Consider the following 121,896-nt stretch of genomic DNA (forward strand, 5'->3'; position numbering starts at 1 on the left):
TTACCCTTCAAAAAATCCTGAAACTGCCACTGGTTAGCAGACGAACAAAATGATGAGCGAATGACCATCTAAGAGCGTGCAATGTTTTTAACACGCGTAAGGTGGCAATATGTACAGCTGGCTGACTTTGAAAGGGTCATTTAAGGGTCATCATTGGGTTGTCATTAAATGGATAGTCGAAATGGCAAATCGCTGTTCTGTGGGACATGATGCCCAACTGACTGAACGCTATTGGCAACAGTGGCTACAGGAAGGTACATCTGATGACACTAAAGCTCTTTCTTAACAACGAATCACGTTTCTGTTTGAGATACAGTGACGGCCGTATACTGATCGACTGAAGACACACTAGGATAGAAGTAATCGAGCCTGTATCTGGAAGCAGCATTCATGATACATGAGTACATGATACATAAGTCAATATGGAAAATTATTATTTTTAATAATAAAACGTCTATACGATACTACTGATGAGTATGATGAAATGGAATTTCGATCCACGCGGAAATAGTGAAGAAAAGTGGGAGTTCAAAGTAGTTAAAAAAAAAAAAAAAAAAAGAAGAAAGCAAGCCACGGAGAAAAAGGTCTGCTAGAAACAGGAAAGAGTGGGGAAGGGAACTGGCCCAAGGGGGGGAAGTCATGGAGATAGATGCTCCCATGGGAGTGCCGTATGAAGCCCACATGGCAAGTATCAATCCTAATCCCAGAAGGGGTTAGCATGGCATCATAAAAATCCCATGACGGATAGCTCATCGTCAGCAGATCCTAGTCGGGAGAGATGGCCTGAGTTTGCATTTTGTCAAGGTTTGCACTTAAATCTCACCTGGATGAGAAGGAAGTATACAGGTCAGCAAGTAGAAGAGAATGTGGTATCGCAATCGACGACCGGTTCCTGTTTTTCCCCTGTCGGCAAAAGACAAGGAAGTGCAGTTACAATGGCTAAGGAATGCCACCGCTGAACAGCGGAGGATCGGAGGAATTCCTGGCCTGACGAATCCAGGTTCCTCCTGTTTCACGCTAATGAGAGGACCACACTATGGCGAAAAGCATGAGCCCACAGATCCATTCTGAGGTCTGGTGGTTGCAGTGTAATGATGTGGGGAGTGCTTTCGAGATGCACGCTGGGCCTCTTGAATCAAGAGGCCCGGCTAAAGCTCCTTCAGCAGCCCAAACAAAGTTCAAGTGAGTATGGGCTTGGCACACCCAGGGTCGTGAGCTGGATATCATCATTCTTCTCTTTCTTGGTGATTCCCTTCTACTTTTGACTCTCTCTCTCTCTCTCTCTCTCTCTCTCTCTCTTAGGGTTACTCGGGAACTTTTTTTTTTTCTGGTGCAGCATAAGCCTCATAAGCCTCAGGCTTCCTTGCATCACATGGATATTAATAATAATAATAATAATAATAATAATAATAAGAAGAAGAAGAAGAAGAAGAAGAAAAGATGGATTCTGAGGGCTATGAGGGACGCTGTTTGAATGCAACGTAAGCAGAGATATTAGTGTGCCCAATAGTTAGCATAACTGCGGCAGTTATTTCTTGTTTGAACATTATTTTTCATTGTCCGGAAAATTCCGAACAGTAATCAAAATCCCTCCTGGACGTCCTTAAAAAGAGGATATGTCGAAAAACCGGACGTCTGGTAACTCTACTCTTGATACCAATGGAGCAACACTGGATGCCACAGGTTTTCAGGAAATTTCTTCTGACCTGGCACATCCCTTCATGGCTACAGTGTATCCATCTACGAATATGTTCTTCGAAGATAATGCGCTATACCACACGACCATAACTACAGAACTGGTTCGAAAAACACGAAAGTGAATTCAGCCTATGTGGTGGCCTTCTCAGTCACTAAATCTCAATCAAACTGAGCACCTGTGAGATGAGGTTGAACGACCTCTTCAAAGTAGGGAACCGCAACCACTCAATTTGCAATTGTTGGGAGCAATTCAATCAATATGCGTGAGGTTGCTGGAACAAATTTACAATATGCGTTGATTGCTGGAACAAACTTCCATCTGTCGTTGTAGAAGTTGATAGCTTAAATAAATTCAAGGCAAAACTAGACAAATATTTGGATCGAGTGGATGAGTGAAATTAGATTTTTTTTTGGCTGATGCTATATAAGCTTGCTTTCTTGCATCATGTGCCTTTACCAATGCTAATGCTAATATGACCCAGCATCACCATGGAACGCTTTCGACACCTCGTTGAATCCTTGCCATGCCGAATCCAGGGCCCGACCAGGACTAAAAGAATTTATTAGTTATTAGGTAGGTGCACTAAATAAAGTGGCCACTCAGTGTACATATGAACTGTGGCAACACAGAAAGAAAGTTGGAAAGTCAAAAGGCAATAACTGGAATCAGTTTACTTACAGTTCTGAGTGCAGAAAACCACAAAAATCAAGATGCGATTGCCACTGATGTGGAACTCGCTTGGGCAGTTATGGAAGTAATTATTTCATTTGAAGGCTCCCTCAATGATCGATGAGACACAGTAGTCACCCTAGGCAACGCTTGGCTTCCCATACCGACGTACGCTTTTTAACCATTTCCCACAATAATCGCGCAGTCAGGCAGGTCTAATTAATCGCGTAGGCCTACCCCGACCCTCCCTCCACTTTCCCTCCTGTCTCATCACACATCACGAAGGTGAGAATCGTATAACTAGGGAATCCGAAGCATTTTCTCTACCACACTGCGTTACTTTAGCTACCTAACGACCTTTCCTTGAGCTTCTAATGACATCCTTACTGTCAGCTTTTAAGACATTTTGTGGCGTTGCTAAGGTAACTCGCCCTTTCACCCGAGAGCAGTTTTCGTCTCGGTGATCGTAGAGCTGTGGCACGCCTTTGATGAACGACGCAAGTTGCCAGGTAGAGAAGACGATGGAATGCAGGGGGTGGTTGCTGTCACGGGAGAATGAAAGGGGTGGGGGAAGGAGCTCTAAGATGCAGAGAGAGTGAACACGAAGGGAGAAAAAAATGTTGAACTTCATTAACAAAAAGATTCAGTAGGCAAAATTACTGACTTCATACAGGATGAAGATAAAAAACGTATATTAAGAAAAGCAAAATGAATAAGTCTCGTTTTTGTTCAGGAATGTAAGCAAATCACATGACCAACATTCCCGAAGCTTTTACTGTCACCAAAGGAATATGAAACATTCATGTTCTTGTTATTTGGAATCGACTACTCAGGCCATAAAGCATCACGTCTTATGCTATTGAGGTCTTTTAGAATTTTTCCAGTCGGAGATTCGAGTAATTTTTAAAGGCTCTTTATCCAAACCTTTCCAAACGAGCGACAATTGATGAAAAACCACTATAAGTTGATTTGAATTTATTCCAGTGTAATTAAGAATACGAACAGCCAGTATATAGTATGTAAATCGCTTACATCGTGTTGTTGGATTGATTGTTGTAATGGATGAAAAGCGCCCTTGTTTTCCAGGTGTGAAGAACCATGCAGCTCTATATAGAGACTGGCGTTCCCTTTAAAGTTCCCCTCGTTGAAATGGGAGTCAAAGCCAAACCTTTTGAATTTTCAAAATATTCTTCTAAATTCTACTTACAGTAGACCTGTTGCGTAAATATTTTGAAACTTCGTTTGGAAATTACACTGCCATACTGTTAATATCTGAACATCTGCATATCTACAAATAACCTTCATTTAAAGGAATACTAATAACTTTTGCTTGCTGAAACTTTTAACCTTTATGGCAGCCTCTATTCTTAGTGGAACACTTTCCACCAGTTTTTGTAGATGGCCTCCGATACTTTTTGATATTCGGTCTTCAATGCGGTGACCAGTTCAGCTCTGTTTTTTTGGACAATTTCTCTCACACGCACCCGAAGTTCCAATTCTATCCACAGGTTCTCTATAGCTTTGAGGTCAGCACTGGGTTAGCAACTTAAAACTTTTCGATGGTCATGTCCTGAAACCAGTTCTTCACAACGCGAGCAGTATGACATGGAGGGTTGTCCTGCTGATATAGGTATGTGCCTTCCCCGACGTGCTGCCACAACGTAGGTAAAGCATTATTGTTCAGGACGTATAAAGAGACACCAAAATTCACGGTTTGGTCCAAAACAACTAATGGTCTCAGGCCCAACCATGAAAAACAGCCCAAAACCATCATGCTGCCTCTGCCAAACTGCACTGTGGCGATGATACAATCCCGGCAGGGAGCTTTCTTTGCACATCTGGCACACCCAGGTACGATCGTCAGATTGGTAGACCGTAGACCATGACTCATCGCTGTAATGAACAGTTTTCAATTGATCTACAGTTCAAACACGGCGGCCTTGCACCAAGCTAGACGGCGTCTGTCATTTGTTCGGGGTGATTAGTGGCTTGTGGACGGCTGCATGAGAGCGGTAACCCATATCATGCGACGTCCTGCGCACTGTACTGGTGCTGACGTGTGCCCCAATTGTCTCATTGAGGGGTTTGTGATACTGCAACAACTTCGACCTGAGTTTCGAGTGGACGATTCTTTGCGGAGCTTTCCTGCCACGCCCTCTCAACTTTGGAGTTTTTCCGGATCTTTTCGTGACGGTTTCCCGCCAAGGTCAAACCTACTACACGGTTTGCCTTCTGTCTTCCCCTCGGTTTGTGGTCAGCCCTGAAGCAAAAGGTTAAATTTAGATTGTGCTCACGGGGGTTGGAAAAATAATACACTGTTTATTGCTATACAGCTTAGATTATCAGAACAGTTTTCTTCAGTTACAAACACACTTGTGATTAAATTCTCATTTTCGTAAAAAACTGACTGCTTCTCCCCAAAATTATCTGGGTAACTATCGAAATCAATATGAGTGAGAAAGAAGTTCAAAATCTTGAAAATGAACGCGTAAGCTACTCTACACGATCCAGGAGCGAAGCTCCCTCTGCTGCGGAAGAGATAAACAAGCCCTCCAAGGATAATTTCAAGAAAAAGGAGAGAAGTAGAATGATATCGGCTACAGATTCTCTAACACCTAAAGACACAACTGTAGAGGGCGGAAATGAGTCCTGCAGCGATTCAGAATGCGAAGAACCTAAAAGTCAAGTGCCTAAGCGTCAAGATCCCCCACTAACGGGTTCGCCGATTGATCAGATCAGGACAATCAGAGTGTCCTTAGAGAAATATAGGGCAAAGCAATCGAGCAGGATCACTGCTGCCATCAGGTCTGATTTAATTGGTATCTTCAGCAAAATGGAGACAGTGGTTTTAAACCTCCATGTAGAACATGAAAGATTAGAAGCCAAAATTGACGTCCTTACACAGGAGCGAGGAAATCAAATGCAACAACGCCCCCGCTCCTTCTCAGAAGCGTTGAGGAATGGTGCAACACAACCAACCACCAGTTTACCTGAAAAATTACAAGATAAAAGGATAACCAAGAAGCCTGAGTCGCATGTAATCATAATTAAACCAGCTGAAGATGCACAACTGGAAACTAGCGATGCAGTTAAAGACGCCTTAACAAAAAATATGAAGAACCAGATGAAAACCATCAGAATTAAGAGCATCAGGAAAACCAGACACCCCGGTGTCATAATTGAAACTGGTACCAGGGAGGAGGCATTAACCATCTTAAATAACACAGAAATGACCAACTATGGATTAAGAGCTGAAACCCCCCAAAAAAATGGGCCGTCGATTATACTTTTCGATATAGACCAGAATTTGACCCCAGAGGAACTCAAAGAAGAGATCTACCATAAAAACTTGAGTATGTATCTACTGGACGAGACTGCGGCAGAAGACATCAAACCAAAATACAGAGCTAAAACGAAATCACCGACAAGGGTTAATTGGATAATTGAACTATCCCCAAGAGTGTGGCAGCTTGTTGAAACCCAAAATAGAATTTATATTGGCTGGGGCAGCCATAGGTTTAAAGAGCACATATCGGTTCCTAAGTGCTATAGGTGTCTCCGCTTTGGACATACGTCCCATACCTGCAACCAGCGTGAGACCACCTGCGGCCACTGTGCTCAAAAGGGCCATGATTTTAAGAACTGCCCCAACAAAGAACAGTCTCCAACCTGCGCAAACTGTAAGGCAGCTAGGGCACCACACGATAATTCGATTCGTGACACAAACTGCCCAGTATACAAAAAAGTGAAGAGCCTTTACCAAATGAGAGTAAATTATGGATAGATGCCCCACAAGAAACAGACGACAAGAGATCAAGTTACTGCAACTAAATGCGCAGAGAGCGAGAGTAGTCGCAGACCAGCTAAAGATCAAAGCTGAGGAAAATCAAATTGACGCCATGATGTTGCAGGAACCCTACGTTCACTCTGGGAATGTCGTGGGATATCCCACTTCATATAAAATCATTCACTGCACGGAAGACCATCCATGGGTTGCTGTTGTTGTGAGGAGTCCAGAAATAACAGTGACTAAAATCGCGCCATTATGCACCTCCATCAGCGCCTGTGCGCAGATCATGACATCTCTCGGGTCCCTATATCTTCTCTCACTATATTCTCACCCTGGTGAGGATATTACTACTGCAATCGCCATCATTCAGGAAGCACTCCATCTCCTCCCAGGTGGGCGGCTGCTGATAGGCATGGATGCTAACTGTCGCTCAGCACTCTGGCACAGCCCAACTCCAGACAGAACACCAACCAGAAATGGTACAAAACTTGAAGATTACATAATTTCGTCTGGTCTGCGGATCCTGAATCGTCCAGGTCACCTCTCTACCTTCAGCAGTTCCCTCTGGGAGAGCACAATTGATGTCACTATAGCAACACCTGACATTCAAAGTAAACTGATCAACTGGGCTGTTCAAGAGTCATGGACAACGTCAGATCACAGAGCAATCACCTTCTCTCTCGTTCGTTCTGTGGAACGTGCACCACCAATTCCTAGAGACATAGTGAGATACAACACCAAAAAAGCAGATTGGGGCCGATTCCAAGAGGAATTGGTCAAGTTTCTTCCAGAAGACGTTCCACTACCTACTACACTCACACCAGAAGAAAGCGTTACCAAGGTAACAGCTGCCATCAGGAGTGCCTGTGATGCTTCCATCCCACGTAGAAGACAATACAGGTACGCAGTTCCCTGGTGGAATACAAATTTGCGAGATCTGAGAATAAGAGTCCACCTAGCCAAGAAGACATTTCAACGAGCCCGTGTACACCTCCCCCCGAGAGAAGTAGCTGCAGCACGGGATTCTTACCGTGTGATAAGAAATGCATATTCCAAAGAAATACGCAGATGTAAGAAGGAGTCATGGCAAACTCTAGTTTCCACAGTGGGAAATGGCGATCAATGGGGCATTGTGTTTAGGATCATTACAAACAGGCTACCTAGAGGTGAAGTTTTGGAAACCACACTCAGGCCGGATGGAACCTCGACATACTCTTGGTCTGATTCTCTCAACAACATACTGGACAACATCTACCCAACTGATGACTTGGCACCGACACTGGAGCAACAAGAAATCATTGACAGGAACAGGGCATACATATCAAATACTAGTGAACCCGTCTTCACATCCCTGGAAATAAATTTGGCCCTGGCCAAAACGAAGGAGGGTAAAACCCCAGGTTTGGATTTGCTGGAAGTTGATGTAGTAAAAAAGTTCGCAGAACACTATCCTATAACTATCTTAAGTTTATTTAATAGATGCCTAGCTGAAGGAACATTTCCTGACTTCTGGAAAATTTCAACACTCAAGTTAATCCTAAAACACCCGAAAAAATCACCTCAAGTACCGACTTCTTACAGACCAATAGCCCTGCTTCCTGTTTTGGCCAAACTCCAAGAACGCCTTTTGCTCTCCCGTCTCACCGACTACTAGAAAAAGCAACAATTACCATCTCCGCATCAATTTGGTTTTAAAACAGGTTGCAGTACAGAAGATGCTATCCACAGATTAATCTCTCTAGCTACCCAGACAGAATCTAAATACTCTCTAGCCATAATGGTGGACTTTGCGGGGGCCTTTGATCGACTATGGTGGCCCAGCATACTTTAAAGACTTCGGCAGGCCAAGGTGTCCAGCAGTCTATATAATAGTATAAAGTCCTACCTCAGCAATAGAACAGTGCAGGTAACCAACAAATACCAAACAGTCACCAGGAATATACTGCGAGGCTGTCCTCAGGGCTCTGTTCTTGGGCCATTTCTTTGGTCCATTGTCTTGGACGAGTTCCTGGGGATGGACCTCAGCGAGGTCAAGCCCCTGGCCTTTGCTGATGACCTCGTACTGGTTGTTCATTCTGATACAAGAGCCACATTGGAAGTACAAGCCAACTTTGCACTGGGAAAACTTCAAGACTGGGCTGCCATGCACAAATTAACAATCTCCAGTGAAAAAACAAAATCAATCCTTTTAAAAGGAAAGCTCCAAATCCGACGGCCACCAGTGATGAAAGTTAACAACACCCCAATCCGTCTCTACACAGAAATCAAGTATCTGGGCCTGTATCTAGACGCCAACTTATCCTTCCATCCCCACTTAAAATACCTGTCAGCTAAAATCCGAAAATACACTGCAATGATAAGGAGGATTAGTAGAGCGGATTGGGGCCTAAAGAATAAAGCTCTATCATTAATATATAAGGCAGTATATGTCCCGATTGTGTGCTATGGAGCCTCCATCTGGTGTGAAAAGGCAATCCTGGAAAGGAACAAGCGCAAGCTTGATTCCATTCAAAGATTTATGTTATTATCAGTCACCAGAGCGTGCTGTACTGTCAGCACCCCTGCATTACAAGTCATTGCAGGATATTTACCTCTCTATCTGGAAGTTGTCAAGAGGGGTCTCTTCCAGCGCCTGAAGAAGGGAATCCCTACACAATTCTTAAACCTGCAATTGAACCATGCAAATGACCCTAAGAAGGAAAGAAGAAAAATTGCAGACCACCTACAAAACCTCTGGCAAGAAACATGGGACACAACGCCGAAAGGAGCAATCACGAAAAGGTTTATTCCCTCAATAAGTAGGACTTCCCCAAAGCCTCCTCCCTGGTACTCGCCTGGATTGCAAGTAACCTTCCTGCTTACAGGCCATGGACCGTTCCAGCAAAAATTAACAGCCATGGGTATAGAAAACAACCCATATTGTCACTGTGGTGAAGAGGAGTCCTGGGAACACGTTATGTACGAGTGTCTCACTTACGACAACGCCAGACTTCAATTCCTCACAGAGATTCAAGGAAACCCCCGCAATCAGGAGTCAACTTTACTTCAAGAAGAGGCCACTTACCTAGCCTTAACACGCTACGCCCAGGCTGTTTTCAATTGTAGAAGAGCAAGACTTGCAGAACTCAGGGCAGAACAGAATAACGTGCCACCCCCGCGATCCCCTACTGGGATAGGATAATGAAATTCACCCTGTTAGCAGGATACACACAGGAGCACCTGCTCCTGTAATTTTCAACTCCCTTCTCCATCCTCTTCCTTAGAGTGGACTGCCTTCCCTCTTTGGTCTACTCCAACTTCTGTTCACCACATTTTGACCTCTTCTTCTTCTCTTACCCCCCCATCCCATATGCTCTCTTATCTTTTTATTTTATTTTATTTTATTTATTTTATTATTATTATTTTTTTTTTACAGCCTCAACTTTTTTTTTTCCCCTCACTCTTCATTTTTTTTTTTACTCTTCATTTTTATTTTATTTTATTTATTTTTACTTTTATTTTATTACATTTTTTTATCTTATTTTATTTTTATTATTATTTTTATTTATTTATTATTATTATTATTATTATTATTTTTTTATTATTTTTATTTTATTTTTTTTTTATTATTTTATTTTTATCATTATTTTTTTTTTTTATGGCTTCTGTCAGGAAGCTTAGGCAACCCTGGCAGAGGCAGCCAGAGTATAATGGGCAGCCTGGCTCACCTCCCAGTGGTTGTGGCGGGTAACGTGGAGTCCCAGTAGGGGCCCCGCGGCCAAGCAGCCAGACACAACAGAACAAAGCACAATACTACATTAACCTGACATTACACTTTTATTCTGGCTGTGCAGTAGTTCTGCATTTCATCACAGAGTACATAAAGCGCAGATGTGGGAAACCACCGGTGGCGCCTGAACCTAAATACTATGCCACTATGACACGGGATGCTTGAGGACATGGCAGTCCATCGAAGGAGGGATGTCCGGATATTAATAGTAGGGTAGTGTACATATAAGTCTAGTAAATGAGGAATATTAAAAGTCTTTTAGATATGGATGTGCGTATCGGCAAAATTTCATTATCTCCGAGATGAAGACCTATAAAGTGTTATGAATAAAATGAATTTGTTAACCCAACAATCCAATGCATGTTAAAAGATAAACAAAGAAAATAATAATAAATAATTTTCTGCTATTTCAGTTTTATGCCCCTTTTCAAAAAAAAACATAAAAATAAAATAAAATAAATAAATAAAAAATCCCCAACTCTATTTTACTGATTAAATAAACTTTGTTCTTTATTCTCAACTTTATTGATTAAATATCCAGCTGCGGACATTGGCACACACCAAAGAGTACTTTCTATTTCCAATACCATTCACGCAATAATGCTCCAAACATGTAAGGAAAATGAAATTGCAACAAATACCGGCAACGTTCTCATATGCCAGGAAATCCCACAGATCGAAGCCATTCACTCGAAATCAGTTCCCTCTTTCCAAGAATCGTGACTTCCTGTATGATTGGATATTCATTACTCTACATAAGAGCTACTTGATTTTTTATCGACTACATACAATACACTCGATTATTAAGTCACTCCTCATTGGCCACACTTTTAATGGATGATCGGCAGTGACCGATTATCCATTAAAATTGTGATCAGTGAGACTCTCCTTCCTGCAGCTAAAAGTACTTTTCAGTACTGAAAGCGGAAGTTTTTGGACCACAGACGAAGAAGTTGATGGAAGATAATTTCGTTGCGTATGTGTACAACAATGAACAGCAGCTTGGACATCATTCAAGATTGCTATCAAAAACGTTTCTCAAAGAAATACAAGATTTTCAACAATGTGCTGTCTAGTGCTGCAACTTTGGTTTCACCTAAGAATAAGTTTGCAGCCATCCAGTGGTGGCAGGATCCTTTTCGCTTGTTCCAAGTCGAGAGACACTTCTCCCAAGTGTCCCATGGCTTTTGGTAGGGCGGCGTAGTTATCTTTGTTCACTAAGCGCCATTAATAGCTGCATATAAAGTATCGACATGAATTATAAGATTTTTATAATTTACGTAAGAAGTAAGGTGACCAGTTGTCAGAGATAAATATGTGTTTTTAAGCTTAAAATCAGAACAACTTTTTTTCAGCTGGGAACAATGAGAACTTCACCATGGCAATGTGCTCTGTAAATGAAATAGAAATGTTTATAAAAGAAAAAGTATGCTTTCACATATCGTAAAATAATACATTAATATATTTGAAGACTAGTTAGAAGACTAATTATTACGATACTAAGCAGTATCGCAATAAAATAAATCAAGTCAAAAGTTTTAGTCAATATTTTTATTGAACTTCTTCTTGCCTAAACAAGCGACGGCTGTTCAATAAAGGATGACCACAATTTTTCATGAACAACCGTACTGCTTGCCATTTCCAGCTCACATGCGAAATTTAAGACCAAACCAAGGTGTATTACATAGCAGCTGCGAAGTTGACTCGTGCGCATGGTGTGACCTTCGAGGTCGGTCAAGTTTATGCCTGTTCAGTTTCGCCTATGTAAGAATGGACGCGATTTATAAAACAAGGGGGTGGTCGTAATGTTTTGACTGTGTGCAGCATACGATAAGTTCTTATAGGCATATCTGTATTTCCCATCACTGTTAGTAGGATTCAAGCCTATTGCCAAAAAAAGCTGTTTTATTGTCGACGACTTGACGACTTTCATCATGCGCACCACAAATGGTCCAGGAAGCAGAGGTTAGGAAATAGTGTACTAGATACGAATTTTCTCAATTGCATAGTGTATACTGTGTAGTTTCCAATGTATAACAATTATCTTGAATACTTTAACCAAACCCACTTCGACGTCGCAAGACAATTTCTGAGCTCCCGACTGTAATTGCATTGTGCAGAGAAAAAAACTTCCAGACATTGGTACAAAACATTGGAAACTGGAACGTCTAGTCACTTTAGATGATAGGAGCGCATTTCTTCTTCTTTCTTTCTTTCAGAAGGTATATTATTGTTGATGGCTTTCTAAAGGTCCCAAGAATATGACAGATGACGTCAGACTGGTGATTATTGCGTAGCGTCCTCAGCCTGATATCCTTATGTATAAGTGCTGAAGTGATAAGACGTTAGCTATTCAATAGACAGAGACTTAAGTTGGGCTTATCTGGAGCCACACACACGAAAACAGAAGATAAAAACCTTTTTATACTTGCAGAGTGGTAGATAAGAATATCTTTGTGAACAGTGCACCGGAGATGTGTTGAAAATTCAAAACGGTGTCATTAGTCATTCATATGGGTTAAACTCACAATGGAAGGAAAAAGATGAGATGGTTGGAATGTCAGTGGAAAACGTATTTGTAGAAGGAATGTGATTATAAGCTGGTAACAGTGTTTTTGAGTGATGACTTTTTGAGCCCTCGTGGCTAGCACAGTTGGTATAACGAGTTCTGCCCACACCTGGTGGAAAAGACCTGAGTTGGAATCCCGTCAATGACGCGAGGAAGTTTTATGGTTTTTTTTCACAACCTGGCTGAGTTAGTCGTTCTCAGGCCAGGGTAGAATGGTTTTTTCCTCCTGGAAACTCAGGTTTATCGTCCAGCACACAACAAATCGACTACAGAACACACCAAATTTACAGACATTATATACGACGCAATATGGCTGAGTTGCTGATGCGTCAAAAATCCCACAACAATATGACTTTTGAGAATCTTTTTTTTTTCTTTAAAATTTCTATTCGTTTAAATTTTCGTATCTATCTCTCAATGATTGTATGTTTTTTGAGTACTATAACACAATTGTTAGCTTCGTTTTGAACGAGGAAAATGTTACAAGACTTTGTGTAAAGTAAGTTTCCTTATTTAGAATAAGCCTGCTCAGAAGCAGGCCATTGTGGGCCGGTTTTTTCTCCCGGAAAATCTGGTTTTTCGTCCATATGAGCAGAAGCGGCCCCAGGTTTATCAGCGCCCTGTGCGAGATTTTTTGGTGCGCCCTCTCCGACTTGAAATTTACTGCAAATCAGTGAATTTTCGGAGATTTTTTGCGCCCTCTAAATTTTAGCGCCCTGTTCGGGGAAACGCTGGATCGTGCCTTAAGCCGGCCCTGCAGATGAGACAGGCATGACAGGAACTAAGTGACTTTGAATCGGCAATTAATTAATAATCCTTTTTACTCAAATGGCTCTGAAAATATGTAGTGGAGTCAGAGGTGATGGAAGTTCTTTGGTGACTTTCTACTGGCTATTGCGTCGTTGGGATCATCCTGCTACGGAGCCAAAGAAATGGTAGATGGAAAGGAACGCTAGACTGAAGTTATTTTACCGGGCATAAGCTTATTAATTGCTTTACAGGTCTGATCGTTGCTAGATGTATTAGACAATTTTAGAAATTCAGTTAAACCCGGCGCTCGGTTGCACTTCAGTTGAGGGAACAAGTTGAGTGACATGGGTCGTTGTGGTTCAGTGCAGCAGTTTTATGGGAACTTTTATGGGCTTTTTTTTCGCCTCGTATCTGAGTTAGTCAGTCTCAGACGTGGAGAGCGTTTATAAGGTAATATGGCAGCTTCGGGATTTGTGCAAATCCCAAAGCTGCCATATCACCTTAAAAATAATTCTTTAAAGAAATTGAAATTGCATCTTTATAAATAATGAATCCCCCAACAACAACATGCAAATCGGCCCATGAACACACTTGTACAGACATACTACACCATAAACCATATGAATGAGCGCATTATGACTAAAACAGTCGCATTAAAAATCTCCAAAACAAGAACTGCAGCACATTAATATCTTTTACTCACAAATTTAAGAATAAGGTAAGAATTGGGTTTAACCTTGACACCTATAGGTCAACTGCGAAAAATTAGTTTCATCGATAACGAAGAAAGAATACAGTACTTACAAAAAATAGAGACTGCATCTATTAAAACATACGCGCAAGTTTATTTATTCATAATTAGTATTTAGATATTAGACACTAAACTATGGAGAAACCGTGTTACCGGGCAGCGTACAAGCTAAGTAATTTCTTTTCTCTTTTTTGATAAACCTTAAACCAAAATAATATTTTCATATTCTCCCTTGAAAAACGTAATTTGTTATTTATAAAGATGTGCTGCCATTTATAAGCAGTGTATTACTCGGTATGAAATATTAGATCATTTTTATTTAGGTAAGGGTATTATCATATTGGGGAAGGAAAGGCGAAATTCTGTTCTTTATTTTTTGTTATATGTGCTTATCAGTTTTGCCATCGTACTGATAAACACTAAGAGTATATTGATGACACTCATTAGCTGAGGTGACAAAACGTGTTGAATTTTTGATGATGCTCGGTGTACTGAAGTGTGAGCACATGTGCTGCAAAGTGAGAACGCGAAAACGTAATCAGTATCTGCGAAAATTTGAAGGAAATTTCAGACATGTCAAAATAAATAATTAAATAAACAAAATAAATAAATGTATATATATATGTAACTCAGGGAACAAAGGAATTGTATCAGCTAAATATAATATGTAAAAGCATCGGCTGTATACACAGATTAATAAGTATAGGTATTCAACTTCCACAAAATGTTTGGCCCTCGTGGGTACCACGGTTGGTAGAATCACTATTCTCCCCCCACCAGATAGAAAAGACTTAGGTTCGAGTCCCGTCGATGACGAGGGGAATTTTTATTGGGCCCTTTTCACAATGTGGCTGAGTTAGTCGATCTCAGATGAGGATAGCATGGTTTTTTATCCTGGAAAATCGGGTTTTTCGTCCAGCAGACAGAAAATCGACCTCAGAACACACGCAATTTACAGACAATATACACGGAGCAATATGGCTTTAGTTGCTGATGCTCCTAAAACCCAATAACAACAACAACAACAACAAAATGCTTGTAGTGCCGTGCTTGGCGAATTGCTCATTTTTTGTGTTTACTTAAGGGACGATCGCATGTTTTGCGAGTATGAACATATTACATTGAGTACTTTTGAAAGAAGATCATAGTGGACGTAGTGTGTAACTGTCAATGGTATCAGTGGTCCCCCCCGCAAAAACCATATAAAAATGTTACTGTGAAGAAGCAAAGTCTGGCAAGGCCAGATAAGAGTGTGAGTAGTGTAGGTATCGTAAGAATAATGTTGTTCTGTTGTTCATTAGTTATTGGAAGGCCCCATCAGGAAGGGTCAGTCCAGCATCCGTCCGTGGCGTTGAAAGTACTTTTGTTGAAAGTACGTTGAAAGTACATTGAGTACTTTTGAAAGAAGATCATAGTGGACGTAGTGTGTAACTGTCAATGGTATCAGTGGTCCCCCCCGCAAAAACCATATAAAAATGTTACTGTGAAGAAGCAAAGTCTGGCAAGGCCAGATAAGAGTGTGAGTAGTGTAGGTATCGTAAGAATAATGTTGTTCTGTTGTTCATTAGTTATTGGAAGGCCCCATCAGGAAGGGTCAGTCCAGCATCCGTCCGTGGCGTAAGGGATGCCTGTAGGGATGATCCCATTCTGCCTGGAAAGGAGGAGAGAACCGAGGAAAAGAAGTTGGGGAAGTAGGGAGAAAGAAAGCATTGAGAAAAAGTGGGGACCACAAGGAGAGGTCCCTCGAGCGAGTAGAAAATCGGAGAGAACTAGCGGGAGAACACCCAAAGACAGGTGAGTGAGGACAGCAAGAGTACGTGATAGAGGCGATAGAGACAGAAACAGAAGTGAGTGTTCTTTCCCCAAAGAGGAGAGCACAAGCACTAAGAATGCTCTGCGTGGAAAAATCCCATGCCAGCACAGTTGCATCAGCAAGAGATCCAACCTTAAAGGGTCAGTATGAAGTTGAGGTTCAGTTCCTGAAAATAAAGAGAACCGGATTCAAGCAAAGTCCAGAAGGTGGTCTAGTCTGGAGCTGGTGGAACTGCAGGGGTGGAATCAGCAGTCAGAAGATTTCTTCTACGCTTGAAGAGCTAGCGGTACAAAATTGTATTGTATGAAGACATTTAATGCTTCCTTGTTGTAAGGGAATGAAGTAGATCAAGGGCAGGAAGGTTGGGCTGGAGGAGGAGCTGCTGTCTGAGGTCAAGGTAAACTGCAGCCTCGCAGGAGGTGGATTCAGTTTTCCCACTCACAACACAGGCATATATCTTCAGCATCGCCAATCTGTTTGAGATGGACTTTAATAGAGCCGTGGCCAGTCAACATAAAAACTATATTTAGGCCACCCGAATAATTAAATTCATCTGCCGTGCTGTGTCTTATGTCTGTTAATTGTGTGTGTCTATGGTCGATTTGCCTGTTTGCTGGACGAAAAACCCCAGTTTCTGGGGAAAAAAATCTTGATATCTACGCCTGAGACCGATTAACTCAGCCACGGAGTGAAAAAAGCCATTAAAGTTCCCCGCGTCATCGACGGGATTCGAACCCGGGCCTTTTCCACCCAGTGTGGGGAGGACGGTGATGATACCACTGTGCTACCCGCGCAGACTTGCCAGTCAACATAAAGGAAGTTTTCAATTTTGGAGTAAATCAGGTCATGGTATGTTTATTTAAGTGGCTGACGTCAGGAATGAATTTTCTGGTGGCTTCGCCATTGCATTTAGAGGACCAGCAGGTCTGCCATAAGTTGGTAAATTTTGATCACAAGTTCTTGTCCAAAAAGGGATTGTCTTCTGTAAGGATGGATATACCAACAAAGTTAGTTTGAACGTTAGACCTTGCTGAATGGAGGAGGCCACAGTAGGCGATGTAGAAATGTAGAGGGAGGTTGCCAAAGATGAGCTGGAGTGATGCCATTCTGCAAGCCCTGGCCATACCTAATAAGGACAGTCATTGGATTTGGTTGACTTTGTTTGCGAAGGTTATTCTATCTACCCTGCGAAACCAGACACGAGCATCATAAGATGTTATCAGGAGGAAAACGGCATCATACATTAGTCCCCAGTCCTTGTAGGTGACTCTAGCAATCATCTCTATGTACTTCTTGACTTTAGTTTTGATGTATTTTGGGAAAAATGTCTATTTATGGTCCAATATGACGCCAAGATACTTTATTGTGATGCAGGATTTGAGTAAAGCACCGTGAATATCTGAAGGTATACATATGCCCGGAGTTCCCTTGATGAGGAGTATCTTCGTTTTGGTGGTGGAGATGGTCAGCTTACGTTTCTGTCCAATGTGCAAGAGTATACAGGACATCGCTTGCCTGCAACTTGAGGGCGGCCCGGATGGACCCTCAACAGGAATGACGAGAGCGTCTGCGTACGTGAACATGGAGGTTAGCTGGAAGCCGCAAAGCCATTCATTCAGCACCATGTTCCATACAGCTGGGCCTAAGACGGAATCTTGAGGGAAGCCTCTAGAAGTGAACCTGATTATGATAGGGAAGAGGGTCTTAATAGTGAATTTTTTTTTAAGTAATTGACGAGACTGTTGTAGATATCTGGTGGGCGTTGTTGTTTGTTTGTTGTTAGTACATCGGCTTCTTTGGTCTCTCGCAGTTGTAGTTCAAACTGATGAATGATAAACTTACAGAGTGGAAATATTCACAAAGTATTTGCTGAGGAGATGGTTTCGATTGTATACAACATCAATTTGCAATGATGTTTTATATTTGTTTTAAATCTGATTATAAAAGCCTATTAATATGAGGTAGTGGGAGACTTCTTGTATATTATTTTCTTCACTTAAAATGATTTTCCAAGCTTCTTGAATTTTAGTTAAGGATTTAAAACGTATTTTCCTTTCGTTTATAAAGACTGGACAGTCTAACAGTATATTTTTAACTGTTTTTTGTACATAGCACTTCGGCTTTAAGTAGACAGGAATGATTAAGATATGTATGTAATATCCTTAACCTCGCAAGGGTTACTTCTTCTTTTCGGACATCCCTTTCACTGGATTTCCACTGCTTTAAAACTGATTTCATTTTAAAAGGTTTATTATAAATTTGTTCGCCCATATTTTTTGCAACTGTTTCTTGCTGTTCGCTTTAATGCTGTGTTTGTAGTCTGTAAATGACACTTTGGTGGTTGAAGATATGTGCCTGTTGCCGTTTTTGCTGCATGATCAGCATGTTGTTTCCTTTAATTCCTGTATGTCCAGGAATCCAATAAATGGTTACATTTGGTTTTCTTTTATGGAGCTTATTCAGGATTACTTGAATTTGTCTAAGAGTTGGATGGAAATTGTTTGTGTCGCACTGTATTGCTTGCATTATACTGAGGGAGTCTGTGAAGATCACACTATGGGGTAACTTTTGGTGCCATATTCGGTCTATTGCTAACTTCCCTGCTTGCAGTTCACCTCTAAAGATGCTACACTCTGGTGGGAGAACTTGGGTTATGATAGTATCATAGAAAACTGCTGCTGCGCCTATTTTTCTATCGGGTTTTGATCCATCTGTGTATATTTGTGTATATTTTGAATATTCCTCTAGATAGAAAACATGTAGTTGTTGAAAGTTGTTTCCTGGTAGGGAATGTCTTTGCCAAGTATGGAAATAGGTATCATAGACTGGTGATATTGTATCCCAAGGAGATCTTGGTGCATTTTGTATGACAGCTAGTTTATTGAAATCAAGAGACGAAATTAGAAGTAGCTCTGTGATGTGATGAATTTGTTTGCTTTTGAATGTATTCTGTACATATTGGTGTATATAATGTTTCGTACACAGGATGATTTGGAATACACTTTATTTTAGCTACATAAGATAAAAGTAGTACTTGTCTTCTGAGATGGACTTGTGGTTCATAGGCTTCATCACAGAGACTTTGAACTGGAGAAATATGATACACTCCTAGGGCTATGCGTAGTGCATTATGGCGCACAGGGTCTAACCACCTTAAAGCACTTGGACTTGCAGAGCTGTAAACTGGTGCCCTGTAATCGAGTCTGGATCTTATCAAGGTTCTATAGAGATGTAACAAAGTGTACCTGTCTACTCCCCACGCTGTTGCAGATATAACTCAGAATATTTAATTTTTTTTAGACAGTTTGTTCTAAGACGCTTTATATGATCCAAAAAGGCCAGTTTTTTATCAAAGGTTAATCCAAGAAAAATTGTGTTGGATGTTATTGGGATTAGTTGTTCTCCTAGCTTTAGTTCTAGGTCTGGGTGTAAGTTTCTTTTCCGACAAAAGTATATTCCAACTGTCTTTCGTTTAGAGAGTCGAAAGCCATTTTTTCTTTATTAATTTTGATTGTAGTTGACGTTCTATGGTTCGCATATTTTGCGAGTGATAAGAAATCGTTGACATAAAGTGCTATGTCTACAGTTTTTGGCATTTGTCTAGCTATTGAGTTGATTTTTATGGAAAACAAGTTAGCACTGAGTACTGATCCCTGTGGTACTCCTTCCTTTACAAATACCTGCGATAGTGCAGTTAATATCCTAACTTGGAAAGTTCGTTTTTGCAAAAAAATTTGGATATATATTGGTAGATGTCCTATCAATCCAAAGTTATTAATGTCTCTAAGTATTCCATATCGCCATGCTGTGTCGTACGCCTTTTCTATATCAAAACATATCATTACTAAGTGTTGTTTTCTTATGAAAGCATTTCTTATGTTGTTTTCTGCTTTTATCATTAGCTTTAAAGTGGACCTGTTCTTTCTGAAACCACATTGAGCTGAGTTAAGAAGGTTATGGGTTTCTAAGAACCACATTAGTCAGACCTTTACCATTTTTTCAAGTATTTTTCCAAGGCAGCTAGTTAAGGCTATGGGGCAATAGTGATTCGGATTTGTGGGATCTTTATCTGTTTTTGGAAAAGCTAAGGCTATTACGTGACGCCATTGATTCAGGAAGGAATTTTCTAAGTATATTCTGTTATAAAGGAGGAGTAATGTTATCAATGATTTCTCATATAATTGTTCTATCATCATGTATACTACTTCATCTGGACCTTCTGCGATTTGTTTCTTCTGTGAAATGGCTTTATGAATTTTTCTGAGAGTGAATGGTTGATTACAGGGTTCGTTATTTTTATTAGGGAAGTTCAATGTGTGTTCTACTACGTGATATTTTTATAAAGGTTCTACCAAGAGCATTTGCTGTCTTCGGGCTTAGCTATATCTTGTCGATTCCTTTTTATAAAAGTGGAGAAATTCTTTGATATTTGTTGTTCATTTTATTTATTTTGTCCAAAACCCACCGGCGGTCTGTTTTCTTAGTATTCGTAGATTTTTTTTTTTTTTTTTATGAAAACCCCAAACACGAGAGGTATCAAAACCTATAGTACTTACTACTTCCGGTAGGTGCAGGATTTGTGCATTACAGCACACATAGAGAATGGTGGATCCAGGTGTTAGTTAGTCCCTGGTGGCAAAATGGCCTGACATAATGCTCTTTTTTTCAGGCCTGTCTTGCAGACGTTCTGAGCTTTCTCAGGAGTAAAAGGTGGAGATGGGCTTGTGTCTAGGAGCCACCCTTCATATCAGGACACACACAATCAATGTACAGAAAGACTACAGTATATATAAGAGCATGTATATAAATCTGTATATAAATATTGTATATAAATTGATTAATATTGTATGTAAATTGATTAAGATAACTTGAGAATGTATATACAGTTGTGTGTTAATAAATAAATAAATAAATAAATAAAAGTACCGTGCATGGGTTGAAGGAGAAGTATGGGGGGCAGAGATGCAAAATGGATCCAAGATTCTTTCTTATTAATCTTGATTTCCTCGCGTTTTGCTATAGTACATGTATCGTTCCACCACGACTTTGGAGGTATGGGAAATTTTGATGAAGTTTTTGGTACTATTAATTTTGCAGCCTAGGGTGAGTTTGTCAGTTACATATTTCACTGCAGTCAACTGACATCTGTTGGATTTGTTGTTCTTCTAATATGGCCAGTTGTGTGTATCTTGCCCAGTTTGCCCTATCTAACCTCCACTTTGGAGTTCTTTCTGGTTGACAAGGAGTCGATTCTTTTAAAGTAGTTTTTACTGGATAATGATCACTACTTAGTGGAATCATTATGAACTGCCCACTCCAGTAGAGGGTATATTGATGGAGAGCATATAGAAAGATCTATTGCTGTGCTTGTTCCTGTGAGTACACATATATATGTGGGTGTCCTGTCATTCAGAACTATTAGATTGTGCTTATCAAGTAGTTTTTCGAGTATTTGGCCTCATTTATCTATGTTTTTATTTCCTCGTAGAGGGTGGTGGCCATTCGTATCTCCCATAATACAGAAAGGAGGTGATAGTTGAACTACCAGGTCTTCTAGTTCTGTATAACTTATATCTTTATTCGGTGGCAGGTAGATGCAGACGAGTGTGACACGAGCGTTTATTGCAATGCATACTGCTATGACCTCTAGGTTAGTCTGTAAAAGAACGGTTTCCTTACAGACTAACCTGGTAGTTATAATGCAATTTACTAGGATTGCTACTCCACCATGTGCTATGCTGTTTGTAATTCTGTCTTTTCTGTATATATATTGTAATGTTTTAGTGATATCTTATTGAGGTTTAAGATATGTTTCTTGAAAACAGGTTAATCGGATTGTATTATGCTAGGAGATCGTGGATACCTTCAAAATTGCTATGGAATTCTCTACAGTTCCAATATAAAAGTGTATTCATTATTTGGTTCTGTTAGTACTTTCAGCTTGTTTTCTTGAGGTTGTTGCCCTAGGATTCTCTGTTTTGTCTTTCTTTTTTTTTTTTGGGCAGTATGGCTTTCCAGTATCTACCTCTTCTGCAAAAATTTCTAGTATTGTTTCTTCTGTCAAATTCTTTTCTTCTATTTCCATGTGTCCATTTTATTCCCATTTACTTCAGTGGTTCTATCTTGTTTTGTGGATTTGGTGGTTTCTCTAATTGATGGTTCAACTGTTGATGATCCCACTCAGGTGGCTAACAAACTAAATGAGTATTATTTTGCATCTACATTCACACATGAGGAGTTATTCAGGGAGGGGAATGAATTAAACTCTGGCAGTGAGCTAGATGATTTTGTAGTAACTGAAAGGAAAGGAGAGGAGAAATTGTTGAAGATAAAAAAAAGGCACCAGGGCTGGATGGGATCTATCCAGTTATATTAAAGGAGGCAGCAAAGGAAGTAAGCAAGCCTTTAGCCATAATTATGAGAGCTCCTTTGGACTCAGGGGAGGTACCCATGGACTGGAAATGTGCAGATGTGACCCCAATTCACAAAGGAGGATCAAAGGCTAACACAAGTAATTATAGATCTGTGAGTTTAACTTCTGTTCCTGGAAAATTAATGGAGCCACTGGTTAAAGAAGCACTACAGGATCATCTAGACAAGACTTCAGTTATAGCTCGGACACAGCATGGTTTTGTTAAGGGAAAGTCTTGCCTGACCAATTTGATTGGATACTATGATGTCGTCACAAGGGAACTGGATGCAGGGAATAACTTTGATATCATATATTTGGATCTTAGAAAGGCCTTTGATACTGTCATGCATGGAAGACTGCTGCACAAATTGGAGCAGTGTGGCATTGGAGGCAAATTGCTGCTATGGATAAAGGGATGGTTGAGTGGGAGAAGACAGATAGTGGTAATCAATGGACACTGCTCATCGTGGACTAATGTTATTAGTGGAGTCCCGCCCAGGGTTCAGTGTTGGGTCCATTGTTGTTTTCTGTATTTATAAACGATATTGGTGATGGTATATCAAGTTTAATGTTCAAGTTTGCAGACGATATGAAGGTTGGCAGGGTTGTTAATGACACTGATGACAGTACACTGCTGCAACAAGATCTAGAGAAGTTGAGCAGATGGGCTGAGAGGTGGCAAATGAAGTTTAACATTGACAAATGTAAAGTACTACACATGAGAAGCAATAACCCCCAGAGTAACGTATCAACTCTGTGGTACTACACTGACAGTGGTAGAGAACAAAAAGGACATGGGGGTAATTGTGCAGGCAGATATGAAGTTCTCTGAGCAGTGCAGACGGGCTGCAAGAGTAGCTCATGGTGACTTGTCAATGATATACAGGAATTTTTCTAGCAGGGATAAGGAGGTGATTATTCCCTTGTATAAGGCAATGGTCAGGCCACACCTTGAGTACTGTATACAGGTATGGAGGCCTCATTTTAAGAAGGATGTAGAGCTGTTGGAACGAGTACAGAGAAGGGCAACAAGATCAGGGAATGGAACAAAGGGTTGCTGTTACGAAGAAATGCTTAAGTTTTTGCAAATTACAGTGTCTGGAGACTGGGCACCTGCGAGGTGATCTGACTGAGGTGTATAAAACCTTGAATGGTTTGAGCATGCTCAATGCTGATGGGACTCTTCCTCTTGCTCAGAATAATTACCTGAGAGGGCATAAATTCAAATTGAGGAAAAACAGATGTAGGATAGATGTGTGGAAGTTTGCCTTTAGCCAGCGGATGGTTGGTTGGTGGAACAGACTTCCATCCTTTGTTGTGGAATTTGATAGCCTAAATAAATTTAAGGCTGAGCTGGACAGGTATTTGGAATGAACCGAGGGGTGAAATGGGTGGGTTTTTTTTTTTTTTTTGGCTGATGCTGCATAAGCTTGCTTTCTTGTATCATATGCCTCTACTATGCTAAATGCAATTACGAAGTGATCGACTAATCCCGGCACTTCCGTCACCGCCTCTGGCTAGAGTTGCTCAACAAATTGTGCAATTCAAGAACCATGAATTGCTGCAAGGGCATAAGGCTACACCCTATCTTGGAAACAACGGTCTTGAGGCTGAATAAATGCTGGCAGCAGACCCACTGAAGTTTGTGCACCGACAATGAGCACCAATCTAGTAGTTGAATGATCAATCTCGCGGCCATGCACGCATCACTGTGTATCTATTAAATTTTGTTTCTAACATCATTATTCCGTTAGAATCTGTATATTGCTGATGAAGGGGTCCATTTTATCCTGAAACTAACATTTTGTTATTAAATACATTACTGGATATATGTAATATTAATCTCCCTAATAAATAAATATATTATTTTATTTATTTTTTTTGAAATTTCAGTGTTAATGAGGATAAATTGAAAGAAAACTAAACTTATTAGAAAATCAGAAGGTGCACCCTTTTGGAAATCACTTGACTAAATCAGAAGAGTCGGCAAGTATGAATGGGTTATTTTATATGCTGATGCTACATAAGATTTGACACCATGCATCCTTTTGTCAATATAAATATTGATAGGTATGTGTCTGATGGTCATACATTCAAATTGGGGTTTGCTCCTTGAATTTTCTCAAAGGGATCACAGTAGTTGTGATACTGCTGGCAGCTTTCAACAGCAGTTTCAATCAATTTTTTTGAAATGAGATTTTAAATGTCTGGTAGTTCTTAAGATTAAGTTTCTTTAACAATACAACCTTTCCATAATAGATAATGACAGTGTATGCATTTTGAATCACTGCAACCCTGTGTCAATTTATTTTCTTTCAGAGAACATATTTAAGAGCAAATACAAATGACTAAATTTTGCTGTGTTGATGATGTTTATAGGCATTTAATGTTTACTCTTCATTTAATGGGTTACATCAGCTTAATGCTTTGATAAACTGTGAGACCCACAAACTTTGAGGAATTCATTGCTAATTATTAGGTTTAGTTCAAATTACAACAAAGACATTCAAAATCCAAACTGTGCAAACTGCAACAATTGACATAACTGGCACCTCATATTGCAACAACTTCAAAATCACAACAAGACTGAAATAGCTAAACAATGCCAACAGCTTATAAAAGTTTATAGTATGAAACAATTGCACTGTTGTTACATAAAATGTATGTTATTAATAATTGAAACAAAATTTTTAATGAGAAGTTTTATGAGTTTTGAGTTGTCATCAGATAGTAAATCGAAGTTTTTCATGATGAAAACTTCGATTTGCTACCAACCAATTATTATTACTATTATTATTACATGTAAACCAAAATAGTTTATTTTGTGCCCCCAACTTTAAGTTAAATCAATAAATTTTTGCTCTTTATCCTCTCATCTTCCTTCCTAATTTATTTTGTTTATTTTTTAATTTTTAATAAAAAATATATTTTTAAATCCATCTCATAAATGGGGAAATTTTATGAGGATTTTAAAATCCTTAAAATTGAGCTGCATCCTGAAAAGGATTAAATAGTTAAGACATGTTTATAAATGCTCTGGATATTGTCCTTGAAAAAACCCAAATCGAACTGCCAGTCTGAGAGATCCCAGGATAACAACTCACAAACTTATCACAGCTATCATTATAATCCCCCCCCACATGCATGAAACTATCATCGTGGAATCCCCCTACTTAAGAGAGATTCCCCCATTTCCCTTTGAATGGCAATATAATTGTTAACTCCATTTCATCGATAGGCTCATCCCGAATCCACTATTTAATAAATTGATGCTGACATTTTAAAACTGTCAAACAGCCAGAACATCATAAAGACATCCAGGATTGACTTAAGTTAACAACTAATTTCTGACCATCTTTTCTTCCTATTCTGCTCATTCCTAATCACTGTGCACATTTACCTCCTCTGCCCTCCCAACACTGCAACATATACCCTCCATAGTTACCAAGAAACTTTATGAGTTTTAAGAAAATTATTTAATCCTTGAAGAGGTAATTATACTTGTCATGCACACAAAGGAACTATGCCATATAATGAATAACTATAATGCCAGATTTTTCTCTCATCCTTTTTCATCCTGTTGTGTAGCAGCAGTACTACTGGATTCATACATAAGTTGAGACATAAACTAAAAGATTGCTGTAGACCAGCATTTCCCAATTAAATTTAGTTATGGAGCCCTCTTATATTTTGTACAACATAATGGAGCCCCTTAAATATTTTTAGCTTAGCACATAAAAAAATGTGCCACAGGCAAAAAATATTCTTGGTTCAAGGTCAAATACCTTTAAATTCTTTATTATTATTAGTATAAAAAAAATACAAAAAACGTCCCACCATGTGAAATATGGATCCAAACACTGAGCATGACCAATCACAGCAGTTTGGCAGTCATTTCCTAGTACACGTATTTAGGTAGGTAGGTAGGTGCGGTAGTATACAGTTGATGTAATGTGCAGATTCTGGATTACAAAGGCAGTTTAGTACACAAGCTGTGCAGTAAAAGTGACTTGACCCAAATATTATCTCGTCCGCCAGATATAAACGTACCTACAATATTTTTAAATTTTAATGTGTAAAATTTTTTAAAATTTTTTACTTTTTCTCGAAACCCTTAATTTTACCTCACGGAACCCCATTTGGGAAACACTGCTGTAGACTAACTGGTTATAATGGTTTAGACTGGTTTAGCCTGTTACAGACTGTCAATATTTCTGTTGGAATTCTGACCAGTTGGCAGTGCACCATTTGACATTTTAATCATTCACCATTTTGATGTATCAGCATTCTAACGTGTTAGTATTTGATTCATTTGATAATTTGATTTTCAGCATTTTGGTTACCAGCATATGAATTTACCCTTTACACAACCTGCTCTGGTTACCAGCATATGGATTTATGCTGTCCAATCTGCTGAGAGTGAATAACTAACTCAAAAACTAGACTTGCTGATTCTTGGATGGTTTTGCTAGATTCACCGATTTTCCTAAAAACAGCTAGAAAATGAGTAGTGCAGGAGCAGTGGCGTAGCTAGGGGTGGGAGCAAATGTTCCCATCATAAATTTTGTTCTACTTAGTGCCTTCTTCCCAAGTTCCCAAATAAACAATGTACTGAAGTTCTTAATTGCAAATGATTTGTGTGCTATCTACTCCAATATTTCAACAAGAAACTGCCTATTAGCAGTGCTGCAGCTGAACAATCTTTCAGCAGACTTAAGCTTGTTAAGTCATATTTGAGATCAACTATGGCAGAAGAAAGGTTGTCAGGACTTTCTTTGTTGTCCATTGAAAGATTCATGGCTAATGACATTGATCGTGAGACTGTAGTAGACCACACTGCAGGAATGAAAACTAGAAAAAAAGAGGCTGTTGTAAACTTGTAAATAATGATGTTATGCTGCCTAAGACGAGCTGTAGTTATAATTCAATTTATGATAAGCCAGATATTGATTTAAGGTCGATTTATTTATTTGAGTCAATGATTCATATCTTTTGTATTCAGTCTTTTAAATTACGTGTACACATGGCATTGGTTTAAGGCAGTGGACAGCTTTCTGCTAATATAGAGAAGAGTTATAAGACATATTACTTTTCAGATATCATTTGTACAGCTACATCCTTTAATTTGATTACTTTGCATAAATGAAACTTCAACACAAAAATGTTTAAATTAATAGGAAATTACTACTGCTGATATATGTTTTGCAAGTTTACATTTAAGATTATATTGTATTTGCATCCTTCACTACACTAGTAGTAACTAGTAAGATTACCGATTTAATCACCAAAATCTAATGGCTTACAGGTTCTCATATACAATAAATTATTTTTCCATAATTTTCTTAACTGGAATAGTGGAATGAAAGCTAAAAAAAAATTATATTCAAACAAACAATTGGCACCTATTTTATCCATTTGCTCCCCCTCACTTCAAAACCTGGCTATGCCACTGTGCAGGAAGAACAGACTGCTGGATTTGGGAGGTTAAACAGTATAGAGAATGTATTTGATATGTAAATATCTGTGTCCCTACCCAAAGATAATTTCTAATGATATACAACTGACTGAACTGGTAACTTAAAGTTTAGTATAGCAAAGTTGTCAAACCCACCAACAAAGGAGGAAAATCTGAAAAAATTTGCTGTTTGGTGACTTCATTTACTATAAAATCAGGGTATTTTTTTTTTAAGTGCCTGTTGAGATTGTGTTCATTCAAACACACTGCCAAGAATGCATCACAAAATTTTTTTTGACGTTAAAAACGTTTTTACCAGCTTTATTTGGAAAAAAGCATTGTTACCTAGAAACCGTCACGAAACCCAATGCACATGCATTGTACTTGTTGCGTGCAGCGATGCACCAAGTACAACACATGCACCCAAGAAAACTCAATTGTATGCAACAAGTGCAGTGACACAACAAGTACAATTGAGCAGTAACACGCTACGTTATACCATTATATAAGCATAATGATTAATATGCGAGTGACTGTGCCAAAATCTACAGCCCAGCATTCAAAGGAATATCATGAAAGAAAGGAAAGTTGGACAGAAATGTGAATCATTGAATTTCAACATCGAGGACTATGGTAACCGAAATATTGAACTTCAGTTACCATAGTCCTCGTATGAATATTGAATTTCAACACAGAGGACTATGGTAACTGAATTAAGATATATAATTTTGACACTCAAATGATTTTAATTCCTGAGTGAATACTTCATCAATTGTGGTTCCATTACGTGTAGTATTTACTAAAGTATTTTTTGACTTAATATCTAAATTGAAGACATCTTTCATAAATTTACATTTCCAGCCTCAGAATTTAATTCTAGATTGAAATTACCAGCGAGAACTATAGGTATACAATCCAGTGGCACTCTTCCAATAATTTTGCACCTTCAATGGAATACGGCATCAAATTCTTGTTTATGAATTTTTGAATTATATCTAACGACATCCCTGGAACGGGACGAAACATTAAAAGATATAACCCTTGCACAATTTACTGCTCATTATCGAAAAGGAAATAGGGGATGGGTGAAAAGACAATTTCCTAAAATAAGTTGGTATCGGAATTATAATACAACTTGTCTTCACGAACATATATGTGAAATGGTAACTTTACACATATCATTTATCAATGAGGAGAATGAAATTTTGAATGAAAATAAATATTTTGAACTTTATGAAACCAACAAAGAGATAATTTTATGCCATTAATGTACATATAAAACAAAGATTCATACATAAATCATCATATCTATAAGGATATGTGCAGAAGAAAATAGTGAAAATATGGTTATGGTATTTGATAAATTCACCTTTGTATAAATTCTACAGCATAAAAGTGAGTGACGGGGACAAATGATGATAGTGAACAGGAACATTCAGAAGAAATTGTGAAACCTGTCAACAATGATGATAAACTATTGTTAATTCAACAACAAACATTATTATGGTCTGAAGATAAATATTTATGTATAGCACTGGGTCAGAAATCATCTCCAACAAGTTTCATATTTGATATATAGTAAGACCCCGGTATCTGTGGTGGATACGTTCCAAGACCTACTGTGGCTAGCTGAAAACACGGATATAAGCGAACACCTGCTGACCCCATATATAATGTGATTTTCTTGTACATACATAGTATAATAAAGTTTAATTGATAAATTAAACACACAGTATGACATTACCAACATTAAATACGGTAATAATAAAGTACAGCAGACTCTCGTTTTACAGGAATTGGATTAACCGGGACACTTCAAGACTCCAAATTAAAAAAAAAAAAAAAAAAAAATTTGCAATCGCAGATAAGCGACAAGAAGCAGCATTATAAGTCATCATTAGGAGATTAGTGTACCGATTATCTTGCAATCCCTGCTGTCTACACACACCTACCGCTCAAAAAAAAAAAAAAAAATTTCCAAATGTTTAGTTTGATTTAGTGCGTCGTGTCAATTGTTGTGTTCTGTCATACCGCAAAATGCCAAATTTTGTTCTGTTATTTGTCAGGGATGTCAGAATTTTTTTTTTTTTTTTTTTGTTTAGAAATTGCAAAAATGATGGGCAAACGCATGAGTTGTGCTTTCAAATTAAACAAAAACTTGAAATTATTCAAAAGTTTGAAAATGGTCCATCTGTTAAATCTCTAAAGAACCATTATAATGTTGGTGATCAAACCATACGTGGCACTGTAAAAAATAAAGGGAAGCATCGTATTGGACATGCAATAGTACATGTTAAGTTTTTTCGTTTTTTTTCCATGGTTAACCGCGAGTAACTGAATCAGCGGATATGGGGACACAACTGTACATGCAGAAGAACTTTCTTTTTCAGCTATACAGGGTGTTTCAAAAGTGATGGTCAATAATTTAAAGGTGAACTGTACAGACTACAATATGCAAAAAAAGCCTAGTAAACATGGGTCCTTAAGTGAATCATTTCCAAGATATTGCACATTTCTAGTTGGGATCCACCACTGACAAGGTGAACTGTACAGAGTTGGGATCCACCACTGACTTGTTTGTTTAGGTTAGGTTATGCTCATTCTCTCCCTCTCCCCTCTCTCAATGCTCTGAGATGTAGCAGGCATACTAGTACTTGTCAAAGGATAGTCAGCATGGAAAGAGGTTACAGCAACGAAGAGTATGCGGACATGCACTTCACGTATGGTAAAGCAAACGGCAGTGCACTTGAGGTTGCACATTTGTATCAAGAAGCATTTCCCTGCCAAAGGCAGCCCAACAGGCGCACATTCATCAGGGTACATCAGCGCCTTAGAGAACATGGGCGCTTCGCACATAGAGTACGAGCAGGTAGGCCCAGAAGCATAATACCTGATGTTGAGGAAAGGGCATTAAAAAGAACATCCTGTAACGTGTAACATCTGTAAAAGCCTGTGGTATTGAAACCAAAAATTAAAAATGTATTATCTTATGCTTATTAAAACCACCCTTAGCAAAGGATTCACAGCTTTTTGCTAAACTAGTGCTCTCATAGTCAGTGGTGGATCTTAACAGAAAATGTGCATTATCTTGAAAACAGTTCATTTGCGGCCCGATGTTCGCTGCGACTTTTTTGCTTATTTTAGTTTGTACTTTTCACCTTTAAATTATTGACTATCATTTTTTAAACCCCCTGTATATTTGGGACATGCACGAAAATTTAAAAATGGATTGAAAATTACTCCCTTTATGATGGCATCGAGTGAAATTCGTAGATCTGATTGTCATGGAGTAACTCCCCAACATTTGCTATATATTGCACAACATAATAGCAGCAATGCGACAGCAGTATCAGATGAAATTGGAGACATTTGTGGATCTTTGTGCAAATTCAACAGTGAATCTATTTTCACTGTTGCCATATACATCACTCCAGGGATGTCATTAGATATAATTCAAAAATTCATAAACAAGAATTTGATGCCATATTCCATTGAAGGTGCAAAATTATTGGAAGAGCCACTGGATTGTATACTCATAGTTCGCTGGTGATTTCAATCTAGAATTAAATTCTGAGGCTGGAAAGAAGTTTTGTAAATTTAAGAAAGATGTCTTCAATTTAGATATTAAGTCAAATACTTTAGTAAATACTACACATAATGGAACGACAATTGATGGAGTATTCACTCAGGAATTAAAATCATTTGAGTGTCAAAATTATATATCTTATTTCAGTTACCATAGACCAATAATTTTAGTGTTATTATAATATATTTTATACGAATTATTTCATTGTACACTAGTACAGTGAAAAATTCTATTCATTGAATTTCATTGTACTGAAATAATTTTTTCAATAAAAATAATTCAGCAATACTTTTTTTTATTTATTTTACCGTACCAGTTTCATAATGTTTTATTTTACTGTACCAGTTTCATAATGAGTTCCTGCAGTAAAGACGTTTTTAATGGCTGCTGCTGTGACATTATCAGCAACACTATCAGTCTCAGAGTAGAGTGGCAGCAACTCATTATGTACCTGGTACATAATTTTTTGAAGTAATCGACTTTAATTTCTTTTTTTTTTTCCAGAAAACAAAGAAAGTGATTTATATGCCCGTAAATATTATGCATTATATTAGTCATGAGTTGTAGTTCTGATGTCTAAACTGCAACTAATTACCCACTTATTCATGTTATTCCTCACTGATACATGGTAGCCAAATAGCACAAAGAAATACAAGTAGACCAACAATACAAGACAATGTGGAAAGATTTTAATCAGATAATTTCAACAAAAAAAAAAAAAAAACAAGAACAGAAAAATTTCACATTTCAAACAAATAAAAATTATGTATTACTATATACACATAAAAATGATGTGCAACTACATCTACATAAAAATGATGTGCTACTATATACAAACACTGGCCAAAAAATTATAAATCTTTATATTAAGCCAGTCACAGACAGAAGAAATACAAATAAATGTGAATAAATGCAAAGAAAACTGATATGCAGGGATGACATGTTGCCTCATTGAGTATAATGACTGCACAGGCTGTTGGACTGCATTAATCTGAAGCCAGAATGGAAATTGCGTGATGTAGCAGACTTTTAAAAAGGTCTTATCTGGGTACACTATTAGCAGAAGCCATGATTCAAGAAACGAAAGACATAACTGGTTTCTCAAAAGCATCTATCTCAAAGGTTTTTAATGACTGGAAACCAAGCAGTTCTTCTGCATCTCAAAGGCATAAATGTGGCAGAAAAATAATACTTCAAGAGTAAAGCCATCGTGCTCAAAGGAGGACTGTACAGAAAAATAGGACATCAAGTGTGAAGCAAATAACATCTGAATTCAATGAAGCCCAGAACTGCCTTATTTCAGCCCATACCTTGCACAGGAAAATGAAGAAATTGGGTATTGGCAGCTGCCTTCCTATTCAGAAGCCACTTGTTTTAGAGAAAGAAAAATCTGTTTGCAGTGGTGCCGAGAACATTGTGATTGTACAGTGGACCAAGGGAAGAAAGTCATGTGATCAAACGAATCACAATACATTTTGTTTTGCATTGATGGTAGGTAGAGAGAGTGGCAAGAACCTCACAAAGCTATGGACCCTACTTGCTTTTGTAAAACAACTCAAGCACCTGGAGGTGGTATATGATATGAAGAATGTTTTGTATCCATTGATACTGGTGGAAGGTCGAATATCATCCAGGGAGTACCTGAATTTTGTATCAGATCACTGCACCCTACAACGTTACACTTTTATCCCAAAAGAGATGGCCACTTTATGGATAACAATGCAACAGTGTATCATGCCAGAATCTTGGAAGAATGGTTCAGAGACCATGACACAGAATTCCACCATCTTCCCTGGCCCCCCACATTCACCTGATCTCAATCCTATTGAGAATGTGTGGGATATGGTGGAAAAATCTATATGGCAACGAATCCTCTTTCTTCAAATTTGTCGCAGCTATGCAATATTTTGCTGGAATAATGGCTACAATTAGATCAAAATGCACTAAAACATCTTACAGAATCCATCCCATGCTTATCCATCACTTGTTATTCAAAACAAAGGTGGCCCGATCTGATACTGAATAAAGGTTCGTATTTTTTTGGACAGTGTGTGTATATTACAACAGCTTCTGCATAAAACTGATCAGCCAACAGACATTATATTAAATTATATAGTGCAAAGTGTTCATTCTGAATATATCTAGAAGTTAACAAATGAATCTTTATGTTGTATTATTTTAATAACAAACTTCTTTTAATATAGTGCTATTTCCAAGACAGCAAATGAATGTATCAAACAATTTTCAATTTGGCTTTCATTTGTGATCATTATGTTATAAATTAATTTTAAACACATTCTTGTGAAGGTAAGAATCCCCCTTAAATTTCTTGCAGAGTGTAGTTATCTACAGGCTGTTTGATATCATCTGGAAAAAAAATAAAGAAAATATATTCTATAATAAGCTCTTTTGGGTGTGGGATGGGGGGAATGAAGTTTTTAAAATGTTTTCATAAGGTAGAATGATATTTTACATTAAATACCCTTTACACAAAATAAATAAATATATATATATTTTATTTTCTGATGTCAATAATTAATTAGTGCTATTACCTATCCATACATATTATTTATTAAAAGTATTTGGAAATTAACGAATAAACAAATTTAATTCAAACTGTTGTTTATAAAAATAATGTAGAAGGCAATCCATTGTCAAAGAGGTATAATTGCAGTTGAAGATAGGGGGTTTCTTTTAAAACTGCATTCCACACAGAAACAAGTTCAGAAAATCTAAATATGGATGCTAATTTTTCTTCTATGGTGGAATGCTATGGAGCAGACAGTGCACGATGGATTTCAGAGATCCTTAACATTCCAAAGCCTCGATCCAGTACAGGTGGAAGGCAACTGGCCAAGTAAAAGTTGCATACTGACCAGGAAGACTATATATTTTAACAACAATTATCTGTACAGATGGTCACATTGCCTGGATAAACTGCTCCTGTATGTTCTCAAACCAAGAGATGCAAAATTGCATTGAGAATAATCTGATACTGAAGGAGTGGTGTACAGTTCCAATATGAATCCAACATCACTTGCCCAATTACAATCTGTTCTGCTAAGAGAATGAAGAAATGTTTCTGTTGACAAGCAGCATATATTGGTATGAAGCACTTCATTAAAGGTACATGCTGTATAGTAAGTCAAGAGCAATCTTACACCTTTTAAATTCTAAAATGTGATCTATGAACTGCTGTTATATTTTCTTTCAGTGTCCCAATGTTTTCTGTAACATAAAATACACAAATTAATATCTTTTTTCTTTTCAGTAATTGCATTATAATGAAAAAGTGGACATCCAGTAATATAATCATCTTGGAAAAGGGAGGAGACCACACATATAAAATGAGTATATATTAGTTTATCACACTGTCTCCATAAAGATAGAGGGTAATCATAAGTGAAGAATGCCGACCGGGCTAGCCAGGTGGGTAAAGTACCTGCCTGGCAACCCAAAGGTCGCGGGTTCGAATCCTGCCTTGGACTTGGATCAGAGTAGTGCAAAAACTTTGGGAGGTGCATTATGGCCACAGTAATGATGCACTAACAACTAACAAAAAAAAAAATAAATAAAAATAAGTGAAGAAAACAATGACAAAATGTTATACAAGTCACCAATCATAGAGTAATGAGACTGCTTTTGCAGCTTGCCTTCTACAGGGGTGATGGAAATGTCACTTTCAGTGACATGTTCTTTCTGGAATGTTTCACAACACATTAGCAATAACTGGCAGCTAACAAGTAGTGCATTTTTTTGATAATTTTTTAAAACAATTCAAATGTTAAACTATGTTTCCAAGGGAAAGTTTATGCTAGAATAGGAATTTCTGACTAGATTAAATGGTTTGCAGAATACAGGGAAACCATATTAACAATGTTGAATAAAGTGGATGTCCTTTAACTAACAAGATCAACGGAAATGTTTCAAGGGCAGGAGATATGGGTCATTCAAACAGACAACTAACCCTACACTTAAATAACTGAAGACTAATTTAGCCAAACTTCACTCGAACATAAGGTTTCTGTCACAATGGTTCTATGAACTAGTTAAGAAAAAAAAAAAAAAAATACTGAAGAGCTGAAATCTATTCTGATATTTCAAACAGGGTTCAAGAGAATAGCAATGTTTTTCAAAGAAACTGGCAATGAAATATGGGTGTGTTGGTACACCCATAAAATGGAACATCAGCTTCCAACGGGAAACTCTTCAATTCACAAATTTCAAAATTAGAGGGAAAAAACCATGTTCCTTTCTTTCTTTGACATTAATGGAAGTGTATTCAGAATTTATTCTTGATGGTTAACAGTGGCCCTCTGTGGCAGCTTAGTTGGCATGTTACATTGCTACCCATCACTCATTTGGTGAGATCTGGGTTCAAGTCCCATCAAAGGCTCTTCAACAGGAGTAGTCAACTGATCTCTGGTGGGGAGCAGGATTTTCCTTCATGAGTTGTTGTTGTTGTTGTTGTTTGGGGTTTAATGGCGCAAAAGCAACTTCGGCTATATTGCGCCTGTTCAAGTTTTGTTATTTCCTGTTATATTGTTACTGATTTAACATATTAGATATGATTAGTTAAGTTTATTAAGCTGAGGTATGATAAGAGTTCACTGATGTTTGACTTTTCTCCCATAATGAGTTCAAGGCTTAATGGCTCATTTGAATGCGATTTGAAAGCTGATTGACGGGCAATTTGGTATCGTGGACATTCTATTATGATGTGCTTCACTGTTAGTGTAGTCAGACACTGAGGGCATTGTGGAGGATCGTCTTTCATTAGGAGGTAAGAGTGTGTTAAATATGTGTGTCCGATGCGAAGCCGGGCGAGGATAACCTCTTCATGTCTGTTTGACCGAAAACTTGATTTCCAGGATTTCTGCTGTTGTTTGATTTGGTATAATTTATTGTTTGTTTGAGATTTCCAGGTCTGCGTCCATATATTTTCAGAGGCTTGTCGATTGATGTTTTTAAAGTCATTGAGCGGTATTTTATGCAAGTGAGAATTTTTGTTAGATGGATGTTTTGCTGCATCATCCGCACGTTCATTGCCGAGTATTCCAGAATGTCCAGGAATCCAAGTGAATCTGACTCTTTGTTTGTTTTCCCGAAGGTGTGATAAGGAGGAAAGAATTTTCCTTACATACGGATGAGATGGATGATCTTCTGTCTGTAAAGCATATATTGCACTTAATGAGTCTGTGAAAATAATACTTTTTACGAGGGAAATTTTGGCAATGTGATCTAGGGCGAGACTTATTGCAAACAATTCAGCACTAAAGATACTGCACTCTATTGGAAGAGACTGTGAGATTATGTTGTTTGGCAATACAACAGCAGCACCAACGTGTGTGGCCGTCTTGGATCCATCAGTATACAGATGAGAATAGTCAGAGAATTGCTTTACATAAGAGGAATGGAGCTGTTTTATATGTTGGCTTGGGATATTGCTCTGTTTCCATTTTATGAGGAACATGTCACAGTCTACTGAACTGATTTTCCATGGTGGAAGGGCTGTGGGGGTATCTTGGTAGATTTTATTCATACTTAAGTTCAATTGTGAGAGTATTTCTTTTAGTCGGATACCTGCAGGTTTGCAGATATTAGGTTTGTTCGTATATAAATTTTCCCATTTCGGTTTATACAGATATTGCCATGTTGGATGTCCAGGAAGGCTTTGAACTTTCGCAGCATAGTTCATAAGAAGAACTTGTCTACGAAGACTGAGTGGGAGTTCATGGATCTCTGTATATAGGCTATACACAGGTGAGGTACGGAAGGCTCCTGAAATAACACGTAATGCATTGTGATGAATTGGATCTAACCAGTTTAACACACTTTTCCTAGCTGAGGAGTAAATGGGAGAACCATAATCTAATTTAGATCTTATCATTGCACGATAAACATGCAAAAGTGAATATCGATCTGCTCCCCATGTCATGGCTGATACAGCTCGTAGAATGTTTAATTTCTTTAAGCACATTGTACGCAGATATTTTATGTGTTCTAGGAAATTTAATTTTTGATCCATGATTAGTCCTAGTAGCCGGATACTCTGTTTCAGTGGAATTTGTTGATTGCTTATCCTTAGTTCTGGATCAGGATGCATCTTTCGTTTTCTGCAGAAGTGTATTGCCGCTGTCTTTTGTACTGAAATTCGATATCCATTATAGATGGACCAGGATTCTATTTTGTTAATAGCACATTGGAGCTGCCTCTCGATTGTCCGCATATTCTGTGAGTGACATGATATGGTGAGGTCGTCAGCATATAGGTAGGTTTCAATTGTTGCTGGAATAACTTCTGTTACTGGGTTTATTTTGATAGCGAAAAGGGTTGCACTGAGGACTGAGCCTTGGGGGACCCCCTGTTCTTGATTGTATATTAGAGAGAGGATATGATGGTAGCGGACTTGGAAAGTTCTTTTAGTCATGAAATTCTGAAGGAACTTCGGTAGATGGCCTCGAAGACCTAATTTGTGCAATTCATGAAGGATACCATATCTCCACGTGGTATCGAACGCCTTTTCAATATCAAGGCATATCATTACAAGGTGTTCATTTCGGAGAAAGGCATTGCGAATATTTGATTCAGCTTTTGTCATTATGTCTATTGTGGATCTATTTTTCCGAAAACCATATTGACTAGGACTAAGGAGGTTATGGAAGTCAAGAAACCATGTTAACCGAGCGTTCACCATTTTTTCTAAAATTTTACCTAGACAGCTAGTGAGCGCGATGGGACGATAATTATATGGATTTGAATGGTCCTTCCCAGGTTTTGGAAAGGCCAGTACAAACGAATGTCGCCAAAAGTCTGGATATGTATCCTCAAGGTATATCCTATTATATAGCAGTAACAGCATGTATAAAGCATTTTTATGGAGGTGTTTGATCATTTGATAGTGGATTCCATCCGGACCTGCTGCACTTTCTTTAGATTTGGCTAGGGCTTTATGCAATTCATTTATAGTGAAGGATTGATTGTATGAAATCTCATGAGCTGCATGAAAATTAATTTTGTATTTTTCCATTTGAGCTTTATATGTTTGAAAGATTGGTCTGTATGACGTTGTTGCTGACAATTCCTCAAATGTTTCTCCTAGTAGATTTGCAATTTTTTCTGGATCAGTTATGTCATGACCTTTCCACCTTATGATCGGTTTAGGGACGGTTGTATATTTGCCTGAAATTTGTCGAATTTTGTTCCATATTATTCTGCTGTCCATATTTCTATTAATTTTGCTTGCAAAAGATATCCAGGATTCTTTCTGAGATTTCCGGCGTATATAGCGTGCTTTTGCTCTGGCTTTCTTATACTTTATGAGATTAGTGGTGGTGGGATACTTTCTGAATTGATTCCAAGCCTTATTTTTTTCTTTCTTTGCTTCCAAGCATTCTTCATTCCACCACTGCTTGTAATGTTTATGAGACTGGTGAGCTGTCTTTGGTATTGCAATGTTTGCTGCAGAAATTATTTGATTTGTGATATGAGTAACAGCATTATTGATATCAGTATGTCTTATGATTTTCTCATCTAAGGAAGCAGCATATTGGTATTTTTCCCAGTTTGCTTTGCAAAATTTCCATTTTATACCTCTTATAGGTTGCTGTACATCATTTGCTAGTAGGTGACAAACAACTGGGTAATGATCACTGCTATAGGGATCATCGGAAACAGACCAGTCAAGGAGAGGAAAGAGAGCTGGGGAACAGATGGTGAGATCAATTGCAGAGGTAGTCCCTGTTGGTAAGTGGACATGGGTGTGAGTACCTGTGTTTAAGAGTGTTAGGTTCCTATTATTTATAAGTTTTTCAATCATCTGTCCTCTTTTGTCTGTACGAAGTGATCCCCAGATGATATGATGCCCGTTAAGGTCCCCCATCAAACAAAAAGGAGATGGTAATTGTTCAATTAAATCCTCAAATTCTTGCAGTGTATACGCATGATTAGGTGGAAGGTAGAGAGAAATCATAGTCAAGGAAATTCCAGCCACGATGCGTACTGCGACTGCTTCAAGGGGTGTTTGTAGCTGAATATGCTTGGATGGAACATTAGAGTCAACAAGAATGGCGACTCCTCCATGACCTGTATTGGTTTTTCGGTCTTGCCTATATAGATTGTAGTTCTTGATTGAAATACTTATGTGCGGAGTTAGGTTTGTTTCTTGCAAACAGATACTTGCAGGAGCATATACGGAAATTAGATCTTTGATATCACTTAGATTACTTCGAAAGCCACGACAATTCCATTGTAGAAGTGTACGCATTATTTGGGTTTAGTACTTGATTCAGATGACTTACGATGAGCTGCTTGTTTTAATCGATCTGTTTTGATTTTTTCTTTTCTGGGGAAGGTTGGTCGGCCACAACTGTCCATGTCATCATTTGCGTAAAGTTCCAGAACTGGTTCATCTTCTTTCTCCTTTTCATCAATATCCATAGTGTCAGTATTTTTTTGTGTTTTTTCTACAGATTTGGTGGAATTTGTACTGCTTGTTGGTGTTGGATCTTCAGCATCTGGTGGGATTACAATGGGTGTATTAATTGCCTGGTCAACTTTTTGTTTTGTTTGTAGAAGAAGATTACGTGCCCAATCTGCTATTGAGATGTTAGGTGGGACTGTGATGTCAGTCTGTATTGCAATTACCTTTGTTTTCTGCACTGTAGTTGCTGGTGTTGCTGCTGCTGCTGCATATGATCTCACTGCTGGAAGTAGTGGTATCTGCTTTTTGGCTTCTTGATATGTTATCTTATGTTCAGTTTTATATTTTTGAACTTGCTTTTCTCTTTTCCATATATTACAGTCTCTGGAATAGGCAGGGTGGTCTCCTTTGCAGTTTGGGCAGCGAGGAGACTGTGTATTGCATTCTTTACTGGTATGTTCTTTTGAGCCACAAGTGGCACAAATAGCTTGTCCTCTGCATACTGTTTGGGAATGGCCATATTTTTGACATTTGAAGCATCTTAATGGATTGGGGATGTATGGTTTTACCTGGCAATTCAGGTACCCGGCTTTGACTGATGATGGTAGAGTTGGAGTACTGAAAGTAAGTATGATGGTGCGGGTTGGAATGAGGTTTCCATCCTTTTTAATAAGGATTCTTTTGGCATGTGTGACATTCTGGTTTTGTAGCTCTTGTACGATTTCTTCTTCAGAGCTATTTAGGAGGTCCCATTCCACGATAACCCCTTTAGATGAATTTAAAGTGGCATGTGGAGTGACTTTGATGGGAAACCCTCCAAAAGTTTTGGTTTCAAGAAGAAGCTCAGAATGTCGATGATTTGTCGTTTCTATCAGAAGGTCGCCTGATTTCAAGCGGCGAACCATTTTCGGTGGACCAGCTATATGTTCTAGACACCTCTGTATAACAAAGGGAGAAAGTTTACTAACTGGTTGGTCTGATAGGGAATGAACAATTAGAAAGAGTGGCGAGATGGTTTTGGTCACATCTTTCTTTTGTCTTTTGGCAGTAGATGGATTAAGATCATCTTGCTGCCGATTGTGATCAGTTTGATCCATAATTCCAGGAGAAGCCTGGTTTGTCAAGTCCATTGTTGCTCCTTTTAGCCCTGAAAGGATTATTTTTCCTTTCAGGTTTCCGGCCCCACCACGGGGAGGCAGGAGCAGTGCCACCTAGTGACCAAGCGGCTGGCGGATTAGTTTGTTAGTGAGAAAATGGATAATTATCCTAAAAAAGAAAGGTGATTTTCCTTCCTGGGTTCTACTTAAAATCTGCTAAGTGAAGAACCACTTACAATGAACTGAGAATAAGAGCGGCTAGAAATGAAAGAGAACAAAATCACTTGGAAGGATCACTTTATAATTCGCTTAAGAAAATCGCTTGGTCCCTATCGCTTGGCACTTGGGGCCCCTTCATGAGTTATTCTGAGGTTTATCGGCCCACACAACATATGAAACAGCCTGTGAACACACACACACTGGGGCAGAAATATTAAGACTCAAGCATGGAGTGGAATACAACAGAGAATCACCACATCAAGCCTACATAACTCCCCTATTTCCACGACAGTCCCCATTCACCAGAAGTGGAACCTGTGGCAAACCAGCACTTTAGTTCTACTACCTATGTTTATTATTATTTTTTTCAAATAAACTTTTTAACCAGTTCAAAAAAGTGTCCATTGTTTTTGTGCTTGCAGCGTATTTGTATGTCTGCATGATACAAAATAATGACACCATCTTAATAATCGTAGATTCATCCTTAGTTCCATGTTGTGGGTGAAATCCAAACATAGTTATTGTTTTTGAATGCTGCAAGTCAGAACAATCTTACTCATTGTGTCAAACTAATGTAGGTTTCATGACAGTTTCTGAGAAGCTAACAGTAAATTTTGTATATGCTCACAAGCATAAATTTGTAGCAGTAAGCTTTTTATCTTTATCTTGTGTGTACACTGTGCTTAATGAAAACAAAGTAGACATTTAAGAAAGCATTTTATAAGTGCACGTAATAAGTTTAATAATAAGTTTCTTAGCCACCAAAATAAAGTTCCTGAAATCATTCGTCTGAAATTGAAATTAAATGAGCTGCAGCAAAATTTAAAACAATTTCGTTGTCTGAATCAATAACTTTGGCTAGCTACAAAGTAGTGCAGATTCTAGCTTGAAAAAAAGAAAGCATTTTTAGATGTAGAATTAGTTAAAGAAATTATTTGTACTGGTATGGAAACTTTGCTAGAAAATTAATGAATTGAAGATAAAAAGCAACAGAATGCAGAAAGTCTGAAATCTACAACTGAGTAATCAAAATGATTGTCTATCAATTGCAACATATGGCACAAAACGAAAACAATGTGTCTAGTTAAAAAACTGTATATTTTTTGGTGGCTTTGGATAAGTTAACTGACATTAAGGTCACAGTTGATATTTTTGAATCCTTTTTGTGTCAAAATAGTTGGAAGTTCGCTGCTAAAAATTAGTGGGATGAAACTCTGCACAAGTGCAGAGTTTCAACCCAAGAAGGCATATGGGGAGTTGCTTCAGTCACTGATGGAGTCGAACTCAGCAGCCAGACTTACTCATCCTTCTTCTGTTCCTGAAACCCTGATGAAACTCTGCACAAGTGCAGAGTTTCATCAGTCTGTATGGATTTTATAATGTTGTGAAGATATCTGAATTAGACCTGAAGAAAGCAATTTCAATAATGACAGATAATGCACTTTTTTTTGATTTTGATTTGGTAGTTGTTGGCGCATCGGCTTCTGTGGCCACATTGCACCTCCCAAGGTTTTTGCAGTACTTTGATCCAAGCCCAAGGCGGGAATCAAACCCGCGACCTTTGGGTTGCCGGGTAGGTACTTTACCCACTCGGCAGATAATGCACCTCCAGTGATATGGCATAAATCTGGATTTAACAGTTTCTTAAAGCAGCATCTACTAAAGAATAGCCTTGATAGAGATTTTCTGGTATTCCATTGCATTTTGCATCACAAGTGTTTCTTTCCATCACTGGTGCACAGAGAACTTCTCTGTACTACAATGATGAAAGGAAACACTTTTAATAATTTAATCGATACAGTTATCAAAATTATCAATTATATTCATGCTAGTGCTCTGAATGATCAACTGATAATTTGTAGAGTTGTTGAATGAAATGGAAGATGCTTGATTTAACAACAAGGTGTGTACTGAGTGGCTGCTGTATTAGGTACACCTACCATTTTCACGAAATGTAGTTACTTCTTCAGTAACAGCATCACATTTGTACCATTAGATGTAGAGCAAGTGAGAAGATATGTACAGATGCTGTATATGCATAACTCAGTGTGAGGATTTTTATGATGGTAATTTTTACTCACCCCAAAATTACCTTTTCCTACTTTTTCTAGAATTGAATTCAATGCAGATTATTTGGTATTTTGAGCTTACTGTTGCAATGAACATGTGCTGACGTGGAGTTGTGATATTTATAAATCACTTTTACTAAATATATAAAATTTTTTTAATTTAAAGCTGCATCCAAGGATAACGTTTGTTGTCTAAAAGTTATATGCCAAAATTGAATATAACACTTATCAATCTTTCCAGTAAACCTTGCTAGTGTTTTATTTTTCTTTCTCTCTAATGTGTAACTGGTTCTCATGAGAGATTGTTCTTTCCAATAGTCAATGTTCAAAATCAAACTGTTCTAACATTGATTCTCCACTTTATTAGGCACAACTACCATTTTCATGAAATGGAGTACTCCTTTAATAACAGCACCCATCAGATCATTTATATCGAAATATAAAGTAGGTGGGCAGATATGTAGGGATGTGTGGAATTCAGAGTGAGAACAGACCAGGCAAAAGATTTTTAAGTGACTTTGAACATGGCATGGTAGTCAGCACAAGACATGACTGTATGAGTACCTCAAAACCTGAAACCCAGATGGTGTTTTCACATGTCTCAGGTATATTGGACCAAATCAATTTCATATCAGTGACTCACTGATGTGAAAAGCTACAGAGAATCAAATAACACAATACAACAGCAGTAACTAAAGAGGCATTTCAGAATGCACAACTCATCACATCTTGTCACGAATGGGATATCACAATCGACAACTGAACCAGGTCAGCAAAAATCAAGGAGGTATGATTATTGTGGGCTCAGGAACACCAATGGAAGATTGAAAAAAGCCTGCCTAGTCAAGCAATTTCTGGTTCTTGCTGTTTTGTGCTGATGAGAGGACTACGAGTCCACAGATCCATCCTACCAGGCGTCAACAATGCAGGCTAGTAGTGGTGGTGGAGAGTATTTTCATGATGCACATTGGCCTCTTGATACCAGTGGAGCAACATTTGGAAACCACAGGTTATCTGGAAAACTGTTTCTGAGGCGTTTCCTACATTACTTCATTTTTTAATTTAATTATCTTATTATTTTCATTTTCCAATGACAGATACTACATAAGCTTTGTTTATCTGCATTGTTTTACTATTTTAATACTAACACATCCCATAAAACTACCTGTTATGATGAGAAAAGTTACGTTACAGACATTCAAAGAGAAATTTTTTTGTTTGAATTTCAGTTTATGAGCAAAAATTGCAATAAAATCTATTCACTTAGTTCATAATTATTATATGTAGCATACACCGATGAGCCAAAACATTATGACCACCTATACCTAATATGATGTTGGTCCTCCACGTGCAGCCAAAACAGCTCGTACCCGGTGAGGCATGGACACTACAAGATTTCTAAATGTGTCTTGTGGTATTTGGTACCAACACGTAACCAGCAGATCCTTTAACTCCTGTAAGGTTGAGATGCCGCAGATCGGAGTTGCTGTTCTAACACAAACCACAGATGCTCGATGGGATTGATGTCTGAGGAATTTGGAGGCCAGGCCAATACCTGGAAGTCTTCCTCATGTTCTGCGAACCAGTCTCGAACAATCCAGGCAGTGTGGCATGGTGCATTATTCTACTGAAAGACGACACCGAAAGAGTCTTTCCATTATCTTTCAGCAGGATAATGGAAAGACTGTTGCCATGAAAGGGTGTACCTGGTCAGCAATGATGTTTAGGTAGGTGGTAGATGTCAGAGTGCCCGGCACATGGATGACTTGACCCAGAGCATCCCAACAGAACATCACCCAAAGCATGACACCACCACTTCCCCAGGTAAACAATGCACATGTACCCGGCCGTCCACATGGTGCAACAGGAAACATGATTCATTGGACTAGATGACCTTCTTCCAGTCACTCAAGGTACAAGTTTCGATGCTCACTTGCCCGTTGTAGGCACTGTCGCCGGTGGACCATGGTTAGCGTGGGCACCCAGAGCAGCCTGCAGCTACGCAGCCCCATTTTCAGTGGGGTTCAATGTACTCTGTGTTCACACACACATTACTCCCATCACCGGCATTCCAATTACCGGCGACTTGTGCCACAGTCGCCCTTCTGTTGCCACATACAATCCGGGAGAGCCTTCACTCACCTCGAGCATCGATGAGCCGTGGCTGTCCAACACCTCACTGGCGGTTCATGGGTTTCCCCTCCTCGGACCACATTTGGTAGGTACTAACCACAGCTGACCATGAGCACCCCACCAGCTGTGCCGTTTCGGATATGCTCTGACCTAGTCGTTTTGCCCTTGTTAAACTCACTTAAGTCTGTTGCCTTTCCCATCTGATGAACAAGAGTAACACTGATTAATGGAGCTCAGTATCAGGTGTTTTTTATACCATGTCCCGATCCGTGCCGTAGTTCAACTGCAGTTGTTTCGATTTGCATAACGACTCACTGGTCATAATGTTTTGGCTCATCGGTGTATATGTTTTTATATAGTAAATATAATTGGTACAGCTAGTAACACAACTTGCAATATAAATGTAAGAAAAAAAGGTGTTTCTATCCTATTACCTCTCTAGAAAAGGAATAAAAATGTTATGTATTACACTTAAAAATGACAGAGAGAACACTTATCTCTTACTTGCAATGATCTGTTCAGTAAGAATATTACTAAAAGAATGCTCTTTCATATCTTGGATCTTCTGGAAGAATGCTAATAATATCTTCTGCCCTTCCACAAAGTAAACATTCCATCTCATATTCCTGTAATACATTTATTGGACAGTCATAAAAAAGAATAAGCATCACAAAATTATACTGCAAGATTAATGAAAAATAATATGAAGTGTAACAGTTAAGTCCGCAAATGATAATCAACTTTTACAATAAACAAGTCTAAATAATTACCTTTTAATAGGAAGAATAAATGGGTATAGAATTATTGCTAGCAAAAATAAATTCTAATAGAATACTCTGCAAGATGACTGGGATTCTGAAATAACTTGTGCAGTATCAAATGAAAATACCATACGAATGTGATATAACTGACATCTTTTGCATTATGATGTTGCAGTAGGCATCATCCCTATTTCTTCTTGTGCATCTTTAGCAAACAAAACAAATGATTACCTGTGTTTATCACTCTATAAGTTTTTTTTTAATATTCCTCCCTTTTAAAGATGATTATTTCAAACAAACAAAATAAGTGAGAATTAAGTTATTATTATTATTATTATTAGTAGTAGTAGTACAGTCAAAGTTCTATATAATGATCCTCCAGGGGAATGAGAAAAACAGTCTTTATATCGGAAGGACATTATATCGATCGCCCACAAAACCAGAACCAAATCAAGTAAAAGCTTGAATATTTAATTTAATTCTACTAATACAATATAGTATAATCTTATTTATATGTACTGCAGTATTAAACGACCTCCATAGTCGAGTGGTCAGGAGCGGGAGTGCAGTAGCACATGCGCTTTGAATAGACCGGAGTTCGAGCCATTGACTGCTGAATACTGTCGATCTGCCAACCCCACTGCACCAGCGTGGCAGATTATGGTCCATTTCCCTCAGCATGAATTGTTGAGGAGGCTTCCATTCTGCAGTGGGCTGATAATGGCTGTAGTATACCTTTTTTTTTTTTTTTACAGTATTAAATAAGAAAATTATGATTGTAAATTTTGCATTGATTGTAGAGTGCAGTAAGGTTAGTAAATTTCACTACATAGACTACATACCTATCAAGACCTAACAAAAGAATTGTTTCATACTTTAAAATAATCTGTTAAAACATGCTATTTCAATGGTAGAGCATGTTTTAAAAGAGAATTACGAAGGTGCGTGGTAGCAGTTAGGCTGCGCTTGAAATAAATTGACGTACAAGTTCTAATCTTTGATAAGCATCTTTCAGTGAAACTTCTTGTTTAACCACAGTAGGTTCCTCATCTTCATCACTACAAATTTCAGAAGATTCCATTACATCTGCAATGAGTTCCTCTTCATTTGTACATATCCTGAAACACTCAATGTCCGGCATACACTTCTGCATAATCTTTGAAGCTTAAGTTTTCCTGTAATTTTAAGTGATGATGCACAAGCTCAAATATTTCTTCTCTATTATCGGACTGTTCTTTGCAATTTATAGATGAAGAAGGACGTAAAACTTCACACATCGCATCATTCAAGGCGGTAAATCCGGCATGTTTGAAGCAGTTGGCAATCACTTTTTCATCAACTTCCTCCCATACTGAAACACATAAATACATTGCCTGCAGGATGTCAATTTCACATTGAATTTTGATTTCAAGACAGCACAATTTTGTTTAATAGCATTCTTTGGTACCGTTTCTTAAAACACCGGAGTACATCTTGATCAAATGGCCGAGGAATTGATATCATATTTTTTGGTGGTAGGCACTCGACAGTAATTGCACATAGGTTGTTTACTTGACAATGAGGGGTGCAGTTATCCACAAACAGCAAAATTCTTCTCACTTATCCTGCAATCTAAGCAACCGATCCATTCTTTATAGATTTGGGATGTTATCCATGCCTTTTGGTTTGCTCGATACATAGTCGGTAATGTCTTCAAACCTTGAAAGCATCTGTTATACTGGGTGTTTGTTTTATTATACTTCTTGCTTACTTATTAATTACTTACTTTCGTTCGTTCGGACTTCTCTGGGCAACACATCTATGCGGCGGGACGTTTTCCTTCCTTAATCATTTGTTCAATCATAACCCCAGTATACTCATGTGATTGTCTAGTGGTTTTTCATATTAGGACAATGATCTCGGCCCTCGGTAAACTATTCAAGGGAATAGGAACTGCAGCTTCGATCAGGCGTTGTGAAAATACTCAAACTCTTTCCAATTATAGGTAGAAATTCGAGTACCCGCGGTATCAGTTCTATTATATAATTCTTTGCTTACTCATTCGTGTGAATAGAGGATAGGCCTGAGGCATATGTTTAAAACAAAATATAGTTTAATATACTCCACTATAGAATTGATACATGTATGAAAACTACTGCCCTAGCGGCAGTGACAAGCAAATCCTAAATCATTTGGTTACAATAATATAAACTGACTTTATGGAAGTATTTAAGAGTTCTTAGCATTTATTGATGTTTTGGAAATTAATGGGTTCTTCACATAGGTGTTCTTCGTGTGGATACTTCATCTCAGGCAAGGACTAGCATATGACATAATGGTTGTACAAACATGATGGGGGTCAATACTAAAAATACTGCACTATTTAGGATAGCATGCTTAAGATACATCATTTACCTATTGTTAATTTGTGAAACTGACAATCTAAGTGATGCGCTATTTAAGATAGCGGTATTAGGACATTTTACAATTTATCAATGCTAACATAATTAATTATATTATTGAGGAGTAAGGTTTATGTATAGCTGTGGGATGACTTACCTAAATACGGATGACTCATTCTATGGGGGCGGAACTCGGCGAGGGGATTCCGTGCTTTCGCAGCCTTCCTTCGGGTTCTGCTATCTTCGCTCGCTCATTCTGTATCTTCTTGCGCTGTTCTTCAAGCTTCTCTCTGTACAGTCATTCTGTAACGTAATTCCCGTTTCCAAAAACTTACTGTATTTTTTCACTCTCTCTCATACAGACTAACTAACCGACTGCTTCTACCAAAACCACCACAAAACAACTCTCGTCTCTCCTTTCCGCTCTGTTGTCCACCGGGTATATCCACCTTATCGCGTGAACTTTCACCTCCTCCTCCTCCTAGCTTGGTCAAGGGTGGGACACTTTACTCACGCGGTTGACATCGGACAGCTGAACAGTGTTTGTCAGAGAGCGAAAGTTCGTATTTTCCTGGACTTGTGAACTTACTTCTGCGTGTAGCGACCGTTATCTTGAGTTAAGCAAAATAATGGCAAAGGGAATTTATAACTGAGAAAGCAACCAAGTCGAATTTAACCATTCTATATTTGACAAGAAACTGATAGTGGTTAGTCATGCTAGACTAGTATTTATATTTTCTGCTGAAACAGCCAAAATAACTCTTTAGCAAGAAGGGGCACAGCAAAGGGGGGAGGGAAATGCATGGGAAATATCTGTAAATTAATATGAAAAATGTGGGCATTTTACACTCCTCGCCACTACCGCTGAGGATTTCAGTCGGGGTACACAACTAAGACTGAAATTCTCGACGTCCCTACTGGGGCTTTGACTTTTTGACAAGGGGGGGGGCAACATAAACATTCCTCCTCTTACAGTATGTAAAAGAAACTTAACTACTAACATATTACTAGATATAATAAACTAAAATACAAGACAAACAAAACAAAGCGTATAGCACTTAGTTCACTGTGTGAACTTAATGTATTCACGCTTCTCAATGCTGTTCCCTCTCCACATGGAGGCCATTTGTCTGCACTTGTCTATTGAGAAATTGTGTTTTTTTTTTTTTTTTTTTTTTTTTTTTTTCACCACTAAAGTCCGTGGTTCAGTTAACAGTTTCCCTGGTTTAAATAAGTGAGCATTTTGAAGCACAACAGAAAACAGATCTGGACTTCCAGGCTGAGGTTGTCAGGCAGTAAAAGAAAAGTTCTTCTGTAGTCCATGATTCGGTGAGGTTATTCTTCAGCAGGCTGGAGACACACAAAAGGAGCTTATCCCTCCAAGGAATGTTCTGGGCACTGCTTTTGTTCATAGTCCTTACTTGGCTCACAGGCACGACATAAAACATAAACAATCACACAATTAGTAACTGTCCTCAGGTCATGGACACAAAGCATCTGAAGTTAATTAACAAGTACATTGTAATTGTATACATGTAACTAAACATCACAATAATATAAACATGAACTAATAACTAAAATGGATCATTGCAACATACATAAAAGAAATATCATATATGTAAGGTTGTGCAAGAATACTAAAGTTAGGTCTATTTTTGACTATTGTAGACATTAGCAGTATCCTTACACAGAAATGAATGGAATTGCAATCTCTTCTGTCTCCACGCTTCATGTTTTTTTTTTTTTTCTTATGTTTGGTCTAGTCTTCCTTGGCTGTTACCACACGGCCTGGTGGTAAACCACTTTCACTATTCAGTTCTGAGGAAGAGCTTTTCTTTCCTTTACTAGGCCGATGAATTCCAGCCACTGGGTGCAAAGGTTCACTGTGCGGACTGCACAGTGGTCCGCCAGGTGGTTCCAGGGATAATGAAAGGGATTGTTTCTTGCATCAGGCAAGAATTCTGGATTGGGACAGGAGAAGACTTTAACATCCACCACAGTCCGGAAGGGAAGGGTCTTTTCCAGGCTTCGTGCCTTTCTTTCTCCTATAGCTATCACTGTTTGGTATGGCTTTGTAAGGATGCTTAACCATGATCCGAAATGCCGAGATGCAAACGCTCCTGCCTTTGGGGTTGATGCAATATACTGATGGTCCCAACTTACTAGGGCAATCTCCTCTACTTTGAGTGCACTTTCTTGGTTACTGGCAAATAGAAAATCAATAACGATCCACCTCGAGAAAGGAGGAGGTGATCCAAGGGGGCGTGTCGTTGGTGACCGGGGAAGGGCAGGTGTGCTCCAGGTTGGGTGGAAAAAGCGATCCACCATCCCAAGTCCACGTTTAGAAACCTGCACCTCACCTTTCCAATTTAGGAAACTTTCCATGCCATGGTTCTCATAGTGACAGGGAAAACGCATTTCTAGAGCTGCCTTGTGTTTCCTCCTCATGGGTTGAGTCCGCCTTACTTCCTTTTGTTTCCGCTCTCGCTGGGCAAGCTGCTGTGGGGTTAGAATCAGCACAGCTCTGGAGGACTCCTGACAAGGACTTATGGGTTGATTAGGCGCTGGAATCTCCATTTTTGTGGGGGTCGCCCTCTGTATCCAACATAAAGGTGCTAGGAGGAAGGTCAGCATTCTAGCGATGAGGCATCGTATAGACTTGTGAAACACCACCATCGTGACTATGAGCAAGGGGGTGATTAAATAAAACTAGTTAGTGAAGAAATACTTTTATTCCTGCTTTCCTCTCTTCTATACTAAAGATTCGCTCCACTTACACATCTTTTCCTCCTTATACTTTCGAATCCGGGTGAGGGAGTACCACATTTACACCTTTCATTCATCCTTCCTGTTCTCACTCACAACCTCAAATGTCACTTTCTTGATTTCCTTGCATACCTTTTCGAAGACGAATCACTCAATTCATTTGCAAAATCAAACATGCCATGCATGGAAAAATAATAAGATCCTCATCGGAAAAAAAAACTTTAGAAATCATTCTCTTATTTTGAAAATAGCCCTTGATTCTCCTGATTAGCACAATGTTTCATTTATCAGCAGTCTGGATTTTTGAAGGCACGAACATGAGTACACTACTTCAGCAATCTTGTTTCTGTTTTTTTTTCTTAAAATAGTCAATATTACCTATGTGTTTGTTCTATATTGACCTTCTTACATTAATGTAATATCACTCACTACCTACTTTCATACATGATGCAGTTCTGATTAGTAGGCAAACTTCATTCAAAAGAAATTATTGATGGAATTAGAATTCTGATTAATATTGTTTTGAGGATTTCTTTCCACAGTGAAGTTTTTCTTTTCTCTTGTTTTTTTTAAATATTATTTATATAGATATGTAGTACAAGAAGATGGATCCCAAGTCTAGATCTTGAAATTCAGAGGTTATCTCCTATTCACTTAATTTTCCTTTTCTTCAGGAAAACGATAAAAACAACTAGTAACTGGGTGGAACCAGCCGTTCCCAGGACAATTGCCTCACCTTGTTCCCAAAATAAAAAGACCAAATATGATTTTTTTTTTTTGAATCCATTTGCTTGAACTTAAATTTATGCAGTCAGAGAGAGAAAACACAAAGGGACTAGGGGGTTACCGGTCATGCCCCAGACCAAATGCATCCTTCCTCTCTGCATTTTCTTTTTTTTTTTGCATAATTTTATATACTTAAGATATATTTGTGTGAGGAAAGTATTTGCTTTAATAATATTAGTTCAATGGTTATATTTGAATAGAATTCTGATATTAAATCACTGAGGTTTCTTTTCAGATTCATTAAAGTGATTCGTGCTCCTGTGTGAGATTTATAATGATAAGGTGAATTAATTTCTATTTTCCTACCTGTGCCATTTCATAATCTGCACTCATTTAGCCAACCATTTATCCAGCTGTTGATAAAACATACTGCCAGAATCCGACAAAACTGATCAATCTCTTCACCTCTGTGGTCATGTTCTTTGATCCTATGGTAAGCAAAACTTCGCTTATCCCCTCTCTCTCTCTCTTTTTTTTTTTCCGAAATAACACAAAAGTTTTATTTTTTTTTTCTTTCACATTAGTACAGGAAGATGATCTTCTTATGTAAAAATCTTGATCTCCTGATGTCCTCACTTTTCTTTGTACTAGGAAAGTAATATGTGAATTAAAGGGAAACCTTTTCTCAATTGGTCCTACCACAGTTTAAGCAGAAATGCAAATTAACTTCCCAATCATTCCTCATTCTCTCCTCAAAAGGACTCATCCTTGCTCTTCAGATCTGCTCCTCTAGTTCTCAGTATTCTTTGCCCCTTTCATCTCATGCGTTTTTATGCAGGGGATGTGTATACATGTGTATATCCTTCCTCCTTCCCCGATTTAGCTATTAGATACAGATTCGGAATCGAACCTTTTGTACATTGAATGCCTTACAAGAATGCTAAAAAGATTTTTTTTTCATATCTTCTCTCTTCTGTGTTTCCACCTGTGCCATTTATACTTCTCAATCCTTTTTCCCGCTTCCACTTTCTGTCACCAATCTTATTATTATTATTATTTTTTAAATTTACTGGTGCTGGTTCTGAAACTGGTCGTTCGGTGTACACAACTGTCTTGCCAAAGCATTCACTTTGCTAGTAACTGTAATTATGGCTTGTTTCTCCTTGAAATCGATACACATCACTATCCTCACTTTAGTCTCTCCAGGCATCTCTCAGAATACCTGCCAGATCAGAACTACTGCCATCGCTTGGTCGAAGGTATCTCTCAGCAAGATGTGGACCCAATATCCACTGAACTGCTCTTTCTATCCTATCTGGTGGCTCGCTTTGGCTTGTGTTTGCTTGAGTGTTGTTACTCTGATCTGGGGTGACACCTCTTTCTGCTTCAGCTACATTGCTGGAAGTATCAACCACTGTATCTGCTCTTTCCACTGAAGCTGTCTCTGGCACTAGTTCCTCTACTTGCGACTGGGACACCACAATTTCCTCTGGTGGGGCATGAGTTACTCGGTCGCGACTACGTAAATTATATCCGTGGGTCTGAGTAGGTGCTTGCACAGCTCCTTCTGGTCTTACTAACTGATCTGTCCTTGGTTGGCTCTCCTGATTTCTTTGTGGGAGGGATGACAACGGGATTGATACGGGTAAGCTGGTCGGCCTGGACATAGTTGGACGGGGAATTATAGGTGGGATAAGATCACAATCCTCCACTAAAGGTTCATCAAAGATCCATGTCTCTTTGGGCGCTAATGTAGTGCTTGTTTGGTCTGGTGAATTGCTATCTTCTGATTCCTCTGACTCCTCTACTCTCAGTTCGGGAAACACTTTCCTGTCAATAACCTTTGTCAGTCTGTCCACGTGCACAATTTGTTTATCTTTAGGGTTATACAGGTGCTGTATTTCATAATTCACTAATGATGGCTGACTGATCACACGGTAGGGACCTGTGCTCAAACGAGCCAATTTCTTTGTAATGCCCACTTTTATCTTAGGGGTAAAAAGATAAACAAGGCTTCCTACACGGATGTTTTTGTCTACTGCAACGGATGCTCTACGATCCTCTTGCCTCTGCACCGCCTCTTCCAAGTGTTGGGAGACGATTTCATAGGATCTGCGAAGGCGTGCACACAATAGTTCTGCATAGTTTTCCAAAGACGCATATGAATGTCTCTCTTTGGAATGCCATAAGTCAGATGGCAACAGCAAATCTCTGCCATACATTAAAAAGTTTGGCGATTCCTGTGTGGAACTATGAGTTGCCGCATGGTATGCAGCGATTGCTAGTGGGGCCATGACATCCCAGTCCATTTGAGACTCATTCACCACATGAGACAGGATGTTTGCCAAGGTGCGGTTTAGACGTTCGACTTTGCATTGGCTTGGGGGTGGAAGGGGGTCGTATGAAGCTGATGAATATCTAACTTTTTACACACCTGTCGTAACAGTGATGACATGAAGTTAGTGCCCTGATCGGTTAGGATGTATTTAGGAATCCCATGTCTCGAGATCACATTGTTTATGAAAGCTGTGGCCATTTCCTCAGCCTTCTGGGTATGCAGTGGGATCACTTCTGCGTAACGGGTAAAGTTGTCTATTGCCATCAGTAGATACTTGTGTCCTTTCAAAGTCATTGGAAGGGGTCCCAAAATGTCCAAGGACACCCGGACCCAAGGTGAGTTCTCATTAGGAACTCTCATCAGGGCTGCTTTTGCCTTAGGGTTATACCCTCTACGCTCTAAACACGAGGGACAAGACTCCACATAATTCTTGACGTCGCCAAAAAGGCCTAGCCAGAAAAAGTGTTTTCTAACCTTCTCTAACGTCTTGTGTAGGGCCAGGTGGCCTCCGCTGAGAAAACCGTCGTGACAGGACTTCAACACTTCTGCTTTCAAGCTGGTTGGAACTACTAACTGTTCACAGGGCTCTGAGCGAGTAGCTCCATGGTCAGGTAAAGTGTAGTGATACAGTATCCTGTCCTCACTCAGATAGAAGGAGTCTGGGATTTTACTTGTTGCCTGGAGTGCTCCTTCTAATTGCTCAATTAACTCCTGCAAATTAGGGTCCTCTCTTTGGAGATTCCTAATCAAAGTTCTGGTTTGTTGTTGCGGCATGATCAGTGACTCTATGGTGGGATTTGCTGCTATAGGAGCAACTAATTCAGCAGTTTTGGATTTCTTAAGCCCCTTTTCTCTTTCCTCTTCCTCTAACACTGGCCTTGAAAGGAAATCGGCATTTGAGTGAAGTCGACCCGGCCTGTATATGATTTTGAAATTGTATTCTTGTAGAAGCATACTCCAGCGAGCTAATCTGGGGGATGGATTCTTTAAGTGAAGAAGATAGCTTAATGGTTGGTGGTCTGTTATTAGTGTGAAACTGGAGGCTATTAAGAATGGTCTGAACTGTGATACCACAAAGACTATTGCCAAAGCTTCCTTTTCTGTGGTACTATACATAGTCTCTGCTTTCTTTAGTAGTCTGGAGGCGTAAGCGATTGGCTGTCTTTGATTTTCGTCAACTTGTTGCTCTAGCACAGCTGAGATTGCATAATTAGATGCGTCAGAGGACACAAAAAATGGTTTAGAAAAGTCAGGGTAAATTAATAGGGGTGGTGTGGTCAAAGCGACCTTCAGCTTGTCGAATGCCTCTTGGGCGGCACTGTTCCATAAAAAGGGGGTGTTCTTTTTTGTAAGTTGGGTTAGCGGCCTGACTATCTCTGCGTACTCTGGGACAAACTTTCTGTAAAATCCTGTCATCCCAAGAAACGATCGCACTTGCTTCATTGTTCTTGGCTCTCGACACTCTCGAACGGCCTTCACGTTCGCTGGATCGGGACGGACACCGTCCTTATCAATGAGATGACCTAAGTATTTTATTTGCTCTTTTAGGAACTCACACTTCTTTGGTTTCAGCTTCAGATCGTACTTTCTCAGGCGCTGGAAAACTTTCTCAAGCTTCGAAAGGTGTGAGGACCAAGATTTCGACACTATGATTATGTCGTCTAAGTAAGCGAAAATGGAATCTCGTTGTAAATTTTCCAAGACAAGCCCCATTGCTCTCACGAAACTACATGGCGCATTTTTTAATCCAAAAGGCATGCGCCGGTATTGTAGCAGCGATTCCCCTGTAGTAAAAGCTGTCTTGTGGCGGTCCGCAGGGTGCACTTCAATCTGGTGGAATCCGGCTTCGAGGTCCAAAGAGCTGAAGTAGCGCGCGCCTCCCAGAAGTTCAAGTATCTCACTCATGGAAGGGATCGGGTATGCGTCAGAGATCGTCTTGGCGTTAAGTTTCCTGAAGTCAATACATAACCTGTATCCCCCACCTCGCTTCTTCACCAGAACAATGGGCGCAGCATACGGAGAACAGCTGGATTCAATGATGTTTGAATCTAGGAGTTCTTGGACCTGGTTGCGAATCTCATCCTTTAGTAAAAAGGGGGTTCTGTAAGCATTCTGTCTAACAGGAATGTTGTCTGTCAATTTAATTCTGTGTTGGATAACTTTTGAGTTGCCTAGTTGGGCTGGTGATTTGGCAAACACATCCCAGTATTTGCGTAACAGGTCTGATAATTGGTGTCTTTGATCGGCAGTCAGGTGATCAAGCTTAAAGTCCTCTATGGTCACTGGAGAAACTTCCCTTTTGCTTCTTTCCTGGCTCTTAGGGTTAATTGATTGAGGATTCAGGTTCTCCAGACACGCAATACCCATGCCTTTTGGAAGATGCAGCGGTTCTGCTGTTAAATTGGCGACGAGCACAGATATTTTCCCACTTTCGTCTACCTGGTCTATCGAATATTTCACTGCTAAATCATCCCGGTTTAAGTTTGAATTTGGCCCTGCTAATACTAGTTGTTTGGGAGGAGCAGCAAGCTGGTCACAAGATACTGTTACCACCTGTTCTGTGCTTGCCGGGAGCACATGTTTACATGTAAGATTAGCAACTGTGGGTGTGGAATTCACCAATTGTTGCCGAATATCCTCTTCCCTCAGGCAAATCCCTAATGGAACAGATCGTATGATCCCTTTACCTAAGTCTAGGCTGAATGAAAACTTCCTTAATATGTTCAAGCCGAGGATGATATCATATTTGCCACTAAAATTTTTTGAAGTAAACAGAATTTTCTCCCTAAAAGTTGCATTATCTAGTTTAATATTAGCAGTTACTGTAGTGTGTATAGGCACAATATTTCCCGAAACTCCGGTTACAGTTAATTCTGGAGGTCTGAAATCTAACGATTTATCATTTTTAATTTTATTAAATAAATCTGCACTCATTAAAGTAACGCCAGCACCTGTGTCCAAAAGAAATCTAGTTTTAATGTTTTGTACAGATCCTAATACCACAGGTAATTTAGTATTATCCTCCAGAATGTAAATGCCATGTTGTGTTCTGATGTCCCTGACCTCTGGCTTACCAACTTTACTAAAGTTAGGGGTTGGCAAATGGGTTTTATTATATCGCGAATCCTTCCTATTAAGTTTAGAACCCCTTTTTAGTCATAAATTTCTATCTCTATCTCGCCTGTAGCTTCCAGTATTTGTATAATTATTTTGTCTGCCCTGAAATGTTTTTGGCCGAATTTGCCCCTGAATATGCTCATTCCTGTATGTTCCTCTCCTTATTCTAGAATAAGAGTCTACATTACTCCTATTTTGATCATCATAATACATTCTACTGGCGACTTGATCTCGATTTTCATTAAAATTACAATATTGATTATTAGCATAGGGCGTCCTAATTTTTGGGGATGCAGTGTATATGTCCGTTTCGTAATTCGTGCACGGGCGGTTGCGGAAAAGTTGAGTGGGTTGATGGAAGCTCGGACGGCCGTCAAAAATGCGTCTTTCCCTTCGTTCGCGATTGTTTACCATATTTCTGGCTGCCTGCTGCTGGCCGTAGTATGGCAAGATTATGCGTCTTTCCGGGCGGTCAACGACTTCTGGTCTGAAGGTCACGTTAGCGTCGGTTAGCGGATCTACTGCGCTGTCCGAGTGGAGGTAGGTAGCGCCTAATGCTGCCTGACCGTGGGGAGGGGGAAATTTTCCCACCTTCATAGTTTGCATCTGCTGACTCAGGGCGGCTATCTGTGTCTCTAAATTGTTGATTGTTGCGTGATTTATTGATAATGAACTTAACGATTGTTGTAAGTCGCGTATTTGATCTTGAATGGGTTCAAGAATGTGTTTGGGATTGTTTTCCTGTCACTCCCGTTCATTCTCGGCCCTTACAGGACTATTAATAACATGTACAGGGACAGTTTTTGTGTGAGTAAGTTGGTCATTAATTTCCTCTCTTTTCGAAATCTCAATTGCCTGGGAAAAAGTTAAAGGATTGTGTGTGAGCACCATTTTTCTAATTTTTCCCGTTATGCCCCTAAGGAATTGGGCCAGCATGTTTAATACACCTGAAGTATTAAACATTTAAAATGTTTAATACTTCAGGTGTCTCTCCCTGAATTTTGAAAGCTGCCCTTGCCAAATTCCTCACGCGCGCGCTATAACTCGCAATGGTTTCCGAAGGTGCTTGTACAGCACTGGCGAACTGCTGAAGGGAGGTGATAATTGGTTCCCTTTTTTCGAACTGAGCCAAAAAAGCATTCTTAAATATGTTGTAATTCTTTTCCCCGCGTAATTCAAAGGATTGGGCTAAAAAGTCCGCTGCCGAAGCGCGAAGTTTAGATTTCGAGACTGCTAAAAGTTCTCTGTGCCCCCAGAGTGCTAATTCTCCAACACTCTCCAAAGTTTCGAAAAACAATTGGACTGAAGGGCCTTCATCATTTTTGCCAAAGAATAATGGCACAAGACTTAAAAATCCCGCAATATTCGCTGAATGCGGTCTGTCTGGTTCTGGGGTGGGTGGTGGCTGTAGTGTTTGAGGTAGGGGGGATGATATTCCTGTTGTTTGAGGAATCTGATCCTCCATTTTTTTTTTTTTAATTTACTAGAAATTGGGAAGTTTAATTGCTAATTTTGGGCCCCTGTTTTCCAAAATAATGTGACTTACCTGTTGCTGAAACAAAATTATGATGTTAGTAATCACTTATTTAAAACAAGAGTGTGTTATAGCATGTAGTCATTTGTTTATTAAATCTAATTATAAAAATAGCGATAATTTATTAATTAGTGTAGATGTCCTGTGTTGTTGCAAAGGAGTAATGCCTCCTACCTATTCTCTTAATGCACGAAATCAACAATCTTACTACTTATCAGTAATCCCTTTAGATTCTTTCTCTTTGCGACTTCTTCTTCTGTGTAGACAGTTTTTCATCCCGCAAAATATTTAATCCTGGACACAATTGGCACCAGTGTTATACTGGGTGTTTGTTTTATTATACTTCTTGCTTACTTATTAATTACTTACTTTCGTTCGTTCGGACTTCTCTGGGCAACACATCTGTGCGGCGGGACGTTTTCCTTCCTTAATCATTTGTTCAATCATAACCCCAGTATACTCATGTGATTGTCTAGTGGTTTTTCATATTAGGACAATGATCTCGGCCCTCGGTAAACTATTCAAGGGAATAGGAACTGCAGCTTCGATCAGGCGTTGTGAAAATACTCAAACTCTTTCCAATTATAGGTAGAAATTCGAGTACCCGCGGTATCAGTTCTATTATATAATTCTTTGCTTACTCATTCGTGTGAATAGAGGATAGGCCTGAGGCATATGTTTAAAACAAAATATAGTTTAATATACTCCACTATAGAATTGATACATGTATGAAAACTACTGCCCTAGCGGCAGTGACAAGCAAATCCTAAATCATTTGGTTACAATAATATAAACTGACTTTATGGAAGTATTTAAGAGTTCTTAGCATTTATTGATGTTTTGGAAATTAATGGGTTCTTCACATAGGTGTTCTTCGTGTGGATACTTCATCTCAGGCAAGGACTAGCATGTGACATAATGGTTGTACAAACATGATGGGGGTCAATACTAAAAATACTGCACTATTTAGGATAGCATGCTTAAGATACATCATTTACCTATTGTTAATTTGTGAAACTGACAATCTAAGTGATGCGCTATTTAAGATAGCGGTATTAGGACATTTTACAATTTATCAATGCTAACATAATTAATTATATTATTGAGGAGTAAGGTTTATGTATAGCTGTGGGATGACTTACCTAAATACGGATGACTCATTCTACTGGGGGCGGAACTCGGCGAGGGGATTCCGTGCTTTCGCAGCCTTCCTTCGGGTTCTGCTATCTTCGCTCGCTCATTCTGTATCTTCTTGCGCTGTTCTTCAAGCTTCTCTCTGTACAGTCATTCTGTAACGTAATTCCCGTTTCCAAAAACTTACTGTATTTTTTCACTCTCTCTCATACAGACTAACTAACCGACTGCTTCTACCAAAACCACCACAAAACAACTCTCGTCTCTCCTTTCCGCTCTGTTGTCCACCGGGTATATCCACCTTATCGCGTGAACTTTCACCTCCTCCTCCTCCTAGCTTGGTCAAGGGTGGGACACTTTACTCACGCGGTTGACATCGGACAGCTGAACAGTGTTTGTCAGAGAGCGAAAGTTCGTATTTTCCTGGACTTGTGAACTTACTTCTGCGTGTAGCGACCGTTATCTTGAGTTAAGCAAAATAATGGCAAAGGGAATTTATAACTGAGAAAGCAACCAAGTCGAATTTAACCATTCTATATTTGACAAGAAACTGATAGTGGTTAGTCATGCTAGACTAGTATTTATATTTTCTGCTGAAACAGCCAAAATAACTCTTTAGCAAGAAGGGGCACAGCAAAGGGGGGAGGGAAATGCATGGGAAATATCTGTAAATTAATATGAAAAATGTGGGCATTTTACACATCGCAGCTTCAGGGCTTTTCCAATGATTAAAAGAGAAAGCTTCTCTGTGACAGACAAGTTTTCTGCTAGGAAAATGGTAATCCGTTGTTTGGCCTTTTTTTCCCACATTACATTTCTTGCCTTTAAATGCAAGTTGTTTTATGTGGTAGAAATTAAAAAAAAAAGTCCAGTTTCATCAGCATTGACGATGTTATTGTGGTTGTATGTCAGCTAAACAATTTTTAGATGGTTTTCCTTCTATTCCTTTATAGCGTCAATGTCCATAGTTGCTCTTTTGCCACACACGAGTCTTTAAATTTCTGGAACCATCCATCTGAACTTTTAAATTCTTCAATATCCATTCATTGTGCAAAAGATTCAGCCTTAGCTTTTAAAAGACTATCATCTACGGGAACATTTTTTGCATGCATCATCATTAGCCATTCCAAAAGTACCATTTCAAGATCTGGATACATCGTCTTTCATCCTCGAATCCAACCGGGTGCAGCAGATTTCTCTAAACTTTCGATATTATTCCAATCTTTCAGAATAAATCAAAGTACTCTTAGGAATTCTGAACTGTTTGGTGGTGTCATTCTTACAATGCACACCATTATCCTACATCTTGCAAAATCCTAATTTCATCTGCAATTGGCAAAGCTATACACTTTCTTGGAGCCACACATACCAACAAACATGCACTCTAACAAAATTAACTTCTAGCCGATGCTCATTTCATTACTGCACTGTGAGAAAAGAGCATGGGAAATCTTAACAAATGATTTCTCATGGTCAGGCTGCAAGCTCCTCAATTACTTCAATATATTTGAAGTGTTCTGTCATTTTTAAACTCAAATATTGTAATAAAAACAGTAAAAATTCAGATTAAGAGGTAGAAATTTATGGTCATTATAGAGAAAACATTTTATTTTCAAGGTCATTATACTGAATGTAAAGTGGCATTAGGTTAATGAGAAATTAGCCGGGACCAAGCACATAGGATGTTAAAGAAGATGGTCGCTATAAAGAGCCTTGACTGTAGTAGTAGTTGCATATGATGCAAGAAAGTAAGCTTATAAAGCATCAGAAAAAAAAAAAAATTCCCACATTCCCTCCAATAATTTATCCAGTTCTTCCTTGAGTTTATTTAAACTGCCCACTTCCCCAACAGAAGGAAGTTTGATCCAACAATCAACCACCTGTTGGTGGCTGAAGGCAAACCTCCACACATCTTTCCTGCAACCATCCTTCCTCAATTTAAATTTATACCTCCTCACATGTGTAGTCTGAGCAAGCGGAAGATCGCAATTAGTATGCTGATGGCATTGTTGTGGAAATTAACACACTGTTTAAAAATAATATAGGATAATTGAAACATGGAAAGCATATAAGTAGTATATTTAAAAAAAATGCACCAAGTAAACAAGTGTAACTTTAGTTTTTATATTACGCACCTAATCAGTTCCTCTATTACTGAACCTCTATTACTCACTTCACCAGCTGCATGCAGAAGTTATTTATATGTACTCTCAGTGTCAGATAAATTGTTCATTATGCTTTTGTATACAAACTGGTAAGGCCAAATGCATGAAATAATCAAAACATTGGAACAAAAGATAATTATTTAATGTGTAAAACTAGCAAGCATTGGTATAAAGCATCACCATCCCCTTTCTGATGATGCCCTTTTACACTACAAATGTAGTTTTTTGCTTTTAAGAGTGATATTTGGTGTATTCACATCAATATTATATAGATTATTTATACTCTTAAACCTATGATCCTTGTTTTTTTTTTTTTTTTTTTTTCATGAAAACCCCAAACACGAAAGGTATCAAAACTTATAGCACTTAGTATCGTGCATGGGTTGAAGGAGAAGTATGGGGCGAGGGGGATGCCGGAAACTTGGCTCTAGAGACTAAACATGGGTTTCACCACTTCAAGCCTCCAATAAGCAAAGTGGTGGTATTTTACCGGTTGATGAAAGTCATCTACCACCTTGTTGCATTGAGTTTAACTTATACATTATCATGTACACCTTTTAGCATCTCTCATATTGTGATTATCTTCAGAACTGGATTGTCATGTCTGCAATACCAGGGTACCTGCCCACCCACCGATGAAAGGCCAACAAGCCTTTAAATGGTGCCGTCTGGGTGGTGGTGCCCAGTGTGAATAAGTAACAATAGTCTTCTCTTTTAGTGAAGCATTACTTATTTGAGGTAGTGCAATACATGGCAACTCGTTGTGAAGAAGGAGCACAATAAGAGATACAGATAAAATGATGCCCTTTCACACTACAAACATAGTTTTTTGCCTTTAAGAGTGATCTATGGTGTATTCACATAAAAATTATATAGATCCCTTTCTGAGCACAACATATGACATTATGAGCCTTGGAATTGAGTCATAAAGGTATGATACCTTTTTGAGGAACATCACTCGTGACTGGGTTAGCCGTTCTTTCCCTTAAAACTGCTATGGTTTTGGCTGATTGAAGTATGGCTCTATGTTGCTTTCCCCATAAAGTCCTAGACATTCACTAGGAAAGAAATCAGGGAATCTAACAGAGCAGGGAAATATACTGTTCATGCAGAGAAACTGAATGACAACATTATCATTCAGGTTTCTATTAACTCAATAAGTTACTGCTATTTAATTCAATATTACTAATAGCATATTCAACATAATTCTGTCAATGTCATTACATTTTTGATAAAACTGTTGTAACCATGTTTATTAAAAAGAAAGTTAAAGTAAATAAATTATTTTTATTGTACACAGATAAAAAATATGTTATGCCAATGCTTTTTTACCCAGTTTTCTAATTGATTAAACTTAAAATGTTATAAATACACTGTATGCCCAAAAATAATCAGGTGCACATGCACACATAGAAGAGGTTATAACAAAAAACAGCTTTTAAATCAAAATCCTAATACATAGTATGGCCACCTCTGGTTTATATGACAGTCCTCCTGGGAATACTTTTTACTCAGTTTATGTTTAAGTATTGGCTTGAGTCACACTGAAAGATACAAACATATGGTGGAAGTGTTGCATCATATGCGTGCCATCAAGACAGTATCAGATATATCATAAAACTGCTAGTTTTAGGGGGATGGATACACAGATTAATCATCTAATGACAGCCATAATTAACAGTGAAACCTTTTCTTGCACTGCTTCCATTTGGATATGAAGTAGCCTGGAAGACAAGATGTGGAGAATTACAAGGCCTACTTTATGGGACAAGCATTTATGTGGGATGTGTTAGGGCTATGGTTACTAACAGCACAAACAGGCACACATTTAATTGCTTGTACACTAATGCAAGGAGCACAGTAAATAAATCTGATGCATCGACTGTTGCAATAAAATAATGAAATATTTCATACAATACAAGTTATACCTTCAAAATAATTGCACACAGTGTTCCATATGTTTCTTTCAAGCACAGAAACATTTCTGGAAGTCATCTTCTGTAAGCCCTTTTAACACTTCAAGCATTTTTTTTTTCTGAATGCCTTCAATGGACTGTAAATGGGTTCTCATAAGTACACTTTTCAGTTAGTTTAGGGAAAAGAAAAAGTCACAAGGGATTAAGTCTGGCAAGTAGGATGAATGTTCCCACATAGGATTTGTTTTTTGGTCACAAACTGGCAAACAGAGCGGGTTATTGCCGAAGCATTGTTTTGATGGAGCATCCAACCATTCTTCCATAATTCAGGTCTCTTCCTTTGAATTTTTTCAGGCAGCCTTGTCAGAACTTCAGTGCAGTATGTTTGATTGAATAATTCCATAATAATTCTGTAATAACTCCATATTAATTCCTTTAATATCAAAGAAAACAAGAAGCATAGTTTTCATTTTTGATTTTGACATTCTTGCTTTTTTGGTCTCGGGGATTGTTTTGTCTTCCATTGCACCGACTTGGCTTTAGTTTCTGGGTTATACTGGAACAGCCGACTTTCATTATAAGTAATTACATTACTCAGAAAGACTGGATTTTCTTCTTCTCTTTTTTTTTAAACATCTTCACAAACTTGGAATCTTCTCATTCTTTGATCTTCATTCAAAAGTTTTGGCACCATCTTGGCACACACTTTTTTCAGGCCTAAATTTTCAGTTAAAATTTGTCTAACTGAAGTTTTCATGGATACCAGACAGCCTGGTATTCATTGTCCTCACATCCTCTCTTCTAAAAATCATTTTCACCATTCATGCATGCAAGTAGTATCTTTCCCATAAACTTGACATAACAAGTCATAACTTTCAGCTGGTGTTTTCTCTAAATTTGTTAAAAATTTGAGGTTAATTTGAGGTTTGATTCCTTTGTCTGTCATTTTTCTGGCAAATTGCTAAAATACAAGGTAATGAAAACCTATCTCATTGCAAAGCGAATGAGCATGTTGGAAAGTGACTTGACAGACAGCTAGAGAAAGGTTCAAGGTCAACCGCTGTGCCTTTGTATCACAAGTGGCACAGTGTGTAGTGGCTGCATGTGCGGTCTTGTTATTTAATAGCTATACCTTCTATGAAGTATTGGTTAAGTCATCAAATGCAGATAGTACAGGAATATCAAAAATATAGTGGCTAAGGTAAAGAAAGCCTGCACGAGAAGCACACAAAAGTTTGATTAAATTTACCGATAAAAGTACTTTGCCGTAACGGCATTTGTATTGTTGCTCGCTCGGTAAACAGGCGGTGGGTGTTATCGGTCTGGAGTAGAAGTTGAATCCTACGGGAGCTTGAAACCCTCCCAAAGTGGAAGGGGGTAACCTGACCTTTTTTCTTTAGAATCACTAATTGAATCATGAACCGAGTCATATTGGAAGTTCTGGCGCTGTAAAAAATGTTCATAACAGTTTCACCGGTAAACCTTTTGGAAGTTTACCGTGCTTCTCATGTGGGCTTCCTTTGCCTATTTTTTTTCTTAATAAACAATTTATCCACTAGTCCACCAGTGATTCTAAAGAAAAGAGGTCAGGTTACCCCCTCCACTTTGGGAGGGTTTCAATCTCCCATGAGATTCGATTTCTACTCCTGACCGATAACACCCACTATATGTTTACTGAGCGAGCAACAATACAAATGCCGTTACGGCAAAGTGCTTTTACTGGTAAATTTCATCGAACTTTTGTGTGATTCTCGTGCAGGCTTTCTTTACCTTTGCCAATATAGTGAGCACAATATGTACAGAAAGAACAAATAGATTCAAATATGGCAAACCCAACTGACAAGGTCACTAGTGTAATACTGAGTCAGTCTAGTGTGACAAATAATGTAAAAACAAATGGGATGAGGGATTAAATCAGCATGGTTTGTCACGGGAGATTTTATCGTTCCAGATATTGATTAGAATTTGTAGGCTGGTCACTCATTTGGTAGCAGAATATTTCTTGATTTACTGGATGACTGTTTTCTATATCAGCATGTTAGAGAACAACAACAAGAGACAGCAATACTCTTGATTTGATTATTAACAGTGACTCTTCATGCATTAAGAATCTTGAGGTAAAGTAGCAGGTAGGTGGCACTAATCATAGTGTATTGATGTAAGATTTATTTAACAATACAGCTTTTGTTAAAGGTAAAGGGGAGGGATTCTGCTTTTGCAAAGGTGATTACGATGCTCTTTAGACAGTTTTAAATGATTTTTTAGTGGTATCAACTGAAATTAGAATTACTTCCCTGAAGAGGAAGGGTTCAGAGAAATAATTGTATTTACTAAGCTTTTCATATCATCTAAAAAATAGTTATTTTTAATACCAAGAAATACAGTTCAGGTTTTAGACCAAAATGGATATCAAACGAACTGATGAGACTAATAGCGGCAGAGAATAAAAATGCATGGGGTGATTATAAATTATCAAAATACACATAAGCACAGTAAGTAAAAACCAGTCAGCAATTACTTTGATGGTTAGGAATGCTAAGGAAGATTACAAGAGGTCTTTAACTAAGAAAGACAGTAAAGAACTTTTTCCTTTTGTTACAACTAGAAGGAAAGGGATGAATCATATTGGTCCACTGGAATAATTATTTTGTATGTGCATTCACACGGAAAGATGTTTTTAGGGATGGGGATACCAGAAGTATATTTAATTCTAAATGGAAGTTAAATAATGTTATGATAACTAAAAAGAAGTTGGATGAGATACTGTTGAACCTAAAAGTAAATAAGGTACATGTGGCTGACAGAATCCACCCAACTATATTAAAAGAAACAGCAAACCTTTAGCCATCATTATGAGAGCATTCTTGGGTTCAGGAGAAGCTCTTAGAGATTGAAGGTGTGCAAACGTCTTCCCTATTCACAACGGGAAGATCAAAGGGTAAAGCGAGTAATTACAGACTTGTAAGACTGACTTCCATGCCAGGAAAAATAATCAAGTAATGCAGGATATGACAGAAACATTGGTATTCGACAATCAGAGCATGGATTCATTAAGAGGACATCTTTCTGATCAATCTGATTATCTACAATGACGTAGACAGTCACAAGGAACTAGATGCAAAAAATAATTCTAACTTGATATGCTTAGATTTCAGTAAAGCTTTTAATAATTTCTGAAATGAATAACTGCTGTGCAAACTGGAGGAGTGAGTGTGGCACTGGGGACAAATTACTGCAATGGATAAAGGAATGTTTGAGTGATAGGTGACAGAGAGTGGTTCCAAGTGGCCACTGCTTTTCGTGGACTTATTTTATTAGTGGATTGTTTTAGGGTTCAATGTTGAGTCCCTTCCTGTAATCTAAGCAATCTGAAAACAACAATGGACCCAACATGGAACCCTGGTAGACTCTACTAATAAAATTAGTCCACAAAGAGCAGCAGTGCCTGTTGATAACCACTCTGTTTTCTTCCACTTAACCATCCCTTTATTCATAGCAATAAAAAGTAAAGTGCAGCCATTATCAACCCACTGCAGGATGGAAGCCTCCTCAACAATTCATGCTGAGGGAAATGGACCATAATCTGCCATGCTGGTCCAATGCGGGTTGGCAGATCGACCGTATTCAGCAGTCAGGGGCTTGAACCCCGGTCTACTCAAAGAGCGTGTGCTACTGCACTCCCGCTCCTGCCCACTCGGCTACGGAGGCCGTTCCATAGCAATAACTTACCCTTAATACCACATTGCTTCAGTCTCTACAGCAGTAATTTATGTACAACAGTATCAAGTCTTCCTGAAATCCAAGTATATGATGTCAAAATTACTTTTTTCATCCATTTCCTTGGTTACAGCATCATAGTAACCTATCAGATTGGTTAGACAAGCACCCTGACAAATCCATGTGTGATTGCATTCTGTCCAAATGGACTTTTGTTATTTATTTAACCAGTGATTCCATTATTTTCCCTGGAACAGACGTTAAGCAAACACATCTGTAATTACTCATGTTGCCTTTTGATCCCCCTTTATGAATTGGGGATATATTTGCACATCTCCAGTCCATTGGGACCCTCCCCTGAATCCAAGGATGCTCTCATAATTATGGCTAGGGGTTTTCTTACCTCCTTTGTTGACTCTCTTAATATAATTGGATAGATTCCATCTGCCCAAGGTGCCTTTTTTTATGTCCATCCTCAACAATTTATCCTCCACTTTCCTTTCAGTTATCACAAAGTCATTTAGCTCCTCAATAGTGTTTGATAAACTTCTGGCTTCCCCTTCTCTAAAGAATTCGTTGTGTGTGAATGCAGATGCAAAATACCTGTTTAATTTGTCCACAACCAAAGCAGGGTCATCAACAGTTAACCCATAGGCATCAAGTGGCCCAATGTGATTAAACCCCTTCATTCTACTGTTAATATATGCATAGAAGTATTTTCTGGAGACTTCTCATAATCTACCTTAGCTTGCCTAATCTCCTTTGTGACTTAATTACAGACTAATTTACAGGCATCTGTTAATCACCTGATAATTTATATGTATCCTATGCACTTTATGTATTAAGTTGGGAGTAAATTTTGGAAATTTGTAAACTAAATCTTCACATGTTGGCAATACTGCCTTCAGTCATTTGTTTCTTGATGTTGAAAGCTTCATGCTGCAGCAGTGTTTATCAATGTGAGTTTAGTTTATTTTTGAGGTTATTGTGTCAAACATCTGCTGAAAAGTGAGTAAAAGGTCTTCATGCAACTGTTTGAACAATCTGAACTTATTTTGTTATATTTGTGGAAGTTATGTAGTTCTAAAGTTAAGACAAGATATTACAGAATTTGTACAAAATGTGCACTAATCTTATTTTGGAGTGAAATTTGGTGCAGTTGAAAGAAACATAGTTTCATAAAGCACTCGTAGACCCCAAAACTGTCCTACTTCCACCGTTGCACATTAAACTAGGTTCGATGAAACTGTTTGTGAAAGGTTTAGTAGTAGTAGTAGGGCATGTGATGCAAGAAAGCAAGCTTATGTAGCATCAGCCAAAAAAAAAAAAAAAAAGAACATTTTGTTCAGTTCCTCCTTGAATTTATTTAAGCTATCAACTTCCAAAACAGATGGAAGTTTGTTCCAGCAATCAACTACTCACTGGCTAAATGCAAATTTCCGCACATCTATTCTACAACTGTCTTCCCTCAATTTGAATTTATGCCCCCTCAGATTTGTAATCTGAGCAAGAGGAAGAATCCCATCAGAACTGAGCCTGCTCAACCCATTCAAGGCCTTATACACCTCAATCAGATCATCTCGCAGGTGCCCAGTATCCAGATGCAGCAATTTGCAGAACTTGAGCCTTTCTTGCTTAAACAACTCTACATCCTTCCTAAAATGAGGCCTCCAGACCTGTACTCAGTACTCAAGGTGTGGCCTGATCATTGCTTTTTATAAAGGGTAATCACCTCCTTTTCCTTACTAGCAAAATTCCTCTAAATCATTCACAATACCCCATGACCTGCTCTGGCAACCTGTCTGCACTGTCAGAAAACTTCATATCTGACTGCACAATTACTACCAGTTCTTTTTAATTTTCGACTATCCTAAATGTAATACCACACAGTTGATACATTTCTCTGGGGTTACTTCTACCCATATGCAGTACTTTACATTTGTCAATATTAAACTTCAGTTGCCACTTCTCAGCCCATCTGCTCAACTTTTCTAGATCCTCTTGCTGTAGCACACTGCCATTACTGTCATTAACAACCCTGCCAACCTTTGTATTATCTGCATACTTGGACATTAAGCCTGATATACCTTCATCAATATGATTGATAAATATACAAAACAAAAGGGGGCCCAACACCGAACCTTGGGGGACTCCACTAATACCATTAGTCCATGAAGAGCAGTGTACATTTATTACCACTCTCTGTCTTTTCCCACTCAACTGTCCTTTTATCAATTGTAGCAACTTGCCCTTAATATCATACTGCTCAAACTTGTACAGTAGTCTTCCATGTGCAACAGTATCAAAAGCTTTACTGAAATCCAAGTATATATGAAATCAAAATTATTTTTTGAATCCAGTTCTTTTGTAACCACATCACAGTATCCAATCAAATGTGGGATAGGTAGTTGAATAGGTTTTACGGGTACCACTAAGTTGCAGATGGTAATCTCTTAAGCTAATGAGATTACCATTTTGCTTAGCAACAGCATCATTGTCAAAATTTCTTGAAGGCCAGAGAGGCGAAAGATGTGTACTCACTAAGTCTCTCGTAATCTCATATGGAAAATTTTCATTGTTCTACAGACACTATTTTAAATGTAATTATGAAGGGAAATTCAAAAAAATTCTCTAAACAGAAAAATCTGGTATAAAGAAATTCGTTAAACAAAGGTCAGACTGTGCTTATTATTATTTATTATGATAATTTTATTTACGTGCCTTTTTACGATGATTTTAACAATTATCGTAAAAAGGCACATAGCCACGAATTTGCCAAGGGTGCCAAAAACCTAGCTACGCCTCTGTCCCTATGGCCTGGTGATGTTCGAATATATCCCCAGTTCACAAAGGGACATCAAAAGTTGCCACAAGCAACTACAGACCAGTCAGCTCAATATCCGTGTTAAGTAAAATAATGGAGTCACTGCTCAAAGAAGTTTAACCTAAGGGGCTCAAATCTGGTGAGTATGGGCTTGGCACACCCAGGGTCCTGAGCTGGATATCATCATTCTTCTCTTTCTTGGTGATTCCCTTCTACTTCTCCCCCCCCCTCTCTCTCAGGGTAACTCGAAAATTTTTTTTTAGCTGGTGCAGCATAAGCCTCAGGCTTCCTTGCATTATATGGCTAGTAATAATAAGTAATGCAGGACCATCCAGACAGAAATGCAATTACACTGCAGTCACAGCATGCATCTGCCAAGGGATGGGTTTGACTAACCAATTAATAGGTCAGGTTTACCACAGGAAGGTCTCTGCTTCAACTACCTTTTTACTAAATTCCCATCGATCACTCAAGAGAAGCTAAAATAAGGTATTTTTGTTGAACTTTAAATTCACAAACTGATGAGGGAGTGAGATTTTGAGGAGTGAGATTCTATGAATAAAAGAAAAAAACAGGCAGGCAAGGATTAGTTTTAGGTCTGTTGTTAAGAACTTCTTAGGGAACACCAAGGATCCAGACTACAAAAATATAGTTGAAAATATGTTGGCAAACTTCAAGAAGCTGGGCTGCAACATGAGTGAAAGGTAAAAATTTTTTCACTTCCACATCAACTACTTCCCAGAAAATCTAGGAAGTATCAGCAAAGAACAGGATGAGAGGTTATTAAAGACATGGCGATGAGGTATCAGGGAAGGTGGAATGGCAACAAGATGGCTGACTATTAATGGATGCTGAAGAGGGACTGAAAGTAGAAGAATCTGCAAGAAAATCAAAGAAATGAAAATTTGACCCATTATAGATCAGTTTTTAAAATGAGAGGTGTCTTTAGTGGAATTTTTATCACGTGGAATTTTAATAGTGTTTTCAATGTGTATTAATTATAAAAGTCTGGCAAAAGTAGCATTTTGTTATAATTTCAGTGTAAAAATTCTGCCAAATTAATAAATTTTCTTTTATGATTTTTGAAGAAACCTTACATGATGGAAACAAATGGAAGTTATTTCTGAAATCAGCAGCATCAGAAAATGATGACTCTTTTCTGAGGAAACATTCATGAATTATTTTCAAAATGTAGAGTAGTGATAAGTGGCAACTGAGGTTTAATATTGGCAAATATAAGGTACTTCATTTGGGTAGCAATAATCTCATAATAACATACCACTTGGGTGGTACCAAACTGAAGTTAGTGGAAAATAAAAAAGGTCGAGGGGTAACTGTACAGTCCAAGATTAAATTTGCTGAGCAATGCAGATGGGCTGCTAGGACAGCTCATGGGGTTCTGTTAATGATATGTAGGAACTTTGCCAGCAGGGACAATGAGGTGATCATCCCATTGTATAAAGCAATGGTTTGGTTGCATCTTGTGTGTATGACTGTTGGATGTAAAGAAGCAATTATTCATGGATGCTTACTGTTCAAGAAAGTGACCAGACAGTGGGTCCCAAGGATGCTAATATTCAACCGGGAGTGGTACATGTTGCTGTTTCCACCCAGCTGAACCAGTCTAAACTAGAGGAAAATTGATTTTTGCACTGCTTCTATTGGAATGAGCTGCAGCCTGGAAAACAAGATGCAGGGTATTTCAGAGACTGCTGGGAGTCATTGTGGTACAAGTAAATACATGGGTTGTGTTAGGGAAGCTAAGAATAGGAACAGGTGCATGTATACTTGCGTATACACCAATGCTAGGAGTTTGGTAAATAAATTTGATGAATTTGAGGTATTGATCAAAACATCAAAGGCAGATATTGTTGGGATATCAGAGACGTGGTGTCACACAGATATAAGGAATGCAGAACTGGAATTTGGGGAGTACAATGTGTACAGAAAGGATAGACAGGATAGGAAGGGAGGAGGGCTTATGCTATTAGTTAAGAAACACATAAAATCCAAGGAAGTGAAGCCAGTAGACATTGCTAGACAGTGCAGTGTCGAGTCAGTTTGGTGTGACATAAGCATTGGGAGATCAAAATTGAGAGTAGGAGTGTGCTATAGGCATAATGACTCTGATGAGTATAATAAGAAACTGTACAGGGAAATAGAGTGGACCAGTAAATCGGAGCGTCTTATAATGGGAGATTTAAATTTCTCGGGATATTGACTGGAATTTGTGGGTTGGTCACTCACATTAGCAAGGCTTTTGTGGATTTATCGGATGATTGTTTTCTACATCAGCATGTTCGGGAGGCAATTAGAGGGAGTAATGCTCTTGATCTCATTATCAGTAGTGATTCTTCGTGCATTAAGAATCTGCAGATAAAGCAACCACTAGGTGGCAGTGATCACAGTGTGCTGAAGTGGGATTTACTCAAAGAGGTAACTATCATCAGGAGTAAAGGGAAGGGTTTTTGCTTTCGTAAAGGTGACTACGGTGGTCTGAGACAGTATTTAAATTCTATACAGTGGGACCAACTGATGATGTTACCAACAGAAAATTCAAAATGGGAGGCATTCAAAGACTTAATCTGGAAGCTATTAGGCTTTACATACCAACTAAGAAATATTGTTCAAGGATTAGGCCTAAATGAATGTCAGATGAACTAATGAGACATGTGACAGAAAACAAAAATGCATGGGATACATATAAATTAATGGGTGACATGGAAGCCTATGAGAGATATAAGCTGGTCTGTAACCAAGTCACAAAGGAGATTAGGCAGGCAAAGGCAGATTACGAGAAATCTTTGGCAAAGGATGCAAAGAAAAACAGCAAAGAGTTCTTTACCTATGTAATCTAGAAAGAAAGGGATGAATCAGATTAGTTCACTGGATATTGATGGTTCAACTGTTGATGATCCTGCTCAGGTGGCTAACAAACTAAATGAGTATTTTGTATCTACATTCACACATGAGGAGTTATTCAGGGAGGGGAATGCCAGAGGTGAATTAAACTCTGACGGTGAGCTAGATGATTTTGTAATAACTGAGAGGAAAGTGGAGGAGAAATTGTTGAAGATAAATATAAAAAAGGCACCCGGGGTGGATGGGATCTATCCAGTTATATTAAAGGAGGCAGCAAAGGAAGTAAGCAAACCCTTAGCCATAATTATGAGAGCTTCCTTGGACTCAGGGGAAGTACCCATGGACTGGAGATGTGCAAATGTGACCCCAATTCACAAAGGAGGATCAAAGGGTGACACAAGTAATTATAGACCTGTTAGTTTAACTTCTGTTCCAGGGAAATTAATGGAGGCACTGGTTAAAGAAGCACTGCAGGATCATCTAGACAAGACTTCAGTTACAGCTCAGACACAGTATGGTTTTGTTAAGGAAAAGTCTTGTCTTACCAATTTGACTGGATACTATGATGTGGTCATAAAGGAACTGGATGCAGGGAATAACTTTGGTATCATATATTTGGATCTTAGAAAAGCTTTTGATACTGTTGCACATGGAAGACTGCTGCAATGGATAAAGGGATGGTTGAGTGGGAGAAGACAGATAGTGGTAATCAATGGACACTGCTCTTCGTGGACTAATGTTATTAGTGGAGTCCCTCAGAGTTCAGTGTTTGATGATCCTGCTCAGGATCATCCATTGTTGTTTTCTGTATTTATAAATGATATTGATGATGGTATATCAAGCTTAATGTCCAAGTTTGCAGACAATATGAAGGTTGGCAAGGTTGTTAAGGACACTAATGACAGTAAGCTGCTGCAACAGGATCTAGAGAAGTTGAGCAGATGAGCTGAGAGGTGGCAAATGAAGTTTAACATTGACAAATGTAAAGTACTACATATGGGAAGCAGTAACCTCAGAGTAACGTATCAACTCTGTGGTACTACACTGACAGTGGTAGAGAATGAAAAGGAACTGGGGTAATTGTGCAGGTAGATATGAAGTTTTCTGAGCAGTGCAGACTGTCTTCAAGAGTAGCTCGTAGTGTCTTGTCAATGATATACAGGAATTTTTATAGCAGGGATAAAGAAGTGATTATCCCCTTGTATAAGTCAATGGTCAGGCCACACCTTGAGTACCGTATACAGGTCTGGAGGCATCATTTTAAGAAGGATGTAGAGCTGTTGGAACGAGTACAGAGAAGGGCAACAAAATTAGTGAATGGAATGAAGGGTTGCTCTTACGAAGAAATGCCTAAGTGTTGTAGATTACAGTGTCTGGAGACAAGGCACCTGCGAGGTGATCTGATTGAGGTGTATAAAGCCTTGAATGGTTTGAGCATGCTCAATGCTGATGGGATTTTTCCTCTTGCTCAGAATAATCACCTGAGAAGGCATAAATTCAAATTGAGGCTAGATATGCGGAAGTTTGCCTTTAGCCAGTGGGTATTTGATTGGTGGAACAGACTTCCATCTTTTGTTATGGAAGTTGGTAGCCTAAATAAATTTAAGGCTGAGCTGAACAGGTATTTGGAACGAACGGAGGGGTGAAATGGGAGAGGTTTTTTTTATTTTTTTTTTTTATTTTGGGTGATGCTGCATAAGCTTGCTTTCTTGCATCATATGCCAATGCTAATGCTAAAATGTGCTTCTGAGGCAAAAGTGATTTGAGGCAAGGCATAGTTATACTACTTCACTTCAGAATTAAAGAGGCCCTAGAATAGACTGATACTCAGGATCCCAACTACCCAACAAATTCATAACTTAGCATTCAGCTGGAAAGATCATGGCAAGCATTTCTTGGAATTCAAGGTGATAGAAATTCTGGGAATTACTACCACCTCAAGCAACAGTTAATATTCAGAATTACAGCAACTTGTTTCTCAATGATGGGTATACACCTGTTCACAAGAAAATGCTTGTGAAAGCAAAAGGGAAACCATTCTGGTGCACAACAATGTAAGTACATACACAGAAAATCTGGCATCAATTACATTAGCAATCCTGGGGCAAAAAATCATGACTACCCTCCTTAAAGTCTGTGTTCAGTTTCTGGTGATTATCACTTTTTTCGGGCCAATGAAGGAGTACCTGAGAAAACAAAATTTCAGGATGGATGATGAACTCAAGTAGAGTTTCCTAAACTGGTTATGCAGTCAACTTACTTCTGTGCCGCTTCCATAATACCAGCATCCTGCCAAGGCAATGGCAAAAATATGCCAGAGAGAGAGAGAGAGAGAGAGAGAGAGAGAGAGAGAGAGAGAGAGAGAGAGAGAGAGAGAGAGAGTGTGTGTGCACGCACATCGCACATACATGCTGTGTTTTTGTAAAAAAAAAAAAAGTCCAGGTCAACCCTGAAAAACCCTCAGTATTTCACAAGAGTAATAACTGTATTTTGGAGTTTAGGGCAGAAACACAAACTACTCTTTCAATGGCACTACTTCTCTACTGGTTCCTGAATGATGAAGTTTGCCTCTACACATCTTAAAACAAAAATTTGCCATGAGAATGATGTGAAAATTTTCAACGTTGCTTAAGCCTCTGTCAACTACATTCGAACTTGTTTATAACAAACATCAAGGAACCAACATTAATTTCCTCGATATAACCATTACTCACTATATAAGTAAGTGATAGTGATACCATTACTTGCTATATAAGTGATAGTGATACCATTACTCGCTATATAAGTGATAGTGTGATACTCGCAATATAAAGAATAGCAATGTGTACTTATAAATAGCAGAGAAGGCATAATTCAAATAGCAGAAGACTACTATAGAGAATTATACAAGGAGCGAGGGAATGATGCCAGCAGTGGGGAAGATTAGTTAGTTAGTAATTTGGTTTTTAGGAGCATTAGCAACTAAGGCGATATTGCTCCAGGATATGCGGTGGTCATTCCTTGACCTTTCCGCATCCTCCGTATTTGGTGTTGACGGGCTCGAACCCCGGTCTAATCAAGAAGCGTGCGCTACGCACTGCTGTGTGGGGAATATGGATCGCAAATTAGCAATACATTCGACATACCCAATATTCTTCCTGATGAGGTAGAACACGCATTGAAGAAAATGAAGAATCAGAAAGCCCCGGGGGGAAGATGAAGTTACTGTAGAGTTGTTAAAATTGGGAGGAAGAGACATAACACAAAAACTGGAAAGGCTCTTCACAAAGTGCATTAGAAAAGGTGTGATGCCTAAGCAGTGGAATAATGCAATCATAGTTCTGCTGCATAAGAAAAGAGATAAATCAGAAATTGCAAATTACAGACCAATTAACTTGTTATCCCATATCTACAAGTTGTTCACAAGGGTCATTACTAACAGATTAGAAAGAAAGAATACTTGATGAGAATCAACCGAGAGAGCAAGCTGGCTTTAGGACAGAATTCTCAACTATGGATCACCTTCACGTAATATCACAGCTAATGAAGACAGCAAATGAATTTAAAACACCATTATGCCTGGTATTTATGGATTATGGAGGAAGAGACATAACACAAAAACTGGCAAGGCTCTTCACTGGACACTGTTCATCGTGGACTAATGTTATTAGTGGAGTCCCTCAGGGCTCAGTGTTGGGTCCATTATTGTTTTCTGTATTTATAAATGATATTGATGATAGTATATCAAGCTTAATGTCCAAGTTTGCAGATGATACAAAGGTTGGCAGGGTTGTCAAGGACACTACTGACACTATGCTGCTGCAACAGGATCTGGAAAGGTTGAGCAGATGGGCTGAGAGGTGGCAAATAAAGTTTAACATTGACAAATGTAAAGTACTACACATGGGAAACAGCAACCCCAGAGCAACGTATCAACTCTGTGGTACTACACTGACAGTGGTAGAGAATGAAAGGGACTTGGGGGTGGTTGTGCAGGCAGATATGAAGTTCTCTGAGCAGTGCAGACGGGCTGCAAGAGTAGCTCATGGAGTATTGTCAATGATATACAGGAATTTTTCCAGCAGGGATAAGGAGGTGATTATTCCCTTGTATAAGGCAATGGTCAGGCCACACCTAGAGTACTGTATACAGGTCTGGAGGCCTCATTTCAAGAAGGATGTAGAGCTGCTGGAACGAGTACAGAGAAGGGCAACAAGATTAGTGAATGGAACAAAAGGGTGCTCTTACGAAGAAAGGCTTAAGTTTTGCAAATTACAGTCTGGAGACTAGGCACCAGCGAGGTGATCTGATAGAGGTGTATAAAGCTTTGAATGGTTTGAGCATTCTCAATGCTGATGGGATTCTTCCTCTAGCTCAGAATAATCACCTGAGAGGGCATAAATTCAAATTGAGGAAAGACAGATGTAGGATAGACGTACGGAAATTTGCCTTTAGCCAGCGGGTGGTTGGTTGGTGGAACAGACTTCCATCCCTTGTAGTGGAGGTTGATAGCCTAAATAAGTTTAAGGCTCAGCTGGACAGGTATTTTGAACGAACAGAGGGGTGAAGTGGGTTTTTTTTTTTTTTTTTTGGCTGGTGCTGCATAAGCTTGCTTTCTTGCATCAAATGCCTCTACTAATGCTAATGCTAATGAAAAGGCATTTGACTCCATACAGCATAAGGCAATGTTTCAGGCACTGGAAAGACAAGGCATAGATACCCCATATATTATGATTTTGAAGAAAATATATGAGAACCCTACCTCCTTTATTAGACTAGACAAAGACAGTAGGAAATTTAAAATCGAGAAAGAAGTTCGACAAGGTGGCACAATATCTCCGAAGCTGTTTACTGCTACCCTTGAGGAAGATTTCAGAAGATTAGACTGGTCGCAGAAAGGAGTCAATGTGAATGGAGAATACCTAAACCATTTACGATTTGCAGATGACATTGTGGTCATAAGCCTTGATCCCAAAGAATTGGAGGAAAGAGGAAAATCTTAATCAGTTATGCACAGTTAGTAAGGATTTTGGACTAAAGATGAATATGGCTAAAACAAAAGTAATGATGAACAAGTATGCCACAGAAAGGGACATAATGATTGAAGGAGCAGTAATTGAAAAGGTGGAGTCATATACTTATCTGGGACAAGTTATTAGCTGTAATAATGATAAATGGGTGGAAGTATAGAGAAGAATAAATTTTGGATGGATAGCATTCAGGAAATATAGTCACATACTGAAGAGCAATATCTCAGTTTGTCTGAAACATAAAATAATGAACCAATGTATACTCCCGATCATGACTTATAAAAGTGAAACTTGGGCACTCACCAAAAGAATGGAAGAAAAGCTAAGAACTACACAGCAAAGAATGGAAGAAAAGCTGAGAACTACACAGCAAAGAATGGAACGAATTATATTGGGAATCAGACTGGTAGATAAGAAGAGAAACATATGGATTAGGCAGCAAACTCAAGTAAAGGACATTCTTACCAAAACTAAAGAACTAAAATGGTCTTGGGCAGGACACATAGCTCGAAGACACGATGACAGATGGACTAAGAAAATAACAGAATGGTACCCAAGAGGAACTAGAAGAAAACCTGAGGACAACGGTGGAGATGGATAGATGAAATTCATGAGTTTATGGGTAGTAAATGGATGGCCATTGCACAAAACAGAAGGAACTGGAAAGTTGTTGTCGAGGCCTTCATCCTGCAGTGGATTGAAAATGGCTGATGATGATGAAGTGATAGTGGAGATGGGGAAACCCCGGAACAGTTAAACAATTAATACTTTATACCAGTGATGAGTTAAATTTACCTCCTATTTTTTTTAAATACTCAATAACTTGATAAAAAGATAGATTCAAAAAACAAAAGAAATATTAAAGAGAAAAAAATAAAATTAGTATATACCTACATATTATTTGTATTAATATGCTTGTATAAATACAATGCACTTAATACTAAACACAATTTATTTCTCTGCAATTAAAAAGAATACTATTTAATAATACACACAATTTCAATTAGTCTTTATTTATGAATCTTAAAATTGATGTTTGTTTTAAAGATTTCACTTTGATATTTCTTATGTTTCCCCTTAAAATACTCAATGCGTTAAAAGTCTCATTACTTGCCTCAGTTCCTTCAAAAAAATTGACTAATGTGTCCATTGCACCTTGAGCTTGTGAAATCATTGGCACTGATTTTGATTCACTTTCAGTTGTCATGTCATCATCACAATCATTATCTTTACTATCACTGTTATAGTCTTTGTTGAGCACAACAACTACAATGTCACTCTCTGTAGGAAGACCACTAGTTAATAAGTTGTCATCGACTCATACAAATTCATCGACGTTATCTATATTAAAACCTACAACGTTGTTACATAGCAACTATTTGGATAATGATAAGTTGTTTTCTTCATTTCCATCTTCTTCATCTATAACTGAAATTTCATTTGAATTTAATTTTGATTTCTTGAAGCAATTCGATATGGTTGTCAAAGTAATGTTGTTCCACGCATCATTCAATAAATTTATAGCATCCAATATCGACATAGACTCAGTAAGCTTTTGTTCTCTTTGACTGATCAGACGTAAAACTAGAAATCTTTTATAAAATCATTTCACGCTCTTGATCACACCTATGTTCATTGGTTGTAAAATTGATGCATCGGGAGGCAGAAACACTAGCTTAATGTTGGACAAATTTTGAATCTGAGGATATGCAGGACAGTTATCAACTAACAAAAAAATTATTTTTCTTCTTTTTTAAGTTTTCCAAGTGAGCCTTTGATTTTTTTCCACCAACACATTTTCCCCCTTTGAATTTAAATGTATTGTCAGGTGTCAAATTATAAAAAAGTCCTGTTTCATCGGCGTTGTAGATGTCTTCGTCATTGAAATCTTTCCTGATTTCTGCCCAAACACGGTCAATCCATTCATTTGCCATTATTGGATCTGCAGATTGAGATTCTACGCTAATTTATTGTTTAGCAAATTTTTCCGCTTGAGCCTACATGATTGGACCATCTATTGAAAATCCAGCACTTCTTTGTGTGGTGAACCCTTCATCAATGTTTGTAACCTCGCACTTCCTAATTTTTTTTTTTTTTTTTCAGTTTTGTTCTTTTCCAGTGCCAATCTGTAAACATCTTTATTCTTTCACAATGATATCGATACACTTGAAGAGGACAAAGAAAGATTTTTACACACTTCAATATTTTTTGCACCACGTTCTAACTCAAGAATAATTTTGACTTTTTCGCAAATCAAGACACTTTCTTTTGTTAGTAGACATGTTTCCGAAGGAAGGGTTCATTTCTAACTGATTTTATTTAAATTGACAGTAAAGTGATCTGCATTCAAAGTTCATAGAAGCCCAAAATGCATATGACGTTTTTAGAAGTCCTGAAATGCATACAAAGTTCTTAGAAGTCCCGTTTCCAAAATTCTTAGAAGTCCTGAAATAAATTTATGGTTCAGTGAATACAAGACAATCTGTAAATAGGGTAATGCAACAAGCGGAACGGCAAGGTCATAAACCGGCTGTTAATCCGATGCAGGTGGTCATAAAGCTAAGTTGCCCTATTCATTTTCGTCTATTCCAAGAATTAGGTTTTTTCGACTACCTGAGCACTTAAGTTGGTTGATTTAAAGATTTATTAGGTGCATCGGCAACTACAGCCATAGTGCACCAGAGCAATTAAGAATGTTTGTATAGTTACCAAAATTTGTTTGGTATATCCGTGTAGTATGCTCATTATAACAGTGAGTGATTGTATGGGAATTAAAATAAATAAATTAAAATCATTATGGCTTTTTGCTCATTACAGCTGTGATCTCATTATTTCTGTGCTCGTTATAACGAAGTTCAACTGTATTTTAACATTACTTAACAAATGTGCATTCCTACAAATAATCATTTTAAAATCACAAAAAAAAATGCTTCTTACCTGATAATCCCCTTCTACACGAAATACAAATTCATGCTTAGCAACTAGATGATTACAGTTTTGACATATGTCTAATAAAAAAAAATAATAAAAATTATTACTTGAACAATTAACAAGTAACAGAAGAAATTATTATTATTAGTAAATATTTAACTGTAAGGAGAATTCAAGCAGTTTAAAGAATATTAGAGCTTAAAAGTTATAATACAGGGTGATTCAAAAAGAACTTTACAACTTCGTAAGTGTATAGAAATTTATTCAGGAGACATATATAATTTATTGAACTGTCATATTGTAGCAAAAAACATCAAGTTTTACTGACGTAGTGATGTAGCACTGAATTCTGTCACTGTGAGCACCAGTGGCTTGCATCTCAAAAATGGCTACTTGTATAGACTACTTTCACGTTTCATGTTAGTGGTAGAGTTAACACCCACAACTGCAGGATTTGGGCCGGCGAAAACCCGTGTGCACGTCTGGAACATGTTCATGACAGCACAAAGGTGAATGTCTTTTGCACCCTCAGCAAAGTAAAAGTTTACGGACCCTTCTTTTTCCATGAGACAACCATCAACAGTATTGTGTATCTGCATATGCTGGAAAATTTTCTCATTCCACAGTACGATGAAGGACGCTTTCACTTTCAGTAAGATGGAGCACCTCCTCACTACCTGACAGAGGTAAGGGAATTCCTCAATAAATGTTTCCCAGGTTGGTGGATTGGTCGAGCAGGGCCACCTCGTTCCCCAGATTTGACACCTCTAGAATTTTTTCTATGGGGTTTCATTAAAGATCGAGTATTTGTTCCATCCTCACCTACCAATCTTGCCAAGCTCGAAACTAAAATCACCACTGCAGTTACAGAAGTTACGCCGGATATGTTACGTCACATTTGGAAGGAAACTGAGTTCAGATGGGATGTCTGCCGTATCACCAATGGCAGTCACATCGAACCAAAATGACTGTTCTAGGTAAAAGTTGATGTTTTTTGCTACAATATGACAGTTCAATAAATTATATAAGTATCCTGAATAAATTTCTATACACTTAAGAAGTTGTAAAGTCCTTTTTGAATCATCTTGTATAGCTATATAGTCTCAGAGCTATATGGCCTCAAAGAAATTGTGAGAAGTTTATAGAACTATCTTGTCCTTTCATATGTCTTTGATCAGCAGGATTTACCCTGCTTAGATAATAAGCAGGTCTTAATACTCAATACTCAGAGCCTCAAGCTTCACAACAGAATAAACTGCCTTTATAACGAGTTGCCCTGGTATTGCACTAATTTAAACAGATGGCTCAATGGAAAGATGAACTGGCCATTTTTTTAAAACAGTGCTTTCTAACACAAGGTTCATTTTTTCATATTGTACAGCCTAGGGCCATGTTGGTAGCTCTAAGTATTGTGTCCTTCCCTTACCCCTGAGTTAAAAGTAGCATGCTATGAAATATAGTTTCACACTTACTTGAAAATGTCTGTCTTCTGTCTTTAGTAATATTCGATTTCTGTGTATTGCCTTATGATGTTTTATGTATTTCCCTTAATATTTAACAATATTATTACAACCATGTAATAAGAATGCTAATTAGTTCATGTAATAATAATGTTGGAATTTCATATTTCATATTTAGAATTAGCATTAGCAGTGGCAAATGATGCGACAAAGCAAGCTTATAGAGCAGCAACCAAAAAAAAAAAAAAAAAATGGTACCTCCCATTTCACCTATTCATTCCCTCCAATCAGGGCCAGATTTCCCATTAGGCACTGCAGGCACAGTGCCTAGGGCCTATGAAGAAAGGGAAAAAAAAAAAAAAAAAACAACAGTTAACTCTTTTCACTGTGACTAACAAAAAACGAGCTGAGAAAATGTGTGCAATCAACTCTAAGAACTTCAATTCAATATCCATACGCTATCTAGAGACTATTCTCAAAAGTAGAAGAATTAAAGTTGTTGTTATGGGGGTTTGATGGTGAATAAGCTGCTATGACTATTATAGCCTATTCATTTATAATATAAGAGGGCGCTGAATCTCTTTAAAAGTTACAGCTATCAGTTACAGGCTCTGCAAAAACGATAAATGTTTACCTGTTATTTACATGATTGTTATTTTATATTGTACTTAATACGTAGTCATATAGTTATAGTTACGCTGGTTATTTTTTATTTTTAATTTAGATAAAGAGTTTTTGTGGATTTTACTTACGATAGGTAAAACCGTTATTTCGTTCCATTTTTGTAGCCATTGTTTTTGGATATAGTGGTAGGGAATTCAAATTTTTTAATTGAGGTAGCTAGGTAGCTCTAACGCATAATTATATAGTAATACGCTTCACTGTTTCTATTTAATAGTTTCTATTCAAATACTACTGACATTTAATTTATTGATTTTATTAATTTAAACTACCATGCCCCAAACTAGAGCAGCAAAGCAACGGGCACAAAGTGGCAGGAGTGCTGTGACTCGGGGGAGAACTGAGGGGGGCAATTCTCCAACGCATCACAGCCTAAAGAAATGTGCAACTTGTGAAATGTTTGCCGAACTCTCTGGAACGGAACATGATATTGCCATGGGGGATGTCTTTGTGTGTGCGCGATGCAAGGAGTGTATCGAAATCAGGCAACAACTCAGCGTTCTTATGGGCCTATATGAGAGCTTGAAGGACAGGGTGGATGCCCTCGAAGGAACTAAATTGAGGGGCCCATCAGGCTCTCAGCTGCCCACATCAACGCCAGAGCTTGCACTTGGTCATCACGCAACACAGCGGCAACCCCTAAGGCAGAATGCGCTGGTCCCACAGGAACTAGTTGTTGTTGGTGACTCTATTGTCAGGGAAACGGGGAACATGCTATGTAAAAAGGATAGGTGGAACAGGACCAGGGTATGTCTGCCAGGGGCAAAGGTTGATGACGTTGTAGAGCGGATATCATCTTTCAAGGGCACAAAAGGTGATATAGTTGTACACGTTGGCACTAATGATATTAAGAGTAGGAGACCGGCAGAATTACTCAACAAGTACAGGTCACTGTTGAAAAAAAGCCGTGAAATAGGGTTGAATTTGAAAGTGTCTGCAATTCTGCCCAGACACGATAGGAGGGAGTACATGATGAGAGCCTTGTCGATCAATTCGGCCCTGGAAGGATTGTGCAAGGCTCAAGGGGTAGAATTTTTTTCAGCCTGGACTGTACTTGTTAACAGGAGAGATTGCTTCTACAGGGATGGGATACACTTAAATAGAAAGGGTGCAAGAATATTTGCTGATGCTATCGAGGCAGTGTTAGGTGGGTCGGAAAACTGCTAGTTTGGGGGGATACAAAGACTAATAGTTTAACAGTAACCGCAGGCAGAGGTGAAGGTGATTCTTGCACAACTTCTATTAGAATAAGAAGCGACCTGGAGCGAGGGGTGTTGGGGGTTTCAGGGACGGATGGCAGTCATCATGGAATAGTTGGGTATATGGGATGTGTTAGGGTAACAAGGAATAGGCATAGGAGCATGTATGCTTGCATGTATACCAATGCTAGAAGTATAGTAAATAAATTTGATGAATTTGAAGTGTTGGTCAAGACATCAAAGGCGGATATTGTTGGGATAGCAGAGACGTGGTGTCACAAAGATATAAGGAATGCAGAACTGGAATTTGGGGAGTACAATGTGTACAGAAAGGATAGACAGGACAGAAAGGGAGGGGGTGTTATGCTGTTAATTAAGAAAAACATAAAATCAAAGGAAGTGCACCCAGTTAATATAGATGAACAGTGCTCTGTTGAGTCAATTTGGTGCGAGATAAGCACTGCGAAAGGAAAAATAAGGGTAGGAGTGTGTTATAGGCCTAATGACTTGAATGAGTACAATGAACAATTGTACAGAGAAATAGAGTGGGCCAGTAAATCTGAATGTCTTATAATGGGGGATTTTAACTTCCCAGATATTGACTGGAACTTGTGGGTTGGTCACTCACACACCAGTCAGACTTTTGTGGATTTATTGGATGATTGTTTTCTGCAGCAGCATGTTCGAGAGGCAACCAGAGAAAGTAATACTCTTGATCTGGTTATCAGCAGTGATCATTCGTGTATTAAGAATTTGCAGATAAAGGAACCACTAGGTGGCAGTGATCACAGTGTGCTGAAGTGGGATTTACTCAAAGAGGTAACTACCGTCAGGGGTAAAGGAAAGGGTTTTTGCTTCCGTAAAGGGGAGTACAGTGGTCTCAGACAGTTTTTAAATTCTGTACAGTGGGATCAACTGACGATGTTACCAACAGTAAATTCTAAGTGGGAAGCATTCAAGGAATTAATCGTGGAAGCTACTAGACTTTATATACCGATTAAGAAATATCGTTCAAGGTTTAGGCCTAAATGGTTATCAAATGAACTAATGAGACTCGTGACAGAGAAGAAAAATGCATGGGATGCATATAAATTATCAGGTGACGCAGAAGCCTGTGGCAGATATAAGCTAGTCTGTAATCAGGTCACAAAGGAGGTTCGGCAGGCGAAGGCGGATTACGAGAAATCTTTGGCAAAGGATGCTAAGAAAAACAGCAAGGATTTCTTTACTTATATAAACTCTAAAAGGAAGGGGATGAATATGATTGGTCCACTTGACATCGATGGTTCGACTGTTGATGATCCTGCTCAGATAGCAAACAAACTGAATGAGTATTTTGCATCTACATTCACACGTGAGGAATTATTACAGTTTGAAAATGGAAGAAGGTTATCAAATTGTAGCAGTGTGCTTAATGATTTTGTAATAACTGAGAGCAAAGTGGAGGAGAAATTGTTGAAGTTAAACATAAGAAAGGCACCTGGGGTGGATGGGATCTATCCAGTTATTTTAAAGGAGGCGGCAAAGCAACTAAGCAAACCCTTAGCCATAATTATGAGAGCATCCTTGGACTCAGGGGAGGTTCCCACGGACTGGAGATGTGCAAATGTGTCCCCAATTCACAAAGGTGGATCGAAGGGTGACACGAGTAATTACAGACCAGTTAGTTTAACTTCTGTTCCGGGTAAAATAATGGAGTCACTGGTTAAAGATGCATTGCAGGATCATCTAGACAAGACTGCAGCAATAATTCAAACACAGCATGGGTTTGTTAAGGGAAAGTCTTGTCTGACAAATTTGATTGGTTATTATGATGTGGTCACAAAGGAACTGGATGCGAAAAATAATTTTGATATCATATACTTGGATTTCAGGAAAGCTTTTGACACTGTTGCGCATGGAAGACTACTGTACAAATTGGAGCAGAATGGTATTAAGGGTAAGTTGCTACAATGGATAAAAGGATGGTTAAGTTATGTTATTGTTATTTGGTTTTTAGGAGCATTAGCAACTAAGGCCATATTGCTCCGGGATATGCGGTGGTCATTCCCTGAATGACCTTTCCGCATCCTCCGTATTTGGTGGTGACGGGCTCGAACCCCGGTCTAATCAAGAAGCGTGTGCTACGCACTGCTGCTCCTTCCCACCTGGCGATGGTTAAGTGGGAGAAGACAGAGGGTGGTAATCAATGGGTGCTGCTCTTCATGGACTAATGTTATTAGTGGAGTCCCACAGGGTTCGGTGTTGGGTCCACTGTTGTTTTGTGTATTTATCAATGATATTGATGAAGGTATATCAGGCTTAATGTCGAAGTTTGCAGATGACACAAAGGTTGGCAGGGTTGTTAATGACAGTAATGGCAGTGTGCTACTGCAACAGGATCTAGATAATTTGGGCAGATGGGCTAAGAAGTGGCAACTGAAGTTCAACCTTGACAAATGCAAAGTACTGCATATGGGTAGAAGTAACCCCAGAGAAACGTACCAACTGTGTGGTACTACACTTAAGGTGGTAGAAAATGAAAAAGACCTGGGAGTAATTGTGCAGTCAGATATGAAGTTTTCTGAGCAATGCAGACAGGCTGCTAGGGCAGGTCATGGGGTTTTGTCAATGATATATAGGAATTTTGCTAGCAGGGAAAAGGAGGTGATTGTCCCTCTGTATAAGGCAATGGTCAGGCCACGCCTTGAGTACTGCGTACAGGTCTGGAGGCCTCATTTTAGGAAGGATGTAGATTTGCTTGAGCGTGTACAGAGAAGAGCAACACGATTGGTGAGGGGAATGAAGGGATTCTCTTACCAAGAGAGGCTTAAGTTCTGCAAATTTCAGTGGCTGGAGACTAGGCACCTGCGCGGTGATCTGACTGAGGTCTATAAGGCCTTGAATGGGTTGAGCACGCTGAATTCTGATGGGATCCTTCCACTTGTTCAGATTACGAACCTACGGGGACATAAGTTCAAATTAAGAAAGGACAGATGTAGAATAGATGTGCGGAAATTTGCCTTTAGCCAGCGGGTGGTTAATTGCTGGAACAAACTTCCATCTGTCGTTGTGGAAGTTGATAGGTTAAATAAATTTAAGGAGGAACTGGACAGGCATTTGGAGGGAATGGTGTGATGATTTTTTTTTTTTTTTTTTTTTTGGCTGATGCTGCATAAGCTCCTACACTTGCTTTCTTGCATCATGTGCCACTACTACTACTACTACTACTATAAGGAAATGAGAAATTTTCATAAAATCAGAAACGATTATGAAGTTCAGTTCACTTGAGGTAGTTGAAAAATTCCAAAATATTTGCTTGTCACCGATGAGATTCTCTAAAGTTATTGGTTTATCAAGATTTACCAGTGATAGCAGGGTTAAAGTTCTGTCTTGTCTATAGTAGGAGCAGTCAATGAGAATGTGTTTAACAGTCAGATTTATAAAACAATGTGGACACTGTGGTGGATTGTCTCCTGTGAGCAAATATAAAGTTGGGTGAGGTGAGTATGACCTATTCTTGCCCTTGATAGTACTTCCTTATCATCTTGATGTACAGACACTGAAGTGCCAAATTTTCAGATCCTGTTTAAACTTCAAGAGTTTAAACTTCAAGAGTTATTAGTTTGAGAGTGCCAGACTGTTGTCCATTTTGATAGGCATGCAGCATGAATGATTAGTGCATAGTCTGATGCTAGAACAGGGATATTGGTTAAATTTAAGATGGTTGGATTTTTTGCAGCTTTGTTCCAGAATGTGCTGGAACCCAACAGAAGATGACTAGTTGGTGGCTTCTTTAAATCTGTAGTAACAAGTTTCTAATTTCATCAAGAATAGAGTGAACTTTATCTGAGGAATTACATAATGCCATGATTAAGCTGAGGGAATCAGTGTAAATAATAGATTTTAAAGACGAGTCAGAACAGATATTTTCTAAAGCTAATTTAATTGCATATAATTCGGATGAGAAGATACTGAATTCAGAAGGAAGAGATGCTGAAATAGTGGTATTTGGAAATACTGTGGCTGCTCCAATATTTGAATTAGATTTAGAGCCATCTGTGTATACTGGAGACAAATCAATATATATTGGAGTGTGAACAGCATGAAGTTGTCTGACATTTGAAGCTTGAAAAATATTTTTTCCCCATTGACCTCTAGAGGTAAGTGTCAAAGGTTGGTATAGGAGGAGGAACCCATGGTGGTTGAGTACAAGTTACTACCTGTTGTACTGAATGGATGGAAGCATTCCAAACCTGCATCAGTTCAAGAAGGCAAAGACCAGTTGGTTTTACCATGCTAAGGTTTATTTCTGTAGAGGTTTTCTAATGGTGGATTGAAAGGGTATGACTGAATGGGATGCGAGGCACAACTTTGTATCTTGACAGTGTACTTTAGCAATAGTGATTTCCTATGTAAAGACAGTGGGGGCTCATGAGCATCAATGTAAAGGCTATGTGCTGGCAATGTTCTGAATGCACCAAGTGCAATCCTCATGCACTGTGTTGAACTGAACCAAGCCAGCATAGTGCACTAATTCTGGCAGAATAATAGATGGGACCACCGGTTAATCGAGGCAGCCATTTATTTGGGGCAAATCTTAAAAAACAGAACCCAATCAAGAAAACAGCCAAGGTTTACTTTGCTTAACTGGGACAGCATGCTGTTTAATTGGGGCAGGAGACCACAGCACTGGAGATTACCCTATGATTGTCTCTGACGGTACCACGTGGTTCGGTCGAAATTCTGGGTCACAATCATAAAACAATTAGCAGCCACCTGTTTATTGGGCTTTTCTGTCAGTGAAATCTATCATAAACAGACAGTAAACTCGATCTTACTGAATTTGCAATAATACCGACAGCTGGAATTCTGTGGGTTATTATGGTGAAATGTGTTTACACTTCCATGAAATCTTCAATCATATAAAAAAATTAATTTTCAGATCTTCTCTTCATTCCTATTTTTAAAGCTTTGTAACTTGTTACTCCGTTTCCACTTGTGCATATTGTGTTACTTGCAATTTGTGTGTGCCGTGTCCTTTGTTATTGATTGCTTATCTTTTTACTGTTTTAAATTTTAACCTCCACCCACAAATGTCAGTGAACAGAAATGTCAACTAGTTATTATGTCCATATTACAGTACGTATTAATTATTCCGATTATCACTTATATATTCTTCCAATTTTCACGTATCATTTAATTTTTTAATTGGTAAGGTAATAAAGGGTAAATTTGTGCTTAATATATTTTTACTTTTATAGCCTGTGGACAATATTTCTCCTATTTTCTCTAATTAGAATCACTGTTTAATAGAATTAAAATTCAATTCACAAACGTGATCACGATGACCAGTGCTTACTACACATCGTATAGTGAACGGTACTTTACTATGGTGAGTTCGTCGTAATGTGATTTGATTGTACAGTGAACCAATTGTAAAGGGGGGGGGGTCCATTGTATTTTTAACTATTTACGTGAAACTTCGGATAATTGGGACAGCCGCTTAATCGGGCCAAAATGCACTAGTCCCGATGTGTCCCAAATAACCAGAATGGACTGTATATTATTTGCTTGGTCTGAGGTCTTGGATTGTTGCTGTGTACATTTGATTGTAGCGAAGCGAGGACATTTCTAGCCCGATCAGAAATTGATTTAGTAGCAGGAACTGTGACATCAGCTTGAATGGAGACTGTTTGAAATTTCTTTACAGCATTTGCATAGGTAATACAGTGGATTCCGGTTATTTGGGCCACCAGTTAATCGGGGCAGCCGTTTATTTGGGGCAAATCTTAAAAAACAGAAACCAATCGAGAAAATAGCCAGACAATAGCCAGAGTTTACTTCACTTAATCGGGACAGCATGCCGTTTAATTGGGGCAGGAGACCACAGCACTGGAGATTACCCTACGATTGTCTCCGACGGTACCACATGGTTCAGTTGAAATTCTGGAGGTCACAACCATAAAACAATAAGCAGTCACCTGTTTATTAGGCTTTTCTGTTAGTGAAATCTATCATAAACGGATAGTAAACTCGATCTTACTGAATTTGCGATAACACCGACAGCTGGAATTCTGTGAGTTATTATGGTGAAATGTGTTTACACGTCCATGAAATCTTCAATCATATAAAAAAATTAATTTTCAGATCTTCTCTTCATTCCTATTTTTAAAACTTTGTAACTTGTTACTCAGTTTTCACTTTTAGCATTAGCATTGGCATTAGTAGAGGCATATGATGCAAGAAAGAAAGCTTATGCAGCATCAGCCAGAAAAAAAAAAAAACTTCCACTTCACCCCTCCGTTCGTTCGAAATACCTGTCCAGCTGAGCCTTAAATTTATTTAGGCTATCAATGGATTGGCTGCTGTCTGTACAACAGACTGCTGTCTGAATCTTTGGATTGGCTGCTGTCTGTACAACAGAATCTATGTTGAAGACCAGTTTCTGAACTGGTGTAAGGCAATTGTGCTTCTCTTTCTAAAGCCAGAAAAGGATCCATAATTTCCAAATAATTACCACCCAATTGCACTGGCAAGCTGCTTGTGCAAGATCCTAGAAAGGATAGTCAATGATGGTTATCACCTTTCCAAAATACAATATGGCTTTTGAAGGAACAGGTCAGTACTCAACCTAATAGGACTGGAAACATCTATTCGAGATGCATTCCTGAAATATGAGCACCAGGTATCAATTTTCTTTGATATGGAAAAAAAGTATGACATGGCTTGGAGATTTGGCACCTCCGTAGCCAGGTGGGCAGGAGCAGCAGTGCATAGCACACACTTCTTGATTAGACCAGGGTTCGAGCCTGTGACCACCAAATACGGAGGATGCGGAAATGTCAGGGAATGACCACCACATATCCCCGGAGCAATATGGCCTTAGTTGCTAATGCTCCTAAAAAAACACCAAATAAATAACAGCTTGGCGATTTGGAATTTTAAAAGATATTTATAATCTTGGTCTTAGGGTCATCTAGCCCTCTTTGTTAAAAATTTTTTTATTAAACTGCTCCTTTCAAGTACATTTTGGATTCTTTCTCTCTCATCCTTTTTGCCAAGAAGAGGGAGTTCCACAAGGATCAGTTTTGAGTGTTACACTTTTTGCTATTAAAGTTAATTCTATTACTGAACAACTTCCTTGCACCATAAACAGTGCCTGCTTTGTTGATGGCTTTACCATCTTTTCAGTCATGTAATAAGAGGGTCATTGAAAGGCAACTGCAAGAAGCCGTTGACCACGTCAATTCTTGGATAAGGGCTAATGGTTTTAGGTTCTCTCCTCAGAAGATCAACTGTGTACACTAGTCACAAATGGAACTTTCACCCTGAACCAGAACTCAAACTTGGACAAAACATCATTCCAGTAATACCCAAGACAAAATTCTTGGGGCTCATATTCGATAAAAAGTTGACATTTTTGCCTCATATCTGCCAACTGCTGACAAAATGCACAAGGGGACTGAACCTGTTGTGTGATTTTATCCAATAATTGAGGAGCAAACTGCTACACTTTACTGCAACTCCATGAACATGTCCGATCTAAATTAGATGATGGGTCCAAAGTGTACACATCCACTAGAAACATATTTCGATAGATCCAGTTCACTATTTGCATTGTTACTGGAGCATTTTAAACATCCCCTGTTGACAGTTTATATGTTGAAGCAATAAAATTGCCACTGTCACTCTGAAAAAGCAATTGTCGCTGAAATATACCTTTAAACAAATCTCTGCCAGAAGGCATGTGGACATCCATTTTTGAGCCATAATGGGAAAATCTATAACACCTCTGACTGCCAACCATCCCTTTGGTATCCACGTCCAAGATCTGACTCCAGAGGACAGATAATTGAATTTTTTAGATAAACATAACCTGACTATTTTAAAGACATGCTCACACACATGCATTTACCCTCTGGCTCAAGCTCTGCTATTGATCTTTCAATGTATTCTCCAATGATATTTCCTCTCATAGACTGGACCATCGTGGTAGCGATCACTTTCCTATCATCTGTATGAGTTCTCCTCAAAGTAACATGTGGGCAAACTGGAAATTTGACAAAGCTCACTGGTCTAAATACCAAGAAATAGCTCAATTAGATACCTCCTTCGTAGCAACCCACAATTGATTCTGCAGTAAGCTACGTGACAGAAAATAATGAAAGCATCCAAGACTGCTATCCCGAAATCATCATCCAGAATATGGCTTCATCCAAAAATGTGGTGGAATGAAGCATGCAACAGTGCTAAAAAAAAAGAAATGAATAAATACTAACCACAGTTTATACTTGTGCGTATTGTGTTACTTGCAATTTGTGTGTGCCGTGTTCTTTGTTATTGATTGCTTATCTTTTTACTGTTTTAAATTTTAACCCCCACCCACAAATGTCAGTGAACAGAAATGTCAACTAGTTCGTATGTACATATTACACGTACGTATTAATTATTCCGATTATCACTTATATTCTTCCGATTTTCAGGTATCATTTAATTTTTTAATTGGTAAGGTAATAAAGGGTAAATTTATGCTTAATATATCTCTGCTTTTATAGCCTGTGGATAATATTCCTCCTATTTTCACTAATTAGAATCGCTGTTTAATAGAATTAAAATTCAATTCACAAACGTGATCTCAATGACCGGCGCTTACTGCACATCGTATAGTGAATGATACTTTACTATGGTGACTCCATCATAACGTGATTTGATTGTACAGTGAACAGATTGTAAAGGTGGGGTACATTGTATTTTTAACTATTTACGTGAAACTTCGGATAATTGGGGCAGCCACTTAATTGGGCCAAAATGCACTAGTCCCGATGTGTCCCAAATAACCGGAATGGACTGTATTTTGGTTTATAGTTGGTGCAACTAGTTTTCTCGCTTCTTGGTAACTGACTTTGTTCTAAACCTTGTATTTTACTTTTTTTTTCTGGGTTTTCCATTTTCCATGTGTCTTGGAATATGAAGGATGGTTACCTCTATAATTTGGAGGTCATTTTTGTAGCTGTACAGTCACTTTGTATGTGTTCAGAGAACCCACAGTTCTCTGAACACATACAGAGAACTGTGGAATAAATAATAAATAACCTGCTTTAACAGAGAATGGTAAGTTGGGTGTATTGAAGGTAAGAATAATATTTCTGGTAGGTGCCATTTGATTATCTTTTTTAATCATTATTATTTTTGCTTCAATTACATTCTGTCCCTGCAGTTCTTGGGTTATTTCTTCCTCGGTGACATTTAATAAATCCCAACTAGATATGACACCCTCAGATGAATTTAGGGTTGCATGAGGAGATATTTTTACAGGAATGCCAGCAAAGCTAGTTGTAAATGCTTTTCAGAGTGTCTTTGGTTCGTAGTTTCTATTAGTAGGTCTCCTGATTGCAGTCTCTTCACCGCCTTGAGAGATCCTGCAATACCCTCCAGATGTTTCTATATAACAAAGGGAGACAATTTACTCATAGGCTGGTTACTAAGAGAGTGAAAGATTAAGAACGATGGGCAGGGTTGCCCCATCCGATCAGTCTTCTGTCTCTTTGGGTTGTCATTTTCCATGCTAACATGGTCTGTATTTGCCATGTTTGCTCCTTTTTGCTGCTTTTAGCTCCTTTTGGCAAGAGAACTTTTCTGCTAAGGTTTCTGGCCCCGCCATGGGGAGACAGGAGCAGTGCCGCTCTGAGGCCAAGCAGTTGAAGTGTTATTCACTTAGTGGAATTAGAAATATATGGATAAATAAAGAAAGGTGAGTTTCTTTTCTGTGTTCTAACTTATGGCTTTTCAAGTATTTTAGTCATTTCAGACTAAAAGTGCCTGAGGCCTACAAACACCAAAATCCAGCTCTGCCTCCAATAGTTTGTCTAGTTCTTCCTTGAATTTATTTAAATTGTCAACTTCTACAACAACAGATGGAAATTTGTTTTCAGAAATTTAGTTATGTGTAAAAAATTAAACTGTAAATATAAATGTTAATCAACAAAAATTAAACCCTATTTTTAAAAATGCATAATTAATGGTAATAAGGAACTGTTCTTGCAGTCCATTGTCCATATGAACCCATGCAGACTGCATTAGCTAAATTATAATTTTGCAGTTCTGGCTTTATATACTGTATGGCAGGTCACATTGAAAAATTTCTTTACAAATGTTTTGTCTGAGTACTGTCACTAGAGACCATGCTATCTCAAGAGAAAGTGAGTATTGAAACAGGCTGCTATAGTAGTGTCTCATCTTTTAAACAAATGACCAATTAACCTTTTGGTCAATTGATTATCTTTTTTCAAACAGACCATCTGTTTGAAAGTAATGCAATACCAGGACATCTTGTTGTAAGGGCAAAGTTTGTTCTGCTGTGAGTATTAACTAAGCCAGGGTCCCCCAACATTTTTTTACCTGCCGATCCCTTTAAAAATGCATTTTTTTTCCTCACTGATCCCCTCATCCAAAAAATGCACACATTTTAATGGATGTATTATAAGAAAAATCTGTTAATGATAGTTAATTATTTACAAAAATTAACAAGGCCAATGTTCATAGTTATATTTTTAAATCATATATTATTATATAATCTGTCCGTTGACACCTGTTAGGTTGTTTTGCAAGGTGTTTTTGATATTTTTGAATAAAATATATTTCAGTACTACAGTATTAACTGATTATTTAAGCTTAAAAAAAACAATAAGTAATTTAAAAGAACCATTCATTGAAAATATATGATTATTCATAGAATAAAACTAAAAATTAACAAAAAATAAGGTAAGATAAAGTGAATCTGATGATAATGATACAGAACCAGGTTATATGAATGAAGATGGAGCATTTTGGACTTCTGACAGAATTCAGAGTGCAATAATGCTATATTGTGTTAGCTTCTGCAAGATTTTATAGATGCCTTTATAGAGATTCAACAGATGTTGATGCTCATTTGGAATGGTGTCATTAGGATGGTGTCATTTGAACTTTAGACTGTTCTCCATAATAAGGATCCAACTCAAATATTTTTTCAACAAGTATCTCTGTCAATTGTTCTGCCAAAGATATAGTAGTATGCAGGGATTTAACTACCACTTCTTCATTACCCTTGCTCAACTGTGCAAACTATTGTGGTTCCTACTCTCCCTCAGATCTCCCATTTTTAACTTGATTTTTTCAACATATTTTCAGCAGCAATTTCTTAATATTAACAATGCAATGCACATTATTATAATCTTTCAAACAGCACCTGATGGTTATAGAAGGATCAGTTTTCACAGCATTCAAGATGCAACAGAAAGTACAACTTGAATGTTGCTATCACTGCCTAGTCTAGTAGCTGCAAGAAGGATGTTATATTTGATAACGAGAATAGCACTTCAACATGTGAATTTCCAGTGTAGATCAATTATATGGATCTCCCCTGGATGTTCTGGGCCATAACCAAAGTGAGAAGAATCCCAAAATTCCAAATTTTCTTCTTTAGACACACTTCTACTTCATAAACAAGTTATTAAACCATGTTATATGAATGGTTGCTTCACGTAAACAGCTGAAAAGTGACATAGCATTTTTGTGAGCTTTCTAAATGACTAGCAAATGTTGCTTATTTTTCCTTTGAATGCTCAGGGATTAAAGGAGTAATAAATCACTATTTAATCACAAAGTCCACAAGAATAAACACACCCAATCCTTAATTTTCCTGCTTCTTTAAGAGATACATTCTAGCTGACATTCTCCAGAATAAGTGGGTCTCAATAGGATTAACACTTGTTCCAGCCTCTAACTGCTTCCCTCCATTTTATTAAGTTGAGGTCAGGAAATGCTTTCACAGAATCACAGTAAAAGCTGATAATAATTCCTCTACCAACTTGACTCTACAAAGATTTTATACAGAATGTATTAAGCATGTAAATTTTTTTTATACTTATCAAACCCGCATCTGCTAGTTTGATAAGTAAAAAAAAATTTTTCTATGTCCTTGTCTTACAAATAAGTGGTACATGTGAGCCTTTCAAATTATTGATCCAATAAGAGAACCTTTCCTTCTAATACCTTTCCATCTTTTCCACAATGGCATATCACACAATACCTATAAAACATTTCTGTGCCTGCAAAAATATTTCTATAAATGTCAATGTAAGTGTCATGTTGAAAATAGCTTCAGATTATTCTAAGTCCTAAAAAAGGGAAATCAGTTCAATCCTGGAAAAATTACCTACTTTTAGCAGGAGTGAATCTGAAGTAATTTTCAATCTAAGTGTGTGCTGATTTGTAAAATGAAAACAAGATCAGAGTTTCAGGCTACTGTTTCATGTAGGTTTATGCCTAGCCTCCTTAAAAAAATGTGTGACCCTCTGGCTGAGCATGAATCAGAGATCAAGATGACACAATAATGAATGTTAATACTTCATTATTGTGATCTCTGATTCATAGCAATGTTTAATGGATTAATAATGACTAACAGTTCAATGAATTCGGCTAAACCATGCCTTGAAGAACAAGTTTTAGAAAATTAATAAAAATTAATTTCCAAAACAGAAAATAGAAACAGGTCCTAGTTGTACTGAATGCAGACTGACTGGAAATCCTTCAGGGAGAAAATGCTTGCTTATTTGTATTTTATAGTAACAGCAAAGTACAGCATAATGCCTTATCCCTCTAGTGAAGCATAAAAGTTTTTAGTAAAAGCAGGAATGTCGCACAATTTGTGCAGCATAAATTTTTTTTTAAATAAAAGAGTTCAAACTGTACTTTGTAATGTCATTCATTATTTTAAGATCATATTAAATATGAGCAGGAATAATATATGCATTTAAAATGTAAACATATATTTTTAAATACATTTTTCAAACAAGCATCCACTGGTGTACACTGTGGGTAGTATGCCCACTTGTAATTATAATTATTTCATGTTGAATATATTCTTAATTCTTATAGAAAAGGTACCTTAAAGCAGCTACAGTTAATTAATTTATGTAATGAATTACTTCTTAGGATAACTCATTACATTATCAAAACTTGAATATATACTTGTCCATGATCTACATGAGTTTACCTCTATAAAGAGGAGTTATATACAGTATTTCAATGGTCTTGACAAGAAACTGATTCCTTTGCATACAGTAACAAAATCTACTTTGTATATTAAATTTTTTGAACTATATACAGTGGTGATGCTTAATATATTATTATGAATGATCAATTATCTGCCGAGAACTGGAGTTGCCTGGGAAAATGCAAGCTAGATATATATTTTTTCTAAGAAACCCTAAACAATTTAGTACAATCTAGTTTAATAGCTTGCAACATAAAGAAACTAGGCATCCTTGGTATACAGTGCAAGCTGAACTAAGTTACTATTCTGTTCAAATTTTTCATGTAAGCTGGTGGTAAATCTAAGTAGGGTGGGCAGATATTTGTGTTAACCTGAAAATTATGGAAATAAAATGATCCTTACAGAAATCTCACTCTATTTTGAATAATTCAATGAATTCATCTCAGTAAAAGTGAATTTTGGGTCAGAGGGTACAAAAAGCAACTGTCCTCATCCAAATTATGTTCCCAGATGGTAGTTATAAAAACCACTATAGAGAAAGTATTCTGAAAGATAACTACAGCAAGATTACAGAAATAATCTTGTAACTATAACATAAAAATCATGGGAAAATATTTTAAACCACATTTTACAGATTATATAATATGATTGAATTTTAGCTGAAATTCATTAAAATTTACGGATACTCGAATTAAAATTTAAAAGTGTATATTAATCTTTAAATGATATGTTTTTGGAACTAACCAGGTGGCTAGTTAAGACATACAGTTTAGCTAATAACTATTAACAACAATAAATTCTTACGCTGATACGTGACAATTTCTTCTCCATATTCTTCAATACCTTCCTTTTTATTTGCAATATGCAGTTCATCCTTCTTGTGACATTTAACACATTCCTGGAAATTGACCATATAAGACCCAGTTTCAAGGCACATTCTACCCTAATAATTGATTAAAATACTAATATTACAAATTGATTATTTCTTTAGACCAAATAAAGTACTATTAACAGAACTGAAATTACAAATCACAATATTTAAATTTCTTAGAGTAAAACTAATAAATGTATGAAGTAAATCTAGAGATATAAAATATCTTCATTTTTTTAATTACAGTTAAGATATTTTGATTTAATCTCTCTGCCATCTTTGCTACTCTAAAAAAAATTCAATTTTCATAAGTTACTATAATATGAAATAATAATAATAATAAAAAAATGTAAACTGCAGCGATTATCAACCAACTGCAAGATAGAAGCCTCCTAAACAATTATATACTGTATATATATATATATATATATATATATATATATATATATATATATATATATATATATATATATATATATATATGTGTGTGTGTGTGTGTGTGTGTGTGAAAACATACATAAAATAATCTTATCTAATTATCTAAAATTTACATACCTGTGAAGCATCATCTGAAATCTTCATAATGAAGGTAAGATAAAAAAAAAATTTAAACAGATAAATTAGTGATTAATCATATCCCAGATGATCTGTGTTAACTCTGAGAGAGAGAGTCAATAAACCTTGCTTCTCTCAGCATATCAGTTTGTTCTGACAACAAAAAAGAAACAAGAATCCTGATGTTCAAAAAAAAAAGATTTTAATGAAATTTATTCTGTCGTTAGTTCCAGTAATAACAATGATAATTTTTTTTGTGAATCAGTGGCAGAAATAACTTTTCAGATCCAGATAAGAACTACCCACATGCCCACCCCCCCCTACTCCTGGCTATAGAGCAAACAAACATATACAACACAGTGTCAAATTCACGTTAACTTTTTAAAGGTTACCAGCCACCTGAAAATTTATAAACTAATGCCAAGATGAGCAATAAACATCCACTTGTTCAAATAATGATAACAGTAGATACTGTGTTTTTAAAATTAAACTATTTATCACAGTTGAGGTTTCAACGACATTTACATATTCCCATGAAATTCTAGTGTAATTCTCTGATGAAAGGATCCTGAAAGGTTGGCTGTAATATCTGTTGTCATCTCCAATCCCACAAGTTCCTTTATGATGTCTTGGAACAATTGCACTAAGAATAAATATCCATATTTTTAATAAATGCAGTGATATATTTAAAAATTTTAAAAATTGTATAAATTGTACAAAAATTTACTACATGGTTTTTATTTCTTTTTTGATCTCAACTAATTCAATAAAGTCCAAAGTTTATAACATATAGTGAGAGTTTACAGATGTGTTCACAAACAAATATTTCATGATTCTATTGTATATCATAGACAAATGGTTGTTAAATGGGGATATGCATACTGCTAAAAGTATGCAGAATGAAAGAGAAAAAAAAAAGTTTTAACTTTACTGCACTTAATTTTATGTAATAAGTCTATAATTATCAACAAATTTTATTACATAATTGATAACAATAAAAACAGAAGGAAAAATAAAGTACAGAAGCTGAATCTTTGACACAGGAGGTAATTCACAGCTTAGAAATTAACAGAGTTGGGTTAATATCAAAGGTTTCTTAGTATGGGGCGGGGTTCAATTATAAAAAACTTCACGGATGTCCAGGCCATGGCCTGCACACAGCCAATTTCTTCATATTATGTGGCGCATTGCCATGAACAGCTCAAGTGTTATGCCCTTCCATCCCCTAGCCTAAAACTAGCATATGAAAATACAGTTTCACACAGACTTTTGAAAATATCTATTTTTAGTAATATTTCATTTGTCTGTATTGCTTCCTCATGACGTTTCATGTGTCTTCCTCAACATTTAACAATATTATTACAACCACATAATAAGAAAAATAAAGTACAGAAGCTGAATATTTGTTAGTACTAAATAAAAATTGCATTGGATTTGCTTATTTAATTATTTTGTGTAAAAAATATTAAACTGTAAATATAAACATTGTATGAAAATTTGCAACAAAAATTAAATCATATTTTGAAAAATACATAATGATAAGTTTCTATCCTGAGGCCCATGACCCTGATCCACTATCTGTAAGACCCCTTGTGGCACATGGTCTTCAGCTTTTGGCCCTAAGCCAAAAAAGTTTGGACGCCACTGTTATAGTACAAAGGCTTTTGTTAATATTAAAAATACAAATGTTTTTCTATATGAATATTTGGCAGTTCAGTACTGTCAAGCACTTTCACTTTGTGATAAAATATACAAGGAACACTTTTACAGCTACATACCACAATTATGTACACCAGCTTTGCTTTTGTTTTATAAGAACATGTAATTAAATTATTTTTCCTCAATTTTGCCATTCAAAATTGTGTGTTATGGTCCAAAAATAGGCAAGTGTCAGTCTTAGGCATATTTTCACTAAAGGCAACATAAAAATAATGAAATTCAATTTTGTAACTGTGAAATATGAATATTTATTTCATACAGAATATACTAGCCAAAATCTTAACAAAATCAATAGGAAAATACAATTCCTATTTCAGCAGAACACATTTTGGAACATTTCTAATCTTCTCTGATGCATAAAATCAAGTATAATTCATACAGCAGTACTTTTTTTATTTTAAATAAAAAAAGTACTGTATGAATTATGAGGCTGGCACTCAAGTGTTTAAAAAAAAATAAGAAAAAAAATATGGACTACACAGGTCTTTGGATACTGATTTTCAAATGTTTTCAGTTTTCTTCTAGAATGTCTAGTTTTTGTGATAAGGCCAATTATATGAACATGAGTCTGATTATACCACCCACATAACTATTCAACCAACCTACAGGAATATAATTATTTATTTATTTATTATTGTTTATACATTAATTTATAAAATTGGTTGAATATATCTATATCCTAGTTACCTCATAATTTAATTATTGCATTATAAATTGTTTCAGGTAAGATCCTGTGAAATGGTGAAACACTTTCATCATCATTATGCCTTGGAAATATAAAAATCACCCCAACAACCTTTGCTACATGTGCAGCTCCTTCCTAACTAAATCACAATGGCATACAATCATGGCAAATATTTGGAAAATTTACCAGTTGACTTTGGCTATCCTCTAGGTGACCATAACAAAGTGTAGACATCACATGTTACCAGTACTGCTTGTTCAAATCGCTTATGTGACTGGTTAAACAATGAAAAAAGTCAATGCTGTTTGCCATCCCCACGATATGGAGGGTAATAAAGGACTACGTGGACTGTTACTTTTGTAACATGAGGTTAATTGAATTTTCAATGAAGATTAAACACAAGACTGTTTATCTAAACCTGAATTTGGTAATGAGACAACCCCTGACAATGACAATATGCCAATTCTGGCATCTTCACAGCAAGGACTAAATTCTTTACAAGATGAAATGGAATGTGTTGAAGGTATGACTGCCGGAGACCTGATAACTGCAGCTGATCCTGAGTACACACTTGATGAAATATTGGAGCCAGAATGATGAGATATAAAGCAGTTTACCCAAGATGAGTTGACCTCATTAGAGATCTAGCCCTCTCCAAAAATAAAGCTCAACACTAAAGCAGAATTACTTGGTTAAGAAAATGACAGTGTTGCACTATCGTAAAAGAAACCAAATTTTGGTGACATCCTTTACAGCAAATGGTCTGCTCTGCTACTGCCATGATATCAATAGAGTTTTTAGGGAATTGTCACAAGTATACATTATATCTGAATGGTGCCCCTTCATACACACCTCACAGCAAAGTTTTAAAGCTCTTTCTTGCATAATGGAACTTAAAGCCATTCATCCCCCATTGCTAACTTCGTTCATCTAAAGCAGCGTTTCCCAACCGGGGTGCACATGGACCCCTAGGGGTCCATAGAAGCTTTGAGGGGGTCCACAAGAAAAAAATTGTATTTCGGGGGTCCATAATATGAGCTAAGGGGTTCATGATAAAATATTATAAATAAAATAATTTGTCAAATATAAATAAATAAAAAAAATAATAATAAAATAAACTAATGTCATAGAAAAGTCCAGAAATTTGCAGTTAGAAGATACTCGTATTTTCTGGAACCTTCTTTACTTGACGCAACAAAAAATTTCTTTCCATACAAAATTCTTGAAGAAGAAAACATTATTTAAGCACCGACTAATCTAGAAAGAGTCAGTCAGTCAGAGGCAGTCATTTCATTCTATAGTGAGTAGTCGGCATCGTCGTGGTGAAATCTATTGTTTGTGTTATTGAACGTTATTGTTCTAGTGAACTATATTTCCATTAGTACCTACAAGCATTTCCGACATTAAATATTTGAGGTTAATAATATTATTATTGTTTTCAGATTACCCATGGCTCATGCAAAGAAAAAAACGAGACAATATTTGATTGAATATCTGTCGTGTGGTTTTATTGAATCACCAGAGAATATCACAAAACCAATGTGTCTTATATGTATGACTGTGCTGTCTAATGATAGCATGAAGCCAAGTAAGCTTTGTCACCATTTGGAGATAAGGCACAGCGAAAAGAAAAATAAATCAGTGGAGTATTTCCGAAAACTATGAGACAATTTTCAAGGAAGAAACAAATTGGATCAGATTTTTAGTAAACAAGCAAGCAATAAAGATAGCGGTTTATTAGCATCATATGAAATCAGCAAAATAATAGCAAAATCTGGAAAGCCACATAGCATTAGTGAAACTGTCATCTTGCCTTCGATATCAGTTGTAATTTCAACAATGTTAAACAAAAATGCACGTGAAATTACCGATAACCTTCCTTTGAGCAATAACACAATATCCAGACGCATTGACGAAATGTCTGAAGATGTGGAAAATCAACTTATTGCTCAATTACGAGTGAAACAGTTTGCAATGCAACTCGATGAATCAACTTTGATGGGCATTGAAGCACTTTTATTGGCATATTTAAGATGTGTGGATGATAATCAACTCAGAGAGGAAATGCTTTTTGCAAGATTCCTCAAAACAGATACTAAAGGTGAAACAATATTTAAGGAAGTCCAGTCTTATTTTAGAGAAAAAATATTCCACTCGAAAATTTAATGGCTTGTGCTACTGATGGCGCTCCTTCCATGGTCGGTAGGTACAGAGGGTTTATCACTCATTTAAAAATGCATTGCCAAAAGTATTTTGCATACATTGCGTGATTCACCGCCAACATCTGGTGGCGAAGAGATTGAGTGGACGTCTTTACGAAGCCTTAACCCTTGTAATAAAAGCTGTCAACCTCATTAAGGCTAATGCTCTTCAAGATCGTCTCTTTCGCAAATTTTGTGATGAAAATGAAGAAGGATTTGACCGTCTTGTACTGCATACAGAGGTGCGATGGTTGTCTAAAGGCAATTGTCTTCGTCGCCCTTTGGGACAGTATTGTATCGTTTCTAAACGAAAAGGAGATTGGAAAACAGTTGGTTGCCATGAAAACAGACATATTTTACCTCTCAGATGTGTTTGAAAAACTGAATTCTCTTAATAAGCTGTAGCAAGGACATAATTGTGATTTAATATCTAGCAAAGAAGCCATTAATGCATTCCTAGGAAAACTCAAATTGTACAGTCTTAATATCTCACGCCGTGCGTTTGACCAGATTCCAAACCCTGCTTCAGTTAGCAGTGATTTAAACGATGATGATTGTGTTGTGTATGTTGATCATTTAAAAAAAAAATTATGAAGACATGCAAGTTCGGTTCAAGGACCTACTAGAATTGAACATCCCAGATTGGATGCTGATTCCATTTGAGGTAAATGTTGCTGATGTTGAAATTGATTTACAAGAGGAACTTGTTGAATTGCGGTCTGATCAGACAGTCTGAAGTCTATTCAAAAAAGGAAAGCATGATGTATGGAAGAATAGTGACATTGCATGTAAATATCCACTTTTACGGAAGAAAGCTAAAATGTATGTCATTGTTTTCCCATCATCTTATCTTGTGGAATCTGGCTTTAGTCGTGTAACACAGTTATTAACAAAAAATCTTAATCGACTTGATATAGTAAAAAGAGGTGATCTTCGTCTGACTCTCACAAAATTGGAGCCAGATATTAAAATGCTAAGATCAAAACATCAGCCACAAGGATCTCATTAGTAAGGCCTATTTAATGGGATCCTTTTTAATAGCCTTATGAATAAATTTATATATGTTGTTTGAAATAGTATTTTTTTTTTTTTTTTTACTAATTCTGTCATTACAAATAAAAATATGTTTCAGTTTTATCAATTAAAATTTTCAAAATTTGTAATTTACATTTTTTATATTATATTGGAATTGTTTAATTATTAGCTTTTACTAACCTACAAATAAATATTTCATTTAGGAATATTACATATGCACATATGGGGGTCCACATACGTAAAGTTAGGACTCGGGGGGTCCACAAGCAAAAAAAGGTTGGGAACCCTTGAGATCTAAAGGAAACATACTATAATATAAAGACACTACACGAAGCAATTCAATATAGCACTCATCAATGGAATCTGCAGTGACCTCTCAAAGTTGTTGATATACTATTGGGTATGCAAGGGAATTTTCAAAATTTGTAATTTACATTTTTTATATTATATTGGAATTGTTTAATTATTAGCTTTTACTAACCTATAAATAAATATTTCATTTAGGAATATTACATATGCACATATGGGGGTCCACATACGTAAAGTTAGGACTCGGGGGGTCCACAAGCAAAAAAAGATTGGGAACCCTTGAGATCTAAAGGAAACATACTATAATATAAAGACACTACTCGAAGCAATTCAATATAGCACTCATCAATGGAATCTGCAGTGACCTCTCAAAGTTGTTGATATGCTATTGGGTATGCAAGGGGGGGGGGGGTTTCACAAAATACTGTTGTTTCTTATGCCTTTGGGGAGCCATGCTACCACAGATCATTACGTTAGACATGGCTGGCCTCAAAGAAACAAATATGAACCAAGAATGAGTAGTGTACAATATTATTATTAGCCATATGGTGCAAGGAAGCCTGAGGCTTATGCTGCACCAGCCAAAAAAAATTTCTGAATTACCCTGAGAGAGACAGAGAGAACAAGAGTCAGAAGTAGAAGGAAATCACCAAGAAAAGAAGAATGATGATGTTCCATTAGTGGATCCAACAAAGCTTTTCCTTCCACCTCTCTACATCAAACTTGGCCTAATGACGAGTTTTTTGAAGGTGATTGGTAAGATGAATGAATTTCATTATTTAAGTATGAAATTTCAAAAAATCAGTGCTGTAAAAGTGAAAAAAGGAAATTTTTGCAGGACTTTAATTCTGTAGGATGAAAGCTCTGAACATGCCTCAATGAATTAGAATTAAAAGTATGGCAAGCTTTTGATTGGCTCCATGGAAATTTGGGTTCCCACAAAGCCATTCAAAACCAAAGTATGTTCATTCTATTTTCTAGACGAACATACATTGGCAGGTTACTGCCACTGTAAATGGATTTGATGTATTTGAAGTACTGATTAAGTCATCAAATGCAGACATTATAGGGATAACGGATGCTGAATTTGAATATGAGGAGTATAATTTTTACAGGAGGGATGGAGTTAAGAAGCATATTAAATCTAACAGAGTGCATCCAGTCAACATGGGTGACCAGTGCAATGCTGAGTCAATCTGGTGTGATTAGCATTAGTAGAGACATATGATGCAAGAAAGCAAGCTTGCACAACATCAGCTAAAAAAAAAAAAACTTCCCATTTCACTTATCCATTTGCTCCAAAAGTTTGTACAGTTTTCCTTGAATTTATTTAAGCTATCAACTTCCACGACGACAGATGGATGTTTGTTACAGCAATCAACCACCAGCTGGCTAAAGACAAATTTCTGCACATCTATTCTATAACTGTCTTTCCTCAATTTGAATTTATGTCCCCCTCAGATGCATAATCTGAGCAGGAGAAACAATCCCATCAGCATTGAGCTTGCTAAAACCATTCAAGGCCTTATACACCTCAATCAGATCACCTCACAAGTGCCTAGTCTCTGGATGTTGCAATTTGCAGAACTTAAGCCTTTCATGGTAAGAGCAACCCTTTGTTCCCCTCACCAATCTCATTGCCCTTCTCTGTACTCATTCCAGCAGCTCTACATCCTTCTTAAAATGAGGCAGGTCTCCAGACCTGTATGAGTACATAAGGTGTGGCCTGACCAAATCCTTACATAAAGGGCTAATAACCTCCTTATCCCTGCTAGCAAAATTCCTGTATATCATTAACAAGACCTCATAGGCTGCTCTGGCAACCTGTCTGCACTACTCAGAAAACTTCATATCTGACTGCACTACTCAGAAAACTTCATATCTGACTGCACTACTCAGAAAACTTCATATATCTGACTGCACTACTCAGAAAACTTCATATCTGACTGCACAATTACTTCCAGATCTTTTTCATTCTCCACTACCCTGAGTGTAGTACCACACAGTTGGTATGTTACTCTGGGGTTACTGCTACCCATTATGCAGTACTTTGCATTTGATTTGTGATATAAGCACTGGGGGAAAAAAAATTGAGAGCAGGAGCCTAATGAGTGTGATGAGTATACCAAACAACTATACAGAGAAATAGTAAATCATGTCTTATAATGGGGGATTTTAACTTTCCAGTTGTTGGCTGGAATTTGTGGATTGGTCACTCACACAGTAGCAAGACTTTTGTAGATTTCTTGGATGACTGTTTTCTACAGCAGTATGTTAGAAAGGCAACAAGCAGAAGCAATACTCTTGATTTGGTTATCAGTAGTGATTCTACATGCAGGTAAAAGAATCTGCAGGTAAAGGAGCCACTGGGTGGCAGTGATTACAGTGTACTAATGTGAAATTTAATTAAAGGTATATTTACTGTCAAGGGTAAAGGGAGAGGGTTTAGCTTTCTTAAGGGTGACTACAGTGGTCTCAGACAGTTTTTAAATTCTATGCAGTGGGACCAACTGATGATGTTACTAACAGCAAATTCTAATTCTAAGGAATCATTCAGGGAAGTAATTAAAGAAGCTACTAGCCTTTTCATCCCAACAAAGAAATACTGTTCAGGACTTAGACCTAAATGGTTGTCAGATGAACTATTAAGACACATGGCATACAAGAAAAGTACATGGGATGCATATAAATTGTCAGGTGAAACAGAAGCCTATGGCAGATATAAATTATTCTGTAATCAAGTTACAAAGGAGTATAGGCAAGCTAAGGCAGATTATTATTTCAGAAGTTTAAGAAAAAACTTCTGAAATAATAAACAGGATTATTCCAATTTGAAGTCCTTTTAAAACTACTGATGTGTGGAGCCTTAAAATGACACTTCTCGAGAAACATCTTGTCATCAGAAGGATACTGATAGAATAATAATGCAAGAAAAGCAGTAAAGACTTCTATACTTATCAGGGCCGCATTAAGGCTATGGCCAAATCAGCCATGGCCGGTGGCCTCACCTGAAGAGGGGCCTCATTTTCAGTATAAATATTTTGTAAAGTAGTGATAAAAATTTCTAATAATAAGTTTTCACAGATGACAGAAAAATATGTATCAATGTATGGATGAATAAAACTCTCTAAAATCAAGTATTTTAAAAACCTATGTAGTATTTGTATGTGTGTAATATACAGTACAGTATATATATATTAAAGGGGCCTCAAATTTAAATATGGCCGAGGGCCTATTTCATCCTTAATTGGCCCTGATGCTTATATTAAGAGTAGAAGGAAGGGGTTGAATTACATTGGGACACTTGATGTCAATGAGTTAAATGCTGATGAACCTGCTGTTTGCTGACATATTGAATAGATATTTTGCATCTACATTCACACATGAGGAATTCTTTAAGGGAGGGGATGTCGGAAGTTTATCAAACTCAAATGGGGAGCTAAATGACTTTTTGATAATTGAAAGTAAAGTGGAAGAGAAATTGTTGAAACCGAATGTAAAAAAGGCACCTGGAGTGGATGGGAACTCTCCAATCATATTAAGGGAGGCAGCAAAGGAGGTGAGCAAACCCTTGGCCATAATTATAAGAGCACCCTTGGATTCAGAAGAGATCCCTATGGACTGGAGATGTGTGAATATATACCCAATTCATAAAGGGGGATCAAAAGGTGAGAGGAGTAATTACAGACCTGTCAGTTCAGTTTAACATCTCTTCCAGGGAAATAATGGAGTCACTGGTTAAAGAAGTAAGGCAGGACAATCTGGACAGGAATGCAATTACACTTGCAGTCACAGCATGGATTTGTTAAGAGGTGGTCTTTTCTAACCAATCTGATAGGTTACTGATGCAGTGACCAAGGAACTGGATGCAAAAAAATAATTTTTATACCATATACTGTACTTGGATTTCAGGAAGGCTTTTGATACTGTCGCAGATAAAAGACTGCTGTACAAACTGGATCAATATGGTATTAAGGGAAAGTTACTGCTATGGATAAAGGGATGTTAAGTGGAAGAAGACAGTGAGTGATTATCAATGGGCACTGCTCTTCGTGGACTAATGTTATTGGACTAATATTAGTGGAGCTCCCAAGAATTCAGTGCTCGGTCCATTGTTGTTTTCAATATTTATCAATAATATTGATGAAGGCATATCAGGTTTAATGTCAAAGTTTACAGATGATACAATGTTGGCAACAATATTTAGAAAAATTAGGTTGATGGGCTGAGATATGGCAGCTGAAGTTTAACATTGACAAATGCAAGTTACTGCATAAGGGTAGCAGTAATCTGAGAGTAACTTATCAACTGTGAGGAACTACACTCAGGGTAGTAGAAAATGACAAAACACCCAGGGGTAATTGTGCTACCAGGACAGTTTGTGGGATTTTGTCAATGATATACAGAAACTTTGCTAGTAGGGATAAGAAGGTGATTATCCCTTTATACAAGGTGATGGTTAGGCTGCATCTAGAGTATTGTATACAGGTCTGACAGACTCACTTTAGGAAGTGATGTAGATCTGAAGGAAAGGTATAGGTTAGAGCAACCCGATTGGTGATGGGAACAAAAGGGTGCTCTTACCCTTTTGTTGCAGCATCTGGAGACTAGGCACCTGCCCTGCAGGTGCCTAGTCTCCAGATTGAGATGTTTAAGGCCTTGAATGGATTGAGTAAGCTGAATGTGAATGGCATTCTTCCTCTTGCTGAGATTAGACTCATGAGTGGGCATAAATTTAAGTTGAGGATGGTTACCTTCAGCCAGTGAGGTCGTTGATTGTTAGAATAGGCTTCCATTTGTTGTTGGAGAAGTGGATGGTTTGAATAAATGAAGGAAGAACTAGACAAATTCTTGGAGGGTAAAGATGAGTTAAGTGTGTGTGTGTGTGTGTGTGTGTGTGTGTGTGTGTGTGTGTGTGTGTGTGTTTTTGGCTGATGCTACATAAGCTTGCTTTCTTGCATCATTTGCCACTACTACTACTACTACATTTGTGGAACAATCTTACATTGTGATTACAGAATGATATGCTCTTGCTAGATAACTATTTGCAGTTAGCCCATTCAATCAGTCTGAAATGATTTTTAGTAATAGTACTGTGAACATGATGGAAGAAAGCAAAAGTTATACAGCCCAGGCAAAAATAAAAATAAATAATTTTTTTAAAAAAAATACACCCTTATTAGCACAAACTTTTAAATTAATTCAAACTACTCATTTCTACAACACTAAGGGTAATTTTATTTTAACAGTCACTATATGCAAAATGCAAATTTTCACACAACCATTCTACAACCATCTTTCTTCAATTTAAATTTTTCCCCTTCTCCTTGTGTGTGTCATTTGAAAAAAGAGTAAAGATGCTACCAACATTTAGTATACTTAATCTTTTAAAGACTTATACTTCAATTAGATCACTACACAGATGCCCAATATCTACAGACTGCAATTTACAAAACTTCAGTCTTTCTCATTAAAATTATGCTTTTTTTTGACCCCACCTAATCTTTCTGCTCTTCTCTGCATCTTTTCCAACAGATCTCTGTCCTTCCTAAAATGAGGTTTGCAAATCCGTATGGAGTATTCCAGATGTGGCCTAGCCATTGCCTTATAAAATTAATGGGATAATCATTTCTTTGTCCTTGACAGATGATACAAAGCAGTGATTTTAATGTAAAAATGTAAATTGCCTTACCTTGAGAATTCATATGAAAATATAATGATATATTAAGCATCGTACCATATTAAGTACTACAGGGCCAACACAATCAGAACTACAAATTTCTTTAACACTTTAACTGCCATGAGACCCAAATGTCAGGTCTCACCCTTTGTGTTAAACATGCTTTGAGACTTGGTTCACAGTTTATTCGTTCAAGCAGTGTGATACAGTGGATGCTACCCACTGTATATTATCTCATAGAGATATTAAGTAGGTGGCCTGGTGAACTCAAATATGATTTTACCCTTCAGCTACAAATATCTAATTCACATAACTGCAGGATAATAAATATAATGGATAATTAGGCTACTCTCCTGAACACCCATTTTTATGTTTCCTTCAATATATTCTAGAGAGAGAACTAAATGACAGCCCTGAGTAATGCAAATATAATAAAAAAAAGCATAATATTTCAAACTGATAAGAAAACTCAAGTAACAAAGAGAAATTTTTAAAAGCTTTATACTCCCAAATAAAAACTGATGTTATTGTTATATTCATTGAAAATTTTAAATTTTTTTAAAAAATAATAATGTGTTAGTTAATGCAAAGTCCTTGCAAAAACCTTTGTCCACATATTACTGCTTCTTTGATTTATATTTATCCCAGAAGCCCATCAAATCAAAACATTTCACTTGCTGTTTTATTGGTTTTCACTCTGGAACCTGGTTTATGGCCCTTACTGGCCATAGTATCATATGGATGTTTCAATGTCACCTGAGGAGCCTGAATATTATTCTCAACACTGCAACTGCATTGTTTTTCTTTATAAGTAAACAAAATCACTGTTTGTCTTATACCATGCAACTTCACAAACTCATAACTACTAGAGAAATAAATAGCCTAAATGTAAACAAACAGTCATCATCATCATCAGCCATTTTCATTCCACTGCAGGATGAAGGCCACTCCAGCAACATTCCAGTAACTTTGTTTTGTGCAATGGCCATCCATTTACTACTCACAAACTCATGAACTTCATCTATCCACCTCCGCCATTGTCTTTCAAGTTTTCTTCTAGCTCCTCTTAGGTGCGATTCTGTTATTTTCTTAGTCAACCCCAGGGGCTCATATCTGGTGAGTATGGGCTTGGCACACCCAGGGTCCTGAGCTGGATATCATCATTCTTCTCTTTCTTGGTGATTCCCTTCTACTTCTGACACACTCTCTCTCTCTCTCTCTCTCTCAGGGTAACTCGGGAATTTTTTTTGGCTGGTGCAGCATAAGCCTCAGACTTCCTTGCACCGTATGGCTGCTAATAATAATAATAATAGTCCATCTGTCATCCTGTCTTCGAGCTGTGTCCTGCCCAAGACCATTTTAGTTCTTTAGTTTTGATAAGAATGTCCTTTACTTGGGTTTGCTGTCAAATCCATGTGTTTCTCTTCTTATCTAACAGTCTTATTCCCAATATAATTCGATCCATTCTTCGCTGTGTTGTTCTCAGCTTATCTTCCATTCTTTTTTGTGAGTGCCCACGTTTCACTTCCATAAGTCGTGTTGGGGAGTATACATTGGTTCATTATTTTACGTTTCAGACAAACTAGGATATTGCTCTTCAGTATGTGACTATATTTCCTGAATGCTATCCATCCAAAATTTATTCTTCTCTATACTTCCAGCCATTTATCATTATTACAGCTAATAACTTGTCCCAGATAAGTATATGACTCCACCTTTTCAATTACTGCTCCTTCAATCATTATGTCCCTTTCTGTGGCATACTTGTTCATCATTACTTTTGCTTTAGCCATATTCATCTTTAGTCCAAAATCCTTACTAACTGTGCATAACTGATTAAGATTTTCCTCTTTCCTCCAATTCTTTGGGATCAAGGCTTATGACCACAATGTCATCTGCAAATCGTAAATGGTTTAGGTATTCTCCATTCATATTGACTCCTTTCCGCGACCAGTCTAATCTTCTGAAAGCTTCCTCAAGGGCAGCAGTAAAACAGCTTCGGAGATATTGTGTCTCCTTATCGAACTCCTTTCTCGATTTTAAATTTCCTACTGTCTTTGTCTAGTCTAATAAAGGAGGTAGAGTTCTCGTATATTTTCTTAAAAATCATAATATATGGGGTATCTATGCCTTGTCTTTCCAGTGCTTGAAACGTTGCCTTATGCTGTATGGAGTAAAATGCCTTTTCATAATCCACAAATGCCAGGCATAATGGTGTTTTACATTCATTTGCTTTCTCCATTAGCTGTGATATTACGTGAAGGTGATCCATAGTTGAGAATCCTGTCCTAAAGCCAGCTTGCTCTCTCGGTTGATTCTCATCAAGTATTCTTTCTAATCTGTTAGTAATGATCCTTGTGAACAACTTGTAGATGTGGGATAACAAGCTAATTAGTCTATAATTTCCAATTTCTGATTTATCTCCTTTCTTATGCAGCAAAACTATGATTGTATTATTCCACGTCACATCTTTTCTAATGCACTTTGTGAAGAGCCTTGACAGTTTTTTTGTTATGGCTCTTCCTCCGAATTTTAACAATTCTACAGTAACTTCATCTTCCCTCAGGGCTTTCTGATTCTTCATTTTCTTCAATGCATGTTCTACCTCATCAGGAAAAATATCGGGTATGTCATATATGTTGCTAATTTGTGATCCATCTTCCCCACTGCTGGCATCATTCCCTCGCTCCTTGTATAATTCTCTATAGTAGTCTTCTGCTATTTGAATTATGCCTTCTCTGCTATTTATAAGTACACCATCGCTATTCTTCAGTTTCAGTATCATTTGTCTTTCTGTATTACTGCTCATGGCTGCTGATTTAAGTCCTTTGTTTTCCCTTAATGCTTGTTCTACTTTTCTTGTGTTAAATCTTCTTATGTCCTCTCTGAGTCTCTTTCTAATGGCTTTGCATAACTCAGTATACTCAATTTTCTCCTTGTCAGTGTTTATCTTGCTCTTCATTTGTCGCCTTTGGTTCATCATAACAAGTGTTTCTTGACTAATTTTTTCTTCTTTGGATTTCTTTTTCCCAATAGGTTTCTCGGGCTTGATCACTTTCAGAAAGTTGTAATATTCCTTGACCATATCTTGGTCCTGAGCAGTCTGCAGAAGCTCAAACTTGTTCTTAAGTTCCAGTACATAATGCTCTTTCTCCTTTTCTGTTATCTCAAAGACCTTCATACTATCTACTCGAGTCATTTTTTATCTTTCCTTCATCTATATCAAGTGTGCATCTTACCATTCTGTGATCACTTCCAACATTTACCTTATTCAGGACGGTAACATCATTTACGATATATCTTCTGTTAGTGAGTATGAAGTTGATTTCATTAGTTGTTAATCCATTTGGACTCTTCCATGTCCACTTTCTGTTCAACGTTTTCTTGAAAAAAGTGTTCATTACTGACAATTCTTGAGATTCTGCAAATTGCACAAGTCTTTCACCTCTTCCATTTCTTTCACCAATTCCAAAATTTCCTATAGTTCCCCCTTCTGCACTGTTTTGTCTTTTTCCAACCTTAGCATTGAAGTTCCCCCTAATAATAGTATAGTGGGTTAAGAAACACTCAGTATATACCTTAGTCAGAAATGGCATTTTTTCCATTTTGGCTTCATGACCCATTAAATGGGTCTGGGAAAAAAAATGCAAGAAAATGGTAACCTTTCCATTTTGTTATTATTATGGTTTAGGGTTCATAATAATAATAAAGTTGGTGGCTCCTTGTATTAATTTTTGTTTTAACACTGCAACAGCTAGTGTGTTAAACCAATTTTCTGTTACTGGGGATGCAAACTGATCACTGTAACACTCTAATTTGGCAATAGGGCTGTTTCAGATTAGTGCCAAGATAACTCACGACACAAGAATCATTTTTGTCTGTAAGTTGCATGTAATCTAAGGTCAGTTTGCAGGAAAAAAAAACAAACAAACAAATAATTTCGGGGAAAAAAATCCTACAACTCCACCTGAGAGAAACCAGCTCATTCACGGAGCTATGGCTAGTGGATATTTATAAACAGAGATACGAACAAAAATGAAATAGCTATTTATGATTTTCAGTTTTTTAAATGGTTTTTGTAATGGCTAACTTGGGCAGCTAACAGCCCAGGCATGAGTCTGAACATCTGCACTTGTAAAACCCTCAATAAGGTATTACAGGTGTATTAACTGCCAATGCAATGTAAAGACTATGAAGCATCAGTATATGACATCTGTAAATGTGTATTATACTTTGATCTATTTGCTGGACAAAATAACCTGAGTTTCCAGGAATATATAACCCTTGCCTGAAACCAATTAACAGATTAACCAATTCTTCCTCTTGCTCAGGTTACCCACCTGAGGGGATATAAATTCAAATTGAGGAAAGACAGTTGTAGAATAGATGCGACGAAATTTGCCTTTAGCCAGCAGGTGGTTGATAGTTGGAACAAACTTCCATCTGTTGTAGTGGAGATCAGCAACTGAAATAAGTTCAAGGCAGAACTAGACAAACATTTGGAGTGGATGGATGGGTGAAATGGGAAGGTTTTTTTTTTTTTTTTGGCTGATGCTATATATACTTGCTTCCTTGCATCATATGCTTCTACTAATGCTAATACTAATTAACCAATTAATTTCACCCATGCTGTGAAAACAGCCCTAAAAAATTCATCACAATATTTATGGGATTTGAACTCTGGAATTTTCCATCCAGTGTGAGAGGACAGTGATTATAATCACTGTCTACCCACAAGAAAAACATGTTTGAATACTGTTTCTTTGTTTTATTTTTGTATCAATGCAACTATGGCTATTAAGTGTCAGCATACTATATGTTTGAAAACTGCTTGTATTCTCTCACTGGTCCACCTATTTTTCTGGATGAAAAGCCTGGATTTTCAGGAGGGAAAAGGGTAAGGAGAATACCTGTTGCTCCTGGGGACTGACTAGTTTATATCATGCTATGAAAAAAAGCTCATAAAAATTCTTGGTTCTTGATAGGATTAAAAACCAAGCCATTTCCACATGGTATGGAAAGATAGCAATCATAACCACTGTGCTATCTGTGGAGGGGTGGATCACATTCTAAGCTGAGATCATCATTATTATTATTATTATTAGTCATATGGTACAAGGAAACCTGAAGCTTATGCTGCACCAGCCAAAAAAAAAAAAAAAATTCCCGAGTTACCCCCCTGAGAAAGAAAGAAAGAGAGAAGTACAAAGGAATCACCAAGAAAGAGAAGAATGATGATATCCAGCTCAGGACCCTGGGTTTGCCAAGCCCATGGCAAGGTGTGAATTTGAGGTGCATCTCTATTATAGCTCAACTCTGATGAAAGAAAGTAAGAAGATTTATTTGCTACTGTTTTCACATAGGCTATTTTGTTAAGCAAAATGAATCTGGTTTTTCCGATGTTTTTTAAAAAAGAGATCCTTGAATATACTAGCCTTCCATCACTCGCGTGGCATCTGTGAGATACCTCTTTTTTGTTTTAACAATAAAAAATTAATATTTAGCTTTTTTCCTGAATTGAAAATGGTGCTCTATTATTTATGATCTGCTTCAATTGAAAATATCAAATGAAAATAAATGAGAAACTGATAATAATAATAAAAGATTTTATTTTATAATGTTTTTTTTAGAATTCTAAAAGTCACTCATCTTGTAACATTGTTTAATCTTGCTCTGTGGCAAGATTAAACAACGTTGCTGGCATCTCAGAGATGTCGTGTGGAATTGCTTAGAAGGAGGTAGCAGTTTTTGCTCACCTGGCATCTGTTAAATGCCAAGAAAAAATTTAATGTTTCATAATTCATAGTAGAGGCAACCCCCTGTATAACACGGTACTTTTACAACACGGTTTCTCTAACACGATTGATAAATTGTGGCAATCCTCGCACAACACGGTACTTATATAACACGGTTTCGCTCTAACATGGTTAGAGAATTTTGGTAAACCTGGCATAACAGGGTGTTTTTGAGCTTTTGTGTGGGGAAAACCCTGCTATTATGTTGGAAGTAATTTTTCAACGTTTCCACTCACTGTTGACTCGCTAGTCAAAAAAAAATTATTGAGAAATCCCTGTATTTTATTTTGTTCGGAAATTCCCATGTTACGTTCTGTGCTATTAAACTTGTACTTGTTGAACTTGTGGAAAAATCTAGATTTCAAAGTTTTATTACTATTGGATAGCACACCAAGCCATCCAAAAAGATTTAAGTCATCCAAACGTTACAGTTATGTTCCTACCACCACAGTTGTACTAGGTTAATACAACTTCTTTCATTAGATCTTCTTTCATTATATCCACCTTTAAAACTCATTCCATCAGAAAATTGTTACAATGGATTTTGGAAAAAATTGATTCCGAATCTATTGAAGTAATGGAGGCATGGAAACATTTCTCAATTGTGGACTATATCTAGCTTTATCGCTCAAAGAAGTAAAACCATAAAAATTAAATGCGTGTGGAAAAATGTATGGCCAGAGTCAGTTCATTTAGGAAATATGATCGAACGGGCAGGAAGTGGAATCGGTGCAATAGTAGAACTTGCTACATTGGTAGGAGGGGTAGGTTTTGATGATATGACTACTGAAGCCCTCGTGGGTAGCAGAGTTGATAGAATTGCCCTCCTCTCCACATCGGCTGGAAAAGACCTGAACTCAAATCCCGTCGATGAAGGGAGGAATTTTTATGGGTCTTTTTCACAATGTGGCTGAGTTAGTCGGGCTCGGGTAGAATGGTTTTTTTTCTATTTGGAAACTCTGGTTTTTCGTCCAGCAAAACAGAAAATCGACCTAAGGACACATGCAATTTATAGATAATATACACAGAGTAACATGGCCTTAGTCGCCGATGCTCCTAAAAAAATATATGATTACTGAAGACGTTAAGAATTACTGGTAGAAAAAGAGCCAGCATAGTAGATTTGGTGCAAATGGCATCAGAGGTAAAATCAAATCAATTCAGATGATGATCAATAAGAGAATTGCAGATGGCAGAAAGGCTATCGGCATGTTAAATTCTGTTCTGTGGAGCAAAAATATCCTAAATAAAACAAAGAAACTTATATTTCAAACGATTGTACAAAGTCTTCTATTGTATGGAGCGGAAACCTGGACATTGAATAGGCGAGCGGAAAACAAATTGCTCTCCACAGAAATGGATTTTTGGAGACGCTCAGCAGAAACTTCTAGAAGAGACAGAAAATGGAATGAAGACATAAGGGAAAAAATGGAAGTGAAAAAGACTATTATTGACACCATCAAAGAAAAGCATCTAACATGGTATGGACATGTAAAACGGATGCAAGAAAACAGATATCCAAAGGCTATCCTGGAAGAAGAAGACCTAGGAGGACATAGATGGATGGAGTACGGGAGTGCACGACAGCCCGAGGCTTAACCGACCAAGACACCCAGAACTGCACTTTATGGCGGGAAAAAATTCCTAACAAGAAATAACTTGTAGGAGGCTGAGGTAACCCATTGTAAATGGAAACACTCCTCTTGAAGAATGAAGAAGAGATGATGATATCACAGATTAACATTCTAAACTTCCAAATTTTACACTAAAAAGCATAGGGGAAGGCATAAAGTTTGCCGAGCAATTAGAATCTTATTTTTTGAATGCAGATTCTTGAATGAAAGAAGCCCAAAGTTCAAAAGGGAGCTTCAAAAATGCTTAGTTCCATATGATGAAATTCTCAAAGATTTATCAAGCAAAAGCAAACAAACCCGAATTACTGATTTTTTAAAGAGAGCAGAAGATACACGAAATCTATAATGGTGTATTCTTGTTAACATTTTGTTAACGAAATAGCATATTTTTGTTAGCTTTTAGAACATAACCCCCCTTTTTGTACTTTCTTTTAGTCCCGTATAACACAATTTCACACAACACGACATTTTACAGGAACCTAATAACCGTGTTATACGAAGGTTACCTGTATACTGAAATGAAAGCAGAAAATAACGTATAACCAGTCAGACAATACTGGTTGTCAAAAGTTGGATTTTATTTACAAATTTAACCTTCCTCTGTTAGCATGGCATCTGACAAACACCACTTTTTTTTTTTAAATATTGAAAAAAAAAATTTAAATCCTTTTGAGTGTGCATCTTTCCCAATCAATATTCTCTAACTGGTTATAGAGTATTTTCTGTTTTCATTTTGATATACTGTGAATTGATAAATTAAATTTTTGTTTGACATGTAACAAAACATCTACCCTTCTTCTAGGAAACTCCCATTCCCATGTAGTATTTTTGAGATGCCAGTGATAAGTTTTGTTTGTTTGTTTGTTATTTGGTCTTAGGAGCATTAGCAACTAAGGCCATATTGCTCCGGGATATGTGGTGGTCATACCTTGACCTTTCCGAATCCTCCGTACTTGGTGATGACGGGCTCGAACCCCAGTCTAATCAAGAAGCGTGTGCTACGCACTGCTGCTCCTTCCCACTTGGCCCAGTGATAAGTGTTATCTTGCCATAAAGCTTTAATTTCACTTACTAAATGTGAACAAGTGTCAAAAATGAAGATGTTCATGTTGCATCTGCCAGACTCTATGCCAGCATCTGAGTTTCAATCTGGGGAGGGGGGGAGTGGTTGTGATCTTGAAAATTCAAAAAATATATGACAAAAACTTTATTACTGGTTTCCTCTTATATTTTTGGCCTAGTATATTTTAATCGGCTTTAGCAAATCATAATTAACAGATAACCATTTAAAGTAGAGCACCCAAAAATAATTTTTTATAATTAAAACGAAACGGGGAAAGGGGGGAGTGCCAAGTTAGTGTCCTTGTTGCAATTGAGGGTGTTAAAAAAATAATAATAAATAACAGAAATATTTTAAAAAGTGGCATCTGTCAGATCCCAAACCAGTAGCTAATGGGTAATTATGGTATAATCCCATTCAATTTATGTTTACATACTATTCTAGGCATAACTAATACATAAATAAAGTACAGCTGTCAAGCTGTACTTTATTATATTAAATTTAATATAATAAAAATTATTGGCTAAGTTCTAGCAGTATGCTTTTTTTCTTTTACAAGGTCGAACTTCGACCTTGCAAGTACTCTGAATTTTTGCAGCTCAAGGCAAACCGAAAGCTCCCAACCCATTAAATTGCATAAATTACTGGTACGCCTAAAACCGCCATTGGAAAAACTAGTGATGTTTCTCTAGTCCTCTCTCCACATGTACCGAACTTCGACTTGCATCACGATTCGATAAACATCCATCACTGCAGTGTCTTAATTTAAACATCCGAAAGTAGTTGATTTTTAAGATTTTTATAGAGTACTGTAGATTTTTAGAGATAACTTACACGGTCAGGAAACTCCACTTTGACACAACCTTTACACATTATTTTTGAACAAAATTTTATTCATTACAATTTAAATATTAATCTTTATTACAGTGTTGTGTGATGACACAGAATTTCAGGATAATAATGTAGCTATGAGCAAAATCTACTCTTTCTACTTGTTACTATGCTACTACTCCAAGTTACAACATTTATAACGCGCGCACCTTAACATTAAACAGACATTACAATTTTTTTTCTCACTAAGAACAGCAGCGCTCTCTATGTTCAAATCGTATATTGTTGGGTGGGCAATAATTGCACAATTCCATAATTTTGTGGTAAATAAATACAGAAATACAGTATCAATGGAATAAAACCAGTTTCCTGAATAAATAAAAGAAAATCAAGTTACTGAAATTTAAACGACTAATAGCAACTCAGGGCCATTTCTTAGGGGAAAGGAGGCAGCGCAAGCAATATACCCGGGCTTGTGATTTGAAATAATCCCAAATCCAAATTCTTCTCTCCTCCTCCTCCTCCCTCAGTCGCAGAAAGGACAACCGGGTGGCCTCGATGTTTATTCTTGCGTCTAGGCTTCCCACATTGTAGGACTGGCCCTGTAGCACTTATTTAATGTAAAACTTATCAAAAATTTCTAATGTAAACTAATTTATTTATTTATTAAATATAATTTTAACTAAATGGACTGGGTTGCTTTGAACTTGCTCAGAGGCAACCAAAGTCATTAAGCATTGATATACCGGGTAGTTATAAAATAAGTTGCCCTATTCAGGAGACCCTAGTGTCAAAACGGTTACAGTTAGCACTGTGAAAATAGGTAGGTATGTCATTTAGAGTATGGGGAAACGATTTGTAGAAGGAAAAAAAAAAAAAAAGTTCAAATTTCCGCCACCAGGAGAGAAACGGCGCTGCACATATGTAAAAGTTGTCATTTACTTCAAGAAACGCTGCTTAATGTAAATGACATCCTGTTGGATAAAAGCAGAAAGGTCAATGCAACCGTCAATAACCATTATGGCTCTTACAAAAAAGGAACGTGCTCTTTTAGTAAAACTGTTCTACCAGAATAATAGTAAGGCTAATTCAGCACTACGTGAATATTGGAAACTTAAAGGTTTGCGTAAAGGACCTTTGACGTCAGTGGGGCTTCGAAAAATAATAAAGAAATTTGAAGCGACCGGGGAGTTAGGTGTAGTTCCAGGCAGGGGACGACTACGAATCGGAATGGAGGTAGTAGATGAAGTGAGGGTTGCAATGGTCAGAATGCAAAACACTACCAGTCAGCAGTGCCTGCCAGAGGTGTGTCAAGAGACTTGAACCTTCCTTGGTCTACTGTACATAAATTGCTTCGAATAATTTTATGCTGTACAAGATCCACATATTGCAAGAACTAAAGTCTTGTGATCAGCAACAACGAATAGACTTTGCTCTACAAGTTGGTATGGAACTTGACCATACATAACCTCCAATGATCTTGTGGTCTTATGAGGCATATTTCACTCTTCGTGTGGCTGTAAATGCACAAAACTGCCGAATATGGGGAACTTCTCGTCCATCTGCTGTGCATGAAAGACCACTACAAAGTCCATACGTTACAGTATGGTGTGGGTTCACAGCAGAGTTTATAATCGGACCATTTTTATTTAAGAGTCTACACCTCATGCCTCCCCCCCCTAAGGTGTACGATAATTAGTGCACGGTACTGCATTCATCTAAGAGATCACATTATTCCCGCTCTGCAAGAAAGGCAATGCTTGGAGACCGTAGTGTTAA

General features: G+C 37.7%; 1 protein-coding gene across 2 annotated transcripts; it reads right to left on the reverse strand.

The window, feature by feature from the left end:
- Positions 1 to 33,517: 33,517 nt before the first annotated feature.
- LOC150077087 (protein Churchill-like) lies at positions 33,518 to 120,323 on the reverse strand. Of its 2 annotated transcripts, none has more exons than XM_090386477.1 (5): positions 120,121 to 120,323; positions 98,547 to 98,640; positions 81,391 to 81,461; positions 45,708 to 45,829; positions 33,518 to 33,630 (listed from the first exon to the last, which is right to left on the reverse strand). In XM_090386477.1, the coding sequence occupies exons 1-4, from the start codon at positions 120,157 to 120,159 to the stop codon at positions 45,737 to 45,739; spliced, it is 297 nt and encodes a 98-aa protein (XP_090242603.1). In that variant the 5' UTR covers positions 120,160 to 120,323; the 3' UTR covers positions 33,518 to 33,630; positions 45,708 to 45,736. The 2 variants fall into 2 exon arrangements, with proteins under 2 accessions (XP_090242603.1, XP_090242602.1); XM_090386476.1 differs by having other exon boundaries at positions 98,547 to 98,685; positions 120,121 to 120,311.
- Between the last annotated feature and the right edge of the window lie 1,573 nt (positions 120,324 to 121,896).

The sequence above is a fragment of the Mastigoproctus giganteus genome, chromosome 12 (assembly GCF_048544385.1).
Source record: "Mastigoproctus giganteus isolate SK-2022 chromosome 12, ASM4854438v1, whole genome shotgun sequence".
Classification (NCBI taxonomy): domain Eukaryota; kingdom Metazoa; phylum Arthropoda; class Arachnida; order Uropygi; family Thelyphonidae; genus Mastigoproctus; species Mastigoproctus giganteus.

Coding starts and splice junctions, on each gene's coding strand:
- LOC150077087 (XM_090386476.1), bottom strand. CDS start 120,159: ATGTGTAAAGGTTGTGTCAAAGTGGAGTTTCCTGACCGT. Junction 98,686..120,120: donor AAGTGGAGTTTCCTGACCGT/GTAAGTTATCTC, acceptor ATCAATTATTAG/GGTAGAATGTGCCTTGAAAC. Junction 45,830..81,390: donor GTGTAGAAGGGGATTATCAG/GTAAGAAGCATT, acceptor AATGTATTACAG/GAATATGAGATGGAATGTTT.